The sequence below is a fragment of the Oryctolagus cuniculus genome, chromosome 4 (assembly GCF_964237555.1).
Source record: "Oryctolagus cuniculus chromosome 4, mOryCun1.1, whole genome shotgun sequence".
NCBI lineage: Eukaryota > Metazoa > Chordata > Mammalia > Lagomorpha > Leporidae > Oryctolagus > Oryctolagus cuniculus.
Window position 1 is genome coordinate 42438656 of NC_091435.1, and position 144179 is coordinate 42582834.

General features: G+C 37.2%; 1 long non-coding RNA gene across 5 annotated transcripts; it reads left to right on the forward strand.

Moving 5' to 3' along the window:
- Positions 1–49312: 49312 nt before the first annotated feature.
- Positions 49313–114023, forward strand: LOC103350580 (uncharacterized). 5 transcript variants are annotated; one of them, XR_007908955.2, is made up of 5 exons: positions 56072–56158; positions 56522–56721; positions 67661–67828; positions 86109–86180; positions 113686–114023. It is a non-coding gene; the product is annotated as an uncharacterized lncRNA (long non-coding RNA). The 5 variants fall into 5 exon arrangements; XR_007908954.2 differs by lacking the exon at positions 113686–114023 and adding an exon at positions 100045–101213; XR_011387799.1 differs by lacking the exons at positions 56072–56158; positions 67661–67828; positions 113686–114023 and adding exons at positions 49313–49360; positions 100045–101213.
- Positions 114024–144179: the final 30156 nt, after the last annotated feature.

A 144179-nucleotide genomic window follows, 5' to 3' on the forward strand; every position in this document is an offset into this window, starting at 1 on the left:
GTGCTGGTTCCAGACCCAACTACTCCACTTCTGATCCAGCTCTCTGCTGTGGTCTGTGTAAGCAGTGGAGGATGGTCCAAGTCCTTGGGCCCCTGCACCTGTGTGGGATACCTGGAAGAAGGTCCTGATTCCTGGCTTCAGATCGGCACAGCTCCGGCTGTTGCGGCCATTTGGGGAGTGAACCAATGGAAAGAAGACCTTTCTCTCTGTCTCTGTCTCTCTCTCTTTCTCTCTCTGTCTCTCCTCTGTATAACTCTGATTTTCAAATAAATAAATAGATCTTAAAGAAATAATAAAGAACTCACTACTTCCATTTTGATATTTGGTTTGTACTTTTTCTGTTGTTGCTTTCTTTCTGCCTTTGCTAACAACCTTCTTTTGTGGCTAACTGATTTTCTCCAGTCACATGTTTTGGTCCTTTGTGTATTCAGTTTAGTATGTTTGTTACAGATTTTTGATTTGCTGTTAATGTGATGCTTACAAAAATAACTTCTAATATAATTAGTTATTTTGAAATGAAAGCAACTTAACATTATGATAAAAGCAGGAAAAACACAAAGAAATAGATTACAAATACTAACAAAAATTCTACTTTTACACTTCATTTTCTCCTTATTTTGACTTTTTTTTTTTAAAGATTTACTCATTTACTTGAAAAGCAGAATTACAGTGAGAGAGGGAGAGACAAAAAGAGAGACAAAGAGAGACATAGACAGAGAGAAAATCTTCCATCTGTTTGTTCACTCCCCTTATGGCCACAAAGGCCAGGGCAGGGCCAGCCAAATGCAGGAGCCAGTAACTTCAGCCTCTGCTCTCCTTGGCACATTAGTAAGGGAACTGGATCAGAAGTGGAGTAGACAGGGCTTGAATTGACACCCGTATGGGATGATGGCCTTGTAGCTATCAGCTTTACTTGCTATGCAACAATGCTAGCCCATATTTTGGGTTGTTTATAAGATTTATTTATTTATTTATTTATTTAAAGTCAGAGTTAGAGGTGGGCAGAAAGACAGAGAGACAGACAAAAAGAGACCTCTCATCTATAGTTTCACTCCCCAAATGGCTGCGATGGCTGGGACTGGGACAGAACGAAGCCAGGGGCCTAGAGCTTCACTGGGGTCTCCCGCAGGAGTGCAGGGGCCCAAATACTGGGCTATCTTTTGTTACTTTTCTCAGGCCCTTAGCAGAGGGTTGGATCAGAAATGGAGCAGGTGGGTCAAGAACTAGTGCCTATAGAGAATGCTGTTGTCACTGGTCGTGACTTCACTGCCTACACCACAATGTAGGCCGCTCACATTTTGAGTTTTTGATGTCTTATTTTTAAAAGTTTTTTTTTTTTTTCCCATTTAAGCTTAAGGGCAGAAAGAGACAGAGAGACAGCCAGTCAGAAAGTTCTGTTGGTTCACTACAAATGACCACAACAGACAGGCCTGAGTCAGGTTGAAACCAGGACCCCAAAACTGCATCTTGGTATCTCATGTGAGTAGCAAGAACCCCAGTACATGAAGCATTATTACTGCCTTCCAGGTAATGCATTAGCTGGAAGCTGGAACAGAAGCAGAATAGTGGGGATTCTAATCGGGCGCTCTGGTATGAGCTGCTTCTGTCTCACCAGTTGCCTGTCCCTGGCTATATTGCTCATCTCTTAATACAGTAACAGTTTTTATTTTAACTTTTTAAAATTCTTCATACTAAAATATTTTTGGTTTTACAATGTGTTTACAATTTGAGAACATTTTAAACATGCCTGTATAGCTCTTATTACTAATGAATTTTCTACCTTTCAGATATTTTCTTCTTAGTGTATTTCTCAGTCTTAAGAATTTCCTTCTCAGATTTTATGAAGTAGCTCTGCTGGAGATAAATTCTTTAAGATATTGTTCGTCTGGGATCATCTTTATCTCTCCTTCAACTCTAAAGGATAATTTTGCTGATAGAGTATCCTTTGTTAGTCTTGTTTTTACAGTATTGTGAAAATCTATCCCACTTTCTTTCAGTCTGTAAGATTTCTGTTGAGAAGTTGGAAGTCAAGCAAATTGTGTCACCCTGATGAGCAGGTTTTTTTTTTTTTTTTTTTTTTTTTTTTTGCAGCTTTCAGAATCCTCTATCTTTATCCCTTTAGAGGGAGAGCTTGATTGTAAAATTTCTTATGGTTGATTTCACTGAGTTGAATTTTACCACTGACCTTGTACATTCCTGTCCCTTGATAATTGTACATTTTTCTAGGTTTAGGGTGTTTTCAATTATTGTTTCTTTGAATAAACTTTCTACATCCAAAGATAGGAACCAGAAGCTTCCTCTGGTCCCCCACTTTAAGGCAGGGGCTCAAGGACTTGACCATCTTCTGCTGCTTTCCCAGGTATGTTATTAATGAGCTGGAGTGAAGTGGAGCAGCTGTGACTAGAACTGCTATCTACATGGGATGTCTGCACCAGAAGCTGAGGTTTTACCTGCTACTCCACAGCACCTGTCCCGTCTTGATTTTTTTTTTTTAAGTACTTCAAACTTTCTTTTAAATTTCTTTTATCTTATCAAATTGCTTTTCTGTATTTTCTTGAAGGTCACTGGATTTCTTTAAAAAAACTTTTTTAAATCTCTATCCAAAAGTTTCTAGATACAAGTTGCTATAAAATTGTTTGATGGTGTCTTATATTATTTGCTAAGTGTTGCCATGATTCTCTGAACATTCTTGATGCTTGTTGGCATACGATTCTATCTTCTTCATAATGGATTATACGAATTTATTCCAGGCTTCATTATCTAGGTTTGTTTGTGCCTGCCCTTTCAGGAATTCTAAGGACTCTGTTTATTTTCTCTGATCCTGTTTAAATGTCTACAATTTTAGCAATAGATGGCTCCCTAAGTCTAGGCTTGCAGTGAAACTTCTGTTAGTGTGTTGGTACTATGTTGGCACTATAATGTATCATAACCCAGCTTTATCTAAAATCCACAGATGATGTGTATATATATATATGTAAGTGTGCATATATACATATTTTACAGACAGAGTTACAGAGAGACAGACAGACCGACAGAGGCAGGGATGCAGGTCTTCCATCCACTGGTTCCTACCCAAATGACCACAACTGCCAGAGCTGGGCTGAAACCACAAGCCAGGAACTTCTTCCAGGTCTCTCATATGGGAGCAAGGATCAAGGACTTGGAACCTTCCATTGCTTTCCCAGGTGCATGATAGGCAGCTGGATCCAAAGTGAATTGGCTGGAATATGGACTGTCCCCCATATAGGATGCTGAGGCTTTCCCTGCTACACCACAGCACTGGCCCCTGGTGGTATATTTTTCAAAATGAACTCAGTGAATGTCTACAAAGACATTCTGTCCTCACAAGACCCCACCATAGATTGCAGATCTTGTCACCTCTGGCACTGTCAATGGCCTAGGTCATGCACAAGTTTCCTGACTGACTCTGCTTCACAGTGGAGCCCTGCTTCAAGTGGACATCTACCTATCTTTTCTTCTCTCAAGGAATTATACTCTGAGTTTTGTGCTGCCTAGGAGGAATGTCCCAGGCAATTCCATGGCCACCAGTGCCGCACTAGTGGATTGTACTCAGAATCTATAGTCCATCATGACAAATGCAGTACAAGGTAGGGGGAACGGTCATGTTGGTTTAGGCTTTCTACTATTGAGGTGCACTTATGCCCTCAGACTGTTGCATGGCAATCAGCAATATTACATGGTGGCTGGGAAACAACTTTAGTTGTCTGAGGCTGTGGGTGTCCACCTGTCACTGAGGTTATTGTAGAGGGCAGACCTGGGGACACTGCAAGCAATTATTTAGGGTAAGGGTCCCTTAAGGCTTATCTATTGGCTGGCACCATGACTCACTAGGCTAATCTTTCTCCTGTGGAGCTGGCACCCTGGGTTCTAGCCCCAGTCGGGGCACCAGATTCTGTCCCGGTTTCTCCTCTTCCAGTCCAGCTCTCTGCTGTGGCCCGGGAGTGCAGTGGAGGATGGCCCAGGTCCCTGGGCCCTGTACCCACATGGGAGAACAGGAGGAAGCACGTGGCTCCTGGCCTTGGAACGGCGCAGCACATCGGTCATAATGCACCAGCTGTAGCAGCCACTTTGGGGGTGAACCAAAGGAAAAAGGAAGACCTTTCTCTCTGTCTCTTTCTCTCTCACTGTCTAACTCTGCCTGTCAAAAAATTAAAAAATAAATTAAAACAAACAAACAAATAAATAAAAAGACTTATCTATTGTTGGGTTTATCAGCTTGGTACTGAGTTCAAAGGTACAAGGCTGTGCTATTTTCCTCCTGGGGTGAAGAGCTGCTTAATCTTTTGAGTTTGAGGGGTGGTCACGTCAGTCTCTTCTCATCCTGGATTGGAGGATACACAGGTTCAGTATGGGAGTACTCTTTTTTTTTTTTTTTTTTTTTTTGACAGGCAGAGTGGATAGTGAGAGAGAGAGACAGAGAGAAAGGTCTTCCTTTGCCATTGCTTCACCCTCCAATGGCCGCTGCAGCCGGCGCACTGCGGCCGGCGCAACACGCTGATCCGATGGCAGGAGCCAGGTACTTATCCTGGTCTCCCATGGGGTGCAGGGCCCAAGGACTTGGGCCATCCTCCACTGTACTCCCTGGCCACAGCAGAGAGCTGGCCTGGAAGAGGGGCAACCGGGACAGAATCCGGCGCCCTGACAGGGACTAGAACCTGGTGTGCGGGCGCCGCAAGGCGGAGGATTAGCCTAGTGAGCCACGGCGGAGTACTCTTCTGGAAGCAAAGGTTATGATTACCTTGGTACTGAGTTTCAAGTGTGAGACCTGTACTTAATTCCTTCTCATTCTACCAAGTAGTAGGTCTCTCTCTCTCCATGTTGTGCTGCTTGAGGAAGTGGTGATTTGGGCTACTCTTTTTTTTTTTTTTTGCATTCATCAATGCATCTTTTCTCATTCTTTTACTAAAATCTGACACTGTGGTTTCTCATCTGGCCTTCTTAGCTCTTGTGAAGGTTGACCAGTCTATAAGCAGCTGTCCAAAATTTTATTTATGTGAGGAGACAATTGCTCAGTAGCCATCTTGCTCCAACTCCCTCATGTCTCCTTGTATTATATCGTAATCTAAAGCACACCTCTATATACAACTGTTATAGGAACTATGAAATAATTTTTATATTAAAATGACAATATTTTCCAAACCCATTTCTTCCTAAGGGAGCCAATGAGCATTTATCACTAATTTCAGATCACTTTTTCTAATCTTTGTCTCTGAAATGCATTCATTTTATCCTATAAAACCAAAAATCATACCAAGTGTGTGTGTGTTATTTCCTTGAGTTTGGGTTATAAGCAGTAAATTGATCTCAATTGAATGAATCATCATGTGATCTTTTGCTGAGGAAATATAGTCCTGTTTTACTATTTTCCTAGACCCTCTAAAGAAACTAAGGGTTTTTATCTCTTTTACCTTCTGTAGACTTCATGTTTCTCATATTTTATAGAAAGAAATAAATGTTAACAAGAAATTATAAATCATCCAAAGCCGCATTAAATTGTATTATTTATCTTTTTTCCCACTTGTATTTCCCATTTTTTGTTCTTTTCTATGTTTTGGTTCTTCATATTCCTCCCATATAGTACATTTAATGTTTCTGTCATCTAACATCTAAGAGATAATTTTTATAGTTAATACATAGAAGAAAAATGCACATGTTTGATACAATTTTCTCCAACTATGACCCTCTTGCAGTTTTTTCTCAGTTTTTTTTTTTTATTGTAACATATTCTACTTGACTCATGGTCACTTTGTATTCTCATACCTCTATGTCACTTCCACCTGTTCTTCCTAATAACACTTACATAGACAGTCATCATAAAAACTTTTCAATCATGCAAATTTTGGTTTCAATAAACATGAAAGGCAGTGCACCAGTTTTTCTCAGGAATATTTCAAAGAGAGAACTCTGGCAGGGTTGATGAGACTTAGTAAAGTGGGGAAGATGGCTTATTTACTTTTGGAACAGAATCAATGTAACAGTATTTTTAAATCTACTTGTCTATGGAATTATCCTAGAAAAAATGGTCTTACTAGACTGTAATTAAAATAATGTTATATACTATAATACCTGTCATTACTCATTTATTTTATATGCTTTCTGAAGCATGGTCGTTATTTTAAAATTTGTATTTGTCTTCCAATTTCCTTTCTTTCCTGCCATTCCATTGTTCTTCTACCCCTATGAGAGGGAAAAGTAGCACCCTTTGACGAATGTTGAAATAAAAACAAAGTTATGCTGAGGTAAGAAGAAAATTTATATCTAAAACATAACTCTAATATAAAATAAACACTCTTTAAATATATTGCTACTAACATGCCTAAATGCTTCAGAAAAAATGCTTTAGGTGTTTTTCTCATTGAAACAAATATGCTTTTATTACAATAAGTGATGCAAATCAACATCAAACTAAATGATGAATTATGTATACATATACATATATAACAGAAAGAATTATAGATTTGTACTATTTTTATTATGATATTCATGATTGGTATGTAATTAATTTATCATAATGCTTAATCTTATCATAAATTCTTAGTCCTTTAAATGCAGACGTAGGTGGTGTATTTTTAGGAAAAGCTATAAAGACTTTTCTCACTGGTTAGTTGTTATTTTATATCAAGTCATATAAGTTGTGAAAGGAGAGGAAATCTCTGTTGTTATAGCTTTCAAATGGAATTACAAAGGAGTCTCCTTTTAGAGGAATAGATACCATTTATCTGAAAAATACGGCTCACAAAGTTAAAGTACAGGAACTAATGGTGGAGAATTAGATTAGAGATGAACACAGAAGTTCCCATGCTCCCCTGATGTTCCTGGAAGTAGCTCGGTAAGTACACAAGGTATTTGCTTGAGATATACAATACTCCTGGGCATGAAATATCATTCCTTTAATGTGCCAAACATATAAAACAACAACAATCTTTCAGATTAAAACCAAAAGAAACTGTCTGAAAGCATTAAAGGGTTGAGATTCTTTATTAGAGAGTTCTGTGACTTTGCTCTAAGACAGATCTGTAAATTAAATAAACAACTTGTACACTACAAAACAAAGGCTAATGTGCTGAGTACAAATAAGAAAAGATAATTTATTTAGATGCTAATTTGTGTTTGATATTTTAGAGTCTCTCTTTGATAAGTTAGATACAGCTTCATGTTGATTTGTCTGGAGGAGTTTGATTTCCTGATATTAGAAGTTGGCTCAAGTCACTATTAGAAGTTAGTTCTTTGCTTGATATGTAAGTAAACTGAACAAATTGAATATTCTAGGACAAAGAATAAATTCAAAACAGGAAGTACATTTCAATAGAGCAAGAATGGACAAACAAAATTATACTAAACTTGGAAGTGACCTCTGAAGAATGGAAAGTTGCTAATTATTCAATTGTTGGCTTTTAGGGAGATGGAAATTCCTCAGACCAGCTGTTGGAGTTGAATGTTAGTAAACATTTAAAATGTCTGACCCTGCCAATTTTCCTTGGCTCCAAAGCCAGTAGGAGAATGAGGAAATCCACCAGATGTTGAGCCTAAAAATTAGGGCATTTTTGGGTTAATCAAGACAGTGTGTGATAATTTGGGACATTAAAATTATACCAGTGGTAGAAAGCCATATAGTGCTAATACTAGTCCTACAAAATGGGTAGGGATCAAATCCAAGTAGTATTCATTATAAAATGTGACAAAAATAGTAATTATTCAAAGCATGATGTTGTTACCTTATGGGAATAATGAATGCAGATAGAGAACCTCAAACACATGTGCAACCTAGGGATGCATTTTAACTTTTTTAAAACTGTAGAGAAGGACTCTTATGACCTGCCCTACACTATGAAGTACTGCAAGTTGTTCATACTAGTCCATTGTAAGCAAGTCAAAGTGGAAGTTCTCTCCTCCCTTCAGACAAAGGTACCTCCTTCTTTGATGGCCCAATCTTTCTATTGGGATCTCACTCGCAGAGACGTTTCATTTAGATTTAGGTGTTTTTTTTGTTTTGTTTTGTTTTGTTTTGTTTGTTTGTTTGTTTGTTTTTTGCCAGAGTATCTTGGCTTTCCATGCCTAAAATACTCTCATGGGCTCTTCAGCCAGATCCGAGTGCCTTAAGGGCTGATTCTGAGGCCAGAGTGCTGTTTAGGACATCTTCCATTCTATGAGTCTGCTGTGTATCCCACTTCCCATGTTGGATCCTTCTCTCCCTTTTTGATTCTATCAGTTAGTGTTAGCAGACACTAGTCTTGTTTGTGTGATCCCTTTGACTCTTAGACCTATCAGTGTGATCAATTGTGAATTGAAATTGATCACTTGGACTAGTGAGATGGCATTGGTACATGCAATCTTGATGGGATTTTATTGGAATCCCCTGGCACATTTCTAACTCCACCAATTTGGGCAAGTCCGATTGAGCATGTCCCAAATTGTACATCTCTTCCCACTCTTATATTTAACAGGGATCACTTTTCAGTTAAAATTTCAACAGCTAAGAATAAATGTGTGTTGATTACAGAGTTCAACCAATAGTATTAACTAGAACAAAAAAATACTAAAAGGGATAAAATATTAAATTGTACATCAACAGTCAGGACAAGAGCTGATCAAATCACTGTTTCTCATAGTGTCCCTTTCACTTCAACAGGTTTCTTTTTTTGTGGTTGGTTAGTTGTCACCAATCAGGGAGAACATATGATATTTGTCCCTTTGGGACTGGCTTATTTCACTCAGCATGATGTTTTCCAGATTCCTCCATTTTGTTGCAAATGACCGGGTTTCATTGTTTTTGACTATTGTATAGTATTCTATAGAGTACATGTCCCATAATTTCTTTATCCAGTCTACTGTTGATGGGCATTTGGGTTGATTCCAGGTCTTAGCTACTGTGAATTGAGCTGCAATAAACATTAATGTGCAGACAGCTTTTTTGTTTGCCAATTTAATATCCTTCGGGTAAATTCCAAGGAGTGGGATGGCTGTTTTTTATGGTAGGGTTATATTCAGGTTAGTAATTTCTAAATGAACTCTATAGTAGCATCTTGAAAGATACACCTTATTTTTTATTCTGAATAAAAATCATGATAAACTACTTTCCCAAATGAGAAATTTTGAAAATTATAAATTACATTTTAAAAGGTAAGCAATTTGTATCAGTATGTGCATATGTGAAGCATAAGAATAATTCAAAAAATCATGAAAATGGAATTAAAAGATAAATTTATTTTGGTGCCAAAAAGCTTTGAATTCATGTGTAGCTTCTTTATTATATGCATTTTCATGAACTTTGGGTCCTATTTCATGTGCTTCTATATCTATTTCTAGCTATATATGTTATCAATATGATCTATGTGTATCTCATACATGTAGCAACTTGTATCTTTCTCTGTGTGTTATATAGATATGTGTGTACATATTTGCATATACATATAAATGTATATGCTGTGAATACATGTTTCCATATATTATATACCTATATACATACATACATATGGAGAAAGAACAGAGACTAAGAAAGGAATATTTGCAAAATTTAATCATTTCTTTTAGTACAACTCATTGTATGTTTTACAAAAATAAATAAAAGTCAACCCTTTCCTTTAAAAAAAGAACCTGCTATTAGAAGAGATTATAAACAAAATGTTATTAAAATAGTAGAAACATACGGTCATGTTATCATCAGCTTATTTATTAATTTTTGTCTTCCAGGAGTTATTGTTCCTTACAGAAAATATCCATGCTGGAACATTTCTCCAAAGGAAATAAAGGACAGCTCTATTAAGCTTGGACAACAGTAACTCAGATGAAAATCTTTAGTTAGACGTCTTAGACTAGAACCTAAAGAAATGCAACTTTTTGAAACTTTAAGACACTGTGGACATTCTATTACATATTGACTAACATCATAGGGGAAAATATAAAAAAAGATGCTTGATGCATAAATTTTTGTCTTTATATCTGTGGAAGTGAGAATATAATCATAGTTTATAGGACAAACACTGTAAATTATCAAACATTTACAATCTATGTGTATGTTCTTTTTTTTTTTTTTTTTTTTTTTTTTTTACAGGCAGAGTGGACAGTGAGAGAGAGAGAGAGAAAGGTCTTCCTTTTGCCATTGGTTCACCCTCCAATGGCCACCATGGCTGGCGTGCTGTTTCCGGTGCACCGGGCTGATCCGATGGCAGGAGCCAGATACTTATCCTGGTCTCCCATGGGGTGCAGGGCCCAAGCACTTGGGCCATCCTCCACTGCACTCCCTGGCCACAGCAGAGAGCTGGCATGGAAGAGGGGCAACTGGGACAGAATCCGGCGTCCTGACCGTGACTAGAACCCGGTGTGCCAGCGCCGCAAGGTGGAGGATTATCCTAGTGAGCCGCGGCACGGCCGTGTATGTTCATTTGTATAGTGTTTATGCTATGCTCTTGTGTGTGCATATATATTTAAGTTCTTTTTTTAAAGATTTATTTTAGTTATTTGAAAGAGAGTTACAGAGAGAGGTAGAGACAGAGAGAGAGGTCTTCCATCCAATGGTTCACTCCCGAGATGGTCGCTAAGGCCGGAGCTGCACCAATCCGAAGCCAGGAGCCAGGAACTTCTTCTTGGTATACCCTGTAGATGCAGGGGCCCAAGGACTTGGGCCATCTTCTGCTGCTTTCCCAGGCCATAGCAGAGAGTTGGATTGGAAGAGGAGCCACCAGGACTAGAACCGGTGCCCTATGGGATGCCGGCACTTCAGGCCAGGGCTTTAGCCTGCTTTGCCATAGCACCGGCCCCATATTTAAGTTCTTATTCTCTGTTTTACTGATATTATTCGTAGTGCCCAACTGGGACGAGTTAGTAAATTTTTTAAAAGACCTGTTCATTTATTTATTTGACAGAATTACAGAGAGAAAGGGAGAGACAGAGAGAGGCTGAACCATCTTATGGTTCAATCCTCAAATGGTCATAATGGGCAGAGCTGCACCTAGCTGAAGCCGGGAGCCAGAAGCTTCTTCCAGGTCTCCCACGTGGGAAAAAGTGTCCAAGCACATGGACCATTTTCTGCTGCTTTCCTGGGTGCATTAGTAAGGAGCTGCATTGGAAGTGGAGAAGCAGACTAGAATTGCACACATATGGGAAGCTTGAGCTTCAGATGGAGGCTTAAAATCTATAGCACAGCACCGGCCCCGAAGTTAGTAAATTAATATTTTATTTACAGAAATGTCAATGGTATGGCTCTCTAGTTTTCTTACTCTTGAGATGATACAATTATAACCAAATGTTACCCTAAATACACACATAGATACACACACACACACACACACACACACGCATATGCATATGGAGTTTATAGATAAAAATGCCAAGAAATGGTATGTCTAAACCTTAAAGTTTCTATAAGTGGTGTTGCCCTCACTTGTTGAATACAGGAAAGAAAATCTTTGGATAGGATCCTCAGTCCTCGCATTCTTGCTCTAACCCTTTCAAATAAAAAAAAAAAAATCTTTCCAGCAGAAAAATAAATCCAGTATCTTTGTTTTACAATCCAGGAAGCACATCTCCAAAATCACATTCCTGTGTTCCCATTGGTGTAAACACACAGCTGTAGACTTCAGTGAATCTCAGGAATTTTCTCATCAGCTACATGTAGACTGATAAATTCATATCTGAATCTTGCTCTTTGATCCCAGGTACTACAATATAGTAATATTTGGCTCAGAAAGCTCCGGCTAAGCAGGAATGTCAAGGCATTTCTCTAGAGCTCTGTAGTTTCTGCTCATCTGGCCTCTCATGCACAGTTTCAACTCCACAGAAGAACAATTTGTTTTCACCCTATAGTATGCCTCTAAATTTTTAACAAACAATATAAATTTAAGGTCTACTTCCTACTATACCGTGTTAAAATGCAAGTAAGTAAAGGAAAAAAAATAGCTTAATCTTACAAGAACAAAGAGAATGAAAAAGAAACATAGTTGAAAAAAATCAATACATTTTTGAAAGCTAATGCTAGAATTGTAAAATTACTAGAAAACCTACACATTGAAGAAAATGATTCCTATGTAGGCAGCAATAAAACCATGGAGTACCAAATATAGAAGGTGGTAGCACTGGGCATTAAAAAGTCAGAGTGTACTTGTTTTGTTGTTGTTTATTTATTTATTTGAGAGGCAGAGTTCCAGACAGAGAGGGAGAGACAGAGGCAGAAGGAGAGAGAGAGGTCTGCTATCCGTTGGTTCCCTCCCCAGATGGCTGAAATGGCCAGAGCTGGGCTGATCTGAAGCCAGGAGTCAGGAGCTTCTTTTGGGTCTCCCACATGGGTGTAGGTTCCACTGCCTTCCTAGGACATTAGCAGAGAGCTGGATAGGAAGACGAGCAGCCAGAACTGAATGGGAGTCCATAAAGGGATGCCAGTGCTGCAGGTGGAGGCTTAACCAACCTACTATGCCACAGTGCCAGCCACAAGAGTGTTCTTCTACAACCTCTGTAGAACCAAATACAATATCTAGACCTGAGTTCCGTCCAGAGGAGGTAGGCAATGAACCCTCTCTCTCTCAAGAAAGTTAGAGAAATTTTTTTGCAAATATATTGAGGGGGGGAGTCATTCTACTTTGGAAGGAAGAGTAGAAGGCAGAAAATAAGAAAATTAAAAAAAATGAGAATATAAACTAAACGTATAAATCAGTAGTCCAAATATATATGTATATTTGGAACTGCCAAAAATGTTCATTTAAAATTATTGTTGACTTGTTCATTATTCAGCAAACTCATACATTGTTTACTCTGTGGCAGGCACTACTTTACAAGTTTTAAAAATATTAATGCAGTTGGGCTGGTGTGTGGTGTAATGGGTAAAGCTTCCGCCTGTAAGGCCGGATTCCAAATGTGTATTGGTTCAAGTCCTCGCTGCTTCACTTCTGTCTACTACACATAAACAACAACAACAACAAAAAATAGAAATTATCAGAAACTACAATTTCCCCAGAAAAGGGAAAAAATTCAGTTGTTTTCCTCTTTTATTCACTTTATTCTTTTGTAAATAAATTGAATATCCATATAACATAACTACAGAAAAATGTGTTAACTCTCTACATGAGGACCATAACTGGTTACTTTACAATGATTTTATAGAGAGGAAAGGAAAAGCAGTAAATATTTTCTTTGTAAAATGTTCTGGAATATATTTAAACCTAGAAATGGAAGTTATTCAGGCTTTGGAACTGAGAGAGAAAAAAAAATTTCCCTGCAATATTTTCTAAATGGAATTTCATCAAGATAATATGGTTCTAGACACAGGCCTGCAGGGACATTAGTCACTGGCTAGTAATTTGGAAATCTGAGCTCTAAGACAGTGAAAGGCCAAAGGACAATCAAAGTGGTAAATCAACAGCAGGCCATGAGGCACAGTGAATGAAAAATCTGCCAACTAATCCTAGAATTGTTCACATTTTCAAGAGATGACTTAGTAAAGAGGACTTTGAGTGAAGAACATACTTTTCTACATGATCAGGTCAGGGCCCATTGTCATTGCCATTTAAATATTTCAAAACAGATGAATTGGGCTTCCATCTCTAAAGACAAACTTGGGAGGTCTCAAAAATTAAAAACTTAGTAGTCTATGTCCTAGGATTTCCAATCTAAATGTTTTTATTTTAGGAAATCCACAGATACATATTCAAGAATGTTCATTACAGCATTGTAATCATAGGTAAATATGTAAAATAATCTAATATATATATACTATAGAAGACATAAGCATATTTGTGCTAAGTATAATTTTTTTAGGTATATAAAACCACACAGTAATGGAATTCATGATAAGCCATCCAATATTTAAAATGTAAAGGATACATAAATATACGTATATGAATAAATTGTCAAATATATTGAATAGAACATATATAAATTATATATACAGTTTTATCCATTTGAATAAAATGTTTCAAAAGATTCCAAATAGTACTGAACATTATTTTTGGATCTGTAGCTGTCTGTTTGTCAATGAATACAAAGCATAAAAATTTGTATGGAATTTACAAATTCAATATTGAAAATTCTGGCTGAATATGTATAAAAGAGAAAAAATTGGTTTTTAATACTATTAATCATATTTGGTAATATATCACATATTTGATATGTGGAAATTAATACTTAATTTAAAATAAGTATAGGACTTAAATGAATGTTTTGTCATATGTTTGTGATTTTTAATCTTTGTTTATACTCCTGTGTAACTGTTGTCTTCCTACTTTATACTGTTGAATACTGTGGGTAGCAGTGAATTTTAAAAAAAGAAATATAAAGTACATTTAAATGGTCTAAAACCTGAAGTGTCCACTTCAAAATGTTTTTAGAAACAGAAAAAAACTTAAATCACAATCCGGATCTGGAGAAACAAGATTAATAGTTTTGTCCCCTCTTCTTAGATATTTCAATGGCAAAAAGCAAATATAGAAGATATCTTCTAGGCTAATCCTCTGCCTTGCAGCACCGGCACACCGGGTTCTAGTCTCGGTCGGGGCACCATATTCTGTCCCGGTTGCCCCTCTTCCAGGCCAGTTCTCTGCTGTGGCCCGGGAGTGCAGTGGAGGATGGCCCAAGTCCTTGGGCCCTGCACCCCATGGGAGACCAGGAGAAGCACCTGGCTCCTGCCATCGGATCAGCGCGGTGCGCTGGCCGCGGCGGCCATTGGAGGATGAACCAACGGCAAAGGAAGACCTTTCTCTCTGTCTCTCTCACTGTCCACTCTGCCTGTCAAAAAAAAAAAAAAAAAAAAAGAAGATATCTTGAAGCTTACTATATATGGGTGAGTTGACATCTTTTCATTTGATTGTTTTCTATGGTCCCTTGTCTATGCTACTGCTGAACTAGCATTTTGATTTTTGTTTGCAGAATTCTTTAATTAGCGGAGAATTAGCCCTTGGTTATAATGTAAATCAAAATTTTCTGAATAATTAAGCAATTTTTTTATTTGACAGATAGTTATAGACAGTGTGAGAGAGAGACAGAGAGAAAGATCTTCCCTCCATTGGTTCACTCCCCAACTGGCCACCATGGCCAGTGCTGCGCCAATCTGAAGCCAGGAGCCAGGTGCCTCTTCCTGGTCTCCCATGCTGGTGGAGGGGCCCAAGAACTTGGGCCATCCTTCACTGCCCTCCTGGGCCACAGAGGACAGCTGGACTGGAGGAACAGCAACTGGTACTAGAACCCGGTGCCCATATGGGATTTTGGCACCGCAGGCAGAGAATTAATCAAGTAAGCCACAACACCAGCCCCAGAAATATTTTTTAAAAGATGATGGGAGGCCGGCGCCGCGGCTCACTAGGCTAATCCTCCGCCTTGCGGCGCCGGCACACTGGGTTCTAGTCCGGGTCGGGACGCCGGATTCTGTCTCGGTTGCCCCTCTTCCAGGCCAGCTCTCTGCTGTGGCCAGGGAGTGCAGTGGAGGATGGCCCAGGTGCTTGGGCCCTGCACCCCATGGGAGAAGAGGAAAAGCACCTGGCTCCTGGCTCCTGCCATCGGATCAGCGCGGTGCGCCGGCCGCAGCGCGCCGGCTGCAGCGGCCATTGGAGGGTGAACCAACAGCAAAGGAAGACCTTTCTCTCTGTCTCTCTCACTGTCCACTCTGCCAGTCAAAAAAAAAAAAAAAAAAAAAAAAGATGATGGGAGTATGTATTCAAAATTCTCTCTTAAAAGACAGGTTTCCTTCATTTGTTGTTATACTTCCTTAAGTGGGAATAAGGCAATATATTTTTTCAATTTTATTTAATAAATATAAATTTCCTAAGTTCAGCTTTTGGATTATAGTGGATTTCCCCCCAATAACCTCCCTCCTACCTGCAACCATTGCATCTCCCACTCCCTATCCCACCCCATTCACATCAAGATTCATTTTCAATTATCTTTATATACAGAAGATCAATTTAGTATATACTAAGTAAACATTTCAACAGAATGCACTCAGACACAAAAAGTATACACTACTGTTTGAGTAGTAGTTTTACTGTTAATTCACATAGTATAACACATTAAGGACAGAGATCATAGATGGGAATTAGGTGCCCAGTGACTCCTCCTGTTGATTTAACAATTGACATTCTTATTTATGACGTCAGTAATCACCCTAGGCTCTTGTCATGAGCTACCAAGGCTATGGAAGCATCTTGAGTTACAAACTCTGACCTTATTTAGACAAGGTCATAGTCAAAGTGGAAATCTCTCCTCCCTTCAGAGAAAGGTACCTCCTTGTTTGATGGCCTGTTCTTTCCTCTGGGATCTCACTCACTTTCCTGGTTCATTTAGCTCATTTTTTTTTTTTTTTTTTGCTACAGTGTCTTGGCTTTCCATGCCTGCGAAACTCTCATAAGCTTTTTAGCTGGATCTGAATGCCTTGAGGGCTGATTCTGAGGCCAGAGTGCTATTTAGGGCTATTGCCATTCTATGAGTCTGCTGTGTATCCTGCTTCCCATGAGGGATCATTCTCTCCTTTTTAATTCTATCAATTATTATTTACATACCCTGGTCTTATTAATGTAATCCCTTTGACACTTAATCCAAATAAAAGAGCTGTCTACACCTCAAAGGTTATTGCAGCTCAATTCACAATAGCTAAGACCTGGAATCAACCAATTTGCTCATCAACAGTAGAGTGGATGAAGAAATTATGGAATATATACTCTACAGAATATTATACAGCAGAAAAAAGAAAATGAAATCCAGTCATTTGAAACAAAATGGAGGAATCTGGAAAACAACATGCTGAGTGAAATAAACCAGTCCCAAAGGGAAAATTATCATATGTTCTCCCTGATCAGTGACAACTAACTGAGCACCTAAAAGGAAACCTGTTGAAGTGAAATGGACACTATGAGAAACAATGACTTGATCAGTCCTTGTCCTGACTGTTGAGGGACCTCTTACTATTTTATTCCTTTTAGTATTTTTTTTTGTTCTACTTAATACCATTGGTTGAACTCTTTAATTAACACACAATTATTCTTAGGCATTTAAAATTAACTGAAAGGTGATCCCTGTTAAATATAAGAGTGGGAATAAGAGAGGGAGGATATTTACAGTTCTGCACATCCTCAGTCTGAGTTGCCCCAAATGGTAGAGTTAGAAATGTGCTAGGGGATTCCAATTCAGTCCCAACAAGGTGGCATGTACCAATGCAATCTCACTAGTAAAAGTGACCAGTTTCAGTTCACAATTGATCAATAAGGCAATATATTCTTTATCGTGTCCTGCTTCTTTCCCTAACATTCATTCATGTTTTTTTTAGGATTTATTTATTTTTTTAAAGATTTATTTCAATTATTTGAAAGAGAGTTATGGAGAGAGGTAGAGACAGAGAGAGAGGTCTTCCATCTGCTCTTTCACTCCCCGGGTGGCCTCAACAACCAGAGCTGCACCAATCTGAAGCCAGGAGCCAGGAGCTTCTTCAGGGTCTCCCACGCAGGTGCAGGGTACCAAAGACTTGGGCCATCTTCTACTGCTATCCCAGGCCATAACAGAGAGCTGGATCAGAAGAGGAGCAGTCGAGACTAGAATTGGCACTTATATGGGATGCTGGTGCTTCAGGCTAGGGCTTTAACCCACTGTGCCACAATGCTGGCCCCAAGATTTATTTATTTAGTTGAAAGTCAGAGTTACACAGAGAGAAGGAGTGGTACAGAGAGAAAAAGTCTTCTATTCACTGCTTCACTCCCCAGTTGGCTGCAACGGCCAGAGCTGTGCCTATCCAAACCCAGGAACCTGGAGCTTCTGTGTATACCACAAGGATACAGGGGCCCAAGGACTTGGGCCATCTTCTACTGCTTTCGCAGGCCATAGCAGAGACCTGGAAGGGAAGTGGAGCAGTTGAGACTTGAACCGGCGTCCATATGATGTGCCACAATGCAGGCAGTGGTTTTACCAGCTATGCAGCAGCACTGGCCCCTCATTCATGCTTAAAGTGCCATGTGTGGTATGTCTGGTTTTAATATTTTGTTAATTGTTATTGCTTTAAAAGATTTCAATATGCTGTGAATTAATGCTTGCTAATTATAATATACCGTGAATTAATGTTTTAGCCCCTCAATCATTAAATTGTCAGTGGAAATTTAGGTTGACTCCAGTCTTTGTCTATATATTTGGTTAATAGGAATTGTGTACTTTTTTGATGATATATACTAATCTTTCTTTTGGCCTATCTATGGCCATGAATTTTCTCATCAAGGGGTATGTTCAGACTTGTACATACAACAAATGTGCTTTTATCCACAGAAGACCATGGAAATTCCAGCTACCAAAATTTGTTGCTGATACTTGGTATTACAAAGAGCAGAGAGCTGGATGGAAAGAGGAGCAGCCAGTTCTACAACTGGCACCCATATAGGAGGTGGAGGATTAACTGACTTTACCACAGCATCCGCCCAAAATGACCTTCACATTTTCAATCCTTCTGTAGTCTTCTTTCCTGGTTCCTTCAAAACTAAAAGTAGCAAAAGTTCCCTGATGCTCTTACCTTCAAAACACTGAATCCTCCTTATTCCTGACCTCTTCAAAAAATGTATCATGAGAAGAGAGAGGGTACGGTGGATAATCTGTTCCCTTTACATAAATAAATTTAAACATTTTAAAGAATTTTTAAAAAGTGAGAGAATTTTAGAAACCACATCTATTAAAATTTTCCACCATCACTTGGTTGGAGTGTTACATTTTTTTTTTCCTTCAGGGATTCTCATTGTTGCTTAAGCATGTATTCTGTGCTGTAAAGGAGCAAAAGAAAATTTTTGTGACTGATATTACCCATTATTATTATTGTTAGATTTTTCTGATTAAAATAAGTTGGAATAATTTTAGAGCTTGCTCTTTCTTTTGAAAGAGAAAGAATTTAGTTTTTCTCAGCTCACTTCATAGACTGGGAAATTTATAATGGACAGAAACTTTTTGGCTCAGACTTCTGGAGGTGGGATATTCAAGATCAAGCACCTAGCGAGGGCCTCCTTGTATGGTACCTCATGATGGAGAACAAAGGCCAGAGAGAGAGCACAGGAGGCCAAACTGCTCTTTCTGTAAAGATTCAGTCACTGTGATAACGAACCCACTCCCTCAGCAACGGCATCGTTTCGTTCATGAGAGCAGAGCCCTTATTGCCTACTCACCTCATACAGGTCTCAACTATTAAGACTCTGATATTGAAGATTTAGCTTCCAACAGATGCTTATTGGGAGACACATTGAACCATCACAATAGCCTAATGAGAGATTTGTCCCCATGCTTTTTGGGAACAGGTTCCCATACTATTAATGTTTTGTGAAATTTCCTTTGGGTGTAATATGTGCTGCCTTCACAGTTTAGTTGAAAAATTTTAGAGTAATTCAAGGGATAACTGTAGGGTTCAGTTATTATAAAGGAAAGTGAATGTGATGAAAAAGAAAGGGTGATAAGAGAATAGCACACGAGTCAAGATCATGCTTTTGGATATAGTATCATTAAAAATTCAAACTAAAGCATTTTACTAATTTTATTTAACCTTTTAGCCATTCAATTTTGTGTGTAGCCAAGGAGCTTTCTGATGGCAGAAAAGAGAAGAACTAGTTCATGGCTAATTTTACAAATTGCTTTTAAAAGGTCATCTATGTCTTCATACTTTTTAAAATCTATATTCAGAAAAAAAGAAAATAATTGTCAGTCAATTTTGTAGTTTCAATTGTAGCACATAGATTTGAACTCCAAGTACATAATTTGTGTTTTAATATTTCTTTCTGTTTCTTTCTGGTATTATTTTTGTATCCAGAATTCTCTATAAAAACTCTGATATTTTGCCAGTGACTCTCTTATTGATAAATTTTGGCTATAGATCCTTTCTAGTTCCTACAACTGTAGAAAATTTCTGTGCTTTAGGGTACCATTACCAATGTCTCAAAAGACATTCAGAGTGACTTTCTATAGCTATAAAAAATAAATATATAAAAGTGTTTTTGATCCTTGCATATATGCCAGGAAAAGAGGTATTGGATAGAGTTTCTCTTACAGAATGATAAAATTAATCTTCATATGAGAGGGAAGAGTGAATCAGCACACATAAATATACTTAATCCATAACCAACCTGAACTTAACATTATACGGTATAAAAGGAATGGAGGGGATGTAGAACTCAACCCTGAATATCAAGACATTTAATTATTAGTGGGAGGGGGGATTCATGTTAATATCATAAACATACTACCTGTAGAACCATTGGTAATTCTGGATAACCACGATAGGTGCTTTGACAGGGAAGTCAGTATATTCCATCTAATTTTACTTTATAATTATTCTGCTTAGAGGATTTCATAACACTATTGGCCAGAATATTCCTCTGCTCAGGGTCTTAAATGTCATGCTTTGTGATGTACTGCATTACAGAATGGGTCATCAAAGAAGGAGGTACCTTTCTCTGAAGGGAGGAGAGAACTTCCACTTTGACCATGGCCTTGTCTAAAAATGATCAGAGTCAGTGAACTCAGGGGGCTTCCATAGCCTTGGCAGCTCATGACAAGAGCCTAGGGTGATTACTGAGGCCATAAACAAGAGTGTCAATTTGTTAAGTCAACAACAGGAGTCACTGTGCACTTACTCCTTATGTAGGATCTTTGTCCTTAGTGTGCTGTACATTGAGATTTAATGCTATAACTAGTACTCAAACAGTATTTTTCTTTTTCTGTTTCTGTGTGGGAGCAAACTGTTGAAATATTTACTTAATGTATGCTAAACTGATCTTATGTATATAAAGAGAATCGAAAATGAATCTTGATATGAATGGAAGGGGAGAGGGAGTGGATAAGGGGAGGGTTGCGGTTGAAAGGACGTTATGGGGGGGAAGTCATTGTAATCAATATTCTGTAATTTGGAAATTTATATTCATTAAATAAAAGTTCAAAAAAAAAGAAAAAAAAGAAAATTGAGAACAAGTACTAAAAGTTATCTTATTTTCAAGTAAAGCAAGACACATCTATTGTGCATTGTGAGTTGTTTAAGAACATGTACTATGAAACCATATTGCCTAACTAAATCTCAGGCATTGTCTATTACCTGTGTGGTCTAAGGCAAGTTGTATTATGTATTTGTGTCTCAAGCAATTCTCAAAATATTCCCAATAAAGGTAACTAAAGTTTAAGATTGTTAACATTTGAAAATCATTTAGAATATTGCTGAGTTTAAAATAGTATAGATTGAGTTCAGTATAAATATATGTTAAACTATTTTTTGTTTTTTCATCAAACTATAGTATACGTCATTTCTAATAGGAGTTTAGAATAGCAATTGATACTTTCCATATGGTGAAAACAAGATGTGGTTGGCCGGTGCTGCAGCTCACTAGACTAATCCTCCGCCTTTGGCGCCAGCACCCAGAGTTCTAGCCCCAGTTGGGGTGCCAGATTCCATCCTGGTTGCTCCTCTTCTAGTCCAGCTCTCTGCTGTGGCGCTGGGATGGCAGTGGAGAATGGCCCAGGTCCTTGGGCCCTGCACCTGCATGGGAGACCAGAAGGAAGCACCTGGCTCCTGGCTTCAGATTAGCACAGCATGCCGGCCATAGCGGCCATTAGGGGGGTGAACCAATGGAAGGGAGACCTTTTTCTCTGTCTCTCTCTCTCTCGCTGTTTAACTCTGCCTGTCAAAACAAACAAACAAACAAAAACAAGATGTGGCTCCTTTTTTTTTTTTTTTGAATGATGTTGTTATCTTTTTAGAAATAGTGTTCATGATTAAATACCAAACTAGTATCAAACTCTTGTTGATTTGCAGAGAAGAATGATTTTTCCACTCTGAATTTACAATGTATTAATTTGATCCTAAAAGTTAGACCTCACATTTTCTCAACATATTTCATATTATTTAGCTCAAATATCTTAAATAAGCAAACAGATGTGTATACATGGTTAATTAATTATGTGGGTTAAACATTCATTTTGTTTACCAAATTTTAATGGTTCACTGTCTTCCTGAATATTGCACTTTGTGTGATAAAGTGGAACGAGAAGATCATACCTTGTGTAAGCTCTATACCATGCTCTATCTGGCTAAGTTGAGTGAAGACATGTGGAGAATGATCCAAGTTATTTACAATGAGAATGAAGCATGAGTGTGAAATAGATTTTTGTAGAATTGAGACAGTAGACACTGTGACAGAGCTCAGATTTCACTCCACATTTTTAAAAAATTTATTTTAAGTTATACAAATTTTCTGTATTTAATATATACATATTCAGGAAAATAATACTTCCCACCCTACCCTCTCATCCATTCATGCTTCAAACCTTCTTCCTCTTCCCTCTCCCATTTCCACTTTTAATATTTACAAAGATCTATTTTTAGTTTTCTTGATGATTGCTGAGTTACACTAAGTAAAAGAATTCAACAAAAATTATGAAGAAAAAAAATTCTATTCCTCAACAAAGAAACAAACACTCATCAAATCTCAAAATGTCCATTTCACTTCAATACACTAAATTTTAGGTACTCTCTTAGTTACCATTGTTCAGGGGGAATATATGGTGTCTGTCTTTTTGGGACTGGCTTATTCACTGAGTATAATGGTCCCCAATTGCATCCATTTTGTTGCAAATGACAGGATTTCATTTCTTTTTTTTTTTTTACAGGTAAGTAGTACTCAATAGTGTACATATACACCATAATTTCTTTATCCAGTCTTCAGTTGATGGGCATATGCATTGATTCCATATCTTAGTTATTGAGAATTTTGCTTCAGTGAACATGCAGGTACAGATAACTCTTTCATATGCTGATTTATTTTCCTTTGTGTAAATTCCCAGGAGTGAGATCTATATTCAGATTTCTAAGATATCTCTGTCCTGATTTCCACAGTGGTTGCAACAGTTTACATTCCCACCAATGGTGGATTAGGGTATGTTTTTCCCCATATCCTCGCCAGCACTTGTTATTTGTTGATTTCTATATGAACGCCATTCTAACTGGGGTGAGGTGAAACCTCATTGTGGTTTTGATTCACATTTCTCTGATGGTTAGTGATTCCAAGCATTTTGTAAGGTGTCTGTTGGCTATTTGAATTTCCTTTTTTGAAAATTGGCTTTTCAAGACCCTTTCCCTTAATTGGACTATTTTGTTGTTGTTCAGTTTATTTATCTGTTTATAGATTCTGGATGCTAATCCTTTATCACTTGCATAGTTTGCAAAAATTTTCTCCCATTCTGTAGGTTAACTCTGCACTTTTCTGAGTGTTTCTTTTGCAATGCAGAAGCTTCTATATATAGGGGACCCAAAAGAATCCACTCATGAAAGAGTTTGGTAAGGTGGCAGGGTATAAAATCAACACACAAAAATCAATAGCCATATATATATATATATATATATATATATATATACAATACCATGGCTGAGAAAGAATTAGCAAGGCAAGTCCCATTGACAATAGCTGCAAATATTTTAATACTTTGGAATAAATTTATCAAGCAGGTGAAACATCTCTGCAATGAAAATTACAAAACATTATAAAAAATGGAAAAATCTTCCATGTTCATGGATTGGTAGAATAAATATCATCAAAATGTCTATATTACTGAAAGCACTTTACTGAGTCAATGCAATACCAATCAAAATACCAATGAGATCCTTCACAGATCTAGAAAAAGTGATGCTAAACCCATATGGAAACACAAGAGATTCCAAATAGCTAAAGCAGTTTTATGCAACAACAACAACAAAAAAAGCCAGAGATATCACAACACAATGTTTCAAGACATACTATAGGGCAGTTATAATCAAAATATCCTGGTACTTGCACAAAAACAGATGTGTAAACCAATGGAACAGAATAGAAATTCCATAAATAAATCCATGCATCTACAACCAACTTATCTTCGATAAAGGAGCTAAGATCAATGCCTGAAACAAGGTCAGTCTCTTCAACAAATGGTACTGGAAAAACTTAATTTTGGCATGCAGAAGTATGAAACAAGACCCTTACCTTACAACTTACGCAAAAATATACTAAAAATGGATCAAAGGCCAAAATCTATGACCCAATATCATTAAACTACTAGAGAATATTGGAGAAACTCTGCAAGACATTGGCATAGGCAAAGAGTTCTTAGAAAATCCCAGCAGCACAGGCAAGCAAAGCCAAAATTGATAAAATTAGTGACATCACACTTCTTTTAAGATCACAAGTTAACCTGTTACAATTTTGTACTTGAATAATGCAGGAGGAATCATGAATCTGCTATCAGAAAAATAGATAAGTTACTATTACCACCAAGTTTTATAATCAAAGCAATTTCCCATAGTTCCCACACAACAGTGGAATGAGGACCAGCTGTTTACCTGTCCATGCAAGTAGCTGAACTACAGGAGAGGAAACTCAAAATGAGGAGATGACATCAGTGTGAGATGGATGCACATCTGAAGAAAAGGATTTTGTGTATTAAGCAATTTTGTCCTAGGGGAGATTGGAAAACTCTCCTGAAGTGTAAGCAAATGTGTTAGAGAAGCATAAAAGAAAAACTTGAACTCTGCCATTTCTCTGGAAGGTTACACTATTTCTGGATTCCAAGGTTTGTCTGCGCTTCAAGTATGCCTTTCCCAGAAAGCCTGCTGTTGTATTCCTGAAAAAAAAAAATATCCCAGGACCATTATTTGCCAATGATATTGAGATTTGGAGGTTCTTACATTTGTCTAATTTCATTTTTACTTATTTGCTATGGAAATGTGCACTAATTCTAAAAGAATTTTTTATAAAAGGAAAACTCGAGGCCGGCTCCGTGGTGCAGTAGGTTAATCCTCCACCTACAGTGCCGGCATCACATACGGGCACCCAGTTGGAGTCCTGTCTGCTCCACTTCCAATCCATCTCTCTGCTATGATTTGAGAAAGCTGTAGAAGATGGCCCAAGTACTTGGACCCCTGAACGCACATGGAAGACAAGGAAGAAGCACCTGGCTCCTGGCTTTGATCGGCACAGCTCTGGCCGTGGTGGCCATCTGGGGAGTGAACCAACGGAAGGAAGACCTTTCTCTTTGTCTCTCCTTCTCACTGTCTGTAACCCTACCTCTCAAATAAATAAATAAAATCTTTAAAAAAAGGAAACCCATATCAAACTACCTGAAGAGCTTATTTTCTTTGTTTCTTTTTTGCTTTCCCCAGTGCTGGGCCAGGCCAAAGCCTGGAGCCAGGAACTTCTGGGTCTCCCAAGTGGGTATAGCGGCCCTAGTGCTTGGGCCATCTTTTGCTGCATTCTCAGACATGCTAGAAGGAAGATGGATTGGTAGTGGAGCAGCTGGGACTCGAATGGGTACCCATATGGGATGCCCCTGCTGCAGGTGGTGGTTTAACACAATACACCACACACTGGTCCCAAGCATTTCTTTCAATAATCTTAATAATCTAAAGCAAGTTAAACAACATCTATACGTAAAAACTCAGATAAGCAAAGAAGATAACATGGAGGTAAATAGTAATAAGTCAGTTTCTATACACAGACATTTAAAAATGTGAGTTAACCTCAGACTACCAGAGGTGTTTGAAGAGATTCTAAATTTTGCCTTCATCTTTGTGCTGGCAATGGATGAATTCGGTAAAAATCTACTTGCCATGGTGAAAGGAAAATGAAAGTTCTAAAAAAAAAAGTACAGCAGTAAAATGGTGCTGCCTTTTTTTTTTTTTTTTTCCCTTAACTATTTGGATAAGCTGCAGTAGGAAATGGGTTATTTCTGAGAACTCTGAAACAGGGAAATATTCTTGGACAAATATAGACATAAGGTTCTCTGAATTTGGTTGAACACAAGAATAATTTTTAACACAGGAATAATTTTAAAGCATATCTCAAAATCTTGTGGCAGTACTGTTACAGGTGAAACAAATAACAAAACAGTAGAACGTGTAAGTGGATAGAATAATCACTGAAATATAATCATATATGAATTAGATATTCAGAGAGAAGTAAAATATTCCTGGGTGAAAATACCTTCAGGATTCAAGAGGAGCCATGCACAGAGAGATGAAATTTGGGGTTGGCGTTATGCGCTAGTGGGTAAAGACACCTCCAATATTGGCATCCCATATGGGCACTGGCTTAAGTCCTGGCTGCTCTTCTTTCAATCCAGCTCCCTGATAATGGACTGGGAAAGCAGAAAAATATTTCCCAAGTATTTGGGTTCCTGCCACCCACATGGAGGAACTGGATGACTCTCCTGGCTTCTGGCATCGCCCTGGCATTCTGCTGGCTGTTTGAGGCCATTTGAGTTGTAAACCAGTGAGTGGATGACTCTCTCTCTCTCTTTCTCTCTGTCTCTCTCTCTCTTTCCCCCTCTCTGTAATTCTGTTTTTCAAAGAGATAAATAAATCTATAAAAAATACAAAGCTCTAAAACATTTCCGTAAACAATGAAAAACATAAATGTAGCATACTAACACCTCTGAGGTGCAATAACAGTAATATTAACAGAAGTTTCTAGCAACCAATGATTACAAAAAATGAAGAAATATCTCAAGTAACCCATAGTAGCAGCTCAAGGAACCAGAAATAAACAAGAACAAACCCAATGCAAAGCTAGTAGAAGGAAATAAATAATTATGTTTTGAACAGAAACAAATGACATAGAAAACTAAAAGCAAAAAAAAAAAATTAAAAACGCACCACTTTTATTCAACATAGTACTGGCAGTCTCAAGTAGAGCAATTATTCAAGAAAAATAAATACAGGGCATTCAAATTTGAAAGCTTGACATTAAAGTTCCATTGTTGGCCAAAAAATATAGAGAAACCTGATGCTTCAGTCAAAAAATTATTGAACTAAAATTTTCTAAAAAAAGCAATAAAAATTGTTAGAACTCATAAATAATTCAGTGAAGTAGTGGGATACAAAAATCGATATATAAAAATTAAAGTCATTGTATGTACCAGTAATAAAATGTGTGAAAGAGATTTCAAGATGAAAATACTATTTCCAGTGGCTATGAAAGGATCCTTAGGAATAAATTTAATCAAAGAGATGATTTAACAATATTTTGGCTAAATATTGATGAAAGAATTGGGCACCAAAATATGGAAACACATGCTATCTTAAAGGACTGGAATTAATCAGTATTGTTATAGTGGCCATACTAGCCAAAGGGATCTACAGATTAAAGACAATTCTTATTGAAGCAATAATTATGTTCTTCACAATCTCAAGTTTGAAATATAAAAAATTTCATATTGCCAAAGCTATCTTGAGCAAAAACAACATAGCAGGAGACACTAACACCTCATTTCAAAATATATCGAATGCTATAGTAATTAAAATGTCATAGAATGGATATAAAAACAAAGTGACTCATGCAATAGAACAGCGAGCCTAGAAATTGGCCTATCCTTCTACAATCAACTGGTCTTCAGCAAAGGTGCTAAGATCACCCATAGGAGAAAGGAGAGTCTTTTCAATAAATGCTGTTGAGATGATCATGTATCTAAATTCAAAAGAATGAAGCTTGCTCTTTTCCCTCATTATATACATAAATCAGTTCAAACTGGATTAAAAACCTAAAGGTAAGACATGAAACTGTGAAACTGCTATAAGAAAACATAAGGGAAATGCTCCAGGCATTGGAATGAACAAGGATTTTCTCGGATAAGATCCAAAACTTTCAAAAAACAAAAACCAATATAGTCACATGGGATTTTGTCAAGTAAAAAAAAGCTTCAGGGCCGGCACCGTGGCTCACTTAGCTAATCCTCTGCCTGCGGTGCCGGCACCCCTGGTTCTAGTCCCGGTCAGAGCGCCGGACTCTGTCCCAGTTGCTCCTCTTCTAGTCCAGCTCTCTGCTGTGGCCCGGGAGTGCAGTGGAGGATGGCCCAAGTGCTTGGGCCCTGCACCCGCATGGGAGACCAGGAGGAAGCGCCTGGCTCCTGGCTTCAGATCAGTGCAGTGCGCTGGCCGCAGCGGTCATTGGGGGGTGAACCAAGAGAAAAGGAAGACCTTTCTCTCTGTCTCTCTCTCTCACTGTCCACTCTGCCTGTCAAAAAAAAAAAAAAAAAAAAAAAAAAAAAAAAAAAAAAAGGCTTCAGTACTGGAAAGGGAACAATCTTTGAGAGACAATGCTTCCAAACTATACATAGTATAAAAAGTGAATCATCAGAAAACATGAACCATAGATCTAAATAGACATAATGCAGATACACAAATGATCAAGAGGCACATGAAAAATACTTAGCATCACTAATTATCAGAGAAATGAAAAACAAATCCACAATGAGATACTGTATCGCTCCAGTTACAATTGATATTATCAGAAAGAAAAAAAGCTAGCAAGTGCCAGCATGGATTTTGAGAGAAGGGAACTTTTCATGCTGTTGCTAGGAATGTAAATTATTAAAGCCATTATAGAAAACAGTATGGAGATTCCTCAAAAAGCTAGAAATAGAATGGCCATATGGTCCAGCATTCCTACCACTAGGTGTATTACCAAAGGAAATGAAGTCAATTGGTTGGAGAAACATCTGTACTCTCATATTTATTCTAGCACTATTCACAATAGGCAAGAAACGGAAACAAGCTAAGTGTCCATCAACTAATGAACGAATAAAGAAAATGTGCTAAATAAACTCAGTGAATACTGTTTAGTCTTTAAAAAAGTATGAAAACCTGCCTGTCATTTTCAAAAACACAAATGGAACCAGATGTCATTATGCTAGTGAAATAAGGCAGGCACAGAAAGTTAAATGCCACATGATCTCACTTATATGTAGAATCTTAAGAAAAGGAAAAGAAAAAGAAAAGAAATAAAAAGAAAAGAAAGGAAAAGGAAAAGGAAAAAACACCTGCAGTGCTGGAATCCCATATGGGTGACAGTTCGAGTCCTGCCTACTCCACTCCCAGTCCAGATCTCTGCTATGACCTGGGAAAGCAATGGAAGATGGCCCAAATCCTTGGGCCCCTGTACCTGTGTGGGAGACCTGGAAGAAATTCCTGGCTCCTGGCTTTGGAGCAGCGCAGCCCCAGCCATTGCGACCAGTTGGAGAGCAAACCAGCAGACGGAAGAACTCTCTCTCTCTCTGTGTAATTCTGACTTGAAATAAATAAATAAGTCTTAAAAAAAAGAAAAAGAATAAAATTATGTAGAAGTTGAGAATAGAAAGGTGGTTTCCAGAGCATGGGGAGAGTGGGAGGGAGGAGGAAATTAGTGGATAATAAGTTGTAGTCAGAGAGAGAAAATAAATCCATCAGGTTGACTATAGAAAATGGTTATATATGGGCCAGCACCATGGAAATTGGGTAAAGCCACCACCTGCAGTGTCAGCATCCCATGTGGGTTAGAGTCCTGGTGCCTCCATTTCTGATCCAGCTCTCTGCTGTGGTCAGGGAAAGCAGTGAAAGATTTCTCAAGTTCTTGGGCTCCTGTACCCCTGTGGGAAAGCTGGAAGAAGCTTCTGGCTCCTGGCTTAGGATCAAGCCCAGCTCCAGCCAGTGTGACCGTTTGAGGGGTAAACCAGCAGATGAAAGACTTTCTCTCTCTCTCTCTCTCTCTCTGTCTCTCTGTAACTATGCCTTTCAAATAAATAAATCTTTTTTACAAAACAGAACAGTCAAATATCATATATATATATATATATTTACAATATTTTTAAAGCTAGAAGATTTTGAATGTTTGTACCATGTGGAGATGACAAATGCTTAAGAAGTAGATATGTTTACTGTCATTTGAACATTGCACAATATGTACAGGTATCAACACATCATAAGTACCCTGCCTTTTAAGGATCAGCTAAATAGTAAAAATAAAGCATCCATAGACAAACATAAACAGGTGAGGATGACTATGTCCCAATAAAACATTATTTATGAAGCTTTTCTTGCATAATCTAATCATGCATTTTGGTCATGTTTTTGTCTGTTTGCATCTTTTCCTCTTCTTATCTCACTTTATCTCTAAACTGTGTGTTGAATTAAAAGTGTCATGATTTCAACTTTGAGGATCTATGGTGAAGTCCCATTCTCCATACACAACCAGTACATGTTTTACATACTTTCTTGGAGTATCTGTAGTTGATTCTCACTCCACTTTCAGCCTCATCTCGTTCTAAAATGTCTCCCTACATTTCCCATAATACATTGCATTGAACACTTACCAATTAGATACATCCATGTAGGATTTGCTACTTTTCTAATGTGTGGAACACTAGGAGAAAATATAGGTAAACTGCCTTTCAATTCCTCATCCTTCCTCAAGAAATGAAGGAATGAACACTGAAATGTGCATAATGGCCACTTCTGTCATCATAGCATCTACAATGTATAAGCTGGGCAATGAAAGAATGTTGCAGAAAATCACTTATACACTAAACCAAAGCAATGAGGAGATTGTCTTCAATGGATACTAAATGATAACTTAGACTAAACCTCTACCTTACAATAACTATATCATTCTCCTTTCTTTTGCACTTTATGTAACTTGCACTTTACATAACTTGATTATCACAACAAATTGTAAAACATTTCTGACAATATAGGATGCTTTAGAATTGGAGATTATCATGGGATTTATCCTGCTCTGGGCAGTGCTGCCAATATCACTAAGCATGTAGCCTGAACTAGTAGATATGAATTCAAAGAAAATCAGGACATCTTTTGAGACTTGGGTAGATATTGAGTGGTCAAAAAGCAACTGAAAATTTTCAAGCAATTGAATTCTTCAATTTTCCCAAATATAAGAATGGTATTTACCAAAATACTGCAAGAGAATGGCAGGTCAAAGTTTACAAAAAGCGATAAATATATAACCTACTCAGACTTCATGTGGAATGAATGACAGACAGACATAACTTTGAGGTACTGGGAGTATTTTAACATATATCATATTGCATAGGTATAAATCTCTGATGAAAATGGGCATATATAGAATCTTCAAGCTACTCATAAAGTTGTCTTTGATTGGCTAATGCATTGCCAGTGCTAACTCTGAAGACTCATGTTCTAACTAAGGATTTTATCAATAGAGCGCTCAAACTGAATTTTCTGTTTGTAATGATAATAAAACATAATAACATCATGTTAGCTTAGCTTCAAGAAGAGTTCTTCAGAGACTGTTTCCTATAGAAAAAAAGGGAAAAAAAATATTCATTGGTTTAGTTCTTTCAAATAAGATAAATTTCATGCTCTCAGTGGACTCAACATAAGAACTGGCAACACTACTTTAAATCTTCTAGCCTCTTTCTGCATCTTTATCTAACAGCTCATAATGTGTACTAAAAATGGCAGCCCGAGAGAATAAGACTCATTTCTCCGTTTCCAAGAATCACGCCCCAACTTTACATTCTATTACTCAGACATACAAAAGAATTCATAATTTTGAGAGAACTATAACAAGAAAGGTGAGGATATTCTCTTTACCATATATTGTATTGATCAATAATCAGTATTATAAAATATAAAGTGAAGAGTTTAAAACATTTTTATTTGCAATAGCTTTCTTTGGATAAAATATGGTGCTGATTTTGGCCATGGCTTACAGGGTATAATTTGATGCATTTTTCTGTTAAGAAACTGACTGGTATTCTTTGTAAATACACTTCTGTGTCACTGGATAGTCAAAGGAAAAATTAAACTTCCTCAGAGACCTTTACTTTTCAGGTTAACTGAAGAATTTATTTTGTCATAGTGGTGCTGCTTATTTATTTCTTATTGTTTTGTTTCTCCACAGCCTACTACAAAGTTTAGTAGTTTCTCTAAAAGATAAAATTAAATCTGTCACTCTACAGGCACTTGTACTTTGGAAGAATAAAAAAAAAAGACTTTTATTAAATTGTGTCCCAAGTACTACATTAGGAATCAAGTAGATGATGTTATTTATTTTCATGAAGTTTTATTTTCTCACAAATCTATGAGGCAGAATGGATTTAATCAATCCAATGTCTAATTCAGAAAAATATTCTTCCAGTTTCCTTAGCACCTTGTATATATAGATATCCTTACACTGGCCCTATTGAATCACTATAACATGATAACATGATAAGGTGTTGTCATTTCCATTCCCAAACTTAGATTGTTAGCTTTTAGAGGACAAAATTTGCATCCATCTTAGATTCTGAATGCCTGTGCTATACATGTAACAATCCTCTCTAAACTATGAAGGCATGGACATAGTTGTTTTTTCTTCCTCTTGTTTCATGTATTTGTTAAGTGTCTACAACTTACATATAAATTTGATGAAAATTGAACTGTCTCCTAATATTAATGTGTCTTACCATTTTTCCATTTCTTAGAGCATTTTATTTCCATTCTTACTTTCATCTGATTTTATCTATGTCATTTGTGATTGGTCATTCATATGTACATATATATATATATATATATATATACATGATTTATGTATGTATCTAATCCTAAACACTATATATAATATATGTGTATAACTTTTATATATATATATATATATATACAAATTTCAGTTTGCTAGCTGAAGAGTCTCATTAATCTGGAGCACTTACAGCAATTTTTATTGAACTCAGTGGTATTCCTGCTAGCTGTGAAAATTTCCTGCTAAAAAGATATCTTGGGACTTCTATTGTGCCACAATAGGTTAAGCTGCTGCCTGTGACTCTACCTTCCCATATGAATGGTGCTTCAAGTTATAAATGCTCCACTTCTGATCCAGCTCTTCCCTTAACACACCTGGGAAAGCAGCAGATACTTGGGCACTTGGGTCCCTGTCATCCACGTGGGAGACAGATGGCTTTCCTGGCTCCTGGCTTCTGTTTGGCCCAACCCCAGCTGTTATGGCAATTTGGAGAATAAACCAGCAGATGAAAGATCTATCGCCCTCTCTCTTCCACTTCCCTCTCTGTCTCTCTTTCTCTGTAACTCTTTCAAATAGAGTAGTATGAATCATAAATTCTATATATGCCAATAAAATCTTGTCTAAATTGGGTGAAAGAAAATTATTAAAGAAATGAAAATCTTAACACAAAAGTTTAGTTACAAAATGAAAGTTTGAATTATATCAGCACCTTTATGCTGATCAATTGTTAAAGTTTTAAAATGATACTGTCTTCACTTTAAACAACTTTACCAAAAGCAATTTTACTTACTGATTTTATTTTCTCTATGAATCAAGTAGCATTTACATTACCCATGAAATATTGCAAAATCAAATCAAAGATTCTTCTTTTGTTGGCTCTGTCACTTTTATAAAAACAAGAGTATGGGGCTGGCAAGGTGGCATAGCAGATAGAGCTGCCACATGCAATGTCAGCATCCCATATGGACATGAATTCAAGTGCCGGCTGCTCCACTTCTGATCCAGCACTCTGCTAATGTAACTGGGAAAGCAATGGAAAATGATCCAAATGCTTGAGTTCCTGCACCCACATGGGAGACTCAAAGAATCTCTTTGCTCCTGATTTTGAAATGGCCCAGCTCCAGCCATTGCAGCCATCTGGGGAGTGAACCAGTAGATGGAAGATATCTCTCTCTCTCCCTCCGTCTCCTCTCTGCTGTCTCCCTCCCTCTCTCTCTCTCTCTCTCTGCCTTTCAAATAAAAAAATAAATCTTAAAAAAGAAAAAGAAAAACTAGCTTGGAAAACACAAGAGCATGATATTTATTTCCTGTAAGTTTTAGTGCTCAGAGATGTACTCTGTGTTGTAGGAAACAGGAAATTGCTTTAGGATCCTTGTGAGGAACAGGAACCAAGACTGTTCTAGCAATCTTTGTCTCCAGGGGTGTCTTGAAATACCTCTGCTTATTTTCTTCCTGATTCCTCATCCTCTTTGGGTTGCAATAACACAATTTTATTTTCTGAAATTATCTCCTTTGCCTCTGTTGTTCCTTTGTCAAATTGGAAGTACCAATGAGCTACCATATATACAGTGCCCTCTAGTGGTCACACTAGAACTTTCTCCTGGAGGCGAAGTAAACGCAGAGATAGGGAAAGTAGGAGCAAGGCAGATAGCTTCCCTCTTTGTAAACTGACTTAAAGTGCTTAGCTTTCCTCATCTGATTTGTAACTGTTAGAGTTAGTATGCACATAAAACTTGGACTTCAATTTTTTGTAAGTAATAAAAATTGTATTTTAGAATAATACAGACATTTGCAAAGAGGTGTTTGGGGATTGAGTCCAGTGGAGATTTGCAAGCAAAGTGAGTTTCAAAGTGAATTTACAAAAGAGAATCAGATAAAACTAAAAGATTAGATTAATCTGAGTCTAATGCAACAATATGCCTACCGTTTCACAATTTATTTAGCTGCCTGATCAATTGATGGTGGCACCCTAGACTTTCACAGCTGGCTAACTCCATGGAAAGTAGCACACCTGAGTCCCATATGGTTGCAGGAAGGTGACACCAAAAGCCTCAAAGCATTTAATTGCTCTAATTCGATCTCCATGGATGTGCAATCTAACGGACTACAAATCAGCAAGACCAATGGGTATGCACAAGTTGAAAGTTACCTACTTTAATTTTCATATATTACATATTATTTTACTGAACTAAAGGAAAGGCCAGTATCAGTAGAGTCTGATTGCAGCCAACCTTAGATGCATTGGTTGAATTCAGTACCCAAAGGAATCAATGTGATGAGGCTGTGGAGTAGCTGACATCATTATTTTTTATCTATTTCTCTTTGATGACTTACATTGTAAGCTCAGTGCCCTTACTTTTACAACACTGGAGAGAATGAAGGAATATGTATTCATTGATGAAAATGTTCAAAAACAGACCTAAATCTGGCTTACAAGCAAACAGAAAACACATGTCTGCTTTAAACTTGATGGCAAGCTTTTCGACAATGCCTAGGAAGGTGAAAAGCTAACAGAACAAGGCTGTCCTTGTTCCTTTGAATTCCTGCCTTCTCTCACCTCTGGCCTACCTCACACGGACCTTCTTTAATCTCTCAGAAAATGCTGGCCTCTTTCCTCATATACTCCAAACCAACTCTTTCCATTTAACAGTGGATTGTAAAAGAAAAGTTGATAGACAATCATTAAGACACAGATTTTTTTAAAGTTAATAATAAGATTCTGTCATATAAGATTTTTATATAAACTAGGATAAAAGATAATAGGCTATAATGGACAGCAAGTTAAAAATAAGTAGGTTGATTATTGGAATGATATTTTCCTCTTGCTATATGAAAGATTTCTTGTTTCAGCTATGGTTGTAGCCATTGTTTGATTCTGGTATTCTTATAAAGAAGGGCATCCTTTCTTCCTCACCAATACATGGTCTGACACGCGATTGACTGTTCAGAAGATTCCTGTTACGTTCTCTCTTGACAATCTACAGCTGTTCACATTGTTCTCACACACATACATGCACACCCACACAACAAAGAGTTGGCTTCTGAAAGAATCACTTTACAAATCAAGATAAATCACTTCACAAAGGAAGATGCAGTATTATATGGAATTAGCATAAAGAATACATGGCACATTACTTTTCATGTAGCAGCCCAGCTCAGTGGAGTCATTTAAGGCCAGATATTTCAGTCTTGACTATGTACTTATATCTAAATGTAGATTTGGTAAAGCAGAGGGAGATTTAGTTCCACCATCCTCATTAATGTCACTGGAAGTTTCGTGCCTAAATTTTCAAGTATAATATTTCAAAAGGAACCTGCTGTTGTTTACTTTCCAACCTTTCTCTCTGGCACATTTATTCCTTATGTACAGAATTGTATTTAAAAAAAAAAGGCTGAATGGAATCTCCCTTGAAAATACAGCAGGTGGTATGTTTAATATAGAACCATGTGATAACCATGGTGTTTCCATATTTAGAAAAGAAATTCTATCCTCTGAATTCAGAAAAGGAATATTTGGGTTTTTTCTAGTATTAAGTAGAAATTTATTTTTAAAATTGTTCTTTAAAATATTGATGCATTACTTACAGACAACCTAAGACATAACTTGTATTTGAAGTTGTGTATCTTAAATCCTTGAAACCTTATTGTGAACATTGAATTGGTACGTTAGGCTCTGTTGGGATAAAGGATGAAAAGAAATAAAATTAAGACATCTCAAAAACAGCAAAGGAAATATATGAGCAATATCTAAAATTATTTTCAGAATCAATTCTGGAAAGAATAGCAAAAGACTACAGTTTCCCCCTGAAGTATTGGTTAGAGATACTGAGGGTAATGTTCCAATAAACCTCTAGTAAGTTGGCGTGTATGTAGTGAACACCAAGAAAGTGTGCTGCTTATTGGGGGGTCAGAGAGACACACCAAGAAAGAGAAGGAGAGAGAGGCAGAGAAAGACAAATAAGATCCCATCGTCTGTCTCACTCTCCAAATGGCCACACTGGAAGGGAGACCGAATTAGAGCCCAGAACGAGGCCCTGAATGTAGGTTTTCCACACGAATACTAGCGCTCCAACTACTTGAGTTCATCACTACCTCCCCAAGTCTGCAATAGTGAAGACCTGGGATCTGGGGCCAGAGCTAGGCTTTTACCCTCAGCACTTTGATATGGGGCAAGGGTGTCCTTACTGGCAATTTAGCTACTAGCCCAAATGTCTGCCCCGAGTGTGCAATGTTGAAGAGCTCCTAGGAAATTAGGAAAAATAATCCAAACCAGAGAAACATTTAAATGGCCACAAGAAAGTTTTAAAAATGTCAAAAAGATTATGACTTAACATGAAGAAGCACATGGTACAAAGGAACAGAGAAACAGCACTCATATTAGAGTCCCTGGGTTTGAGTACTGACTCCCTTCTGATCCAACTTCTTATTGGTGCATATTCCGGAGAGCAGCAAGTGATGATTCAAGTAATTGAACTCCTGGCACTCAAATAGTTGAACTGAAATTGAGTTGTAGGCCCCTTGCTTTTGTAGGGACCAAACTTTATTTTTTTGGAGAGTGAATCAGTAGATGGAAGATCTCTCTCTTTCTGTCTGCCTTTGTTCATCTCCCAATCTCTCTGCCTTTCAAATAAATAAAATAAAGCAATAATTAAATTAAATTGAATACCTAAATTGAAAAAGGAAGAAAATGCTAATTCTGCTGGCAATTCAATATTTGCTTTCAGGAGAGAGAGAGAAGAGTAAGGTATTGAAATTTGAGGTTCTAGTCCTTGCAGTGCCACAGAATCAAATTAACAACCATTCATGGAGAAAAATACCTTTTTGAAAGCTCAAATTCTGGAACTCATAGCAATTTGCTGAGTGAGAGTCCTTTAGGCAGTCATAGGAAAGAAAATTAGGCTGAAAAATATTAGCCATTGAAATGGAAGAAATTTTTACCAAATTGCACGTGAATAGAAGGAAACAAAATAAAGTTCAATGGAGCTGGAGCTGTCTGAGCTGTGCGATCTCTTGAATCTTCTGCAAATGTATCAACACTAACTTGACTCATACCACATTGTAAAAATCTAAGAGAACCAATTCCACATTCTAATGATGAGTAGAAAATATAGGCTTTACATCCTCTTCAAAGTTGCTGGAAGTCAATGAGATAAAGGCATATGAGAGCAGAGCATCACTGCAAACAATGTAAACACTCCAGAAATAGAGATCCACAAAACAAACAGACACCATAATGTGCTATTTCAAAATCGCCAGAGAAAGTAAGCAAGAAAAAAAAAAACAGATTTAAAAAAGAACATAACTCAAAGTTAGAAAATCTCAGAAGATGGAGAAGTAATAAAGGAATTAAGCTTTATTTTTTGAAACAGTGGAAATGAAAACTAAAATTTTCCCTTTTCCTTTCTTCTTCTAATTCTGAATGATATTGTACATTGAATTTTAATTAGAATTATTGATATAAGCTCATCTTTTTATATGTGTAGGGATAAATATAGAAAAATACAAATATAATATTGTAACAAATATGGAACTAAATTGTACCTGTCCACAATGAAGAACTATGAATAATAATATTTTAAGGAAATAACCTATCTAGTACCAGGTCCTTTAAAAAAATTATCTATTATTTGAAAGGCAGAGTTACAGAGATGCAGAAGCAGAGAGTGAGAGACAGAGACAGAGAGAGGCAGAGAGAGAGAGAGACATCTTCCACTCACTGGTTGACTCCCTAAATGGCTACAATGACAAGGGCTGGGCAAGGCTGAAGCCAGGAGTCAGGAACTCCATCAGGGTCTCCCACATGGGTGCAGGGGCCTAAGGACTTCTTGGGTCATCTTCTACTGTTTCCACAGGCCATAGCAGAGAGCTGGATCAGAAGTGGAGCACCAGAACCTGAACTGGCACCCATATGGGATGCCAGCATTGCAGACAACATCTTTAACCCATTACATCACAGTGCCAGCCCCCCCCCCCCACCCAGGTCTTGTTTTTTAAAAAAGCACTCTACAATATAAGAAGCTAAGACTATAAAAATATGAAAGTAACAATGGCCGGTGCTGCAGCTCACTTGGCTAATCCTCCGCCTGTGGGGCCGGCAACCCGGGTTCCAGTCCCGGTTGGGGCACCAGATCCTGTCCTGGTGACTCCTCTTCCAGTCCAGCTCTCTGCTGTGGCCCGGGAGTGCAGTGAAGGATGGCCCAAGTTCTTGGGCCCTGCACCCGCATGGGAGACCAGGAGAAGCACCTGGCTCCTGGCTTCGGATTGGCATAGTGAGCTGGCCATAGTGGCCATTTTGGGGGGTGAAGCAACAGAAGGAAGGCCTTTCTCTCTGTCTCTCTCTCTCTCTGTCTAACTCTGCCTGTCGAAAAAAAATGAAAATAACAGATTACCTTGATGTGCCTCCCAGTGGGCAAATTTGTGAAAATTTGAGAATTAAAAATTGAGAATGTTTGAAATGGATTATCATGCATTAAATGAAATAGAAAGCATGAATCCATACTCATATATAAAATAATTCAATACATTATCAATAACAGCACATTTTAAACTAAAATACTTTAAATGGAAAAATGCATTGAATTAGGAAATCACCATTTGTAAACTATCAAAGTAACAATGAATTCAGGCAAGAAGCTTCAATAGATAATAAGTGGTAAATATTTGATGAGGGAAGGGATATTTAAAATGTATCACCCCCTTGCACATTTTATAAGTTGAATGAAAAATAACAGTAAATTTAATGGAGGAATTTGGTAGATATAATTTTAATAAAATGAGAAAAGGTGGCTTTATTGATGATGGGAAAAAGCAATGGGAATCATGAAAAATGCAAGGTTACTTCTATGATACCTTTGCAGAAAATCTGTAAGATGAACTTATTCATGAAAAAAGTATGTGAAGCCACCCAAAATGAGGGACATTCTATTGAATAACAGACCTGTAAACTTTAAATAATAAAGAAAAGACCCTTGACTATTGAAGAATACCAGAGACATGAAAATCAAAAGGCATTTTTGGATGTTGGTAGACAATTTTCTAAATCTTTTTAATATTTTTTGCACACCCTGCTCACACCGATCATGACAGAATTTGCTGTGTAGCCTCTTTTCACTGGTAGTTCAACAGCAAAGAGCCTTGGGAGGGATGATATTTGTTTTTGAAGCCGACACCAACTCTGTTTGCTAACTGGATAACTAATAAAAAGACGATGTCGACTTCCAGGACAAAGGTTAGGTAGAATATCTTTCAGCCCACATCAAAAATACTGAAGTGTACTGGGCTTGTAGGTTTTCATCTGTGGTACCATCCCACGGCTCATGAAGCTTCCACCTAAACCATACCATGTGATGTCTGTAAGAATTGGGGAGCAAAAAAAGTTCACACAAACCTGTTGCTTACATTGTATTCTGTTAGTAAAAATTCCTTCATCTCTGACCCATAAGAGTCATACATAGAGTTAGCAGCAGACATTTGTAATGGATCAACTTGTTAGCTTACAAAACAGGTAAAATCTGAAAAAGACATTAACAGGAATGATTGATAAAACTAGAAACTGCACAAGGATTACATGGAAATAAGGAATCTATGCTAATTTCTTGATTTTGATAGTTATTGTAATTGTGTTGTATAAAGTCCTTTTGCATAGAAAATACAAGTAAATTATATAGTGATGATAAGTACCATAATTAACAATATCTCATGAGTTTCAGGAAAAGTAATGTTACTTGTATTATATTTTTACACTTTCCATAATTTTAAGTTATTTCAAGATTAAAAAGATATATTATAAATGAAAATAATCTAGAGATAGTAATCCAAAAGAAACATTTAAAAAGAAAATTAAGATACTATATAGATATATATTTCATTCAATCAAGAAAAAGCAAAAATTTTTCATTTGATTACTGTCTATAGGCCTTGCTTGTTTTTCTGCTGAACTATAGTCTTTTTTTCATTTGTTGAACTCTATTTAGTGGGACATTAAGTTTTTGACTATAGCATAAATTAAAAATATGTTATTTTGAAAATGTAATAAAAATATTAAGTGAAAAAAAGATAAAATAAATGCAAAGCAAAAAGACAGAACCAGTACAAAAACTAAACATAAATTTCATGAAAGAAGAAAATTATATAAATAGAAAGCTTACAGTATAGTGACTAAATGTATAATACACCTGATAATATGGAAAGAGAACTGCAGGCAGCCAGTGTTGTGGTGCATAGGGTCAATTATAGCTCGTGACACTGGCATCCTGTAACAGACTGCTGGTTTGGGTCCTGCTTACTCTGCTTCTGATCGGGCTTCCTGCTGTTGTGCCCAGGAAGGCAGCAGAAAATAGCCCAGTGGTTGGGTCACTGCCATCCATGTCGGGGACCAGGATGGAGTTCCTGGCTGATGGCTTTGGCTTGGCCTCGCTAGCCCCAGATGTTGTGGTCATTTCAGGAGTGAAACCGTGGATTTCAGATTTCTTTTCCTTCCATCTCTGTTTGATACACTGCCCTTTTCTAATAAATCCATCTTAAGAAATGAAGAAGAAAGAGATTTGCCAACACCAAGAAACATTCTAGTAAATATATTGAATTGTTTCAAAAGAGAAAGAAAATAATTTAGGTGATTGGAAAAATAGATTAACAAATTTATATGAAGACTAAATGTAGATTATCATCAGAGTGGATTCTGACTTTTATAAAAATCATTTTCTTGCATTTCTTTATACTTTAAAAACCAAGTTTGTGATGCCAGAAAAGAATGGATAAAAATATTTGATATATTCATGGAAAGAAAATGTGAGGCAAGACATACACCCACATGCATACACACAAATACACTCTGATTTTTAAGTACAAAGTCAGCGACAGACAGTTATCAACATTAACTTGAAAGAACTCAAGAAATATTTTTCCTAAAGGATCTTCCTGAAGAATATACTTAAAAACAAGCTTCGCAAAAATCAAAAGGTCAAAGAAAATTTTTTTTTGACAGACAGAGTTAGACAGAGAGACAGAGAGAAAGGCCTTCCTTCTGTTGGTTCACCCCCCCCACCCCCCCCCACCCCCGCCAAATGGCCACTATGGCTGGCTGGCTCACTGCATCTATCTGAAGGCAGGAGTCAGGAACTTCCTCCTGGTCTCCTGTATGGGTGCAGGGCCCAAGCACTTGGGCCATCCTCCACTGCCCTCCCAGGCCACAGCAGAGAGCTGGACTGGAAGAGGAGCAACCGGGACAGAATCCGGTGCCCCAACTGGGACTAGAACCTGGGGTGCCAGCGCCTCAGGTAGAGGATTAACCAAGTAAGCTGCAGCGCTGGCCTAGGTCAGAGAAATTTTGATTTAAAAAGGAAGTGATGGCCATTAAATACTTACTAGTAAATTTAGACCAAGGGAGTACTATATAACAAGTACATGCTCTGATAATGAAGTAAGGTAAAACTTTTCTGAAAGTGTGGGGAGCAGTGAAAAGAGAGCACACCAAAAATTTGGAATTTTTAATTCTTTTTTTTTTAATTTATTTAATGAATATAAATTTCCAAAGTACAGAATATTGATTACAATGGCTTCCCCCCCATAATGTCCCTCCAATCCGCAACCCTCCCCTTATCCACTCCCTCTCCCCTTCCATTCATATCAAGATTCATTTTCGATTCTCTTTATATACAGAAGATCAGTTGAGCATACCTTAAGTAAAGATTTCAACAGTTTGCTCCCACACAGAAACATAAAGTGAAAAATACTGTTTGAGTACTAGTTATAGCATTAAATCTCAAGGTACAGCACACTAAGGACAAAGATCCTACATGAGGAGTAAGTGCACAGTGACTCCTGTTGTTGTCTTAACAAATTGACACTCTTGTTTATGGCATCAGTAATCACCCTAGGCTCTTGTCATGAGCTGCCAAGGCTATGGAAGCCCCCTGAGTTCACTGACTCTGATCATTTTTAGACAAGGCCATGGTCAAAGTGGAAGTTCTCTCCTCCCTTCAGAGAAAGGTGCCTCCTTCTTTGATGACCCGTTCTTTCCACTGGGATCTCATTCACGGAGATCTTTCATTTAGGTTTTTTGTTTTTTTTTTTTTCCCCCAGAGTGTCTTGGCTTTCCATGCCTGAAATACTCTCATGGGCATTTCAGCCGGATCTGCATGCCTTAAGGTCTGATTCTGAGGCCAGAGTGCTGTTTAGGACATCTGCCATTCTATGGGTCTGCTGTGTACCTCACTTCCCATGTTGGATCATTCACTCCCTTTTTGATTCTATCAGCTAGTATTTGCAGACACTATTCTTGTTTATGTGATCCCTTTGGTTCTTAGTCCTATCATTACGATCAATTGTGAACAGAAATTCATCACTGGGACTAGTGAGATGGCATTGGTACATGCCACCTTGATGGGATTGAATTGGAATCCCCTGGTATGTTTCTAACTCTACTGTTTGAGCTAAGTCAGCTTGAGCATGTCCCGAATTGCACATCTCTTCCCTCTCTTATTCCCACTCTTATATTTAACAGCAATCACTTTTCAGTTAAGTTTCAGCACTTAAGAAGAATTGTGTATTGATTACAGTATTCAACCAAAAGTATTAAGTAGAACAAACAAACAAAAAAATACTAAGAGGGATAACATATTAAGCTGCTCATCAACAGTCAGGGTGAGGACTGATCAAGTCACCGTTTCTCATAGTGTTTATTTCACTTTAACAGGTTTCCTTTTTGGTGCTCAGTTAGTTGTCACCTATCAAGGAGAACAAGTGGTATTTGTCCCTTTGGGATTGGCTTATTTCACTCAACATAATGTTTTCCAAATTCCTAACAGGGATCACTTTTCAGTTAAAATTTAAACGCCTAAGAATAATTGTGTGTTCTTATCACAGCATTGGTATTATTTAATTAGACGGCTGTGTATCGAAACAAGGAGGTCAGACCTATAAACAAATGTAGGCAGCCTTTGGACAAATCAAGGCCAGTCTTGGCTTGTGGAGCTCCTGGGATAAGAAAGTCACATACTCCCATCCTGAAGGAGGATGATAATCAAGAACGCTCTGTTAAAATTATCTGTGCCACTGGAGGCCCCAATAAGTTGCTTATGTATGTTGTTATTTTTTGTGCTTCTTTGTGCTGGTTATGTATAAATACCACCGAGACATTGGAATAAATGAGCCTTGATCAGGCTTGTTGTCTTGGCTCCATTCTCTGTGATCACTTGTCTCTCTTTTAGGTCCCTCTCCTCCCTTAGGTTCCATTTGCTGCGGCTCCCCCCCCCCCCACATGACTTTCTAACTATGCGCTCAATAAGTATTCACAACCAATGATCAGCCCAGTAGCAATGAGCATTTACACTCTCCACCGTTCATGAGCAGACATGAAGATCTGGGGCAGCAAAGTTGCATTTCTGAATAGGTGGCATATTCCAATGGTGTTTGTATTACAAGAGTGCTTCATGCTATGCATATGTTGTTTGTGGGTTTCAGTTAGTTTATAGTTTAGCACCGAAAAAAAGATAAAAATAAATATACACGAATTTTGAGAAAATTAGGTCACAGGAAGAAATAAAAAATAAAAATAAATTGTTTTATTAATCAAATATTTAAATGAGGAGCTACAAATAATAAGTTATTAATTTTTTATATTTAAGCAAAACAACATACTCTCGCTTAATAGAGTTAAGGTACATGAATATAAACAACAACTTAAATTAGTATAAGTATCCTAAGTTCAAAGCAGTAATAGAAAATTATTAGCTTGAGGGGCAGAACAGAAGATTAAGCTGCTACTAGGGAAACCCTCAACTCCCATCAGAGAGCCTGAGTGGAGTCCTGGCTTCTTTCCAGCTTCCTACTAGTAGGGCTTGGAGGCAGCAGGTGACGTCTCACGTATTTCAGACCCTGCCACTCACATGACAGACCAAGACAGAATTCCAGGCTTCTGACCTTAGCCTGACCTATCCCGGGCTACTGCACTGTTGCACTAATTTAGAGAGTGAACCAGCAACTGGAAGACCTCTCTCTCTCTCTCTCTCATTGTTGATGTATCCCTTTGTCTCTGTCAGTCTGCCTTTCAAATAAATAAATAAATAAAACAAATAAAGTGATTAGGTTGGAAATAAGCAAGTAATGTGATGACACAAAAGTTCACTTAGAAAAATCTAAAGAAATAATATATAGGGCTGGCAGCATGGTGCTGTGGATTATGTTGCTACCTACAACAACGCTAGCAAAGGATAAGCACTCTCCTTGGAATCCTGTTACTCCAGTTTGATCCAGCTCCCTGCTAAATACTAGTGGAAAACAGTGCAAGTACTTGGACCCCTGCCACTCATTTAGAAGACCTGGTTGGAGTTCCTGGCTCCTGGATTAGGCCTGACCCAGAATTGGCTATTTTAGCCATTTGGGGAAAGAACCATTAGATGGAAGGTCGATCTCTCTCTCTCTCTCTCTCTTTCTCTCTTTCATCTTATCCCTGTAACTACCTAGCAAATAAATAAATCTTTTAAAATGTATAGATAAATCAGTTTATGATTAAGGAAAAAAATATTTCCAATTAAATGTGTTAAAATTAGGAATGCTAGCTATCATCAAGTATCAAAAAATCACAATATTATCTGGTAAAACATGAGTAAGGAAAAAAGAAAAAATAGAACACAATTAAGCAAGCAGAGCATTAAATTGCTATGGTTTCAGAAAAATAAAGCCTGAAATAGTTAAAAATAGTTAATGGTAGTCAATTAGGTGAAAATTGATTAAAATGCAAATTGGCAGTGTAGGTAAAACCATTGGCATAGTGATAAATATATCAGACACTTTAAAAACTCATAGAAAATACATATCATTAGAGAACTATGCAGTGATTTCAAATATTTTTTCATCAGAATTAAAGCATCTTTAATTCTATTTTCCATGAACTGTTTAGAATACCCTGATACAGAATTTTCAGTTTTTCTTAAGCACCACTACCCTAAGCTTTGTAGTCTGCAACAGAGGCAATTAAACAAAGATATTTCCCATTGACTTCCTAGAATACTTGTTAATGGTGATTATGTTGTTTTAGTCAGATTTAGGAAAATGAAAAGAAGAGGAAAATATTCCCTGACTGTTGTTTTCAAAAGTATATTTTAGGTTTTAAAGAAAGGCTCTTTCTGTACTCATTGCTTTAATTAAACATCCATGAATTAAATAGTCTTTATAATATGTACCGTTACATATCTAATTATTCATATTTATTTAAACGTATAAACAGTCTTTACAATAAGTACCTTTATATATAATTATTCATATTTATTTAAACATAAACATAGGACTGTAAAAAATGAAAACATCAAGAAGATTTACTAAGAGAAAGTCACTAGCAGAAAAGAAGTAAAACAGCAAAGAAACCCATCGCAAATGTACTATAAATACATAAAAGATCCTAAGAGTATCATCCACATATAAATGTAAATAATACACTAAAAGCAATAGGCTTAAGAAAGGTACACTTCATCGGATTTCTGTTGGTAAGTGAAGACACCAGCATGTTAACAAGGAGTCCTCAAGAACGATAAATAGCAGAAATACAAAAATGACATGAATATACACTAGGAAGGACACTTCAATCACAATGACATTTTATCTTTAAATAAAATAAAGGGGAAAAAACAATGCAAGGAATTTAGTGTAGAATATGCCCCTTCAATATGGTAATTGCATGCTAATTAAATGAAAATCAGTGTAACAATCTATATGGAATTTCTGATCTATCTTTGTTCACGAGACTTTGACATTTTCACTTAGTGCTTTTACTTTTTAAAAGATAATTATAATGCCTTATCTCATTGAAGTCAAGAGGAAAAAGGTGCTACAGAGTGTTTCTTTAAAATATATCATAAAACAATACATGCTATTTGAATCCTTATTGAAAATCATCTTCATCGAAACTAAAGCCTCCCTCCTTAATATTAAAATCCTTCATTTTTTCTAATCTAATTTTGGACCTATAATGCATTAAATTATACTTAAATGTACTTAAATATCACATACTGAATATTCATCAATTGCTCTTAGGAGAAATAGCATTAATTTAAAAGTTTGCACTATATTTTATTTTAATACTATTACATTGGTAAGATATTTTATATTGCTTTATTAGTTACAATTTTCCTTATTCAATTATTTTAATCTCCTTAAAAATAATAACATTTCTTTATTTCTTTACATATAAGGTTACTGAATCTTACAGAAGTGAAATGATTTGCCATATTGTCATGAATCCATTTTCTTCATATTTCTGTTTCTAATTTTTTAAAGGTATTTTTTGTTAAAGGTTTATTTGAAAGAATTACAGAGAGAAAGAGAGAGAGAGAGACATCCACTGGTTCATACCCAATGCCAAAGCTGGCCTGATCCAAGACCAGGAGCCAGGAGCTTCTCCCAGGTCTCTGTTGTGGGTGCAGGGCCCCAAGGACTTGGGCCATCTTCCCATGCTTTCCCAGATGCATTAGCAGGGAGCTGGATTGGAAGTAGATTCACTTGGACTGGAAATGGCACCCATATGGGATGCTGGTGTTGTAGGCAGTTATTTTAACCACTATGCTACAGTGCTGGCCTAATTTTTTTCTAAATTTACTTGAGAATAGTTTCTACAAAGTACACCTAATAATATGTTTATGAGACGTTAAATTTACTGTATATTTTTTACACATTTTTAAAAATTTACAAATAATTATAAATTTCTATTTTAATTTTTCATCCAGTAAAAAGGAACTTTGAAGTCCAAAAACATGAACTGGAGCTTCTTGATCTTGAACCTTAATGTAAGAATTCTGTGACTGAAGAGAATTTTGTCATGATGAATTAAAAGAGTGGCTACAAGAGTGAGAATTTAGCCCACATCATAGACTGGCTGCATCTGATGCCTGGTTCTAGGTCTTAACTCTAGCTTCCTTCCACTGAAGACCCTGGAAGGCAGTGTGAATGGCTCCTGTAATTGGGCCTCTCTCATTCATATGGGTGACCTGGATAGCATTTCTGGATCTCAGCTTTTGCTCCAGCCTCATTCCTGTAGTTGAGGACATTTAGGGAATGAACCTGTAGAAGGGAGCTCTCTCTCTCTCTCTCTCTTCCTCTCTCTGCCTATGTCTGTATGTCTGTCTCTCTGCCTCTCTAGTAACTAAAGATAAAAGCTAACAAGTCATATAAAAAAAAAAAAAAGAGTGGTTGCTGATGGTTTTTTCACCCTTCCAGTACATCTGTATGTTGTCCTTGATTTATATTTTATTCCTGAGATATTCATAATTTGGTAAGAATGAAGTAGACTATAATTTCAAGCTCACTATTATGTTTTCTCCTAGTTCCCTGGAATTTAAGTGCCTGCATTACTTTTCAGAAAGGACAGAATCCAAGGAGATCATGTTTAAAGCAAGTCGTTGAGGAAACACAAAGTCATAAATTTAAAATCTTGTGGATTTATTGTTTCTTCATATTTCATCACAAGTTGAAATTTGTCAGAATATATTTTGGGATAAAGTTTGGCATAATTATAAAACCAGGAAAATAATAAAAATCTTGAGTTAGGAATAAAAGAATTTGGAATAATAACAATCATTAAATAGTGAAATCTGTGAATGTCTTCAAATATTTAAAGGTATTTCTGGAAACTAGAATTGACTATGTTGGTTATAGGTCAGAGTTAAAGCTAGAAAATTAAGAGGTTGCATTTTATTGACATTACCCTACTACATTTACAGGAGCTGTTTGACTAGAATGATGTCATAGGGTGAGTATATCAGGAGAGGACTAACTGCTTTGCATATGCTCACCGCACTGTCTTTTGGGATTGTCTCTCTCTTTATCTGTGATGAATATTCTTAAAGACAAAATGAATTCAAAACAAACTTACCACCTTACTGAATGCCCAAAACGCTTTACTCATACCTCTCTATGAAAACATATCATATTTTGTGACTTATTATCTCTGCTTATGCACTCACTTATTTCCTTTCAAGAAAATAATCACTGTTTATAAAGTTGTGATGTGTGTAGGTGGATATCTTCTACGCTGAAATCATTTGAGGTGTTAAAATGCAAATTCCTGGAACTGATCCTAGAACAATGGGGTGAGAGGATTTACAATCAACTTCTATATAATATTTTGAACTTTATTTTTATAAGATCTTAGTGTTATATAGCCCTTAATATAAATGCTTCTATTTAATCTTTTTTTTACTAACTCATCTCAACCCTTGCCTTAGTATCACCTTGCCTAGTTTTTTTTTTATCTAATCTGAATAAGTTTTCAACATATCAAAATCTATTTTCCCTGAGTTGGGGCTTATTGGTGTTAGCCCCTTTTTCCACAGGGGCTTTTTTTCTGAGTGCTTTGCACCTTTTTTATTATTTCAAAATCGAATTGGAAATTTTTTACTTGTTTGTTTAAGGCTATGATTCTAAAGTTAGCAACAGTATCCTATTGTATGCTATATCCATCAAGGAGAACCCGCTGGGACTTGGTGATATGTGAATCAAGCCGACATTTGTTAACTTTCTTTGATTATTCTAATTGAGCCTGCTTTTCACTAGTTCTACACCTGTGATCTATCCTGACTGTCTCACTCCTAGTGAAAGCTTTGGGATTTTGACTCCTTTGACTCTGAACAGAAAGCCCGGTTATCATGGAGGGTAGGAAAAGGAAGTTTTTTCTTCACTGAAAAAGGGCATTTAAGGCAACATTACCAAGCCTCAAAACAGTTTGTTCTCTTTTCTTTTCACCTCCCTCCCCCATATGCCTACACAGGGTGAAACAGATGCTCATTAATTCTTAAAATTTCTTTAAAATATATAATACTCTCAGATTAGTGAGATTAAGGCACATGGCAGTTATATAATGTGCAATGTGCCCAGAATCAATCAATAGATCAACAGTGCTGTTTGCAAGGTAGGCAGTCAAGCCTGAAGATTTCTCCCAACGACTGAAAAGGAAACACTGCTTCTCACGTTGCCATTGGTTGTCATGATCTGAGCAAACAAATGGTATTGTTGCACAATGTAAATAGCCCACATTCTATTCCTTGTTTTGCTTTTAACAGACTGTGAAAAGACCAACAGCTGTTACTAAGCTAAGAAGAACTAAAGGATTTACAGTAGGTGGTACCACCTGTGCTTTTCTTGTTCCACCCTTTAAAATCTGCCACTTTATTTTGGAGCTGGGTGGAGAACATGGCAGTGATTCAGCGTCAGGGGGAGGGAGCAATCAACCGTGCCTCACTTCTGGTGGAGGGGAATCATCAACTTTACAAGTCACAGAACTGTGTGTTGATGAAGCTCTTCTATTGCATTTGATTTATCCATTGGAAATATGTTGGAAAAGTTCATGAATAAAAAGCAAAGCCACATTAAGCTAACTTAACTGTAAAAATGAAAGAAAAGATTTACAACCAAGATTTAACACTAGATTCTTTATAGAAGCAACTAAGGATATTTTGTATATTGTGCTTCATTTCAGCTTATTTACTTAAGGACTAGAAGAATACATTTGCCAAGTAACTAGTTACTTGATCCTAGTAGTTGTGGAATTTAAAATTTAAACATCCACTTGATGAAACATGCCTTCTGTTTCCACGTGAAGTATTTAAGGGATTATGGAAAACAGAGAATTAAGTCATTTTGGGAAAAAAATAGTTTTGAAACGTGATAACTTGAGTAATCTAGCACTTATATAGGAAGTTTCTCCTAAATGCTAAATTTAAAATTGCATATACAGAATTATTGAAAGTTAAATTATTTAAACCAATAAATTTTGGGCAAAAGCAAATACATCGAGTCCCTCAGTTGAAACAAACGTTCCATACTTGACCACCAGGAGATATTTCTGCACCTTGTCATTCAAAATTAATGTTGCAGAAACCCAGCTGGCATTTCTCTGTCTATCAGAGAAAATTACCAGATGATAATTGTCTCTCATTGTTTTTATTGCTTTTCATACTCCACATAGTTAATACAGAAATTTGCCCAACACCAGAAATGATGAGGCCTGAGTTACAAGCACCCCATTATTCTTCACTGATTTCTATTTATTAATGAAGATGGTTAGCTTTCAGTAGTTCTCAATGACATGACAGCCACGGAACTTCAACACAAAGAAAACGCACCATTGTGGTATGGATTTTTGCATCCATATGTAGTTTTAGTCATTTCTTTTCATTATAGTCATACCTTGTTATAATTTTGTTTATTTTAAAAAGAAAATTTTCCTGAAAAAAATCCTGTCAGTGTGGCATGTCACAATCCTCTCTATTTTTAACAACCTTTCTTGCCTTCTGAAGCAAGAAAGAAAAAAGAAATACTCTAGAACAAAAACATGCAGCATAAATCTCTAGTATAGCTTGAGAGTCATTTCCTTCCGGTAAATTAGTCTAAAAATTCACCAAGGAGTAATGCTGGTTTTTCTTTGCAGTTTTGGAATGAAACATTTGTATCTACCTGAACACATTTTGTTTATAGCATTAAAAATAGATTTCACTTATAATCATGAAACATCAAGGATCAATTCAGAGAACTACCCACATTTACTCATCTCGAATTCTTACTGCATTTATTATTCATCCTCAACTTCATTATTAATCATTTCTTGGCACTAATGCCTACATAGTAATATTAATAATATTAGCTAGAATAGTTGTTAATTACTCTGGGCACGTTCTTTATTGACAGGACATTTACTCAAAATGTTGTGTTTTTTCTTTCCAATCCAATGAGACACATTTTTCTCCATATGTTAGTAACAGTACTATCCCACACACTGAAATCTTACAAAATGATTAGATGTTGGAAGTGCTGCACGGAGTGTGTCCAGATAGCTCTAAAATCTCTTTCTATTATCAGTGTTTGTCATGTCCAGGGCACAGTCACTGATGCTGGTGGCACAGCACTTAGATTCAGAGTGTGAAGTTTCAGAGTTTTGTGACAAGTGACTGACTGTCACACTGACAGCTGAGACCCATCACTTGGAATAGGGAACATCTCCCCGAAGGCTGCATAGTCAGGGTCATTCACTGCAAGCCAACACTTATCAAGAACTGCCCAGTGTGAAGAATAGATTTCTCCTGTGATTTTCTTTTCGACAAAGGATGTCACGTGTTCTTTTGCTCCTCCACAGTTACTTCCGCTGATTTGTAGAACATACAACAGACAGACTGATATACTGAGCAGTTGCCATCTGATAGCTAATCTCTGTAAAATGAGAAGAGAGTTGATACCAAGATGCAGAGTCATGAATGATACTCTGGTGAAAATCAATGTGTAATCCCCATCTCCCCAAAAAAGGGATAAAAACGTCTCTCAAGAAGGACTTAATGGAAAGTGTTTACCAAATAGGATAAGTCAAAAAGGAAAAATTGGGTCATAAAATTAATGTTATAAAATTAGTGTTACCAGAGGGATGAAAGGATACAGAGGGCAAAGACCTTAGACAGGGTCTTTATTTTACAGTGGAAGAGGGCACAAGTGAAAAATACCCTGCCCAAGGACCAAAAAAATTTAGGTGAATATCTGGAATTATGTCTCAGTTCTCTTAGGCTATAGCCCAAATATCTTTTTTTCAGTAGGCTGCATCAAGTTTTGATAATAAATTACTGATAAATTTATTTGATAATAAATTTCAGACAATGAAATTACATCAAAGAACTTAGTATCTCTAGAATGAGAAAGAATAAGGAAATTAACTCTCACATGAAATCACTTAACATTCAAAGAATTTTATTTACAGTGTTGAATATACACTGGACAAGATGTATGCCTACGACTAGAAAGATCACACAGTCTCATTGAAGAAAATGGATAAATGTGCTAGTATACTGACTACCACAACATTTATTTAATTACTTTGTCTTCATTTGCTTCTTAGCAATTTATTGATTTTGATGTATTTGTACTGGATACAAATTGTACTGAAGCTACATTGGAACATTTTAAAAAGTTTGCATATATGGCCACAGTTGATATTGCCTCCTCTTCCCAATAAGATATCAAGTATATTTGCCCTCCTTTTGAATCTGGTCTGGCATCATAACTTGTTACAGTAGATGAAGAAATGCTTTGCCCAAATTCCTGTTCAAAGGAGGACTTGTCATTCAAGTTAACTATTTAAAAGTCTGCCCCAGTGGTAGAGAACAACATCACCCAGCTAAGGCCATAACTGTCCCTGATTAGGCTGACTTCAGTGCATGGGTAAGAAAGAAGAATAAAGGCCAAATTATTCCTGTCCAGTGGAAGACACTCTGATAGGCTTACTCCAGAACTTTTTACTAGATTGCCTAAGACTTTTGAACTTGCATTACAGAGTTAATATTTTCTGTGCCCCACCTTGTTTCCTCTCTTTATATTTTATAGGTGTTAATCCCTAATAAATACAATATTGTGAATATCTGTTTCTGGAGAACACAGTCTAAGATATTGTTTTGTTCTTAAAATGTGTCATAATGTGTATTCTACCAACTCTAAGATATCTTTCACATTCCTCCTTCCCCCAACCCCAACTCTGAGATTCCTACCAAGACACTATGTGAACCATGTCAGGATAACTTGCTGTAAAATGAGATAGGAAGTGGAACAGAAATGAATCATCCCAACAGAGACCATCCAAAACAACTAGCAGCCAATTGACCAAACAATTGGTTGTAGGCACAGAACATACCGTCAAGGTAAGCTGTACCCAAATTGCCAAATAGCAGAATCAGGAACTAAGCAAACAGTGGTTCTTGATAAACAGTGGTTCTTCTTTTTATCAACTTGAGATTATTTAGTTATTTCTTTAGTTAGTTAATTATTTATTTGAAAGGTAGGGCAATAGAGACAAACTTAGAGACACAGACAGACAGAAACAGAAACAGAGACAGATGTTCCGTAACCTGGTTTACATCGAAATGGCCTCAACAGCTGAGGCTGGACCAGGCCTAAGCCAGGAGCCCAGAACACTTTCCAGATCTCTAAATGGCACAGGACAAAGCACTTGGGTCATCATCCATTGTCTTCCCAGGTGCATTAAAGGGAGTTGGATAAGAAGCAGAGCATCTGGGACTTCAACTGGCATAGGGATATGGGATGCCAATATTGCAAGCAGTGGCTTAACTTATTGTGCACAATACTAGCTCTTGCAGTAATTCAAGACTTTTTACTTTTGGTATGATTTTTCACATAGAAAAAGCTGTTATTCTACATGCATAATATTTCTGAAAATAATCATAAATTTGAATTTGTAGTATTTTATCCTAATGATTTTTTTATATAATAGCTCATTCCATTTAAGATAGTTATTTTTAGCTTCAATTGTATTCAGACAGCTTTGTGTTATTCTTCAGGAGTCTCTAGAAATTTGGCACTGACTCAGCCAAGATAAGGATATTGTGCTAGTAATGATTTACTGGGTGCTATTTCAAATTTGAAACTTTTGCTGTGCCCAGGGCCAGTTGGTTTCATTGATGGCTTCTGTGAATAACTTGTAAGGATCCTGATATAGGTAATCAGCGGGTCATGAGGATTCCCCAGGAAGTTTTCAGGTAGCGCTCATGGAAATATTTCTCATTTTTCAAATTTGCAATTCAGTCTAGAGATGAATCACATCCTTGTGCTACTGGAAGTCTTTTGGGCCTCTAATTTTTTATTTTATTTTATTTATTATTTTTTGAAGCAGCATTCCAGTATGGGATGCCACCTTCACAAGAGGCAGCATAACCCTCTGTACCATAACACTGGCCCTGGGCCTCTATTTTTTTAAGATTCATTTTGTCCTTCTGTATGGTAGAGTTAGAGAGAGAGAGAGGGAAGAGACAGAGAGAGAGGTCCTCCATCCTCTTGTCCACTCCCCAGATGTGCCAGGCTAATGCCAGGAACCAGGGACTTCCCTTGGGCCACCTATGTGGGCACAGGCACCCAAACATCTGGGTGACCAAACATCATATGCTGACCTCCCAGGCACACCAGCAGGGAGCTGGATTAGAAGTGGAGCGGCAGAGACATGAACTGGTATCCATATGGAATGCTGGAACACACAACACCAACCCCTGGAACTCTAATTTTTTCATAAACTCTTTTTCTCCTCATCTTTCTTCTACTTTTAAAGTATCTTATTCCTTTTTTATTTTTGTTTTTTTTTTCAAAATGATGTGTATTTGTGCTTTGTGATGTCTTGGTGAGTCCTTTCAAATATACTCTGCATTGTGTTCTCTACAGAAGTGTGTATCCATGTGTACGTATGTGTGTGCCTTATCCAGGCACTCTTCAAAGATTCAGAAGAACAAGGTTCACAAAATTTCTTAGAAGTCACGGATCTTGTCTATGTGCTCCCTTTGACTCCCAGTCCCTTCACCATGACCAACTGTGAACTGAAACTGATCACCTGGAACAGTGAGATGGCATTGGTACATGCCACCTCGATGGGATTGAATTGGAATCCCCTGGTATGCTTCCAACTCCACCACTTGGGGCAAGTCAGCCTGAGCATGTCCCAAATTATACATCTCTTCCCTCTCCCGTTCCCACCACCATGTTCAACAGGGATCACATTTCAGTTAATTTTCAACACTTAAGAATAACTGTGCATCAATTACAGATCTAAACCAGTCATATTAAGTAGAACAGATAAAAAAACTACTAAGAGGTATAATGTATTTAGTTGTTCATTAACAGTCAGGGCTATGCTGATCAAGCCACCATTTCCCATAGTGTCCACCTCACTCCAACAGGTTTCCCTCTTGGTGTTCAGTCAGTCGTCACCGATCAGGGAGAACATATGGTATTTGTCCCTTTGGGACTGGCTTATTTCACTCAGCATGATGTGTTCCAGATTCCTCCATTTTGTTGCAAATGACTGGATTTCGTTACCTGCTAACGCTAACTGATGGAGTAAATAAAGGGGAGAGTGATCCAACATGGGAAGTGAGATACTCAGCAGACTCATAGAATGGCAGATGTCCTAAACAGCACTCTGGCCTCAGAATCAGCCCTAAAGGCATTCGGAGCTGGCTGAAAAGCTCATGAGAGTATTTCAGGCATGGAAAGCCAAGACACTCTGGCAAAAGATCTCTGCGAGTGAGATCCCAGTGGAAAGAACAGGCCATCAAAGAAGGAGGTACCTTTCTCTGAAGGGAGGAGAGAACCTCCACTTTGACTATGACCTTGTCTAAACAAGATAAGAGTCGGAGAACTCAGAGGGCTTCCATAGCCTTGGAAACTCATGACTGGATCATAGGGGGATTGCTGATGCCATAGACAGGAGTGTCAATTGGTAAAGTCAACAACAGGAGTCACTGTGCACTTACTCCTCATGTAGGATCTCTATCCTTAATGTGCTGTGCATTGGGATTTAATGCTATAACGAGTACTCAAACAATATATTTCACTTTGTGTTTCTATGGGGGTGCAAACTGTTGAAATCCTTACTTAATGCATACTAAACTGATCCTCTGTAAAAAAAAAAAAAAAAGAAAGAAATTATCAACTCCCAACTTGACTCTCACTGGGATTAAACATGACAATAGGTCTAATCTGATTTCATCATCATTTTAAAAAATCATCTATTATTTTTCACTTTATGTTTCTGTGTGGGAGCAAACTGTTGAAATCCATACTTAATGTATACTAAGCTGATCTTCTGTATATTAAGATAATCGAAAATGAATCTTGATGTGAATGGAAGGGGAGAGGGAGTGGGAAAGGGGAGGGTTGTGGGTGGGAGGGACGGTATGGGGGGAAAGCCATTGTAATCCATAAGTCGTACTTTGGAAATTTATATGCATTAAATAAAAGTTAAAAAAAAATTATAAAAAAAAAAAAAAAAAAAAAAAAAAAAAAAAAAAAGAAGTCACGGATCTAAGAAAGCTATATTTTCACAAGATCAAGATCAAAGTTGAATGTGTTTTTGCCTTTGGATATGGTCTTTCTAAGTATGTACATATGTTTACATGGTCACATTTTGTTTGAAATTGTGGTCTAGGGCAGTGGTAAAAAGTTCAAGTACATGAAGGAAAGAATAAAAGAAGAAACTCAGATTTTAAATATTAAAACTGCATATATATTGTATATAAATATAATGAAAGAATAAAAAAGATTTTGTATCACCATGAAAAATGCCAAAAGAAAAATAAAACATTTTAATTGAGAGTCAATATCATAAAAAGGGACCACATAATATGACTAAATGGCATTAAGATTTTTAAATAGAATGTATGACCAAAGTAATATCCTTTAAAAGCTGGATATATTACTTAAATTTCCTATGATAAAAATTTCTTGATTTTTCTCCCCAGATGAGGAAATTCATAATACATCTAATCATAGAAGGAAAGAATTGTTGGGAGTTAGAAAGGATATTCCAGAATAAGGGACATGACAGGATAAAAACACATAGTGTGTGTGGCACAGTGAAGAATCTGCAGAAACCATGAGTAATGTGAGGAGAGAAACAAAAAGGAGAATGGAATCTCAACAAAAGCAAGTGATATTTAAGGTATGTCATGATTTGTTCAGAAACATACAGTTCTGTGTTTTCACACATTCATGGGGCAATGTTACAACCTGAACAACTGAACTGAGTTCAGTGAAATAGTCAGTGGTTTATTGTATTCAAGCAACCGCCAAAGTGAAAATTATTGCTAGAGATTAGCTTAATTTCACTAATTGTGTTACTCTAAGATGTTGGGTTAATAGATGAACAAAACACATTCTCACTCATGAGTTTGGGTTTAGGTTTAATTTTCTAACTCTGTTCTGCTGGTTAACTAATATGTTATTCACTGCATGTTGTTGAAGAACAATAATAGTAAAAATAGCCACTGTTAGTAGATTTCATTTGGACTAGGAAAAGTAAAATACTTGATAAAAGATCATAGCTTTAGGCTTTCCTGCGATGATGACTCTAGGATGTTTCTGGTGAGGACTCTGTAAGATACATACATGGGACTGTGACAAGAGGCACTGGTCCTATTTGGGGTATAAGACTTTTACCTCATGTCTGTTCTACACCCACTTTTTTGTTCCATATCGATTTTCACTAGAATATCTTTCATGAGTCTGCATCTTGGTATCAGCTCCCTTCTCATTTTGCAGAGACGAGCTATCAGATGGCAACTGCTCAATATCTCAGTCTATTTGCTGTGAGTTCTTTAAGTCAGCAAGATGCCTGACATTCTTTGTCGAAAAGAAAAAATCACTGGAGAAATCTATTCTTTACATTGAGTAATTCTTGATAAGAAGTGGCTTACAGAGAATGACCCTGACTATGCTGTCTTCGGGGAGATGGTACTTATCCCAAATGATGGGTCTGTAACTCTACTCAGAATTGTAAGGATTAATATGACTGGGAAATATTTTGAATTTAAAAAATATTTATTTTTATTTTATTTTAAAGACACACACACACACACACACATACAATTTTCCATCTGCTGGTTCACTCCCCCAAATATCTGCAAAAAGTCAAGGCTTGGCCAGGCTGAAGCCAGGAGTCTGTAACTCCATCCAGATGTATTATGTGAGTGACAGAGACCCAAGTTCATAAACCATCATCTGTTCCTCCTAGGGTACAAATTATCAGGAAGCTGGATGAAAAGCAGTGTAACCAGTAATTTAACCAGACACTGAGGTGGGATCCCCAAATGGTAACTTCTTCACCATACCAAACATCCACCTCAACTGTATTGTTCTAAACCTTTAAGACTGTGAATACTTTTCAATTTGACAACATTCTTTAAACAAGGATATTGGAGATCACATGATTATGACTATGAGACTTGGGAGAGGTAGGATAGTTTCCAAGATCAGTTGGAAGTGATTGGCTATGTTAAAAAAAAAAAAAAAAAAAAAAAAAAGGCCAGATTTACCTGTCCCATGAGGTACTGTATTTTTACCATTTATTAGCTATTTTAAAATAGAAAAGTCATCAAGTCAGTCTTCTCATTTTCTGCATTTGTAAGGCAAAGTTCGAGGAAGGAGGGCGATCCTTTGTAATTTCCTGAGATATAAGTTGGGTATACTATCTGTTACCTAAAATTAGCTTCTTTTGAGAGTAAAGAGGCATTGTTTACAATATTGCCAGAGAAACATTCATGTGATGAGTGTGCATGCTCACTTTCCTCAAGTGACTTTTAAGTGATATTTCTCATTCACTTTTGCTCGTGTATTATATATCTACCACAGCAATTATTTCTGCCTCCTCACTCATCATTAAGAGTAAGATCAGCAAGGCCAAATATATTTCTATTTTTGCTCACCCCTTTATTTCTAGAATGTAGCTCAATTTCTGGGAAATTAGCAAAAAGTAGAGTTTTTTTGATTGTATAAAATAAAATGATTGGATGAGTGAGTGGCTGCTTGAGAATATGAATTAATGTGATGACAGAAGAAAAGAGAGAAAGAAGAGAAAAAAATGTTAGCCGATTATCACAAGAACAAATCCCTAAGTAACACAGATGTCTCTCTAGCAAACTTTAGAATTTGGTATAGTTTGCCCAACAAAGGTTTTTTTTTTTTTTAATTTTTTTTATGTAGGCATCCATGACTATTATTTAGATGTGGGTATATGGAATTCATTAGTTTAGAAATAGTCAATATTGAGTCTGTTGACACTCACCCTATCCAAGAATCTTACCAATAAATGACAGACTCAGAAATATCACAACATAGGGAATATACCGACATTCAACAGGTAATTGATCAGAAACAGTACTAAACAGTACTTTATACTTTGTGTGCCTGTGTGAGTGCAAAATGTTGAAATCTTTGCTTGGTATAGAGTTGGCCTTCTGTATATAATAATAATTAAAAAATGAAACTTAATGAAGAATGGGATAGGAGAGGGAGTAGGAGGTGGGACAGGAGTGGGGTTGGAGGGTGGGTACGAGGGGAATAACTGCTATATTCTTAAAGCTGTGCCTATGAAATTTGTGTTTATTAAATAAAAGTTTTCTAAAAATAATTATTATTACTCCATTGCTAGGAAAATTTCTTGGATACTTAATGATTTGGGAAACAATTATAATTTATTGTTCACTAAAAGAAAAAAGTCTTAAAATTGAGTATATTATATAATCACCCAGATTTGATAAAATATGCCTAAGATTGATGCTGAGAATGAATTCTCACAAAACATTTAATAATGCATTTTGATAAATGGAATCACAGGTAATTTCTTAGATAGATGGACAAATACAGAAATATATATTTTTTTATAATCACTAGGCTATATAAACTAACTATAATGTACACTAGAACCGTTTCTTAGTTAGACATGTAGAATCTGAATTTCTTATGGTAAGAAGAAAATGATGAGGTATGAAATTCTGTATAAATTATTGAACATTTTTTCCCCTTTATACTTAACCATCAAGGTTTGGATAACAATGATTGCAGAAAGTTATGAATAAAATATAGGAAAACTCTGGATTTATGAAATTCCATAGAATATATCTCAAATCACTTCTTTTGAGAAAAAATAAAAGTCAAGAATTTTAAAAATATGAATGAAATATTAACTCAATTATGTCAAACCATAAGATGACCATTGCAGAGGAAATGATTCAATGAATTCCAAATGTATAAAGGGTTAAAATTAAAAATTTTCAAATTATTTCTTGGATTGATCAATAAATAATAAAAGGCACATTTGTCTAATCAGTAATAGGAGCTATTTGGAGAAAAACAGAGAATGATAATTTAAACACGGACTTGAATTGTTGTAAAGCCTGTTCACCAATATGAGTTCTATTATTCAAAGTACCAAAAGCTAGTCTATGATAAATATTTTATGAAATTCTCCTTTAGGCCACCGATCTCTAATGATATCCCACCGCTGTCACCCATATTGACGTTTCCGTGTCTGTAACACTGTTAGAGTGGAGCTAAAAGATTAGTAATGATAGAAAGGAAGAAATTACATTAAAATAAAATGTAAAAAAAAAAGGTATAAAAGATTATTTTGCTTAACTTAGGAATATTTTCCCCAGGTTAAAAATTCTTTTTGATATCTTTAAACCAGAAAATTTTGTCTCATAGTTAATTAGAGGGATTCGGGAATTTTCCTGCCCTTTGTGTGTAAAGTTCCTTTTCATTTATTTTCTTGCTATTTATAGTCCTTGACTTTTACCGAAACACAACAACTAAGACCATGAAATAGAATCTAAATTTCTCTTTATTCCAAGAGGAAGTAACCTCAGGTTATACACTACAACAGATTCCATATATGATCAAAATAAATAATTTAATAACCTTTAAATCATTTGACATATTTGGAAAGATATCACATAAAGTAAAAATATTATTACATTAAAAGACATTAAATCTCAGAATAGCTAATTCTGACTGGTTTCAAGACACTTGCATATCACTCACCATATAGATTTCTTCTTCAGGTGTCAAAAAAGCATACAATTATTAACAGACTGGTGATTAAAATGAAATATCAAAAATGGTCAAAAATTCATGTATTTTATTAAAGCAATTACTGTTTCATTAGAAAATTTTCTGCCTTATAAGTTTTAAAAGGGATTAATTTAATGACATCAAATAACCAATTCACATGCATTTAGGAATTCTGTAACTTTTCCTGGGATTTTCACTGGTTCTTTCTCTCTATGCTCCTATTCAACTCACCTACCCAGAAATTGTGTTCTAACAAAAATCATCTTCTTGAGTATTCCAAATAAAACACTTTTTTAAAAAATAATTCTTATCTATGAGTTCAATGGATAGATAAGAATTATTTTAAAAATATAAAATTTCATACATATTTATTTAAATATTTAGCAATATAGTTCCACTGACATAAATAAGTATATAAAAATTAAATATCAATGTCAAATACCTGAGCTTCAGAACAGGTTTCCCTCAACTGTCACATTGAATTAGACAGGAAATAAGACAGCTTGAATAACCAGGTTGAAACCTTTTAAATAATTTTAACCCCAGCTTGCCAGTGAAGACATTGATTGCTGTACATTAATGAAACCTCTGATTCTTTGACCAAATAACAATACGTTTTTCTTCTTCTTTCTAAACTTAATCTTACGGATTGGCTGCAAAAGCAGATATAAATAGTATGCATCCTGTCAAGAATACCTCTTTGTATGAGGGGAAAGTGCTAGCCAGCCCACCAATTTCAAAATAGCCTCATTCCTTTTCTGCTCAGGTCTATTTAAAACAATGAAGACAAGGGGAAAATGTTGATGAAGCCCATCAAGAGAACATATTTCTCCCAGGAGAACAAAAATAAAAAAAAAAAACTTGAGAAATAATCACTGTTCCTTCTTGTATAGCCTGAAAAAGGAAATACTTGAGGAATAGAATATATAGATTGCTTCCAACAAGGAAATCCTACTGATTTTTTAAAAGTACTGATTCAAAAATTGCTGTGATTCAGTCCAATCTCAATTACAGTGCCATAAATTGAAGCCCAGCATCATTATGCCATTTTCTTTCTTAAGTATACTCATAGAAGCAGCAATACTGGATAGAGGAGTTTTAAAAAATACTATTTGCTACATAGTGTAGAGCAAATAGTCTTGACTGCAGATTTCATTTTATAAGTATAAATAAAATAAAAACTATTATATATCCTGAAATCTTACACAAAATGACATATTTACTATTTTTTATTTATGCAAGCATGTGTTTTATATATATACATACATATCTACATGTGTATAATTAGATGATATATTATATTTGATTGGCACATAGCATCCACTCCTACCACAGTCTATATATTTTCCAAACTACAAGATCTGGGAGGGCAACATATTACAGTCCTGTAGTCATGCAGCTAGAACTTTGGATTCAAGCTATATTTGAGAAGCACTTGTTCTAGTACTGGAATTTGAGACAGAGGTCATCTTCCTGTTGTAGTTATTGTCACCCAAGAAGGTCACAGAAATTGGAATTTGGGGGTCTCCCAAAATGCTTCAATGTCTAAGTTCAGTTTCAAGAGTGAGCACTTGGTGCAACAGTTAAGATGAAAGCTGGGGCACCTGCACCGCATACCAGAGTACTTGAATTCAAGTACTGTCTTTGCTTCTGATCCAGCTTTCTGCTAATGCACACACGGGAAGCAACAGAGGGTGATTCAAGTGCTTGGTCCCAGCCACCTCTGTGAGAGACCTGAAATGAATTCTAGGCTCCTAGCTTTGGCCAAGATCAGCCCCAACTGTTGAGGGCATTTGAGGAGTGAACCAGCACACAGAAGATTCTCTCTCTCTCTCTCTCTCTCTCTCTCTCTCTTTCTCTTTCTCTTTTTTCCAAATAAATCAACACAAATTAAAATGAACTTCAGCGTTAAGGCAACCTAGTAGTAGTTGAGTCATAGAGTGTCTGTATCCCAATCTGCAGCCACCACTTTCTTCCAGACTTTCCCATAAATTTAGTGTCTTTCATTAAATAACATCTTTCTTTTAACAGACTATAGAATATGTTTGGTTTCATGAATCATTATTGTGAATGATAATACAAATAAGGAAAATTACCATTCTCTCATGACAATCCTTGGAGAATTCAATGGGAACTTCCTTTAAATTCACCTCAGTACTATACTTCCCTCCTTAACCTGTATGTGTGAAAAAAAATCTTCCTTTTGTAGAGGTGATAAGAATGAAAGGGATAAATGCAGTGTTCTGAGTATGAACCTTACATACACAGCCATGATAAAAGTTTTGGAACCTTGGTGGAACAGGTAGAATATGCGGAATGAAGTCTTTAAAATTGAGAGCATTTCAATTTTTGCAAAGATAAAGAATTTGATTAATCACAGAGACTCATTGTTTTTTTCTTTTTGGAAAATTGTGAAAATAGATAAATAGCCATGAATACTTTGTTGGAGTCCTTTGGATTTACCTATACTTGGAAAGAATTTGCACATGCAATTTCCAATAACACAGGCATGTAAGATTTTGATTTGGGAGTCCTGATATAAACCCATTATTAGGAAAAAAAAAACTTTGAAGCAACTTTAAATAAATAATATAGAGCATAAAATGGGGTGTTCTGTTTCTAAATGTTCATACCAGTTTCAGCAGGGTTTTGTAGACATTTTTCTAGGAAAAGTTTTTTTGTTTGTTTTTAATTGTAGATTTAATGTTTTTATTCTCATTGGAAAATGTTTATTGGTATTAATATTTTAACTTGGTGCCAGTGTTCCTCATGGGGACAATATGAGCCAAAGAGCCAGGTAAAATGTGGATACCCTGTGCTTAGTCCCGGTAACAAGATGCTAGGCACAAAAAGTGGACCTGCTGCTGGAGTGCTTTTGGAGGCCTCCCTTTGACAGAAGCTGATCTATTAAAAAATGGAAGGTTGGACAGAGAAGAACTCAGTATGAAGTCTTCTAAAGTTATTGAGAGTGGCTTTCAAAAATTTATATCTAACAGAAATTAAAGTAAACTCCATTATCAATTGTTTTTAAGTTATGCAAATGGTTTCTAAAATTCTATAACATGTAGAGCAGTTGTCTCTTTTACATATTAAAATGAGAGAGCTCCAGGACATAAGCATAAATGCAGTGGAATTATAAATATAATGAGAAATACAAAAATTTCCAGTAATCAAGACATTAAGAATGAGCTCACACAGGCTGCGATGTTGCACTAAGGTAAAAAAAGTCAGATTACCACTACAGATAATATTGTCTTGAGATTGCAAAAATGTTTACTCCTTTATCACAGTTTAATTAAAAGTACCTAGTAAAATGAAATTCCTACACTTAAAAAACCTGCCATGGGTGTGGCATATTGTGTAACTTCCTATGATGCCAGGATGCGCTATGGCCACAAGTTTAAGTTCCAGATTCTCCACTCCTGATCCAGTTCCCTTCCTATGGAACCGAAAAAGCAGCAGAAGATGGCCCAAGTTCTTGGGACCTAGCCACCCATATGAGAAACCCTGGAGGCCGGCGGCGTGGCTCAATAGGCTAATCCTCTGCCTGCGGCACCGGCACACCAGGTTCTAGTCCCGGTTGGGGCGCCGGATTCTGTCCAGATTGCTCCTCTCCCAGTCCATCTCTCTGCTGTGGCCCGGGAGTGCAGTGGAGGATGGCTCAAGTTCTTGGGCTCTGTACCCGCATGGGAGACCAGGAGGAAGCACCTGGCTCCTGGCTTTGGATTAGTGTGGTGTGCCGGCTGCAGCCTGCTGGCTGCAGCGGTCATTGGAGGGTGAACCAATGGTAAAGGAAGACCTTTCTCTCTGTCTCTCTCTCTCACTGTCCACTCTGCCTGTCACTAAAATTAAAAAAAAAAGAATAAAAAAAAACCCTGGCTTCTGCATGGCCCAACACTGGCCATTACAGCCATTTTGGGAGTTAAACACCAATGGAAGATTCTTTATTCTCTCTCATTCTCTCTCTCTCCCTCTCCTTCTGTAACTGATTTTCAAATAAGTAAATAAATAATTCTTTAAAAAAAATAAGCCAGGACACTGTGGCAAAAAATGTTCTACATGAAGGATCTCTGTGAGTGAGACCCCAGTGAAAAGAAGTGGCCACTAAAGAAGGATGTACTTTTCTCTGAAGGGAGGAGAGAACTTCCACTTTGTGGACCCATAAGGTTTCCATAGCCTAGGCAGCTCATGTTAAGAGCCTCGGGTTGTCATTGCCATCATACATAAGACTGTTAATTGTTAAATAAACAACAGAAGTCACTGTGCACTAACTTCCCAAGCAGGACATCATTCCTCAAAGAGTTGTATTATGAGACTTAATAGTAAAAAGTTTTGCCCAAGAATTATTTCCTTTTTGAGTATTAAGCGGAGGATATTCTTATGTCTCAGTGGTTAAAATTGTATCTAAGAGCTCATAAAAGATGTATAATTCTTGGCTTCTTCTTTAAAGATAATTAAGTTTCTAAAAGGAAAGAGGGGGAGAGAAGGAATAAAAAAAGAAAAAGAAAAAAAAAAGCAAAATTGGAGTCGGTGCTCTGGCGCAATGAGTTAATCCTCTGCCTGTGGCATCAACATCCCATACTGGCTCCAGTTCATATCCTGGCTGCTCCTCTTCTGATTCAGCTCTCTGCAATGGCCTGGAAAAACAATAGATGATGACACAAGTGCTTGGAACCCTCCTGTCACGTGGGGGACAACAAGAAAGCTACTGGCTCCTGGCTTTAGATTGGCCCAGCTCCAGGATTTGCAGCAATTTGGGGAATGAACCAGCAGATGGAAGACCTTTCTCTCTGCCTCTCTTTCTCACTGTCTGTAACTACACCTATCAAATAAATAAACAAAAATATCTAAAAAAATGCAAAATTACCTTAAAGATGAAATAACTTTGAGTAGCCCTTGACTAGACTGTTGAGGAACAGTTTTTCTCTCCTTTTTTCTTTTCTCTTCTTTTCCTTTTTCTCTCTCACACAAAACAGTAAACTCTTGACCTAGAATAGACATAATTCTCTGTATATAAAGTTAAATGAAAATAGATCTTGGTAAAAAACAAATCAGGGATCTGTCATTTAGGTTTTTTATTTATTTATTTATTTATTTATTTTGCCAGAGTGTCTTGGCTTTCCATGCCTAAAATACTCTCATGGGCTCTTCAGCCAGATTTGAATGCCTTAAGGGCTGATTCTGAGGCCAGAGTGCTATTTAGGACATCTTCCACTCTATGAGTCTGCTGTGTATCCCACTTCCCATGTTGGATCGTTCTCTCACTTTTTGATTCTATCAGTTAGTGTTAGCAGACACTAGTCTTGTTTGTGTGATCCCTTTGACTCTTAGACCTATCAGTGTGATCAATTGTGAACTGAAATTGATCACTTGGACTAGTGAGATGGTATTGGTACATGCCACTTTGATGGGATTGTATTGGAATCCCCTGGCAGGTTTCTAACTCCACCATTTGGTACAAGCCGATTGAGCATGTCCAAATTGTACATCTCTTCCCTCTCTTATTCCCACTCTTATGTTTAACAGAGATCACTTTTCAGTTAAAATTTAAACACCTAAGAATAATTGTGTGTTAATTACAGAGTTCAATCAATCGTACTAGAACAAAAAAAAATACTAAAATGGATAAAGTACTACATTGTATATCAACAGTCAGGACAAGAGCTGATCAAGTCACTGTTTCTCACAGTGTCCATTTCACTTCAACAGGTTTCCCCTTTGGTGCTCAGTTAGTTGTCACCAATCAGGGAGAACATATGATATTTGTCCCTTTGGGACTGGCTTAATTCACTCAGCATAATATTTTTCAGATTCCTCCATCTTGTTGCAAATGACCGGGTTTCGTTGTTTTTGACTGCTGTATAGTATTCTATAGAGTACATGTCCCATAATTTCTTTATCCAGTCTACTGTTGATGGGCATTTGGGTTGGTTCCAGGTCTTAGCTATTGTGAATCGAGCTGCAATAAACATTAATGTGCAGACAGATTTTTTGTTTGCCAATTTAATTTCCTTTGGGTAAATTCCAAGGAGTGGGATGGCTGGGTTGAATGGTAGGGTTATATTCAGGATTCTGAGGAATCTCCAGACTGACTTCCATAGTGGCTTAACCAGTTTGCATTCCCACCAACAGTGGGTTAGTGTCCCTTTTTCCCCACATCCTCTCCAGCATCTATTGTTGGTACATTTCTGAATGTGAGCCATTCTAACCGGTGTGAGGTGAAACCTCATTGTGGTTTTGATTTGCATTTCCCTGATTGCTAGTGATCTTGAACCTTTTTTCATGTGTCTGTTTTCCATTTGGATTTCCTCTTTTGAAAAATGTCTATTGAGGTCCTTCGCCCATCTCTTAAGTGGGTTATTTGTTTTGATGTTGTGGAGTTTCTTGATTTCTTTGTAGAATCTGGTTATCAACCCTTTATCTGTTGCATCATTTGAAAATATTTTTCCCATTTTGTTGGTTGCCTCTTCACTTTCCTATTTCTTTTGCAGTACAGAAACTTCTCAGTTTGATGCAATCCCAATAGTTAATTTTGGCTTTGACTGCCTGTGCTTCTGCGGTCTTTTCCAAGAAGTCTTTGCTGATACCTATATCTTGAAGGGTTTCTCCAATGTTCTCTAATATTTTGATGGTGTCGGGTTGTAGATTTATGTCTTTAATCCATGTTGAGTGAATTTTTGTGTAAGGTGAAAGGTAGGGGTCTTGCTTCATGCTTCTGCACGTGGAAATCCAGTTTTCCCAGCACCATTTATTGAATAGACTGTCCTTACTCCAGGGATTGGTTTTGGATCCTTGATAAAATATAAGCTGGCTGTAGATTTGGGTTGATTTCTGGTGTTTCAATTCTGTTCCATTGGTCTATCCATCTGTTTCTGTACCAGTACCATGCTGTTTTGATAACAACTGCCCTGTAGTATGTCCTGAAATCTGGTATTGTGATGCCTCCAGCTTTGTTTTTGTTGTATAAGATTGCTTTAGCTATTTGAGGTTTCCTGTGTCTCCATATGAATTTCAGCATCATTTTTTTCCAGATGTGAGAAGAATGTCTCCAGTATTTTGATTGGTATTGCATTGAATCTATAAATTGCTTTTGGGAGAATGGATAATTTGATGATATTGATTCTTCCAATCCATGAGCATGGAAGATTTTTCCATTTTTTGGTATCCCAGTGGAAAGAACGGAGCCATCAAAGAAGGAGGTACCTTTCTCTGAAGGGAGGATAGAACTTTAACTTTGACTATGACCCTGTCAGAATAAGATCGAAGTTGGTGAACTCAAAAGGCTTTCATAGCCTTGGCAACTCATGACAAGAGGCTAGGGAGATTACTGACGCCATAAACAGTATTTTACACTTTGTGTTTCAGTGTGGGTGCAAACTGATGAAGTCTTTACTTAATATGTACTAAACTGATCTTCTGTATATATAGATAATTGAAAATGAATCTTGATGTGAATGGAATGGGAGAGGGAGAGGGAGATGGGATGGGTGCAAGTGGGAGGGAAATTATGGGGGGAGCCATTGTAATCCATTAACTGTACTTTGGAAATTTATATTTACTAAAAAAAAATTAAAAAAAAAATCAGGGAACATGAGAGGGAAGGGGAGGTGGGGGAGTGGGTGGAAGGGCAAATACAGTGAGAAAAATTACTAGGTTCCTAATGTTGTATATATGAAATGCATACAAACAAAAATGTGAAAAATTCAAGGCTCAAAAAAAGAAAGAAAATACTTTAATTAAAAACATGTTGATGATTGTGGCTGGTGTTGTGGCATAGAGAGTAAGCCACCACCTACAAGACTTACATATCTTATGGACTATGGTATGAATCCTGTCTGCTCTCCTTCTGAACCAGCTCCCTGCTAATGCGCCTGGGAAAACAGCAGAAGAAGGCCTAAGTGCTTGGGCTCCTGCACCCATTTGGGAGACCTGGAAGAAGCTCTTGGCTCCTGGCTTCCACTTGTCGCAACCCCAGCTGTTGCAGCCATTTGGGGTGTGAATCAGTGCATGGAAGATCTCCCTATTTCTTTTTCTCCTTCTATGACTCTGAATTTCAAATAAATAAAATAAATCTTTAAAAAATATTGAAGAGGCAAAATTCTGTCAAGGATGCAGATAAACTAGATTACTCATAGATTACTGGTGATAATGCAAAATGATAGAGTCATTCTGATACACTATTTCAGAATCTTATGAATTCCAGAAGCAACCAGTAATTGTACTCTTGGGCATTATTTATAGAAAAATTAAATTATATACTTCTCCAAAAACTTGTACACAAAGTTTTATAATATGTTTACTTGCAATAGCTCCAAACTGGAATCAACACAGATGTCCTTCAGTGGAATAATAGGAAAATATGTAATCATCCATGCTAGAGAAGACTACTCAGCAGTAGATAAATAAATAGGAACAAATTATTTTTAGAAAGGATTTTTTAAAATTTATTTGAAAGGCTGAGTTGTGGAAGAACGAGGTGATATCTTCCATCTACTGGTTTACTTCCCGGATGGCTGAAATGGCCAGGGCTGGGACAGGCCAAAGCTAGGAGTTTGGAATTCCATTTGGATTTTATACATGAGTGGCAGGGGCTCAAGTGCTCAGAGCAGCCAGGACTCAGGCTGGCAGTGATATGGGATGCAGATGTCACAGGTGGTGGCTTAACACTGTGCTTCAACAGAGGCCCCAGGAAATTGAATGAGTTCTCAGAGAACTATGCACCATAAAAATACTGATTTTCTAATATATTTATAGTGTGATTCCATTTATATAACATTATTAAAACACATCATTTTTAAAACACAGATTAATGGTTGCCAAGGGTTAGCAAGTAACAATCAAGGGATTAGAGGGAATGTGGAATGTTGTGAAAGGGTGTTAGGTTGCAGGCAATACTCAGTTATCTAGACTGTGATGATTGACATACAAACTATACAGAGTAACAAAATTGTGCAAAATTCAGACAAAAACATATTTACACACAGTGAAAACAAAACTGGAAAATTATGAATAAAATTAGATTGGATCAACTGTGATCCTGTATTATAATTTTTCAAAATGTCATTTGGAAACAGCTATATATGAACCTATAATTATCTCAGTAACAATTTTAATTTTCAAAAAATCTACACCCTTAGAAAAGGTAGACTGGGGGCTCATGTTTATGATATAGGTTGTAAAAAGAACCTGACTTCATGTTAAAGTTGAAGGCAGATAAAGTTTTAAATACTGGAGCCAAATTTGTGAGTCATTTTTAATTCTTCCTGGAATAAAGTAGTTTTTACTTGAAGGAAACTGCTTGTGATTTAAATAAATAACAAGTTTAATTAAAGTATGTATGTTGTAGTTTCTCTGTGAGTTTGATACATATATATGTGTTTATTTTTTCCACTGAGATTCCAAGTTTTTCAACTTGTGTTTTCAGGTAAGTTTTATAAAAGAACCTAGTTCATAACTAATAAATTAGAAGGATATCTTGGTTCTTTACAGTTTTGGAGCAGTAGCAAAAAATCTGAAACATACTAAGAATATGAGGGGAATGTTTGGAAAAAACGGACTGAAAAGCAATTTTATTTCCATGCAAAAAATTGACAACCATGAATAGTCTTTCCATAACACACATTGTCCATGAACCTTTTGCAGACTGCTTAGAGTATTCTTATTTATCTGAAAGATATCATCATTGGATAAAACAGAAACCATATCCTATTGACTCTGTATAACTTACAATTAAATTATTGTAGTAAATTTCAGAGAATGGTCTTTTGAATAGCTTCTCCAAGACCAGTTGATTCTTCAAGTCCTTATCCATAGAATAAGAAAGCCAGAGGAGTGCATTGTGTTGCAGTGGTTAAGCTGCCTCCTAGGATACCCAAATTCCACATTAGAGTGACTGGATTTGAGTCCCACTCCTTCTTACAATCCAGGTTCCTGCTAATGTGCACTCCGGGAGGCAACTCTGATGGCGCAAGCACTTGAATTCCTGCCACTCCTGTGGGAAACCTAGAAGAAATGTGGGTCTCCTGACTTTGACCCAGCCTAGCCCTATCTGTTGTGAGCATTTGGCAAGTGAATCTGCAATGGATGGATCTCTCTCTCTCTCTCTCTCTCTCTCTTTCTCTCTCAGTGTATCTCTTTCTATGTCATTCTGCCTTTCAAATGAAAGTAAATATTTTAACTACACAGAGGTAAAAAAAAAAAAAATGAAATCCAGTAATTTGCAACAGAATGGAGGAATCTGGAAAACGTCATGTTGAATGAAATAAGCCAGTCCCCAAGGGAAAAATATCATAGGTTCTCCCTGATCTGTGACTACTAACTGAGCACCTAAAAGGAAACCTGTAGAAGTGAAGTCAACACTATGAGAAGCAATGACTTGATCAGCCCTTGTACAGACTGTCAAGGAACAGCTTACTATTTTATTCATTTAACTATTTTCTTTTTCTACTTAATATCATTAGTTGAACTCTTTACTTAAAACAGAATTATTCTTAGGTGTTTAACAATTGAAAATTGATCCCTGTTAAAAATAAGAATGGGAATAAGAGAGGGAGGAGATACAGTTCAGCACACATTCCCTTGGACTTACTCTAAGGGTAAAGCTAAAAACTTGCTATGGAAACTGGTTGTTGATATCAGTCTCAAGGTGAAAAATAGCATGTTCTTCCATTCAAAATTCACAGAGGATTCCAGAATCTCTTTCCAATAAGGTAACCAACAGTCATTCTCACAGGGGAATCTCAGGGCAGGAAAAGTAAATGCATAACTCTCTCCCACCCAAGCAGCTGCCAATATTGAACTGTTTTTGAAAAAAGTGACAAATGACCTAACTCCAAGATATAGTCCATTCTGGAAGTGCTTACACTCCGTATCTAACGTATATGGCTCCTTTAGACTTGCCTACATTTCAGATACAGATCCATCACCACAACAAGGTAGTTATACTCCAGAAATCAGACTTAAGTTCTTGAAAGTGCCTGTACTCCTTGTACCAGCTCTGATTCCACAGAGAGCTAGATATTACCTTGACTGAAGAGTCTCCAAAGCTCTATGCTTACCTATTTTCTAATTTTTGTTTCCTGAGTACTTCACAAGCATTGGTGCTATATAAACTGTTACCAATATGGCAGTTGGATTGCCTGTATCCTATTCCCCTCTGACATTTGCCACCCTTTGTCTCACAGCCATAATACCTACATGTATGCATATGCTTTGGATCTCAGTTCTGTGACTGCTCCACAGGTGCCAAACATGAGATATTAGTGTTATCACACCACAAGTGTGTCTAAAAGATGAATACAGTGTCCAGATAGATTTCATGGCCCATGATACACCCAGCATAAGAAAGAAGGATTGAGAGAACCTAAGCAGCAATCATCTGGGAAGACTCAAGCTAACTTCACTGTCACCATGGATATCACGGCATTGGCCTTAGCATTCCTGTGATTGTAACACTGACTTCACACAACAGAATTCAAAGACGTTGTATGGCTTCTCTCGGCAAGTGCCTCAGCCTCTGAAGGCTTCCCTGTGTAGCCCCCATACACACACACACACACACCCCTTAGGAGAAGATCATTTTACCATGAAAGTAGCCTTTAAAAATCTGGAAGAAGTGACTGCTCTACCAAATGAGCACATATCAGCATAAAATAAGAAACGTGGAAAACCAAGGAGAAATATCTCCATTCAAAGCAAACAACAGGTTCTCAGGAGCTAAGCCCCCCAAAATGGAGATATATGAAATGCCTGACAAATAATTCAGAATAATTGCAGAGGATGAGTGAACTTCAGTAAAATACAATGAAACATTCAATGAAAAAAAACATAATGACAAAAATGTGTAATTGAATTATAATGTGTGTATGTGTATGTGTGTGTATGGGCCAAAAAAATTCTTGGAGTTGAAAAATACCATTAATGAAATTAAAAATACAAATGGAGTAAGTTATACACTGGATCAGTAAGAACAAAGATGCTGTGAACTTAAAGAGAGATTATTTGAAAATATACAGCCAGAGGAGAAAAAGGAAAACAATGAGAAAAAAATTAAGAAAACTTACACGATGTATGGTAAAGTGTCAAAAGAGAAACTAGTCGCAGGTGCTGTGGCGTAGCAGGCTAAGTGTCCAACTGCAGTGCCAGCATCCCACATGGGCACCAGTTATTGCCCCTGCTCCTCTTCTGATCCGGCTCTCTGCTATGGCCTGGGAAAGCAGTGGAGGATGACCTAAATGCTTGGGCCCCTGCCCTCATGTGAGAGACTTGGAAGAAATTCCTGTCTCCTACATTCAAATTGGCCCAGGTCTGGCTATTGATGCCACTTGGGGACCGAACAAGTTGATGGAAGACCTTTCTCTCTGGCTCTCCCTCTCTGTAACTCTAACACTCAAATAAATAAATAAAATCATTTTAAAAACATATAAAATATTTGATTTGAGTCAAGAAAAATATAGAGATGACAAGGAGAAAGCCTGATTGAAGAAAAACAAAGGAGAAAAAAATTTCAAAATCCAGGAGAAAGTTAACAATATCTAGGTACAGAAAGACTAATGGTGACCAATTAGATCAATCCAAAAAAGATTTTATATTGACATACATTATAATGACAATATAATGACATGCATTATAAGCAAAATGTCAAAGACAAATTGAGGATCTTAAAACCATCAGGAGAAAAGAAAAATCACATATAAAGGAGTCCTATTAAGGCTAACAGAACATTTCTCAATAGAAACCTAAATAACTATAATCATCATGTTGAAAGAATATTTGCCTACTAGGAACATTTCACCCTACTTCAGAAATCAAGGATAGAAGCTGGAAGTGTGGTGCAGCAGGTTAAATCACTTCCTGTGACACCAGCATCTTGTCAGAATACAATTCAAGTCCAGGCTGCTCTGCTTCTAATTCAGCTCCCTACTACAGCACTTAGGGAAGCAGTGGAGGAAGGCCCAAGTACTTGGGATACTACCACCCACATGAGACTCCCAGTTGGAGTTCAGGGCTCCTGGCTTCTGCTTTTTGGGGAATGGATGGAAAAAATATTTCTCTGTCTCTCCCTTTCTTTCTGTTGCTCTGGCTTCAAATAAATAAAATAATTTTTAAAAAATCTGGGATACATAAGTACTTCCAAAACAATCAAAGCTGTGAGTATTCTTGAACATTCAATCTCTCTTACAAGAAATGCTAAAGCATTTGTTCAAACTAAAAGACGAGAAAACTTAGTAACATGAAAATAAAAAGTGTAAAACTTAAATGATAAAAGTAAGTATACAAATTCAAAACACTTATACCATATTGACAAGGAAGGGATGTTGTCAAATTTATGCTATGAAGATGATATTGCTTTGATTCCAAAATCAGGGAAGAACACAAGAAAAGAAATACACAAATCAATATCTCTTATGAGTCTAGATGAAAATTCAACAGAATGATTACAAACTGATCTCAATATCATATTGAAAATCTAATTTCCCATGTTAAAGTGAGATGTACCCCTGGGATACATGAATTGATCAACATACATAAATTGAAAGCAGATTACAGAGATTGGAGCTGTGCTGCAACAGGTTAAGCCGCTATCTGCAGCACTATCATCCTATATGAGCACCTGTTCGATCCCAGCTGCTGCACTTCTGGTCCAGCTCCCTGTGATGTACCTGATAGAGCAGCAGAGGATGACTCAAGTGCTTGGGCCCCTGCTCCAACATGGGAGACCTGGATGAAACTCCTGGATCCTGCTTTGGCCTGGCTCTGGTCATTGCTGTCATTTGGGTAGTGAATCAGCAGGGGGAAGATCTCTCCTCTTTTTCTCTCTCTCTTTCCTTCTCCCTCTCTCTCCCTCTCTCACTGTAACTGTTACTTTCAGATGCAACAAATAACTCATTAAATAAAGACTATTACAGACTGCCTTATACTTTGTTAATTGAATGAAACACAAAAGAGAAAATATTCATTTCAATAAAGACAGAGAAGACGTTCATCAATATCTGACATCTTTTCAAGGTTTAAAAAAATCTCTCAACAAATTATGTGTGAAAGACATAAACATCTGGCCATTGCCGCAGCTCAATAGGCTAATCCTTCGCCTGAGGCTCCAACACACCGGGTTCTAGTCCTGGTCGGGTAGCCAGATTCTGTCCCGGTTGCTCCTCTTCCTGTCCAGCTCTCTGCTGTGGCCCGGGAGTGCAGTGGAGGATGGCCCAACTCCTTGGGCCCTGCATCCACATAGGAGACAAGGAGAAGCACCTGGCTCCTGGCTTTGGATCCGTGCAGTGCGCCAGCCACAGTGCACTGGCCACAGCGGCCATTGAGGGGTGAACCAACAGAAAGGAAGACCTTTCTCTCTGCCTCTCTCACTGTCCACTCTGCCTGTCAAAAAATAAAAAAAAAGATAGACATATACATCAACACTTCAAATGCAATATACAATAAGTCCATAACTAACATCTTACTCAATTGTGAAAACTTAAAAGCCGTTCTCTCTGTTCAGAAACAGGGCAAGAAAGCCCACTCTCCCCACTACTATAGTAGCAGAAGTCCTAGCTAGAAACTTGAAGCAAAAAAAAAAAAGACCTGAATTTTGCAACCATCTAGAATGAAGCGGTATACAGAACCCTTCCTCTCTCTCTCTCTCTCTCTCTCTGACACTCTGTCAAATAAATGAATAAACAAATCGTTTTTTAAATGACAATATAATCCAAAGTAATGTGCTGATTCAAAGCCAACTTCCATCAAAATTCTCATATCATTTTTAACAGAAAAGACCAATATTAAAAATCATATGAAGCCACAAATAACCTGAATAACAAAATTAATCTTCAATGAAAAGAACAAAGCTGGGATATCACACTTTCTGGCTTCAACATCCACTATGCTATTCATCTAAACTATATCAATAAAATATTGCACTAACATAAAAATAGATACATAGACAAATGTAAAAGAATATAGAACCCAGAAATAAATCTACACTTGTATAGTCAACATACTTTCAACAAATTGCCAAGAATATGCAATTGCAAAAAGTTAGCCTCTTTAATAAACTGTAATGAGAAAACTGAATAGTAACATAAACAAGTATGGTTTTAAACTCCTTTCTCTCACAATATACAAAAAAGCCTCAAAATGGACTAAATATTTGTATCAGAAGTCCTGAAATTATAAAACTACTAAAAGAAAATATAAAGGAAAATCTCTATAACATTGGTTGGGTAAGAGTTTTTTGATATGATCCCCACCACAGCACAGGCAATAAAAGCAAATGTTGACAAAATGAAATTCTATCAAACTAACCAGCTTCTGTATAGCAAAGTACAAACTCAGCAGAAGGAAGAGACAACCTAAAGAAAGGAAGAATACATTTACAAACGATGTGTCTGATGAGGAATTAATAACCTAAATACAAAAGGAACAGCTTAATAGTACAAAAACAAATAACCAAGTAAAATAAAGAACCAGAATAGACCTTTCTTAAAATAAGACACACAAATTACCAACAATTGAATGAAAAAATGATAACCGTTGCCACAAAAATGCAAATAAAAACCCCAATGAGCTATTACCTCATACCAATAAGAATTTTTAGAATAAAAAAAAAATAATAAGTGCTGGTGAGATTGTGGAGAAAAGGGATCTGTTGTATACTGTGGGTGGAAATGTAAACTGGTGTCATTATTTTGGATGACAATTTGGAGATTCCTCAACAAAATCAAAATAGAACTACTACATTCATAGTACTGGATACATATTCAAACTATATAATGAAATCAGTGTGCCAAAGCAATAACCACTCACGTGTTCATTGCAGCATTATTCACAATCGTCAAGACATGGGATCAATCTAAGTATCCATCAATGGATAAAGAAAATATGTTATTTAAACCCAACCACGGAAAGAAGGAAATCCTGTCACCACAGCAACATAAATGACATTATGTTAATGAAATAAGCCTGGCATAGAAAGGCAAATAGGCAAAGCAAAAGGATATTCAGTGTCATTAAACTATACTTATTACATTGTAATGGTGAATATACACCATTATATATTTGTGAAAACCTGTAGACTCTATAGTATACATCAAGAGTGGATCCTAATGTCAGTTATGGACTTTGACCAATAAACATTGTCAACCAAGGCTGGAACTGTTGTGCAGCAGGACAAACTGACGTCCGCAGCACCAGCATCACATATGGGTCCCAGTTTAAGTCCCGGCTGCTCTACTTCCCATCCAGCTCCCTACTATTGTGCCTGGGAAAGCAGTGGAAAATAGTCCAAGTCTGTGGGCCTTTGCACCCACACGGGTTAACTGGATGAAGCTCCTGGCTCCTAGATTCTGTCTGGTCCAGCCCTGGACATTGCAGCCATTTTGGGGCGTGAACCAGCGAATAGAAGATTCTCTCTCTCTCTCTCGCTCTCTCTCTCTCTTTCAAAAAAATAAATGATTTTTTGAAACAACTTGTCAATATGAGTTTACTGATAATAATAAAGGTACAAGTGATGTTGATAAACACATTTAGTGTCTTCCTTTCAGACAGGAAATAAGTCTAATTATATATCTAATTAGTTCTTGGTTTCTTTAACTTTCCAAATTACCCAATGATTTCTAATGATCTCAACAAGAGCTCACTAAATCATTGTTGATTTATATTATACCAAGATCACATCAAAACAATATAAGAAATGAAAATATATGATTTCTTAAATAAAAAATAGATAAATACAGGTGGATCTTCTTCACATTATTTATTTTATTTATTTATTTTTTTTTTTTTTTGGACAGGCAGAGTGGACAGTAAGAGAGAGAGAGACAGAGATAAAGGTCTTTCTTTGCCGTTGGTTCACCCTCCAATGGCCGCCGCGGCTGGCACGCTGTGGCCAGCGCACAGCGCTGATCCGATGGCAGGAGCCAGGTACTTCTCCTGGTCTCCCATGGGGTGCAGGGCCCAAGTACTTGGGCCATCCTCCACTGCACTCCCTGGCCACAGCAGAGAGCTGGCCTGGAAGAGGGGCAACCGGGACAGAATCTGGCGCCCCGATCGGGACTAGAACCCTGTGTGCCGGTGCCGCAAGGCGGAGGATTAGCCTAGCTTCGCATTATTTCAAGCAACACATCAGATTGTTAAATAGAATATAAATAAATCTACATGGGAGCCAAGATGGCGGAATAGCGAGGGCGCGCACTGATAGTCCGGGAAAATTTAGTTTAATAAAAGGGGAGTTACGGTAGCCGCAGAAAAAAGAACCAGGAAAAAATTGCACGGGAAATCGGAGGACCTACTGGGAGAACAAGGTCGCCCACCGCGCGGAAGCCAAGTCGCGGGACGGAGCCGCAGAAGCCCCAGTGCTCCAAGGGGAGTGCATGCCACACAGACAACAGCGGGGAGACTTGGGACACTCCACACATCGGCGCTGGAAGGGGAGGTGAGCTCAATAACCCGAGACATTGGTGGGGAAACGGGGGTCAGAATCTAGAGGGGGGCCAGAAAGTGCAGCAAACTCACTACCGGAAAGAAGGAAAAAAAAAAGCTTCGGGGTTTCTCTTCCCCCTAACCTTGCAAAGGTTACAAGGCTGCAAGGCTAGAATTCCCAAGAGACAAAGAGCAGGCCTGCTCTCTGGATTTACATATCAATGGGGGAGAGCTAAGGAACTGAGTCACTACAATTCAGTAGCCTAGGCAACCCAGTGGGAGTCCAGAGGAGCCAAAGACTGGAAGCTAAATACCATCAATTCTGCACAGCCCTGCCCTGCGGTGTTACTTACCCCCTGAATAAATAAAATAAATAAATAAATAAAAAGAGAGAGATTTACCACGCATAACCTGAGGGTGTCACCTTTGCACACCCTTAACCTGGAAGAACCAGGCAGAGCTCTCAGGCCGCACCCATCTCAAGCCTCCAAGGCTCCTCCAACAGCAGGCAGTCCACTTAACACGGACACAGTATAAATAAAAAAAAAAAAAGAAAAGAAAAAAAAAACGCACAGTGACGCAAGAAGAATTAACTATGCCGAGTAACAAACACAGAAATAGAGGGAGCAAGATCAACGATGACACTATGATGCCTCCAAATAAGCAAAACACCCCAAGCCAAGAGTATGAAGATGATGAGATAGAAGAAATGCAAGATACGGATTTCAAAAAATTTATGATAAGAACATTTAGAAGTTTTCAAAAGCAAATCCTTGAACTACAGAAATCCTTAATGGACAAGATTGAAAATCTCTCTCGTGAAAACGAAATTTTAAGGAAGAGTCAAAATGAAACTCAGAAACTAGTAGAACAGGAAAGTGTTATAGTGAAGAGAAATCAAAATGAAATGAAGAGCTCAATAGATCAAATGACAAACACATTAGAAAGCCTTAAAAACAGAATGGGTGAAGCAGAAGAGAGAATATCGGACTTAGAAGATAGAGCACAGGAAAACATACAGTCAAACCAAAGAAAAGAAGAGGAAATTAGAAACCTAAAAAATATTGTTGGGAATCTACAGGATACTATTAAAAAAACCAACATTCGAGTTCTAGGAGTTCCTGAAGGCATGGAGAGAGAGAAAGGATTGGAAGGCCTTTTTAGTGAGATACTAGCAGAGAACTTTCCAGGTTTGGAGAAGGACAGAGATATCCTAGTACAGGAAGCTCATAGAACCCCCAATAAACATGACCAAAAGAGATCCTCACCACGACACGTGGTAATTAAACTTACCACAGTGAAACATAAAGAAAAGATCCTAAAATGTGCAAGAGAGAAACGTCAGATTACTCTCAGAGGATCTCCAATCAGACTCACAGCTGACTTCTCATCAGAAACCCTACAAGCTAGGAGGGAATGGCGAGACATAGCACAGGTGCTAAGAGAGAAAAATTGCCAGCCCAGAATATTATATCCTGCCAAGCTCTCATTTGTGAATGAAGGTGAAATAAAGACCTTTCATAGCAAACAGAAATTGAAAGACTTTGTGGCCACTCGTCCGGCCCTGCAAAACATACTTAAAGATGTGCTACACTCAGAAACACAGAAACACGGCCATCAATATGAAAGAAGGGAAAGGAAGAACACCTACCAGTAAAAGATCATGGGAAGCTCAAAGCATATACTAGAAAATATTTCCGGGAAAATGGCAGGGCAAAGTCACTACGTATCAATAGTCACATTGAACATTAATGGTCTGAATTCTTCAGTTAAAAGACACCGTTTAGCTGACTGGCTCACAGAACACAACCCAACTATTTGTTGCCTACAAGAAACACATCTCTCTAACAAAGAGGCATGCAGACTGAAAGTGAAAGGTTGGAAAAAGATATTCCATGCCAACAGAAACCAAAAAAAAGCAGAGCTCTCAGGCCGCACCCATCTCAAGCCTCCAAGGCTCCTCCAACAGCAGGCAGTCCACTTAACACGGACACAGTTTAATACACTTTAATACAAAAACTGTTAAGAGAGACAAAGAGGGACACTATATAATGATTAAGGGTTCAATTCAACAGGAAGATGTAACTATTATAAATGTATATGCACCTAATTACAGGGCACCGGTCTATTTAAAAGATATGTTAAGGGACTTAAAGGGAGATTTAGATTCCAATACAATAGTACTGGGGGACTTCAATACTCCACTCTCAGAAATAGACAGATCATCCGGACAGAAGATCAACAAGGAAACAGCAGATTTAAATGACACTATAGCCCAAATGGATCTAACAGATATATACAGAACTTTCAACCCTACATCTACAGACTTCACATTCTTCTCAGCAGCACATGGAACCTTCTCTAGGATTGACCACATACTAGGCCATAAAGCAAGTCTCAGCAAATTTAAAAGAATTAGAATCATACCATGCAGCTTCTCAGACCACAGCGGGATGAAGCTGGAAATTAGCAACTCAGGAAACCCCAGAAAGTATGCAAACACATGGAGACTGAACAACATGCTCCTGAATGAACACTGGGTCATTCAAGAAATCAAAAGAGAAATCAAAAACTTTCTGGAAGTAAATGAAGACAACAACACAACATATCAAAACTTATGGGATACAGCAAAAGCAGTATTGAGAGGCAAATTTATAGCAATAGGTGCCTATACCAAGAAATTGGAAAGGTACCAAATAAATGAGCTTTCAGCACACCACAAGGACCTAGAAAAACTGCAGCAAACCAAACCCAAATCTAGTAGGAGAAGAGAAATAATTAAAACCAGAGAAGAAATTAATAGGATTGAATCCAAAAAAACATTACAAAAAATCAGCCAAGCGAGAAGCTGGTTTTTTGAAAAAATAAACAAAATTGACACCCCATTGGCCCAACTAACTAAAAAAAGAAGAGAAAAGACCCAAATCAATAAAATCAGAGATGAAAAAGGAAACGTAACAACAGACACCACAGAAATAAAAAGAATCATCAGAAATTACTACAAGGACCTGTATGCCAGCAAACAGGAAAACCTATCAGAAATGGATAGATTCCTGGACACATGCAATCTACCAAAATTGAACCATGAAGACATCGAAAACCTAAATAGACCCATAACTGAAACAGAAATTGAAACAGTAATAAAGGCCCTCCCAACAAAGAAAAGCCCAGGACCAGATGGATTCACCGCTGAATTCTACCAGACATTTAAAGAAGAACTAATCCCATTTCTTCTCAAACTATTCAGAACAATCGAAAAAGAGGGAATCCTCCCAAATTCTTTCTATGAAGCCAGCATCACCTTAATCCCTAAGCCAGAGAAAGATGCAGCACTGAAAGAAAATTACAGACCAATATCCCTGATGAACATAGACGCAAAAATCCTCAATAAAATTCTGGCCAATAGAATACAACAACACATCAGGAAAATCATCCACCCAGACCAAGTGGGATTCATCCCTGGTATGCAGGGATGGTTCAACATTCGCAAATCAATCAATGTGATTCACCACATTAACAGACTGCAGAAGAAAAACCATATGATTATCTTAATTGATGCAGAGAAAGCATTTGATAAAATTCAACACCCTTTCATGATGAAAACTCTAAGCAAATTGGGTATAGAAGGAACATTCCTCAATATAATCAAAGCAATTTATAAAAAACCCACAGCCAGCATCCTATTGAATGGGGAAAAGTTGGAAGCATTTCCACTGAAATCTGGCACCAGGCAGGGATGCCCACTCTCACCACTGCTATTTAACATAGTTCTGGAAGTTTTAGCCAGAGCCATCAGACAAGAAAAAGAAATCAAAGGAATACAAATCAAGAAGGAAGAAGTCAAACTATCCCTCTTTGCAGACGATATGATTCTGTACTTAGAGGATCCAAAGAACTCTACTAAGAGACTATTGGAACTCATAGAGGAGTTTGGCAAAGTGGCAGGATATAAAATCAATGCACAAAAATCAACAGCCTTTGTATACACAAGCAATGCCATGACTGAGAAAGAGCTGCTAAGGTCAATCCCATTCACAATAGCTACAAAAACAATCAAATACCTTGGAATAAACTTAACCAAGGACGTTAAAGATCTCTACGATGAAAATTACAAAACTTTAAAGAAAGAAATAGAAGAGGATACCAAAAAATGGAAAAATCTTCCATGCTCATGGATTGGAAGAATCAACATCATCAAAATGTCCATTCTCCCAAAAGCAATTTATAGATTCAATGCAATCCCAATCAAGATACCAAAGACATTCTTCGCAGATCTAGAAAAAATGATGCTGAAATTCATATGGAGGCACAAGAGACCTCGAATAGCTAAAGCAATCTTGTACAACAAAAACAAAGCCGGAGGCATCACAATACCAGACTTCAGGACATACTACAGGGCAGTTGTAATCAAAACAGCATGGTACTGGTACAGAAACAGATGGATAGACCAATGGAACAGAATTGAAACACCAGAAATCAACCCAAACATCTACAGCCAACTTATATTTGATCAAGGATCTAAAACTAATTCCTGGAGCAAGGACAGTCTATTCAATAAATGGTGCTGGGAAAACTGGATTTCCACGTGCAGAATCATGAAGCAAGACCCCTACCTTACACCTTACACAAAAATCCACTCAACGTGGATTAAAGACCTAAATCTTCGTCCTGACACCATTAAGTTATTAGAGAACATTGGAGAAACCCTTCAAGATATTGGCACAGGCAAAGAATTTCTGGAAAAGACCCGGGAGGCACAGGCAGTCAAAGCCAAAATCAACTATTGGGATTGCATCAAATTGAGAAGTTTCTGTACTGCAAAAGAAACAGTCAGGAGAGTGAAGAGACAACCGACAGAATGGGAAAAAATATTTGCAAACTATGCAACAGATAAAGGGTTAATAACCAGAATCTACAAAGAGATCAAGAAACTCCACAAAAACAAAACCAACAACCCACTTAAGAGATGGGCCAAGGACTTCAATAGACATTTTTCAAAAGAGGAAATCCAAATGGCCAACAGGCACATGAAAAAATGTTCAAGGTCACTAGCAATCAGGGAAATGCAAATCAAAACCACAATGAGGTTTCACCTCACCCCGATTAGAATGGCTCACATACAGAAATCTACCAACAACAGATGCTGGCGAGGATGTGGGGAAAAAGGGACACTAACCCACTGTTGGTGGGAATGCAAACTGGTCAAGCCACTATGGAAATCAGTCTGGAGATTCCTCAGAAACCTGAATATAACCCTACCATTCGACCCAGCCATCCCACTCCTTGGAATTTACCCAAAGGAGTTTAAATTGATAAAGAAAAAAGCGGTCTGCACCCTAATGTTTATTGCAGCACAATTCACAATAGCCAAGACCTGGAACCAACCTAAATGCCCATCAACGGTAGACTGGATAAAGAAATTATGGGATATGTATTCTTTAGAGTACTATACCGCAGTAAGAAACAATGAAATCCAGTCATTTGCAACAAAATGGAGGAATCTGGAACACATCATGCTGAGTGAAGTAAGCCAGTCCCAAAGGGACAAATACCATATGTTCTCCCTGATCGGTGACAACTGACTCAACACCAAAAAGGAAACCTCCTGAAGTGAAATGGACACTATGAGAAATGGTGACTTGATCAGCATAGCTCTGACTGCTAATGGACAACTTAATACATTATCCCTCATAGTATTTTTTTTTGTCTGTTCTACTTAATATGACTGGTTTAATTCTGTAATTATCACACAGTTATTCTTAAGTGTTGAAAATTAACTGAAATGTGATCCCTGTTAAACATAAGAGTGGGAATAAGAGAGGGAAGAGATGTATAATTTGGGGCATGCTCGGGCTGACTTGCCCCATTTGGTAGAGTTGGAAACATACCAGGGGATTCCAATTCAATCCCATCAAGGTGGCATGTGCCAATGCCATCTCACTACTCCAAGTGATCAATTTCAGTTCACAATTGATCATAATGAAAGGACTAAGAGTCAAAGGGAGCACATAAACAAGTCTAGTATCTGCTAACACCAACCGATAGAATAAATAAAGGGGAGAGTGATCCAACATGGGAAGTGAGATACTCAGCAGACTCATAGAATGGAAGATGTCCTAAATAGCAGTCTGGCCTCAGAATCAGCCCTAAAGGCACTCGGATCTGGCTGAAAAGCCCATGAGAGTATTTCAGGCATGGAAAGCCAAGACACTCTGGCAAAAAGATCTCTGTGAGTGAGATCCCAGTGGAAAGAACAGGTCTTCAAAGAGGGAGGTGCCTTTCTCTGAAGGGAGGAGAGAACCTCCACTTTGACTATGACCGTGTCTAAACAAGATAAGAGTCGGAGAACTCAAGGGGCTTCCATAGCCTTGGAAACTCATAACTGGTGCATAGGGAGATTACTGATGCCATAAACAGGAGTGTCAATTGGTAAAGTCAACAACAGGAGTCACTGTGCACTTACTCCTCATGTAGGATCTCGGTCCTTAACATGCTGTACACTGAGGCTTAATGCTATAACGAGTACTCAAACAGTATATTTCACTTTGTGTTTCTATGGGGGTGCAAACGACTGAAATCTTTACTTAATGTACACTAAACTGATCTTCTGTAAAAAAAAAAAAAAAAAAAAAAAAAAAAAGAAAGAAATTTTCAATTCCCAACTTGACTCTCACTGGGATTAAACATGACAATAGGTCTGATCTGATTTCATCATCATTCAAAAAAATCATCTATTATTTTTCACTTTATGTTTCTGTGTGGGAGCAAACTGTTGAAATACTTACTTAAGGTATACTAAGCTGATCTTCTGTATATTAAGATAATCGAAAATGAATCTTGATGTGAATGGAAGGGGAGAGGGAGTGGGAAAGGGGAGGGTTGTTGGTGGGAGGGACGGTATGGGAGGGGAAGCCATTGTAACCCATGAGTCGTACTTTGGAAATTTATATTCATTAAATAAAAGATAAAAAAAAAAATAAATCTACTTTAAGGTCACAAATACACTATTTATAAATAAGCTTTATAAATAGTCACTTCAAGTGGACGTTCCACATGTACATTCCTAAAATTTCTTTTTCCAGAATTTCTGGGAGTGGATCACAAACTCCATGTATCACTTGTTATGTGGGCACTCTTCTGTTCTGGGGGTAATACTCAAGAAATATAAGGAAGAGAAAGGGAATTACTACAACTAAGACCGTCGCTAGTTGAATAGAATCAGGAATGAGTTTTTATGGAAACTGGCACTTAAATTGTGACAAATTTTATATGGCAACTTTCCTCTTTCAGTGCCATTGTAATTTTAAGGGACTTCTTGTGTATCATTCTCTAAAAAGAGATAATATTCATAAGATAATGTCTTCAGCAAAAATACTTTCTTTATGAGTTTCAAACAATTGACTTCCATCAGGAATATTGACAGACAGGTCTTTAGTGAGTTTAGTACTGCATAGAATATGATCCTCCCAGATTTTCATAATATAAGAAACAGATCTGGGCAAAACTACAAAATAAAATGTAAAACATAACTGAATATGTAACTAAACATTTTCAAAATGGTAAGAACAGACTAAAAACTATACAACATTTCAGAGTAGAGCAGCAACTACTAAGGATAGCCTTCATTTTTCTTTCCATTTCTTGGAGTACCTCTTTCACAGATAATGCTCGTGATATAGTCACCTCTCCACTGAAGGACTTAATGACAGTAAACTCAAATTGAACATCCAGAGAAGAAGAAGCAACCATTTATTTAAGTTTTTATATGTATATATCAAGTAATAGCTGAGGTTGAAGTCTGAGACAAGATGCTTCATTAAGATGTAAAAATCTGAAGAGCTTGAAAATGAAGAAAAGAAGACATTATTAAAGTATGCATTCTGTTGTAATCTTTAGTGTCCTCTAGAAAGATCTGGATCATTTCTAAATGTTTCCCTAAGGTTTGACTTGATGCAATTCCTTTTACTCTTCAAAGCCTACTGCTAAATGTTCAGGCACAACAATTTCTTCCTTAAGATCTACACTTGACATTCACTTTTAACTAATCATGTGGACTTCTCTCTACAGAACTCCAGGTTCTTGGAGGAGTACATAAGCTATAATATAAAGTGCAATGAATGCCAGATAAGTTCCTCCTGGGTAAGTCACCTATTTCCACATGTTTATTGCCTTGGCAGCTTTATTAGATCAAATCAATGTCTATGAAATGTTTCACGCTGATGTTTCTCAATAAATGTTTAGTCTGATCATCCCTGGCACCAATATTAATCAAAGGGTTTTGTCAGAACTGCTTGCAACATATTTTTTTTTTTTTTTAAGTTATAAACAATACAAGTTTATTTGGCTCATGTTTCTGGGACCTGGGAAGTCAGACATAGAGGGATCACACGTATTGAGGACCCTCTTGCTGCATCATGTCACAGCCAAAGCACCACATGGTGCAAAAGCACATTGAAGAGCAAGCGAGCGCAAAGGGGGAGACATCAAATACCACCCCTTGCCTAACTAACCCACTCCCATAATAACTGATATTCCTGCACTGTTCATGAAGGTGGGGTCCACCTGATGGAATCACCACTCAAAGGGCCCATCTCTCAAGGCTGCTGCATTGGCAGGTACATTTTTTTTTTTATCTTTTATTTAATGAATATAAATTTCCAAAGTACGACTCATGTGTTACAATGGCTTCCCCCCCCATACCGTCCCTCCCACCCACAACCCTCCCCTTTCCCACTCCCTCTCCCCTTCCATTCACATCAAGATTCATTTTCTTTTTTTTTTTTTTCCCCTTTCTTTCTTTTTTTTTTTTATCTTTTATTTAATGAATATAAATTTCCAAAGTACGACTCATGGGTTACAATGGCTTCCCCCCCCATACCGTCCCTCCCACCAACAACCCTCCCCTTTCCCACTCCCTCTCCCCTTCCATTCACATCAAGATTCATTTTCGATTATCTTAATATACAGAAGATCAGCTTAGTATACCTTAAGTAAGTATTTCAACAGTTTGCTCCCACACAGAAACATAAAGTGAAAAATAATAGATGATTTTTTTTAAATGATGATGAAATCAGATCAGACCTATTGTCATGTTTAATCCCAGTGAGAGTCAAGTTGGGAATTGATAATTTCTTTCTTTTTTTTTTTTTTTTTTTTTTACAGAAGATCAGTTTAGTGTACATTAAGTAAAGATTTCAGTCGTTTGCACCCCCATAGAAACACAAAGTGAAATATACTGTTTGAGTACTCGTTATAGCATTAAGCCTCAGTGTACAGCACGTTAAGGACAGAGATCCTACATGAGGAGTAAGTGCACAGTGACTCCTGTTGTTGACTTTACCAATTGACACTCCTGTTTATGGCATCAGTAAACTCCCCATGCACCAGTTATGAGTTTCCAAGGCTATGGAAGCCCCTTGAGTTCTCCGACTCTTATCTTGTTTAGACACGGTCATAGTCAAAGTGGAGGTTCTCTCCTCCCTTCAGAGAAAGGCACCTCCCTCTTTGAAGACTTGTTCTTTCCACTGGGATCTCACTCACAGAGATCTTTTTGCCAGAGTGTCTTGGCTTTCCATGCCTGAAATACTCTCATGGGCTTTTCAGCCAGATCCGAGTGCCTTTAGGGCTGATTCTGAGGCCAGACTGCTATTTAGGACATCCGCCATTCTATGAGTCTGCTGAGTATCTCACTTCCCATGTTGGATCACTCTCCCCTTTATTTATTCTATCGGTTGGTGTTAGCAGATACTAGACTTGTTTATGTGCTCCCTTTGACTCTTAGTCCTTTCATTATGATCAATTGTGAACTGAAATTGATCACTTGGAGTAGTGAGATGGCATTGGCACATGCCACCTTGATGGGATTGAATTGGAATCCCCTGGTATGTTTCCAACTCTACCAAATGGGGCAAGTCAGCCCGAGCATGCCCCAAATTATACATCTCTTCCCTCTCTTATTCCCACTCTTATGTTTAACAGGGATCACATTTCAGTTAATTTTCAACACTTAAGAATAACTGTGTGATAATTACAGAATTAAACCAGTCATATTAAGTAGAACAGACAAAAAAAAAATACTATGAGGGATAATGTATTAAGTTGTCCATTAGCAGTCAGGGCTATGCTGATCAAGTCACCATTTCTCATAGTGTCCATTTCACTTCAGGAGGTTTCCTTTTTGGTGTTGAGTCAGTTGTCACCGATCAGGGAGAACATATGGTATTTGTCCCTTTGGGACTGGCTTACTTCACTCAGCATGATGTGTTCCAGATTCCTCCATTTTGTTGCAAATGACTGGATTTCATTGTTTCTTACTGCGGTATAGTACTCTAAAGAATACATATCCCATAATTTCTTTATCCAGTCTACCGTTGATGGGCATTTAGGTTGGTTCCAGGTCTTGGCTATTGTGAATTGTGCTGCAATAAACATTAGGGTGCAGACCGCTTTTTTCTTTATCAATTTAAACTCCTTTGGGTAAATTCCAAGGAGTGGGATGGCTGGGTCGAATGGTAGGGTTATATTCAGGTTTCTGAGGAATCTCCAGACTGATTTCCATAGTGGCTTGACCAGTTTGCATTCCCACCAACAGTGGGTTAGTGTCCCTTTTTCCCCACATCCTCGCCAGCATCTGTTGTTGGTAGATTTCTGTATGTGAGCCATTCTAATCGGGGTGAGGTGAAACCTCATTGTGGTTTTGATTTGCATTTCCCTGATTGCTAGTGACCTTGAACATTTTTTCATGTGCCTGTTGGCCATTTGGATTTCCTCTTTTGAAAAATGTCTATTGAAGTCCTTGGCCCATCTCTTAAGTGGGTTGTTGGTTTTGTTTTTGTGGAGTTTCTTGATCTCTTTGTAGATTCTGGTTATTAACCCTTTATCTGTTGCATAGTTTGCAAATATTTTTTCCCATTCTGTCGGTTGTCTCTTCACTCTCCTGACTGTTTCTTTTGCAGTACAGAAACTTCTCAATTTGATGCAATCCCAATAGTTGATTTTGGCTTTGACTGCCTGTGCCTCCCAGGTCTTTTCCAGAAATTATTTGCCTGTGCCAATATCTTGAAGGGTTTCTCCAATGTTCTCTAATAACTTAATGGTGTCAGGACGTAGATTTAGGTCTTTAATCCACGTTGAGTGGATTTTTGTGTAAGGTGTAAGGTAGGGGTCTTGCTTCATGCTTCTGCACGTGGAAATCCAGTTTTCCCAGCACCATTTATTGAATAGACTGTCCTTGCTCCAGGAATTAGTTTTAGATCCTTGATCAAATATAAGTTGGCTGTAGATGTTTAGGTTGATTTCTGGTGTTTCAATTCTGTTCCATTGGTCTATCCATCTGTTTCTGTACCAGTACCATGCTGTTTTGATTACAACTGCCCTGTAGTATGTCCTGAAGTCTGGTATTGTGATGCCTCCGGCTTTGTTTTTGTTGTACAAGATTGCTTTAGCTATTCGAGGTCTCTTGTGCCTCCATATGAATTTCAGCATCATTTTTTCTAGATCTGCGAAGAATGTCTTTGGTATCTTGATTGGGATTGCATTGAATCTATAAATTGCTTTTGGGAGAATGGACATTTTGATGATGTTGATTCTTCCAATCCATGAGCATGGAAGATTTTTCCATTTTTTGGTATCCTCTTCTATTTCTTTCTTTAAGGTTTTGTAGTTTTCATCGTAGAGATCTTTAACATCCTTGGTTAAGTTTATTCCAAGGTATTTGATTGTTTTTGTAGCTATTGTGAATGGGATTGACCTTAGCAGCTCTTTCTCAGTCATGGCATTGCTTGTGTATACAAAGGCTGTTGATTTTTGTGCATTGATTTTATATCCTGCCACTTTGCCAAACTCCTCTATGAGTTCCAATAGTCTCTTAGTAGAGTTCTTTGGATCCTCTAAGTACAGAATCATATCGTCTGCAAAGAGGGATAGTTTGACTTCTTCCTTCTTGATTTGTATTCCTTTGATTTCTTTTTCTTGTCTGATGGCTCTGGCTAAAACTTCCAGAACTATGTTAAATAGCAGTGGTGAGAGTGGGCATCCCTGCCTGGTGCCAGATTTCAGTGGAAATGCTTCCAACTTTTCCCCATTCAATAGGATGCTGGCTGTGGGTTTTTTATAAATTGCTTTGATTATATTGAGGAATGTTCCTTCTATACCCAATTTGCTTAGAGTTTTCATCATGAAAGGGTGTTGAATTTTATCAAATGCTTTCTCTGCATCAATTGAGATAATCATATGGTTTTTCTTCTGCAGTCTGTTAATGTGGTGAATCACATTGATTGATTTGCGAATGTTGAACCATCCCTGCATACCAGGGATGAATCCCACTTGGTCTGGGTGGATGATTTTCCTGATGTGTTGTTGTATTCTATTGGCCAGAATTTTATTGAGGATTTTTGCGTCTATGTTCATCAGGGATATTGGTCTGTAATTTTCTTTCAGTGCTGCATCTTTCTCTGGCTTAGGGATTAAGGTGATGCTGGCTTCATAGAAAGAATTTGGGAGGATTCCCTCTTTTTCGATTGTTCTGAATGGTTTGAGAAGAAATGGGATTAGTTCTTCTTTAAATGTCTGGTAGAATTCAGCAGTGAATCCATCTGGTCCTGGGCTTTTCTTTGTTGGGAGGGCCTTTATTACTGTTTCAATTTCTGTTTCAGTTATGGGTCTATTTAGGTTTTCGATGTCTTCATGGTTCAATTTTGGTAGATTGCATGTGTCCAGGAATGTATCCATTTCTGATAGGATTTCCTGTTTGCTGGCATACAGGTCCTTGTAGTAATTTCTGATGATTCTTTTTATTTCTGTGGTGTCTGTTGTTACGTTTCCTTTTTCATCTCTGATTTTATTGATTTGGGTCTTTTCTCTTCTTTTTTTAGTTAGTTGGGCCAATGGGGTGTCAATTTTGTTTATTTTTTCAAAAAACCAGCTTCTCGCTTGGCTGATTTTTTGTAATGTTTTTTTGGATTCAATCCTATTAATTTCTTCTCTGGTTTTAATTATTTCTCTTCTCCTACTAGATTTGGGTTTGGTTTACTGCAGTTTTTCTAGGTCCTTGAGGTGTGCTGAAAGCTCATTTATTTGGTACCTTTCCAATTTCTTGGTATAGGCACCTATTGCTATAAATTTGCCTCTCAATACTGCTTTTGCTGTATCCCATAAGTTTTGATATGTTGTGTTGTTGTCTTCATTTACTTCCAGAAAGTTTTTGATTTCTCTTTTGATTTCTTGAATGACCCAGTGTTCATTCAGGAGCATGTTGTTCAGTCTCCATGTGTTTGCATACTTTCTGGGGTTTCCTGAGTTGCTAATTTCCAACTTCATCCCGCTGTGGTCTGAGAAGCTGCATGGTATGATTCTAATTCTTTTAAATTTGCTGAGACTTGCTTTATGGCCTAGTATGTGGTCAATCCTAGAGAAGGTTCCATGCGCTGCTGAGAAGAATGTGAAGTCTGTAGATGTAGGGTTGAAAGTTCTGTAGATATCTGTTAGATCCATTTGGGCAATAGTGTCAATTAAATCTGCTGTTTCCTTGTTGATCTTCTGTCCGGATGATCTGTCTATTTCTGAGAGTGGAGTATTGAAGTCCCCCAGTACTATTGTATTGGAATCTAAATCTCCCTTTAAGTCCCTTAACATATCTTTTAAATAGACCAGTGCCCTGTAATTAGGTGCATATACATTTATAATAGTTACATCTTCCTGTTGAATTGAACCCTTAATCATTATATAGTGTCCCTCTTTGTCTCTCTTAACAGTTTTTGTATTAAAGTTTATTTTGTCTGATATTAATATGGCTACACCTGCTTTTTTTTGGTTTCTGTTGGCATGGAATATCTTTTTCCAACCTTTCACTTTCAGTCTGCATGCCTCTTTGTTAGAGAGATGTGTTTCTTGTAGGCAACAAATAGTTGGGTTGTGTTCTGTGAGCCAGTCAGCTAAACGGTGTCTTTTAACTGAAGAATTCAGACCATTAATGTTCAATGTGACTATTGATACGTAGTGACTTTGCCCTGCCATTTTCCCGGAAATATTTTCTAGTATATGCTTTGAGCTTCCCATGATCTTTTACTGGTAGGTGTTCTTCCTTTCCCTTCTTTCATATTGATGGCCGTGTTTCTGTGTTTCTGAGTGTAGCACATCTTTAAGTATGTTTTGCAGGGCCGGACGAGTGGCCACAAAGTCTTTCAATTTCTGTTTGCTATGAAAGGTCTTTATTTCACCTTCATTCACAAATGAGAGCTTGGCAGGATATAATATTCTGGGCTGGCAATTTTTCTCTCTTAGCACCTGTGCTATGTCTCGCCATTCCCTCCTAGCTTGTAGGGTTTCTGATGAGAAGTCAGCTGTGAGTCTGATTGGAGATCCTCTGAGAGTAATCTGACGTTTCTCTCTTGCACATTTTAGGATCTTTTCTTTATGTTTCACTGTGGTAAGTTTAATTACCACGTGTCGTGGTGAGGATCTCTTTTGGTCATGTTTATTGGGGGTTCTATGAGCTTCCTGTACTAGGATATCTCTGTCCTTCTCCAAACCTGGAAAGTTCTCTGCTAGTATCTCACTAAAAAGGCCTTCCAATCCTTTCTCTCTCTCCATGCCTTCAGGAACTCCTAGAACTCGAATGTTGGTTTTTTTAATAGTATCCTGTAGATTCCCAACAATATTTTTTAGGTTTCTAATTTCCTCTTCTTTTCTTTGGTTTGACTGTATGTTTTCCTGTGCTCTATCTTCTAAGTCCGATATTCTCTCTTCTGCTTCACCCATTCTGTTTTTAAGGCTTTCTAATGTGTTTGTCATTTGATCTATTGAGCTCTTCATTTCATTTTGATTTCTCTTCACTATAACACTTTCCTGTTCTACTAGTTTCTGAGTTTCATTTTGACTCTTCCTTAAAATTTCGTTTTCACGAGAGAGATTTTCAATCTTGTCCATTAAGGATTTCTGTAGTTCAAGGATTTGCTTTTGAAAACTTCTAAATGTTCTTATCATAAATTTTTTGAAATCCGTATCTTGCATTTCTTCTATCTCATCATCTTCATACTCTTGGCTTGGGGTGTTTTGCTTATTTGGAGGCATCATAGTGTCATCGTTGATCTTGCTCCCTCTATTTCTGTGTTTGTTACTCGGCATAGTTAATTCTTCTTGCGTCACTGTGCGTTTTTTTTTTTTTGTTTTTTGTTTTTTTTTTTTTTTTTTATACTGTGTCCGTGTTAAGTGGACTGCCTGCTGTTGGAGGAGCCTTGGAGGCTTGAGATGGGTGCGGCCTGAGAGCTCTGCCTGGTTCTTCCAGGTTAAGGGTGTGCAAAGGTGACACCCTCAGGTTATGCGTGGTAAATCTCTCTCTTTTTATTTATTTATTTATTTTATTTATTCAGGGGGTAAGTAACACCGCAGGGCAGGGCTGTGCAGAATTGATGGTATTTAGCTTCCAGTCTTTGGCTCCTCTGGACTCCCACTGGGTTGCCTAGGCTACTGAATTGTAGTGACTCAGTTCCTTAGCTCTCCCCCATTGATATGTAAATCCAGAGAGCAGGCCTGCTCTTTGTCTCTTGGGAATTCTTCTAGCCTCACAGCCTTGTAACCTTTGCAAGGTTAGGGGGAAGAGAAACCCCGAAGCTTTTTTTTTCCTTCTTTCCGGTAGTGAGTTTGCTGCACTTTCTGGCCCCCCTCTAGATTCTGACCCCCGTTTCCCCACCAATGTCTCGGGTTATTGAGCTCACCTCCCCTTCCAGCGCCGATGTGTGGACTCGGAGCCCTGAGCGTCCCAAGTCTCCCCGCTGTTGTCTGTGTGGCATCTGCTTGCAACATATTTTGAAAAGCCCAGATGATAGTTCTATAAAAATGCATCATGTTGATTTTTAATATTATTTTTATATTTTTAATATTTTATATTTTATATTTTTATATTTTATATTTTTATTTTATATTTATATTTATATTATTTTTATATTTTTAATATTTTATATTTTATATTTTTATATTTTATATTTTATATTTTATATTTTTAATATTTATTACCTGTTTAAAAATTTATATAGTAGCTATCATTTTAGAACCCAGACACTTTGACAAGGGTACTATTTTAGCATGAAAATAAAATAGATGGGAATCTTTCAAGATGCTACTTATAGAGTTCATTTAGAAATTATTAACCTGAATATAAACCTACCATACAACCCAGCCATCCCACTCCTTGGAGTTTACCCAAAGGAAATGAAATTGGCAAACAAACAAGCTGTCTGCACATTAATGTTTATTGCAGCTCAATTCACAATAGCTAAGACCTGGAACCAACCCAAATGCCCATCAACAGTAGACTGGATAAAGAAATTATGGGACATGTACTCTATAGAATACTATACAGCAGTCAAAAACAACGGAACCCGGTCATTTGCAACAAGATAGAGGAATCTGAAAAATATTATGCTGAGTGAACTAAGCCAGTCCCAAAGGGACAAATATCATATGTTCTCCCTGATTGGTGACAACTAACTGAGCACCAAAGGGGAAACCTGTTGAAGTGAAATGGACACTGTGAGAAACAGTGACTTGATCAGCTCTTGTCCTGACTGTTGATATACAATGTAGTACTTTATCCATTTTAGTATTTTTTTTCTAGTACTATTGGTTGAACTCTGTAATTAACACACAATTATTCTTAGGTGTTTAAATATTAACTGAAAAGTGATCTATTAAATATAACAGTGGGAATAAGAGAGGGAGGAGATGTACAATTTGGGACATGCTCAATCGGACTTGCCCCAAATGGTGGAGTTAGAAACATGCCAGGGTATTCCAATTCAATCCCATCAAGGTGGCATGCACCAGTGCCATCTCACTAGTCCAAGTGATCAACTTCAGTTCACAATTATTCACACTGATAGGACTAAGAGCCAAAGGGATCACACAAACAAGACTAGTGTCTGCTAACACTGATAGAATCTAAAAGGGAGAGAACGATCCAACATGGGAAGTGGGATACACAGCAGACTCATAGAATGACAGATGTCCTAAATAGCACTCTGGCCTCAGAATCAGCCCTTAAGGCACTCGGATCTGGCTGAAGAGCCCATGAGAGTATTTTAGGCATGGAAAGCCAAGACACTCTGGGAAAAAAAAAAAAAGGACCTAAATTAAGGATCTCTACGAGTGAGATCCCAGTGGAGAGAACGGGGCCATCAAGGAAGGAGGTACCTTTCTCTGAAGGGAGGAGAGAACTTCCACTTTGACTAAGACCCTGTCTGAATAAGATCGAAGTCAGCGAACTCAAAAGGCTTCCATAGCCTTGGCAACTCATGAGTAGAGCCTAGGTAGATTACCAACGCCATAAACCAGAGTTTCAAATTGTTAAGTCAACAACAGGAGTCACTGTGCACTTACTCTTCATGTGGGATCTGTCCTTAATGTGTTGTTCAATGTGAAGTAATGCTATAACTAGTACTGAAACAGTATTTTACACTTTGTGTTTCTGTGTGGGTGCAAACTGATGAAACCTTTACTTAATATATACTGAATCGATCTTCTGTATATAAAGATAATTGAAAATGAATCTTGATGTGAATGGAATGGGAGAGGGAGCGTGAGATGGGAGGGGTGCGAGTGGGAGGGAAGTTATGGGGGGGGGGAGCCATTGTAATCCATAAACTGTACTTTGGAAATTTATATTTACTAAATGAAAGTTAAAAAAAAAAAGAAAGTTTACCCTATTCGCTACTATTGCTGGAATAGCCCATGGCTATGGGCAAGAAATCCAATGTAAATAAGCACACGTGACTTCAAAGATGCTTTAGAATTTATTTTTTTCATAGTAATTCCCATGCCTCTTATCCTCCTGGATTTTTAAAATATTTTTTCCATTGTATGTCCCTATTTTTTTTTTTTTTTTTTTTTGCATTTAGGCTCCATGGCATCCACTTACTTGATGCTAACTCATGCAATATTGCTGTCCCCTTTTCCTTCATCCATCACTCTGGTACTCATATTTTTTTTTAAGATTTATTTATTTATTTGAAAGTCAGAGTTACACAGAGAGGGGAGGCAGAGAGAGAGGTCTTCCATCTGATGGTTCACTCCCAAGATGGCCGCAATGGCCGGAGCTGCGCCAGTCTGAAGCCAGGAGCCAGGAGCTTCCCCCAGGTGTCCTACGCAGGTGCAAGGGCCAAAGGACTTGGGCCATCTTCTACTGCTTTCACAGGCCATAGCAGAGAGCTGGATTGGAAGAGGAGCAGCCGGGACTAGAACTGGCGCCCATATGGGATGCCAGCGCTTCTGGCCAGGCTGTTAACCCGTTGCACCACAGCGTCGGACCCTGGCACTCATATTCTAAGTCATCTCTAGACTTTGTCTTTTACTTCTGATACATGTGCATATGAATATATGTATATATGATATATATGATATCCCTTTATTTTTCTTTTGTATATCTTCTCTTGTCAGTTTTCATATAAATTCCTAAGTGGATGACTTACTTCACTTAGAAAACAGCATGATTTGAGAAATGAGGATTGTTCAATTTGATAGCTGTGTACTTGGGGTAAAATTAGTGTAAAAAACCCAGGTTTTGTAGATTTTTAAAAAATTATTCTTTTCTACTCTAAGAAGAGATAAATACTATCTTACATCTTTGGGGACATTACTCAGAGAAGACAAAAGGAAGCATAACATAATAAAATTCTATTTTATGTTAATAACCTCAGCATAAATAATGAGCTCCATGAACTTTGTCTTTTTTCCCACATGCATTTATTAACTTTCAAAACATTTTTATGGTATTTTTTCCGTGAAATCAGCACAACAATCACAGGGACTTCCAAGAAAAGTAAATTGTATTCCCAAAGCACCTTTAATGCCATGACCAAATCCCCAAGGGGCTTTAATGCTTTCTCAGAAATATTTGAGATAAATTGTATATCCTAAAATATTTAGGCAGCATATGGAAAACAAGAAATTAAATTAACTCCATTTACTCTGTTTTCTAATGGACATAGATTATCAACATTATTAACCAATAAGCATGGACAACACTTTGTGTGTTTGTGTGTGTCTCAGAGATATCTAAATCAATGTGATATGGACAACCATATTCTATAGATTATCATATAATGTAAAACCATGCTGATGAGTTAACCTATGTGGATGGAAGAACTTTTATTTGCTTTATTGAAGATGCACCTGATCAAATATAAGATGAAACAGTAAATGACAGGAAAAATGATTCAGGGTGTTTATTTAAAATGTGTTGCAGGTGGAAGCCTAACCTACTACACCACAATGTAGACCCCCATTATTTTTCTATTCTTGTATATGTATTTTGCATTGCCAAAATTCCTTAAGTGTTAAAAAATAAAATATTACTATATAATCAAAGTAGCATTCTGCTTGCCTCTCTTCTCATAATTAGAGGGAAGAAAAATATATCTGGTGCTACATATTAGCTAGTGATTAAAGATCTAAGCAAAGATTTCAAATGATAATGCAAAAATTCTCTGAAGAGTTGAATTTAGGGCGGATATTTGTGGCACATTTGGTAAAGCTGTGACTTGCAATGCTGGCAACCAACAAGAATGCTGGTTTGTGTCCCGGCTGCTACACTTCCCATCCAGCTCTGTGCTAATGGCCTGGGAAAAGCAGCAAAAGATGGCTCAGGTACTTGGGCTACTGTCACCCAAGTGGGAGACCTGGGTGAAGCTCCTGGATCCTGGCTTTGGCCTGGCCCACCTCTGGCTGTTGTGGCCATCTGGGGAGTGAATCAGTGGATGGATGATCTCTCCATCTCTCCCCTCTCCCCCAATTCATACTTTCAAGTAAATACACAAATCATTTTTTAAAAAAGTGGGATTTGTGGAGCTGGAGTTTTGACATAGAAGGTAAAACCCCCACCTGCTATGCTAACATTTATATTGATACCAGTTTGAGTCCCAGATGCTCTGCTTCCTATCCAGCTCTCTGCCAATGATTAGGAAAAGCAGCCGAGGACGGCCCAATTGTTTTGGAGCCTGCCACCCATATGAGAGACCTGGATGAAGCTCCTGGCACCTGAAAATGGTCTTGGCATAGCCCTGGCCATTGTGGCGATCTGAGGAGTGAAGCAGTGGATGAAAGATCTCTCTCTCTCAAACACACATACACACTCTCTCTAACTCTTTCAAAATGAATAAATCTTTTAAAAAGGGTTGAATTTGTTTCCTATTTCATGTTCCATTGAAGACTATGATTTGACATTAATAAGACGTAAATGTGTAATTTATTTTAAAGACAAATCTAAACCATTTCCCCAGCAAAATTAGTAACAGATAATGCAGTCTCTCTGAAGCAAATTCATTTAAGAAATATTAGCCTAGTATTTTATACTAATTTTGTCCATGGTTTTTATAACTATTATTTCTCTTAACTTTGATTATTAATGATTAGCAGAGGCATGCATTTTGCTGTGGTAAGCATGCTGCTTGTGATGGTTGCATCCCATATTTGAGTGCCTGGGTTCAATCCTGGCCCTGCTTCCAATTCCAGCTTCCTGATAATGCACACTCTGGAAAGCAGCAGGTGATGGTTCAAGTTTTTGGACCCTTACCCATGTTGACTTCCAGGCTCCTGATTACAACATGACCCAGCCCTAGCTGTTGCAAGCATTTGGAGGGTCAATCAGTAGATGAGAAATCTATTGTCTCTGTCTTTCTGTCTCTTTGTCTTTCAGATAAAGTTAAAATAAATAAATAAAAATTAAAAAATAAATACTAGGAGTACTGCACAAACCTATATAAATCTACATTAGAGAATAAGTTTCCAGTAATTATGTTTCTTCTAGAAATGTTTAATTATAAACACCTTAAATTATAGCTGCAAATACAGTGATTTTAATGACTTGTTTTTAACTTTAGCAAGGCAGAAAATAGATTTCTGTTTTGCTAATAAGGTGGATGAAAAGGGCGTATGAAGAAATGTGAGCAGTCTCAGACTAACCGTACTTAAAAGATAGGATTTAGTAACAATTGATGATAAAATGATTTTTATACTTTAAATAAACTTTTTAAAAGATAGTAATATTTTAACAGTAGAAATTAAATTCATTTTTATTACCACTTTAGGAAAAGTGACGAAACATACTTCATACCTTGAATTTTTCATTGTTAGACACTATATTTTTATCATCATAAGATAGCTGTTACACAAAATTAAGCAACCAATTCATATGATGGCATGAATAAATAACATCTCTCATGTAGTAGATGATAAAAATCATTGAAGAATGAAGTCATTTCTTTTTTCATTTTGAAACTATTACTTATTCATTTAAGAGTTGGAGGGAGAGAGAGAGTGAGAGATAGAGGCAGATCAAGAGCTCCCACCCACTTTTTATTCCCCAAATGCCCACACCGACCAAGGCTGGGTCAGTTGTGAAAGCTCAGGAGCCAGGAACCCAGTCCATATCCCTCACATGAAGGCAGAAATTCAATTACTTGAGCTATCAATTCTATCTCACAGGGTCCTCTTGAGCAGGAATATGGAGTCAGGCTATGAGCCAAGTATCAATCCTAGGTACTTCACTGTGGGACGCTGGCATCTTAACTGCTAGGCCAACAACCCACCCCATGTCTTGTAGGTCTCTCAAATTGCATAAACTAGGGTTATATTTTTATCTGCAAAGATAGCACTGAAATTGGACATACATACAGCAAACGTGTAAGTCAAGTACTATTATACTGTATGTATGTGGATGTGATTCTGTACATTCAATAAGCAACTAGGAGAGCGGTCATCTCTGCACTCCCTAAGTTCTGCATTCCAACCCATTTGCAACTACACATTTCAAAATTTTAATTTTGTCCTTTTGTCACTGTTTGGCACCCTGTCCAGTAACAATCTGTCTGAACCTGAACAGCTAAAACAGTCAAAACATATATAACTTTTGAGGAATTCTAATTGAAAAATGATAACACCCTGAGCCTTCTACCACATTATCAAGAATTTATCAGCTGTGCTGTCAATAACCGCATTGTGTTCTCTTTACCAGTTTCTCCTCTTTAGAATGAAAGACACTTCTTTGTGCTCACGTGAGTTGCGGATTAGATTCTGTAAAAACCACTATGGTGATGGATGCCTAAGTGATCGCTTGCTGCAGGCCTTGGACCGTGAAGCAGCTGAGAATATTAACAGCAACAAACCAGCAACAGTTTTTGCTAGTTTAAGATCATGCCAGCCTCTATTGATGTAAACAGAGATTTGATGGATGCAATGATCTGTCTGCTCTCCAAAAGCAGCACATAAAACTTATTTTAAATTGTTTATCCTCTTAGATTTCATTTGAAATGCAGGATGGACTGTGACCGAACTGATGATAATATTAGAATATGACTTTGAGGCACACAATTAAAGTAGCACACAGCTTCTTTTTTTCTCACTGTGTCTTTGCTGCTTTCTGTCATTTCCTATCCCCACAGAATTTATTGGGAGCAAAATGAAACTTTAAAAGAGAAAAATGAAAACAAAGAAAAAAAAAGAACGATGCTAAGGGAAGACCTACTGCTTCAAATCAGGGACAAAGGCAGAATATAGCACTTGTGGCTGTGGAAGCCGCATTTAGGGCTCTTACATAACTGCTGATTTTCACCCCAGACCGTATCAGTATGTACGTGTCTGGGATACGCAGCGCCTGGCAGCTAGTAGCTCTCCTATGGAGAAAAACTGTTTAAGATTCTCTCCTCTACCACACTTCCGCTCCTGAATTCACAAAACACACTTTCATTTTCCAGACTCAGCATTTACTTCTCTTATGCTTTGCTACTGAATAATAGTTATGTATGTTTTGGCCTAGAAATGGCACCCCTGGAGTGAGTCATTGTAACAGTAACTAATGTGAAAAGTTGATTTGCAGATTTTCCTGTGTCAAATGTTCATTTCATGGCATTATCACAAAGCATTTCTTCCAGCATCAGAATAGAACATTGACATTTCTAGAGACCGAAGTACCAAAATTGTTGAAAGGAAATGTAGGGACTAGCTAATAAAAAAAAAACTAAGGTGCTCTTGCCAATGCCTTCATATCTGTTTGATTAGCCCAACTTGGCCTCAGCTGAATGGCATCATGCCTGCTTGGAAAATATCAAATATCAAGGACAAAGTTTATCAGAACTAAAGCATGGAGTAGAACAACTATAAATCAGATTTTTCTGGGTGATAACCAAAACACCACAGCTATTTCTCTTATGCCCATTTGCATTTGCAGTCCTGAAGGGTTTTTCCCCCAATTCAACCTGTTTCACTCATTCGATATTTGGTTTTTTCTTTGATCCATCACCAACTTATAATATTCATTTATCTCCGCTCCTCTTAAATCTGTGGTGTTTCAAGGCCTTGTGTTCTCTCTCTTCTCTTCTCAGGTTGTGTTCTGAATCTTGATTTTCAACCAATCCAGTAGAAAAACCTCATTGCCAGCAATTTTCAAATGGAATTCTCTAATGACCCACTTAAACTAAGTTTTTAATCACAAGTAAGAGTTTTTTAAGGTTTATTTTATGTATTTGAAACAGAGTTACAGAGAGAGGGAGAGACATCTTCCATCCACTGTCTCACTTTGCAAATGGCTGCAGGGGCTGGGTCTGGCCCAGGCTGAAGATGGGAGGCAGGAACTTCATCCAGGTGCCTCATGTGGGTGCAGGGACCCAGGCATTTGGGCTATGTGTCGCTGCTTTCTCAGGTGCATTAACAGGGTGCTGGAACTGAAATGGAGCAGCTGGGACTCACCCATGTGAGATGTCAGCATTGCAAGAGGTGGCTTAACCTGCTGGACCACAGCACCAACACCCACAGATAAGTCTGAAAGTGTTGTTCCTGCTAGAATAAAAATCTTATTTCAAATTAATATAAATAAGAAAGAAAGGAGATACTATTTTGTGAGGCAATTCTTTTATGTCCCTGTATTGTCACCACTAAAAGGACGTTGTTTCATTTGAAACAACCCTCTCAAGATAACTATTTAAAAAAGTCTGTGGAATTGATAATTTCTTTTTTTTTTTATAGATCAGTTTAGTGTACATTAAGTAAAGATTTCAATCGTTTGCACCCCCATAGAAACACAAAGTGAAATATACTGTTTGAGTACTCGTTATAGCATTAAGCCTCAGTGTACAGCACATTAAGGACAGAGATCCTACATGAGGAGTAAGTGCACAGTGACTCCTGTTGTTGACTTTACAAATTGACACTCCTGTTTATGGCATCAGTAATCTCCCTATGCACCAGTCATGAGTTTCCAAGGCTATGGAAGCCCCTTGAGTTCTCCGACTCTTATCTTGTTTAGACACGGTCATAGTCAAAGTGGAGGTTCTCTCCTCCCTTCAGAGAAAGGCAACTCCCTCTTTGAAGACCTGTTCTTTCCACTGGGATCTCACTCACAGAGATCTTTTTGCCAGAGTGTCTTGGCTTTCCATGCCTGAAATACTCTCATGGGCTTTTCAGCCAGATCCGAGTGCCTTTAGGGCTGATTCTGAGGCCAGAGTGCTATTTAGGACATCCGCTATTCTATGAGTCTGCTGAGTATCTCACTTCCCATGTTGGATCACTCTCCCCTTTATTTATTCTATCGGTTAGTGTTAGCAGATACTAGACTTGTTTATGTTAAAAAAAAAAAAAAAGAAATTATCAATTCCCAACTTGACTCTCACTGGGATTAAACATGACAATAGGTCTGATCTGATTTCATCATCATTTAAAAAAAATCATCTATTAATTTTCACTTTATGTTTCTGTGTGGGAGCAAACTGTTGAAATCCTTACTTAAGGTATACTAAGCTGATCTTCTGTATATTAAGATAATCGAAAATGAATCTTGATGTGAATGGAAGGGGAGAGGGAGTGGGAAAGGGGAGGGTTGTGGGTGGGAGGGACGGTATGGGGGGGGAAGCCATTGTAACCCATGAGTCGTACTTTGGAAATTTATATTCATTAAATAAAAGATAAAAAAAAAAAAAGTCTGTGGAGACAACATCCATTCCATGGGCTGAGTGTAAGTCCCCTGGGGGCTTATGTTGTATCTCTTAGGGACTGAACAGGGATTTCATCTTTTCTTCTGGAAGAATGCAGTACATTGTATCAGAATGGCCGACACCTACATAAGTTGTATTATCTCTCTAGTATAAAGCCAAATGTCCCCTCTGGGGTTTTTTCTAGCAATTGCTATTTTCAGGTGGTAGTGGTAAGCAATGCCATTGATTTGGATCACAGACTTTTGAATGGACTTTATAAATTGCAGGTTATCTCTGAATTAACCCTCAGCCACTAGTCTAATATTGGATCATGGCAGAGAGTAAATGCCTGTGACTTTTCTGTATCGCCTGTCTATGCACCACACAGGAGAGAGTTCTTAAATAATTATCACTGATGTAAAGGTTCATCAATGCAAAAATGAGTTTAATGCTTTTCGAGTATACGTTCTCCCCTAACCTAGCTACTGCTGAAATGATACCAATGAAAGGACATTTCAAAAAGTATGTGAGAAGTGGAATTAAAAGATATGTTTAATTTTTGTAAAAAAGAAAATTTGAAATACTTGCACTGTTTTTTCCATAATTTGCATTTCCATGAACCTTTTGAAGACTCCTGGTATGCATTAATTTCAAAATGCTTTCATCAAGATAAACTTATCTTTCAATCTCACTTTTAATGATTTGTTTGAAGTACACTCCTATAGTTATAACCATAAGCATTTTAACTTTCATTGCAGAGTGCAGTTCTCACAGAGTTTACCCACTTATTATCTTATTTGATTCTCCCAATTTCTTGGCATTTACACATTTAAAAAATTGAGAACATTAAAGTGATTGGGTTAAATGATGATGATGTATTCTTAGCCTGACATATATCTTTGGATTATATTTTAACACATTTTTGCATTTCCTAAATCTCAGTATATGAAGAGAGAGAAATACATACATTTACTACTTAATAACGAAAGAATCCTAGATCTACAATCCAGATTTTCTAATTCCTTACTCAAGTGCTCATTAGGTTGCTTGATGCACTCCATGCCAAGATACTCCAACCCTTAATTAAAATGAACAATCCCCAGCTTCAGTTCAGTATCCAAAGCTGCCAATATTGCCACACTTTGAAATCCATGCCAAAAGGTATCAATGACTGTGGATTTGGACATATGGCCTCTTGAATTGTTATAAACTATTCATGAAGCTCCCATAGCGTTCAATGGCACTGTGTTAGCTCCTACTGAGGAGAGCGCACTTTTCTCTGCTAGGATGATTTCACATAAATCAGTGACCATCAGATAATGATTATTTTCAGTCTTAATTTACATTGGATCTAATGGGAATAGGAGATTGTTAAGGAAAAAAATAGCAGCAGATAATGAAGAATTTATTTATTTTAGCACATATATATCTTAAACAGTTATATTATGTCTTGATCTCTTATTTATAAGAGGCACTCTATTCTATTTTTCTTTTAATCTGATGTTTCTAAAACTAGTCTGATGAGGAATTAAACATGTCTTTCTGAATACAGTAGCAAATAATGTATTTTATTTTACAGCTTTTCACAACATCCAAAATTAATTACTTGTATTTATATATTTCATGTTTAATATGGACATTGATGTAGGATTTGAGGTGTTCTTGTAACAATTTTATGGCTGAAGACACAGAGAATTATAATTTGGCCATCTCCCAACAGCTACATAATGCCAGAGGAAGTCCTGAAAAAGCCAGTTTTAAAGATTTGGGTTTTCAAAAGGACTTTGACGATACACAGGTTTTAGTATATATAGTGCTGATTTGAAACAAATAGAAAAGTGTTTCAGTTCAGGAACAGATAACCAGCAAGATATATATATATATATATAATATATTATCTATATATAAAATGAATAAAATATAGATAGCAATCATGTCTGATAACCAATTTTTAAAAATTGTAGACATTGGAAGGGGAGAGGGAGTGGGAAAGGGGAGGGTTGTGGGTGGGAGGGACGGTATGGGGGGGAAGCCATAGTAATCCATTATTCGTACTTTGGAAACGTATATTCATTAAATAAAAGTTAAAAAAAAATTGTAGATATTGCTTATTGCTATTTTCTGTCACACTCCCAAAGAAACATGCACTGGTTGATAATTATGCTTTGGAGGATATCTGCCAAAAAGTAAACTTGGCAACGTATTTCATGATGGGCTCTGTAAAGAAACAAAAACACTGACAGAGACAACTTCAGCTGGAGTAAACTGATTTCCCTGGATATTAAAAGTTCTTCTTATTTGGCCATTGGTCTCTACCCCATTAAAGATCTCAAATCAGTTGTAAGTCATGTTTTATTTTCTATCATGTGTTAAGTGCAAGTGCTATCACGTGTTTTTAAACAAAAGTTAAACAAAAATAACCCTCTTCCCATTTCCTGCCCACTAGAGAACAATCATATGATCTATGCTCTGTTGACCATTTAGACTTTCCCATGGCCCCAGTAGCAAGTGGGCTCCATGATACGAATTTGGAATGACTGAATACAGTGACATGGAAACAAATATCAAGTATCTGGTGGCAGTATTTCCAGTAGCAGCATTATTAGGAGCCATTTTTTGGTGGACTTTTTTTTTTTTATCTTTGCTCCCTTGCATCAAATAAAGTTAGTTACTCCAAAAAATTATTTATTTTGACAAATTATTCCTTATCTGATGAAGATAATCTCAGTAGTTTAGTTGTAGTTTTCAATTCAGATTTCTGACAAATTCAGGTCCAGATGATAAAGAAATATGTGTGAATGTGTGTGTTGTGGTCTATGCTGTTACATAATAGTATTATGAGAAATTCACACACAGTAGATTGGGAGAAATTGGCTTAGATTCATTCATTCCTCTACTGTAAAATTGTCTTATAAATGGCTTTTGGATTGAAAATACTAGAAAACAATTCAATTAGCTGATTTTGAAAAGATCCACAAAACAAAGGAATTACCTTTAGGCAAAAGAAAGAACAGAAGTGGATATCAGTTATATTTGAAAGAAAGAAACAGATCACCAAGGGTCTTGATGCTGCTATAGCCCTTTATCTCACAGGGAATTCTTGATTGATATAACTGCATTCAAGCTCTGGGCCTCTGCTTCTGTGCTTTGAATGTTAGAGATATAAAATGTGAAAAATGTCAAAAGATCCCACCTTTACAGGAATAATAGGAAGTGTGACCTTGCTATTGTAGGTGGTAACATGACAAGCTTGATAATCTCTCTATTTCTCCTGAGTCATCAATCTCTCTCTCCCCATCCCCCAATTCTTCTCATCAGAGCAGAAGTATTCTATGCTATACACATTTCATATCCTATAGCCTCTTTAACCCACATACCCCTTGAGCCACTATATGTATTTTTTCTGTTTCTTTTTAAACAAAATTGTTCAAATATTTGTATTTTCTTGCTGTCTGAACTTTCTCAGTTCCTATTCTCTCTAGTCAGAATTTCTTTCATAGACTTCCCCTGAATTAACTATCAAATTACAAATGATTGTCATGCTTTCTAATACCCTGGCCATTCCTAAGTCTTCATCTCTGTCAACCCTTCAGCAATTTGACACTGTGATGCCTCTTATATTTATGAATCATTGTCTTGACTTTGCCTTCATAAAGTCACAAGCATTTGGCTGGTTCTCAGACTCACTGACATTCCTACTCATGTCCCTTTCTGAATCCTACTAATATACCTAAAATCTGAATATTGAATTATCTTGATACTTTGGCCTAAGACATTTTTCCTAACTATAATAGTTCCCCAATAATATTTAGTCCCGTGATCTTAGACTAACTCTCTAAAATGTCTGTAAAAATAACCCATGTTCTTACTTAAAGGCTTAAATTTTCAACTCCCTACTCAAGAATTCCTTTATGAAACTAATTAGTAAATCAAACTTAGCCAAACTTGAACCACCGTCACAGTTCTTCTAAAATATCATCCACATCAATGTACCTAACTCATCCAATTACTCAAACCACTCTTTGAGTTGCCCATGACTCCTCACAATTATTCACACTCAAAATTTAATCTATTTGCAAAATCTTGTTACTGAAACTCAGAACATATCCAAGACCTAACCATTTCTAGTCATCTATAGCCTCATATAAGGAATAGCTTTCGTCTTTCCTGGGATACTGAAATCACATTTTAACTGATATATCTGATCCAATGGTACCTCTTAATAGGCTATTTTCCACACAGCTTAAGTCATAATCCATCTGTTAAAAAATACTCTGATGACTTCCCACACAATTAAAAATGGAGAGCTTCTAGCATGGTTTACAAAGTCCTATAGCTCTAATCATATTCTTCCTCCCATACACTTACATCCATCAGTCCTACTCTCTGACCACTATTCCATGTCTCACACCACTCCCATCTCACTGGCTACCATTGCCATTCCTCATTCTGTCTTAAAACTTACAGTTGTTTCTGTTAGAGTGTTCATCACCAAGAGACCACAGGACTTGAGTTTTTACTAGTTCTGGGTCTGTGCTCAAATATCACTTAATCAGAGACTCTCTGAGAACTCTAATTATGACAGCACACCCCCACCCCCAATATCTGATTATATCCTTTCTCATGATCTGTTTTCTAGAACCTGCTACAACTAGAAATAATTTTCTTAGGGTACATCTCACCCTCTAGTAGCCAAGCTGTTCAAAGGCAGTAATAATTTTCTTTTTTTAATTGCAGTATCTTCTGTGCCTAAATGATTGCCTCTGTGCTTTGGAATATAGCATCAACACAGTGGCATAAGAAGCTAGCCATAAATCATTGTTCTTAAATACACAAAGGAAAGAAAGAGTCTGTTTATTTTGGACTAAAACTACAGGTGATTTCAATGAAATCTGAGCAAGGAGTGAGAGTGAGAAAGTCATAAAAAAAGAAATTATCATTTCACGAGCTAAGCAAAGACTTGGCCACCAAGCCTAGGCCTAGGCTTTCAACCAGGAAAATAGAGTAACAGATAAGAAATAATCATCTTTAGGAAGATTTAGGTACCTGGAAAAGAAAACTTTCTCCAAGACAAAGATATTATAACCTTTGTCATCTACTAGTCAACAATTCTAATTCAGAAGCATGGGAACAAAGTGCAGATGATATATTTTCTTAGAAAAATAGCAGAAAATCAATACTTTTAAAAAAAAAAAGATTTATGTATTTATTTGAAAGTCAGAGTTAAACAGAGAAAAAAGAAAAGGCAGAGAGAGAGAGAGGTCTTCCATCTGCTGGTTCACTCCCCAGTTAGCCACAATGGCTGGAGCTGCGCCAATCCAACGCCAGGAATCAGGAGTTTCTTCTGGGTCTCCCACATGGGTGCAGGGACCCAAGGTCTTGGGTCACCTTCCATTGCTTTCTCAGGCCATCACAGACAGCTGGATCAGAAGTGGAGCAGACAGGACCCGAACTGGTGCCTGTATGGGATGCCAAGACTGCCGGCAGTGGCTTCATCCGGCCCCAATGCTGTTTTCTAATACACTGGAGTCTGCTTTTGCTTTAGAGGAGAAGGAATATGCTGGATGGCTCCTCAGTACATTGTTTGCGGATTGTATTGGGTCTCATAGTCATACCAATACTATGGAGAACAAACTTCAGATCTGGAAGAGGTGCTAAATGTCACTGAGTCCAGTCCATAGCCCCAAATTAAATCTCCCAGTGCTAATAAAAGCTTACTTTCTTCTTATTTTGTCTCTCACCACAAAAGACCACCCAAATACACCTTTCCAAATTAGACTTTGTTTTTCTCTCTTCGACCCTCCTCACTCTCCTCTATCATATGGCTTATCCGAGTATACAGTGATGTGTCTGTTTTTAGTTTCCTCAAGTTTAACTCTTAAAGATTAGGGATTGAGTCTGTCATACAAAGGGTATTTCACTAAAAGTTTATTGAACTGAATTACTCCTTTCACCTAACTAGTGGGGCAGTAAAATAAATCTTACTAAAATGGGCAATGCAGTAGTTATATCTGAATCAATGAATCAGACTGTCGTATCTAAAGGAGTCCCAAAACTTATCATGATTATAAAGAAAATTAAAAGTATATCTTTTCAAAAACTAAAAGAAAAATAAAAAAAGATGAAGGACAGAGGATGAGAGTGAGTGAGTATGGTTGGAAGTATTATTATGCTCTTTTAACTGTAAATATGAAATACAGGAATGTTGTTCCCTTTACATAAATTTTAAAAAGTAAAAAAAAAAAAGTTCATTAGTAAGCAAATAGATAAATTTAAAAAATATAAGATGAAGCAAATAAGAAGTCTGCTTTAAGCAAGTCTTTAAACTACAAGAAAATTAAAAGTTTGAGATTATATCACAAAAATAAAAGGAAACTTACTGTGTCCCATGCCCCTGTGGATGCTTGATTTCTCATTCTAATATCCTATGCCTAATAGATACCACATTCTGCTTGAATATTTAATTATCAGAAGACTATGACATCTAGAACTAGAAAATTCTTCACATTAGATCAGAGTTTAAAAGCACTACCTTCAGGTTAGCCAAAAATTTTTCCTCCTTTAGCCTCTGCAGAACAAGCCTATTACTCTTTGTATAATAATTATTCAAATATATTAAGGCACTTCACATTTTCTGTATCTTTCTTTCTTCAGGAAAACATTTCCAATCTCTCAATGGCTCATTTGCATTGTTTAAACTTCTTTCTCCACACTTTGGAAGAAGCTTAAGCACTGCAGAATCAGGTAGAACTATCACCACTACTCTCATCTTCTCCACATTTCATTCTGTATTTACATCAGTTCATAAAGCTCATGGCACCACCACAATGAGACCACTTCTACACATTGACTAACCTCCTCTTAAATGTTTTTTAGACAGTCTTTCAAGGCAAACTCAGTCATCTCCCTGGGTAAAGGCTCTGTACTTGGACATTCTTAGATGAAGAACTGGCCCATTTGTTAAATTTCATCTTGTTTGATCTCTCCATTGGTTCAGCCATGCTAAGAGCTCTAGGAATCCTGCTCTGTTTTCTGTGCAATCACTACCCTTCCTTGATTTAGTTATCTACAAACTGGCAGGCATTACATTCATCAGGCTCATCCCAGAATCAACATCAGTTGGGCTAAGCAGGGAAGTTGTTCCTGAAGGCTTTTTCTTCAATCCTCATAAAATGATACTGATTTAAAGTAATATGCTTTGAAATACTGTGACCTCACACTCTCATTCAGTGACAAACTGCACAGTCATAGTAGAGCAAAGAAGTACTAGGACCAAAGGCCCAGCCCTTTTCTGTTCCCAACTCCTGGTTGCACGGCTAACCTCGGGGACAAACATCTTGGGGAGATGGCTGTCAGTTAAGGTGACTCCATCAGTAATGAGAGTCAGAATAGAAAGCACAAACCAACACTTTACCTAGATTTCTTGGATACAACTATTTAAGTAACTTCCTACCCAAGCCATTTTTTTCTTAGTGGCTAACACAGTATTTCTGAGCAAAGCAACCCCAGGTGTGAACACGCATCCATCTCATGACATGTTTTAAAAATATATATATTTTTCATTTGGGCAAGCAAAATGACTACATTTTTTAGTCCTCTTATATCTAGGTGAAAGCTTGTATCTGTTTTTCAGCTATTAGACAATTATTTATGCACATTCATGCCATAATGTATAATCTTTTCAAATTGGAAGAATAACTTAGTGAAGTTTTCCTCTCTTCTTTATCATTTAAGACCAATAATCAGAAAGTCTCCAAATTTTTTCACAGAACTTTGCAAAACTTAATATATATGTGATATACATATACATATAACTGAAACAGGACGATGATGGGATGTGTTATTTCTGATGTTTACTTATTTTATGATTTATTCTTTCATAAGCCTACTTAAGTCTTAATTTAAGGATTCTTTTTAGAAATATTCTTTCTGCTACAATCTATGAAGAATTTGAAGTATACTTTCTCAATCTGACTTACTTAAATAGCTCTATTATTCTAAGTATAGAAAAAATTAGAATAGAAAGCTGACAAAAATTAATACTGGTCAAGTTGATATCTCTTAGCAACAACCTTAAAAGACAAACATATGTATTTATATTTTAGAGCAAATTGACTTAATATGCAGGTGAAATCTCACAGAAGAACATTATAATGTAGGTTTTGTTAAATCTTCTTTGTGGTAGTATCTTTTCCAAACTGGTTGTGTCATGCAGGAGGTAGTAAACAAACATGGGATTGGTAGCATCAATATTATTGTTTTTCAAGACTCAAATTACAGAATGCAATATGGAGCGCTCTACATTTGTGGTAATTCACTAAGTTCATGGAACACAGGTTATGCTGTACAGGGAAGCCATTTGACTGTCAATTACATACTGGAAATGCTGTTTACCTAAATTTAAGCATAAAAGGTTAGTTTGATGGTTTGAATATTTGGAGATGGTAAAATTGACAAAAATGTAAAGTTGCTTTTACTATAACAAGCACAAGTTCACAAGCATTCCTTTTTTTCTTCAGAATTTACTACCATTTTATACATTTGACCTCCATAAACACAAAGCAGTTTGCAATGTCAAATTCTTTTGTTGGGGAAAATAAGTGATGGGTTACAAGCATCTATCTTCTTTTTTAAATCCCAATGAGACTCTAATTTTGTCCTTCTGTACCTCTGGTTCACATAATTTAGTCTCTGGTGTCTACATCATTTCATTTCTCTAAAACTAATGTTCTACATCCAAGTAGAAACTAAGGGTCTTATTCAAATGTGATATATTTTAAAGGTATGTAATATGTAGCTAGCTTCTCTCTAATATTTCATAATTTTTATTTTTGTGCAATAATTTCCATCCCTATCTAATCTGTTTTCTTTTTTTTTTTTTTTAATTTACCCATTTGAGAAGGAAATAGTGAGAGGGAGGGGGACAGAGAGACAGAGACAGAGATTTTCAGACAAAAAAAGAAATCTTGTATCGATTTGTTGACTCCCCAAATGTCCACAATAGCTGAGTCTGGGCCAGGCCAAAGCAAGAAGCTGAGCATGCTATTAACTCTTCCATGTAGATGGCAGGAACCCAACTGAGTCATCACCACTGCTGCCCAGTGTCTGCAGCAGCAGGAAGCTGGAGTCTGGAGCCAGAATCAGGAATCAAACCCAAGTACTCCAATATTAGATATAGGTGGTTTAACCACTAGCCTCACTTTCTGTCTTTTTTCTTGTTAATTACTTTATATGATGTTGCTATATGACAAATATTGAAAAATGATGAACGTTGGAGATTTTCTTAGAGTAAAATTTTTCTTATTTATAATTATTTAGTTATTGTTATTCAAATTAAGTAGGAAATATATTTCTGTTTATAACATGACTACCGTGAAGATTAAATTTATTTTTTCCTAATTTCCAAATAAGGTTTTCAAATTGGTGTGTCTTCACTACAGGAATTCATTTTAATATGCCTTCTCCAAGCTGTTACCACACTTTATCTCTTTCCACACTTACTTAATATTTTTTTTTTATTTTCTGGAAGCATGGATAATGATGTTTGTTCATGGCTTTGCCAGTTTTTAATTCATTAACTCTACTATCTCTGAGGGTATTACTTCTGAAATCTTTGTCTTATTACAGACTTGCATAGTAAACCAGTAGCTTTGAAAGGGCTTAAGAACTGTTTTTGTAATTTCCTGGCACTTATAAATACCACAATTCTCATGCATAGAAGATAACACTAAAAATGAAAACATAATAAAAAGTTGACTGCTGAAGAATGAATTGGTGGAGTGGGTATATGGCCAGCAGCTAAGATGTAGATTAAAAATGATTTTCCCTACCAGAGTGCCTGGATTTAAAACCCAGCACCATTTCCGGATCCTAATTCATGACAATGCAAACCTTGGGAAGAAGTGGTCATGGCTCAAGTGATCAGGAGTGGAGTGTCTGATTCCTGGCCTCAGCTTAGCTCAGCCCATGCTGTTGTGGTATTCTGACAGGTAAACTTGTGGCTGGAAGATTCTTTCTCTCTCTGTGTGTGTGTGTGTGTGTGTGTGTGTTTCTCTTTTTCATATAATGACTATCTTTCTGTGTTTTCACACCATAAGCATCTTTTGTAAGGCTGGATGAGTTTTTGAGAAATTCCTTCAATTTCTGTTTGTTATTTCTTCAATTTCTGTATGTTATGTTTATTTCACCTTCACACATTGATAAATGAGTGCTTTGTAGTGTACACTATTCTGGGTTGACTTTTTTTTTTCTTTTAAGACTTGGACTGTATCTCTTCATTCTTTTTTATCCTTCGTGGTTTCTGATGAGAAATCATTGTGAATCTAAATGAAGATTCTCTGAAAGCAACCTGGCATTTTTCCCATGCACATTTTAGAATCTTTGTTTTATATTTTAGTTATAAGTTTCTCTATAATGTTTTGTGTTGAAGATCTTGTCTGCCATGTCTACTAGGAGTTCTACATGCTTTTTGTACTTGAACATTCCTTTCCATTTCCAAATTAGGAAAGCTTCTTTAATTATTTCACTGAATAAGCCTTCTAATCCATTCTTGCTTTCCTCACCTTCAGGAACTCCAAGACCTGTATCTTGGGTCATTGATAGAATCCAATAAGTATCGAACATTGTTTTTAATTTTTTCTAATTTGTTCTTCATTTCTTTGTCTAAGATATTTCCAAATACTGTCTTCTAGCTCTGATATTCTGTCTTCTGCCTTCAACATTATGCTGAGTGAAATGGACTTCAATGCTTCTAGTGGATTCCTCAGCAGAAACCCCACATGCAGAGGAAGAGTGGGCCAGTATACACGAAGTGCTGAAGGAAAAAATAAAATATTTGCCAAACAGAAATACTTTACACAATGAAGTTGTTCAGAAATTAAGGAGAGATGCTTTTCCAGATAAACAAATGCTGATTGAATTCATCACTATCAGCCTCATCTTACAATGCTACGGGATTTGTTCAAACAGAAAGAAAAGAATGCTAATTAGTAAAATAAAATCATATGAAAGTATCAAACCCATTTATAAAATCAAGCACACAGAAAAATTCATGATAATCTCTATGGTGATGTGTAAGTCACTTCCGTCTTTAATATAAATATTTAAAGAAAAAGCTATTCAAATAACAAAATTAAAATAATTTCTTAAAGGGTACACCATATAAAATGTAAATTATGGAAAAAGAAGCATAAAATGGAGGGAGTAAAATGATTTTATTTTTAATATGACAAAATTAAATTGTTATCAGCTTAAGATAGCCTGTTATAATGGTAAAAGATCTTATGTAAATCTCATGGTAATCACACAGAGAAAACCTATAGTAGACACACAAAAGGAAAAAACATAAGAAATCAAAGTGTATCACTGTAGTAAACTACCTAATGACAAAGAAAGGCATCAAGAAAGGAAGATAGAATCTACATAGCAACCAGAAGACAATTAGCGAAATGGCAACACTACCTCTTCAACCATCAATAATCACATTAAACGTAAATTAATTAAATTGTCCAATTAAAGGAAATACAGAGCCTAAAAAGAAAACAAGCACAGGACTCAATTAAGTGTTCCATTTATGAAACTGGACTTAACTTTCTGGATGCACATAGGTTGAAAAGAAAGGATGGACATGAATATTTCATTCAAATGACTTTAAGTGTAAATATTCACAGTAGACAAAGAATGCCATAATTTAATGATAAAGGGATCAATTAATCAAGAACATAACAATTACAAAGGAACATCTACATGTATAAAGCAAATATTAAAGGACACCAAGGGAAAAACAGCAGTATAATAATGTTAGAAAAACCTCATTATCTCTTTTTTATCAATGGTAGATCAAATAGGCAGAAAAATACAAGGAAATACTAGATTTCAATTGAAATTTTGACCAAATCATCCTAACAGATGTCTTTGGAACATTCTATCCACCATTGATAGAATGCACATTTTTTTTCTTCTCCATTATAGACCACAAAACAAGTTTTAGAAAGTTTAAGTATCAAAATTCATCTAGTTGAATTTTGGATCACAACGATCTGAAAATACAAATCAATAAGTGGAGAAAAATTGGTAGATTTTCAATTTTGTTGAAATTATAAAGGCACATATTAGTAAATGTGTCCAAAAATTTAAAAGTAAATAAAATATATACTGAAACAAATGAAAACAGTAATGTAACATATCAAAACCTACAACATGATGTGAGAGCAGTGCTAAGAGAGAAGTTTATGGCAACAAACACCTCATTTAGAAAAAAAGTACATCTCACATAAAGAACCTCAAAATGTTCCTCATGTCCCAGCTACTCTGTTCAAATCCAGACCCTGCTTATTTCTCTTCTAGAAGAGTTGCAAGTTTCCTCAAAAAATTAAAAAACAACTACCATATAGCAATCCCATTTTTAAGTATACATACAAAGGAAGTAAAATCAGTATTTTGAAGAGACATTTTCAATCTTGAAAAATAATAAGGTCCTATTTGAAAGAGAGAGAGACGTACAAAGATAGGGAGGGAGGAAGGGAAGGAGGGTGAGAGGGAGGAAGAAAGAGAGAAAAGAGACAGGCTGCACTCCTATCCACTGGTTCACTCCCAAGTACCCAAAACACCCAGGACTTAATCCAAGTCTCCGATGTGGGTAGCAAAGAACCAACTACTTAAGCCATCACTCCTGCCTCCGAAATACTGCAACAGTAGACATCTGATGGATAAAGAAATTATGGGATATGTACTCTTTAGAATACTATATCGCAGTAAGAAACAACGAAATCCAGTCATTTGCAACAAAATGGAGGAATCTGGAACACATCATGCTGAGTGAAATAAGCCAGTCCCAAAGGGACAAATACCATATGTTCTCCCTGATCGGTGCCAACTGACTGAACACCAAAAAGGAAACCAGTTGAAAGTGAAATGGACACTATGAGAAACGGTGACTTGATCAGCATAGCCCTGACTGTTAATGAACAACTTAATACATTATCCCTCTTAGTAGTTTTGTTGTCTGTTCTACTTAATATGACTGGTTTAATTCTGTAATTAATACACAGTTATTCTTAAGTGTTGAAATTTAACTGAAATGTGATCCCTGTTAAACATAAGAGTGGGAATAAGAGAGGGAAGAGATGTGCAATTTGGGACATGCTCAAGCTGTCTTGCCCCAAATGGTAGAGTTAGAAAAATACCAGGGGATTCCAATTCAATCCCATCAAGGTGGCATGTACCAATGCCATCTCACTATTCCAAGTGATCAATTTCAGTTCACAATTGATCATAATGAAAGGACTAAGAGTCAAAGGGAAGCACATAAACAAGTCTAGTACCTGCTAAAACTAACCAATAGAATAAATAAAGGGGAGAGTGATCCAACATGGGAAGTGAGATACTCAGCAGACTCATAGAATGGCAGATGTCCTAAATAGCACTCTGGCCTCAGAATCAGCCCTAAAGGCATTCGGATCTGGCTGAAAAGCCCATGAGAGTATTTCAGGCATGGAAAGCCAAGACACTCTGGCAAAAGATCTCTGTGAGTGAGATCCCAGTGGAAAGAACAAGTCTTCAAAGAAGGAGGTACCTTTCTCTGAAGGGAGGAGAGAACCTCCACTTTGACTATGACCTTGTCTAAACAAGATAAGAATCGGAGAACTCAGAGGGCTTCCATAGCCTTGGAAACTCATGACTGGAGCATAGGGAGATTACTGATGGCATAGACAGGAGTGTCAATTGGTAAAGTCAACAACAGGAGTCACTGTGCACTTACTCCTCATGTAGGATCTCTGTCCTTAATGTGCTGTGCATTGAGATTTAATGCTATAACGAGTACTCAAACAATATATTTCACTTTGTGTTTCTATGTGGGTGCAAACTGTTGAAATCCTTACTTAATGCATACTAAACTGATCCTCTGTAAAAAAAAAAAAAAAAAAAAAAAAAAGAAAGAAATTATCAACTCCCAACTTGACTCTCACTGGGATTAAACATGACAATAGGCCTGATCTGATTTCATCATCATTTAAAAAAAATCATCTATTATTTTTCACTTTATGTTTCTGTGTGGGAGCAAACTGCTGAAATCCTTACTTAATGTACACTAAGCTGATCTTCTGTATATTAAGATAATCGAAAATGAATCTTGATGTGAATGGAAGGGGAGAGGGAGTGGGAAAGGGGAGGGTTGTGGGTGGGAGGGATGGTATGGGGGGGAAGCCATTGTAATCCATAAATCGTACTTTGGAAATTTATATTCATTAAATAAAAGTTAAAAAAAAAAAGAAGCCAGAGGTAGGCATCAAACTCAGATGCCCTGACATGGTATACAAGCAACTTAACTAGTGTCCTAGCTACTAACCAAAAGCCTGCCCTTGAATTCTGATTTGTATGGCAATATTAGATGTGGAATCAACAGCAGTGTTCATTAATACATAAGTGTATTTTGAAAAGTGAAATAAATATACATATAGACACAATAGAATATTATCCAGCTTCAGAAAACATGAACATTCTGTCATTTATGACAAGGATCAACTTGTATAACACTATGCCAAACGAAATAAGCCAACTACAAAAGGACCAACACTTTATGATGTCACTTTTATGAAGAATTTATGAAAATTGGACTTATAAGATAGTAGAATTATTGTTGCAAGGGTATAAAAAAATGAGAGGGGAAATGTGGATCAAAAGCCATAAAGTTTCAATTATTCAGGCTGTATAAGTTCCAGAGATAAAACATATAGCAACATTACTGTAGCTGATAGTAACATTTTGCATGCAAAAAATTTGTCAGTAGATCCTACATTTTTTTCACTATGAAAATATAACTATGTGAGGTGATGGATATATGTCATTCAGCTTAATTTGGGTAACTATTTAATAATGCATGCATATATAAAATATCCCATCCTACACTATAAATGCATAAAAATTTTATCAATTAGACTTCAATAAAACTGAGAAGATAAAAAAGAAAGTACAGGAGCCAACATTGTGGCTTAGCAGGTTAAGTTGTCTCCTGAAACACTAGCATATCCTATGAGTGCGAGTCCATGTCCTGGATGTTCCACTGCTGATCCACCTCCCTGTTAATGCTGAAAAGAAGCAGCAGAAAATGGCCCATGTTGAGGCTCTTGCCATCCACATGGGAGACCAGATGAAGCTACTGGCTCCTGGCTTCCATCTAGCCCAGCTCTGACCATTGTAGCTCTCTGGATGATGAAACAGCATATAGAAGATCTTTCTTTCTCTCTCTCTCTCCCCCAACTCTGACCTTCAAATAAATAAATAAATAAATAAGTAAATAGTATATGTTACAAGACTTGAATCTAAGTGGCCGCTAATTTAATTTGGGCAAGGCTGAATATATGATCTATACTGCATTATGTTTTCTGAAAAGCACTCGTTTTCAGATAGTGTTGCTATTTCTCAGTAAAATTGAGAAATAATATTTTCCCAGAGATCAGAGTTTAAAAGGAAATATCCAGATTTTGCTGACATAGAGCATTGAAATGTGGAAAGATGATAATTATGTTTTGCTTCCCTACTGAAAATTTGAGTCTTATGATTTTCTTCAAAATATGAGTTTTCAATGAACATCAGAAATCAGCAAATGAAACCAAAACATGAGTATAATTATGATCTTTCATTTTTAATTTGAAATATTTACTATCAAAAACTTTCACTTGTCATCATTAACTGTGTTTAAAACCATTGTTGGAGGCTTTATTCTTGAATAAATTTATATATAACATAAATAACAGTAGTATTAGTTTCTCTAATTTAGTTTTTTTAATTTTTCCCAATAATGTAATTCAGAAAATTGTGACTTCATGATCAATGTGTGCCTACTTACACAAAATATACACATTGTAAAACCCTAGGTTATTTTTATTTTTGTTTATCCATTCTCAAATTCTATTTTCTTTTTCAACATATTCTCATTCATCTACCTTATATCATGGTCCTATTAATTACACTTATCATTACTGCAACTCCCCTAATTCCACAAAGTAAACACTCTCAAATGCCCTCATAGGTTTTGAAAGTCACTGCATTCTTTCAAATATGAGTTATCAATTTGTTTCAATATTTAAAATGCTTCACCTGTAACTCAATTTCTATTTCTTTCTTTTATTTTTTAACTTTTATTTAATGAATATAAATTTCCAAAGTACAGAATATTGATTACAATGACTTCCCCCCCATAACGTCCCTCCAACCTGCAACCCTCCCCTTATCCACTCCCTCTCCCCTTCCATTCATGTCAAGATTCATTTTCGATTCTCTTTATATACAGAAGATCAATTTAGCATACATTAAGTAAAGATTTCAACAGTTTGCTCCCACACAGAAACATAAAGTGAAAAATACTGTTTGAGTACTAGTTATAGCATTAGATCTCAATGTACAGCACACTAAGGACAAAGATCCTACATGAGGAGTAAATGCACTGTGACTCCTGTTGTTGACTTAACAAATTGACACTCTTGTGTATGGCCTCAGTAATCACCCTAGGCTCTTGTCATGAGCTGCCAAGGCTATGGAAACCCTCTGAGTTCTCCGATTCTGATCATTTTTAGACAAGGCCATGGTCAAAGTGGAAGTTCTCTCCTCCCTTCAGAGAAAGGTACCTCCTTCTTTGATGACCCGTTCTTTCCACTGGGATCTCACTCGTGGAGATCTTTCATTTAGGTTTTTTTTTTTTTTTTTTTTTTTTTTTTTCCCCCAGAGTGTCTTGGCTTTCCATGCCTGAAATACTCTCATGGGCATTTCAGCCGGATCCGCATGCCTTAAGGTCTGATTCTGAGGCCAGAGTGCTGTTTAGGACATCTGCCATTCTATGGGTCTGCTGTGTATCTCACTTCCCATGTTGGACCATTGTCTCCCTTTTTTATTCTATCAGCTAGTATTTGCAGACACTATTCTTGTTTATGTGATCCCTTTGGTTCTTAGTCCTATCATTACGATCAGTTGTGAACAGAAATTGATCACTGGGACTAGTGAGATGGCATTGGTACATGCCACCTCGATGGGATTGAATTTGAATCCCCTGGTATGTTTCTAACTCTACCATTTGAGGTAAGTCAGCTTGAGCATGTCCCGAATTGCACATCTCTTCCCTCTCTTATTCCCACTCTTATATTTAACAGCAATCACTTTTCAGTTAAGTTTCAGCACTTAAGAAGAATTGTGTATTGATTACAGTATTCAACCAAAAGAGTTAAGTAGAACAAAAAAAAAAATACTAAGAGGGATAACATATTAAGCTGCTCATCAACAGTCAGGGTGAGGGCTGATCAAGTCACCATTTCTCATAGTGTTCATTTCACTTTAGCAGGTTTCCTTTTTGGTGCTCAGTTAGTTGTCACCTATCAAGGAGAACAAGTGGTATTTGTCCCTTTGGGATTGGCTTATTTCACTCAACATAATGTTTTCCAAGTTCCAAATTGCATCAAATTGAGAAGTTTCTGTACTGCAAAAGAAACAGTCAGGAGAGTGAAGAGACAACCGACAGAATGGGAAAATATATTTGTAAACTATGCAACTGATAAATGGTTGATAACCAAAATCTACAAAGAAATCAAGAAACTGCACAAGATCAAAACAAACAACCCCCTTAAGAGATGGGCCAAGGACCTCAATAGACATTTTTCAAAAGAGGAAATCCAAATGGCCAACAGACACATGAAAAAATGTTCCAGATCACTAGCAATCAGGGAAATGCAAATCAAAACCACAATGAGGTTTCACCTCACCCCAGTTAGAATGGCTCACATTCAGAAATCTACCAACAACAGATGCTGGCGAGGATGTGGGGAAAAAGGGACACTAACCCACTGTTGGTGGGAATGCAGTCAGGAGTCAGTCAGGAGATTTCTCAGAAACCTGAAGATAACCCTACCATTCAACCCAGCCATCGCACTCCTTGGAATTTACCCAAAGGAAATTAAATTGGCAAACAAAAAAGCAGTCTGCACATTAATGTTTATTGCAGCTCAATTCACAATAGCTAAGACCTGGAACCAACCCAAATGCCCATCAACAGTAGACTGGATAAAGAAATTATGGGACATGTACTCTATCGAATACTATACAGCAGTCAAAAACAACGAAACCCAGTCATTTGCAACAAGATGGAGGAATTTGGAAAACATCATGCTGAGTGAATTGAGCCAGTCCCAAAGGGACAAATATCATATGTTCTCCCTGATTGGCGACAACTAACTGAGCACCAAAGGGGAAACTTGTTGAAGTGAAATGGACACTGTGAGAAACAGTGACTTGATCAGCTCTTGTCCTGACGGTTGATGTACAATGCAATACTTTATCCATTTTAGTATTTTTTTTTGTTCTAGTACCATTGGTTGGACTCTGTAATTAACACACAATTATTCTTAGGTGTTTAAATTTTAACTGAAAAGTGATCCCTGTTAGGAATTTGGAAAACATTATGTTGAGTGAAATAAGTCAATTTCTATCTCTTAATTTGCTTCATCTGCATTTAGTAATATTCAGTGTCATCCATAAGTAAATATAATCTCTTTTCAGGTCAACAGCACCTTCCAAAATCAAATATCTACATTTTCAGTAGGAATTAAAATAATGCACTATTGCATAGAGGTTGTTTCCCATGTTAAGTTAGCAGGATGCCACCAGAAGACCTGCAGAGTGGCATTCATTACTTTAGCAAATTTGCTGTGGTCAAATGTCTGCCCTTCAGTACTGCGGATACATAAACCTGATTTTGTCAGCACATACACAGAGTATCCATCTCTCAGGACAAGATATTGACTAAGCTCACGTGACTGATGTATAAAAGCAGAAAGTCAATTGTTCTGTGGATAGAGTGCAATGGGTTCTTAACCCTCCTTTTGGCTATTACTCTTTGTTGTTTGTTTTCCACCTTTAATCAAATGGCCCTGTCTTACTACAACTGCAGTTTCTTTCATACCAGTGTACTTGCTGTTACGAAATAGCAAATGGAATCAGATAACCCCCAACTTTATTACCCATGTCTAGTTTGAATGCTTTCAGTTTGTTAGCAGATTTTCTCTATAGATTCTTTTCCATATGACCAATTTCTTAGAAAGGAAACTAACCTTCTAAATTAAAATACATATACAAAAGTAACACAAATAGAAATTTGAAAGGCAGAGAAATAAAGCAAACAGCTCCCTTAAAATTGTACCACTTCTGAAAGTTTAATGATGTCTAAATCTTCACTGAATCTATCCTCTCCAAAGAACATATGACCTCTGCTTTCTTGTGTCATTGAGCAAAATATTTTCCAAATAACTGTCTTGCCACATTCCTGAACTTGACCCCAAATGGACTTTTTAGAGGGCTCACTAACCATCAATTACTCTGATAAGAGTCAGGAGATCAGAGGCTTAATAATAGATATTTCCACTATGAGCCCTGATATCCAAACTCCATTTCCCATGATATCTGAAAAAACAAAGGGATTGACTGAAAAATTTTCATCTATGACTATAGTAATTCACACCAGCTTTTCTATGGGCAAATGTGTGGCATAGCTTTAGACAATGGGAAAAGAGAAACAGTTAATTCAGATACTAAAAGTCACAAATCAATACAAGGATAACTCCATTACCAGCAAAGATTTCAAAAAAAAGTCACACAAAAAATTTTTAAAGAAAAATTTACTATTTCTCCTAATTTAGATACCATCATTTGAATATCTTACAGATGATGAAACTATGAATCCCAGGCTCTCAGCTATGGAGAGCAATCTTCTTAACTATCCAACCTGCCTCTTCCCTTCAATGTATTTCCATTTAGTTAGGACAATGAATAAGGCTCTTAATAGGATTAAACATGCTTTGAAAAGTCAATTCCAAGTTTGCTTCTTTAGATATCATACATCTTTCACTTTTGCACATTTGCCTCCAGTGATATGGGCTTTATGATGATTACTTTTAAACCATTTCACACTCTACATGATCACTTGCTTACATAATGTCTGCTCCCTTCCTTTATGACTAGTCCTGCTAATGCATTCTTCAGATCTCTACTCAATGATCATTTAAGAAATCTTCCTCAATTTCAATAAGTTAGTACATTAGTCCTCACATCTATTCACTTCTATTGTGCAATACACCTAGTCATATCTATTAATATATATTACATATAGCTACGACCCCTGTATATGCATTTGTACCTCACTAAACTATAAACTCCATGAAAGCAAAAATTGGCAAATTTAACTGTAAGTCACTGGTAACTATCACTGTACCACACATGCACACTTTAGTATTAGTTGAGTATATAAAAACTTTATAATACATGCAATAAACATAGGAGTTTTGTGTAATTAATTATAATTACTTTTGATTGTTTTTTAATTTTAATTCTACACCTAAAAAACACATTCAGTTCTAAGTAAATGAGAGGAAAAAACAACGTGCCAAAGAATAGGCCCAATACTGGGCTCCTCCCACTCTGACTTTGTACAAAAAACATTGTTCTGATCTTCTATGCATTTGTTGCTCCATCTCTGATCAGGGAAAGATAAAACAAATAACAAATTAAAAGTGTGTGTTGAAGCAAAAAATCTTTACGTCTGGCCCATCTGTCCCATTTATTCTAAGACTTGAAATCGAGAATCAGAAAAGAGAAAATCATGCTGATCCTTGAGAACTGAAAGTTTAAAAATTATATCTGTAAACTTGTCTTACTTCTTCGTCAATTGCCATTTCTGTGTTTAAACTAACCCAACAATGGCAATTTGCACTTGATCAAGAGCTATCTAATGTTTTCCATTAATTTTATAAAATATTGAAACGTTTAAAAAGGAGGAAACATAATAACATTTTATGAAAAAGAATGGTTTCCTTTTAATATTTTACTTATTTGTTTAAAAGGTAGAGTTTCTGAGAGAGGGAAGGAGAAAGAGAGAGAGATCTTCCATCCTCTTGTTCACTCCCCAAATGGCTGCAATGGTCGGGGCTAGGCCAGGTTGAAGGCAAGAGCCAACAATATCTTCTAGGTCTCCCACATGGGTGCAGGCACTGAAAGACTTGGTCCAACCCCCACTGCCTTCCCAGGCACATTAGCAGGGAGCTGGATCAGAAGTGCATCAGCCAGGACTCAAACGAGCACCCATATGGGATGCTGGCATTGTAGCCAGCAGCTTAACCTACTGTGTCACAGCACTGGCTTCCAAGAGTAGCTTTAATTACATTACTCATACATTGCCCAATTCAAAGAAGGAAATCACTTCATTTGCTCAGTCTTACCCATGTAGTGAAAGTCTAGTGCCTAATCCTAGCTTTCCATACATTACATTGTAATGGCGATTTGTTACTTCATAATAAAAATTAATCACAAGTCCTGAATTAGCCCGAAATTCCCATGGGAATTTCTGTTTTAATGAGGCCTACATGGTAAAGCGGGATAAAATTTTACTTGTTTTTCAAGGATTCAGAACAAGAAATAACAAAATATTGGGGGTATCAAATGTTTAGTATACATCAAGCTAAGAGAGCCTGTCATCATCCAACTCATTTTGAATAGTGCCTTACAGACCAAAAGATAAAGAGTGTAAGGGCATCAGGATTAGCACTGGGAGAAAGAATTTATGTGTGCAGGCTGTTCATATTATTTGTTAATTCTACCCAACAAATGTGCCAGGATTGATGCTGTCAATGTGTACCCCAGTTACTCTTCTTCAAGATTTTTACATCTGACCAATTTCCCTCATGAGCCTTCCTTCCTTTCTCCAGTATGTTGATCCACTTACCCTAGTAACAATGAAATCACACGTGTCTCAGCTATATTTCTGCTCTTTCTAATGGCCTGAATAATTCTTCACTTCTATGCTGTGATAATTTTAGCCTCTTTCTCAAAATTATGCTATAATTCACTTGTGTCCAAGTTCTTTTTTGGGGAGAGGATCTTTTACTAGTCCCCAGGTAACCATAATTATATTTCATATACAAAATATCTCTCACCCCCAAAACTTCCTTTTATTAGTCCTTATTTAGTAGTTATTTGCTAGTTATTAGCAGTTATATTTATTATCCTTATTTGAATTCTGTCATATTGGAATAAAATCAATCACTTTAACTGTCAAATTGAGCAAATTGGTTCTGCACTCTGTAATTCATAGTGCAGGTTCATGAATTACTACAAACAGCTCACATGTGCTTTGATTAGTTGGACTACACAACAAATGAAAGCCTATCACAATAGCTAAATGAAATCTCCTGAACACATTTTCTTTTTGTTTGATTTCATAGAGGGAAATTGTCACTATTCTTACCAAGAAATCTGTTTTTTGAAGATTTCTGTGTGTTTTATCTCTTTAGGAAATCACATGACCAGGGAAGGGATGCAAAACACCTACATGGTAATTATAAATTCATACTGAGCATACTTATTAAAATGACTTTCTTTGTGTGGTGTAAAAATAATTATGAATCTGATAAACCACAAACATAAAGTTCCAAAGCTTGTTTTGTCAAAGCACATTCCCCAGAATCCCTGTCAAGTTTAGTCCTGTTCAGATAGTAACTGTTAAACTCTATTTCTAATTTGGCTGGGACCACTATCGTGACTCCCAATGTTTACACTTGCTTAGTATAGTTAGTTGAAGTTGAAGTTTGTGTTCATAGTGAAGAGTAACTCAGTTGTATTAGTTAACTGCCTCTGAAGTTCAAAACCCAACATAAGATTGACCGTATATTTTTCAATACACAAAACAAGGTCAGTAACTAAAGGCAGAGACTCATTAGGTATTTCCAGGTGTGAATGTTGATCTAATCCCTCAGGGAGCCACCTCTAAAGATGTCTGAGTGGGAGCGTGAAGGGGATATTTTAAATGTGTGATCTGTATATTAAATTCTTCAAAAGAAGAATATTTGCGGACTTTCCAAGCCTGCGAATCAAATATACCTTTCCCACATGGTCTGTGAACTAGATTCTTTTTTAGTTAAAGCACAGTTCACGGAGCATCAGGGACAATATCACCTGGAAGCTTTTAGAAATTCAGAGTGGGGCTGGTGTTACGGCCCAGCAGGTTAACACACTGGTCTGAAGCACCGGCATCTCATCTGGGCACCGGTTCGAGTCCCAGCTGCTCCACTTCTGATCCAGCTCTCTGCTATGGCCTGGGGAAGCAGTAGAAGATGGCCCAAGTCCTTGGGCCCCTGCACCCGTGTGGCAGACCTGGAAGAAGCTCCGGACTCCGGGCTCAGCATCAGCACAGCTCTGGCCATTGTGGCCATCTGAGGAATAAACCAGCAGATGAAAACTTCTCTCTCTCTCTCTCTTTTTCTCTCTCTCTCTTTCTCTTTCTGGCTCTCCTTCTCTCTATGTAACTCTGACTTTCAAATAAATAAATAAATCTTAAAAAAAAAAAAAAGTGCAGAGTCAGTTCCTATCACGCACACACTTTATTTAGATTGAACTTTCATAAAGATACCCAAACAATTCATAGGCTTTCAACAAACTTTGAGAAACCTTATTCTAGACTGCCTTCATCATCTATATAAATTGTACTGTATTTTGGTGAGTGTGTTGTCTAGTAGTTACCCTGCCACCTGGAATAACTGCATCCAATTCACATTGCCAAATTCAAGGTCCAATTCTGCTTTCAATCTAGCTTTTTGCTAATGTGCACCCTGTGTGGTAACAGATGATGGCTCAAGGACTTGAGTCTTTCCCCAGCCACTGACAGATTTGAACTAAGTTCCTAAGCTCCTGGTTTTGGCCTGGCCCAGCTACAAATACCTTTCTAAAATTTCAGAATACAAATCAATGATATTGCATTTGAGTTTCTTAGAAATATGTGTTAACTGTGCAATTTATTTCAATGGGTTTAGGATACTTGCTCCCAGTTAAGAACATTGAGTTCAGTCCAATAAGATAATGCAAATATTTGTACTGAGAAAAACCCAAGGCACACTCAAACTAAGCATTATTCACATTAAATTTTAAACACAAATATATTTCAAAGGAATTTAGTCCATATATTTTGAACTAAAATACACTTAAATTTTTTAAAGAACATTTTGATGTCTGTTCCATTTCAAGAGCACTGTATGTGTTGCCTTCATTGATAGCAGAAATTTCGGGTTGTTACCCATGGATCTTAAAATTTAAAACTAAAGTTTTAAAAAGTATTTAACTTATAAAACTATGATCTAAAATTCCAGTCAAAATTCACATTACCTAATTTCTTGCGCCAAAGCTCCAAGATAAAGGAAAATCCATTTAAAGCAATTGATTTGCTATTTTTAAGACTGCAGCAAAATATAGTGATAGACTTCGATTATGCAATTTTAAGTAAAATGTTAAAGCTGCAGTGACATATGTGGGTGAATGCTTAATTTTTGCCCTCATATTACCTCTCGAGTAATTTGCAAATATTAACGCTATAAATGGAATCTCCTTCATACGTTTACTTTTCAGATTTAGGTGAAAGATTGATAGTAACAGCCTTAAAACCTTCCAAAGAGCACAAGAACTGCCAAATACCAGAGCAAAATGTAGAAAAGAGAAAGGACAAAACAATTAGCAGGTGCAGGAAGTCTATAAGGACACATAAATTATATAACCAGATCTATCATATTTCCCATAAAATGAGTAAGAGAGTTGCATTAACTTCCTCTGTAAATGAGTCAGGAATTGGCCAGGCACACTACCCATTTGTCTCTCTTTCACTAACATATTTGTCTTCTTTCTCCCTAAATCAAATGAATGATCAATACGATGCAGCTATGGGGATATTGACTTGCTTTTCCTATGGTCTCAGAGAATTAGTTTCACTGGTATTTCGGTTGTATATAATTCTTACTTAAGATAATACTAGTGGAGATGGTGATCTATCATATTTCAAGCATAATAATTCTATTAAAGCAGATTTTAATGTCAGTTGCTACTTCTCTAAATTACTAATTACTCTCCTATATTATTAAAATGTATTTTGCCAAAACAGTTACTATCTGAACAGGACTAAACTTGACAGGGATTCTGGGGAATGTGCTTTGACAAAATAAGCTTTGGGATATGTACTCTATAGAATACTATACAGCAGACATATATGTTGTATAGTATAGAATACTATACAACAATGAAATCTGGTAATTTGCAACAAGATGGAGGAATCTGGAAAACATTATGCTGAGTGAATTAAGCCAGTCCCAAAGGGACAAATATCGTATGTTCTCCCTGATTGGTGACAAGTAACAGAGCACCAAAGGGGAAACCTGTTGAAGTGAAAGGGACACTATGAGAAACAGTGACTTGATCAGCTCTTGTCGTGACTGTTGATGTACATTGTAATACTTTATCCATTTTAGTATTTTTTCTTTGTTTTGTTCTAGTACTATTGGTTGAACTCTGTAATTAATACACAATTATTCTTAGGTGTTTAAATTTTAACTGAAAAGTGATCCCTGTTAAAAAATAACAGTGGGAATAAGAGAGGGAGGAGATGTACAATTTGGGACATGCTCAATCGGACTTGCCCCAAATGGTGGAGTTGGAAACGTGCCAGGGGATTCCAATACAATCCCATCAAGGTGGCATGTACCAGTGCCATCTCACTAGTCCAAGTGATCTATTTCAGTTCACAATTGATCACACTGATAGGTCTAAGAGTCAAAGGGATCACACAAACAAGACTAGTGTCTGCTAACACTAACTGATAGAATCTAAAAGGGAGAGAACGATCCAACATGGGAAGTGGGACACAGAGCAGACTCATAGAATGGCAGATGTCCTAAATAGCACTCTGGCCTCAGAATCGGCCCTTAAGGCATTCGGATATTGCTGAAAAGCCCAAGAGAGTATTTTAGGCATGGAAAATTTAATTAGAGTATTTTAGGCATGGAAAAAAAAAACCTAAATGAAAGATCTCTGCGAGTGAGATCCCAGTGTAAAGAACGGGTCATCAAAGAAGGAGGTACCTTTCTCTGAAGGGAGGAGAGAACTTCCACTTTGACTATGACCCTGTTGGAATAAGTTTGAAGTCAGCGAACTCAAAAGGCTTCCATAGCCTTGGCAACTCATGACAAGAGCCTAGGGAGATTACTGATGCCATAAACAAGAGTGTCAAATTGTTAAGTCAACAACAGGAGTCGCTGTGTACTTACTTCTCATGTGGGATCTGTCCTTAATGTGTTATCCGATGTGAAGTAATGCTATAACTAGTACTGAAACAGTATTTTACACTTTGTGTTTCTGTGTGGGTGCAAACTGATGAAATCTTACTTAATATACACTAAATCAATCTTCTGTATATAAAGATAATTGAAAATGAATCTTGATGTGAAGGGAATGGGAGAGAGCGCAGGAGATGAGAGGGCTGTGAGTGGGAGGGAAATTATCGGGGGGGGGGGAGCCATTGTAATCCATAAACTGTACTTTGGAAATTTATATTTACTAAATAAAAAAATTAAAAAATAAAGAAATAAAATAAACAAATAAAAAAGTAATAAAGCAACAATGTTACACAATTAAAAATGAAAGAATGAGTTTCACAGAGAGAGGAGAGGCAAAGAGAGAGAGAGGTCTCCCATGCAGTGGTTCACTCCCCTATGGCCGTAACAGCTGGAGCTGTGCTGATCCAAAGCCAGGAGCCAGAAGCTTCTTCCAGGTCCCCAAGCAGGTACAAGGGCTCAGGGACTTGGGTCATCTTCTACTGCTTTCCTAGGCCATAGCAGAGAGTTGGATCGGAAGTGGAGCGGCTGGGTTTCAAACCTGTGGCCATATGGGATGGTGGCGCTTCAGGCCAGGGCTTTAACCCACTGCACCACAGCGCTGGCCCCATGTTCTTTTTATTATATACTAAAAATTAAACTGATGTGACTGGGGTAGAACATATCAACTGTTTTTTTCTACAGCCATAGACAACTTTCAATCTGCAGAAGACATGTTTATTTAATCTTTCATTTCTTTCTTCGTTTCTCCTTCTTTCCTTCCCTTTCTTCCTTTTTTGTACTTTCTTGAACAGAATAATAAATTTACCATTAAAATACAATTAATAAATTATCCAGAACAAGAAAAGCTCCACTTCTTGAAAACCTGGGTACAAAAAAACCTGCCATTTTTTTAAAGACTAATTGATTGAATGATTGATTTGAAATTGAGAGATACAGAGATCTTACATCTGGTGGATCATTCCCCAAGTGGCTACAAGGGCCAGGGCTTGGCCAGGCTAAAGTCAGGTGTCAGGAATTCCATCCTGGTCTCCCATGCAGATAGCAGGGTCCAAGCAGTTGGGCAATTTTCTGTTACTATCCCAGGAGAAATAACAGGGAATTGGACTGGAAGTTGAGCTGGTGGTACTGGAAACAGTGCTCCAATCTGAGATAACCAACATTCTAAGTGGAGACTTAAGCCACCACACCACAACACTGGCAACTGACTTCTTTCTTATGTCTTCGATATCTAGCTGTATGCTTTGTGAATGCAAGGACATTAATAAATGCTGACTTGAGCTTATTTTCAGAACAGCTATGCATAGAAATATTGACAAAAAAATGTTTGCACAAGCTTGCATCTCATTTTCCTTAAGGCTCTTTTATTGTTGTTCAGTTTTCACAGTGTCTGTGAACTTCTGCCTGAATTTCTAATTTCAGGCATTCTGAACAGTGCCCGATCATCACATGTGAAGTCACAACTTTCTCAAGGAGTCATTTTAAAAGCCTACAGAAACAAAAACCAGAATTGGTTTATGAAACTGGGGCAGTTCCGTAAGGTCCCTCCTCATCTTGCACTAAGATAAAAAATCTGCTGTGATGAGAATATATTAGGCTTAGGGAACAACACAGATAGAATGAATATTGAGCATAACAAATTTTACCCTTTAGAGGGAAGGTAATTCTTGAATTATGCTCTCTCTGCATATTGTAAATTTTTTAGGAGGTTCTCCAATTGATATTACACAAGTGTAATGTAGTAAGAGACTTTATGCCCTACTTGTAATGTGATATCATTTTTTGACCAAATCATTCCTCTTTTTTTTAAAAAAAGATTGATTTATTTATTTGAAAGACAGGGTTACAGAGGGGGAAGAGACAGAAAGGTCTTCCATCCGCTGGTTCACTCCTCAAATGGCTGCAAATGACAGAGCTGAGCTGATCTAAAGCCAGGAGCCAGGATCTCTGGGTCTCCTACTGCTTTCCTCAGGCCACAGCAGGGAGCTAGATAGGAAGAGGAGCAGCCAGGACTCGAACTGTTGCCCATATGGGATGCCAGCCCTGTGGGCGGAGGATTAACCTACTGTGTCAGCCCCACTACCTCATTCCTCTTAAATCTATTAAATTCCTAGGAGTACATGAGATTAGAAGGAAAGGTTTCTAAAACCTTGTCCTTTCTAATACTCAGCTGTTTCACATTGTGGCCCCACAGAGTCCCTCATGGTGCCAGAACCTGACTAACAGACTTGAATATTAGCAACCTGGCTGATAAAAATCTGTGGACAAATTAACACCTTGTCTGATCCTGACCTCCTAACATCCATCAGTCCTTTATACTAATTTAGTTATTTCCTGCTGAGAACAATTCTGAAATTAGAAATAAGCCCTAACATCTCAGTACAGATTACCTCAAAGAAAGTGAAACATTGGTTCAAATGATTAAACTTAACCATTACTGTTTGACAATTTCAGTGTATTTGAATTTAAAGAAAAGTGATCTTCCAAAGGAGTTTGCCTGAGATCTGATGGAATTTTTTTCTGATAAAACTATAATCTATTTGGAGGCACGTTTGTCACAAAAGCAGTATCTATTCCTGTTTGTGGAAAGAAGAAACATTTTTAAGGGTGATTATTATGAAAACATGGTTCACTGTGAGACAGGTATTGGAAGGTCACTTAGTTTTCACTATATATCCTATTATAACTTTGATAGTTGTACCTTAGGAATGCACACCATAATTTAAAAACACCAAATAAAACATTAAAGTATTTAAGTGTTCAGAGATTAATTTAGAATTAGCAATAACATCAGCTTAAGTATAGAGAAATAATAGAACGGTGCTACTAAAGATTTTTCTTGGCTAAATTAAGATATTATGCTTAAACCATTTTAAATAGCAACAGAGGTTAAAGAGTTGACTGACAATTGTATGTCGTTGGACTGAGCAATTCTTCCTAAGAAAGGTAATAGGATGGAGTAAGGGAGAAATGAAGAAAGACAACATCATTTTATCACAAGAAAAATCAGTGTCTCTATTCACTTATCCCAAAAGTATGTAGAAGCAGCCTCTGCAGTAACAGGTATGGAAGAGGCACACTGGTTCTTTGTTGTGAGTAGTCTGATTGCACAGCCTGAGGGATTTCATTACCAATGACAGAAACAGAAGAAGGCATACAGGGGCCGGCACAGTGGCACAGTAGGTTAATCCTCTGCCTGTGGCGCCTGCATCCCATATGGGCCCCGGTTCTAGTCCCGGCTGCTCCTCTTCCAGTGCAGCTCTCTGCTGTGGCCTGGGAAAGCACTAGAAGATGGCCCAAGTCCTTGGGCCCCTGCATCCACATGGGAGACCCAGAAGAATATCTTGGCTCCTGGTTTTGGATTGCACAGCTCTGACCGTTGCGGCCATCTGGGGAGTGAAACAATGGAAGGAAAATCTCTCTGTCTCTCCCTCTCACTGTCTGTAACTCTACCTCTCAAATAAAATAAATAAATCTTTTTTTAAAAAAGGTATATAAAACAAAACCAAACCCAATATATATTATGCAAAGAATGACATGCAGCTACTAAGAACTGCAATGTAGAAAAGCCTCAGTGTTGAAAACCAAATGAGAATATTTGTTAGGAAATAGAAGTATACATTTCTTTCTACAGCAATGACCTGTGTTTATGTCAAAGAGAAGACTCAGTTTTAACAGCACTAATACTTTGTTATCAGGCTCTTTGTTATGCAGGTTCTTCTTCCTATTAGCTAAGTAAATGCCTCTCCATATCCCATGGGACTCTTTATTAAGTGTTGAATTTCCAAGATTATATACATAATTTTGTATATGTATAATTATATATGTGCACCTTACATACATATTTATTGTGCATATTATATATTTTATGTATATTCCTATAAATATATACATATATATGTGTAATTACATACATATACAAGAAAATGTATATATTACATTTGATGATTTATGTGTATAGATGACAGCAAATATCAGGACAATAAAATTAAATCACAAGGTCATGGTCACATTCATCTTAGCAACCTTGGGGAAACACTTCATCAAACCACCAATTTTTCCTCTTCAAGAATTAATATGCAAAAAGTAAAGCTCAATATGTTGGGGAATTCCTTGGTTTTAAGATTCACTGCCTCAATTTAGCATTTCAAAGTGAGGTCTATTTAACAAACCTCCAGCTACCTAAACACAATTAAAACTCATAATCACTGATCAAAAATTAGCATAGTTTGTGTGAGAACTTCACACAACACACCAGACCTCTCCAGGAGCATCGCCTGCAGAGCTGTTAATGAACAGGCGTGGAGAACATGCCTTGACCTTGTTTCTCAGTGTAGAGGGGAAAAGAGTACAACACAAAAAGGACAGAAGGAAAATTAACCAAGCCAAGCTAAATTTAGAAGGCAACTTTTCAAGAAAGAATGGATGATACAATGACCATACCATAGGCATTCCCAGAGTCAAGCCAAAAAAAACCCCAGGTAAGGTCCATCTTACTGTACAAATACAGAGGTAATTGAGAACTGACAACTTAAGATACTTTGACCCTAATACCTTCCAGGAAAACAGATTTCAGGGATGTTACTAATTGAACAATAACAAATTCTGAATATTTGTTTTATTTTCAAATTTTTTTCACCAAAGAAGGCTATGATACCATTACTCTAATATTTAAATCAAAAGACTCTATACTGTGGGAATTGTAAGTGGAAATATAAGCAAACACTAATAAAAAGGTGAAAGAAATTCAAATGATGTGTTATATGTCCATGAATACACATAGGAAAAATAAAGCAATTTTTACATCATTATGTGTCAGTTCAAGGAGTCAGATCACAGTACAATATTCTCTTTCTCTTGACTTGTTCTTGGAATACAGAGTTAAAATATATTTTCCTAACTATTCCTCACCTGATGTAAATTATCACCATCTTAGTTCAGAGAATTGTGCTTTTGAACAAACTATAGATTTTCTTCCTTATGTTCACTGAATACCAATGATAGTAGGCAAGAAAATTTATGCCATGTGTTTCTGTTAATTAAGCTTCCATGCTTGCAAGCCATTTCAAGAATCGAAGCAAAATTTCAATTCAGAAGTCTCCAGATATTATTAACTCATAGTTAAATCATTTATATTACTCTCATAAATATGATTTTAAATTTGCAAGAGCACTTTTATTTAAGTAATGGTTTACATATACAAGAGATTTTCCCCTTGATACTGATATCCGTACTAGGGCATAGAGAATTTGACCAAAACTACATGTTTTTTTTTTTTTTTTTGCAAGCTTTCACCTACATACGATTACCCTAATGCATAAATATGTATAAAATTAACTGGCATCATTATTAAGCTTTTGGGCATGCTGGAAAGAGATCAAGGTTATGAGAATTCCGAGTTCTATCGATTCTTAAGCTTCTTTTCCTTACTGGTTTAAAATTGAGCAGTCACAGATATTTGTATTAACTGAAATCTGCCTCACTCTTGTGTCTCTTTTTTCACTAGGCAATGTACTGGAGTAACTGGGAACACTTACTTGCCATCTTTATTATGGGGCTTGCTAGTCTGAAATGATGCAGGGACGCTGCTTCTGAAAGACTATAACAAAGCTGAACTACAGATTAATCTGAAATGTGGTCAGTGAGACATTTATCCCAAGAGATTAATGGAATGCCTTCTGTGGCCCTTGTCTCAATATTCTTTTCATAATGTCTCCATAGCAGAAATGAATGCCAGTTTGTGGCTTGTAGAGTGGTCATTTATATCAACAAACGTCTGCAAAACTAAGAATAACACTGTTTCAGTTGAATTTTTAAAAAGAATTGGAGCAGAGGTTAATGGAGTGGCATTTCTTTTAAAAGAGTCGGTATTGCCTAGTGGTTAAACATTCTTTTTGATAAAATACCCTGGATTCATAACCTGGTTTAGCCACCTACAATCCTGGATAATTTATTGGATTTCTCTATTTATTACTTTCTTGTGAAAATGAACAATAAAGCTACTAAGTATAATTGAGGTGAAAAATAAGTTAGATGCTGTATTTAAGCATTTCATACAAAGGTTGGTGAATGATAAGCACTAAATGCATTAGCCACTATGATTAGTTTCCATGCGTTGGAACTTGGAAGATGGGAAGAATTAGTTCAGAGGGAGGAGCAGAGAGAGCATTCCAGGCAGCAGACAGAGTATGATCAAGACTTAGAATGAAAGTAGTCTTTATATCTCCTTGATCACTCTGTGTGGTCTAGTAGCTGCTTACCTCCCCCCAAGTCCTTTTAAGCCACTTCAGCTCATTCACTGTAACTTAACTGCTTTGGCACTCGTTCCATTAAACAGGCTCAAATTCATCCCACCTCAAGACTGTCATGCACATGCTCCTCATCGCTCACCTGTTTAAATTCTACTCATTCTTCAGAATTTAACTTCATGTCTCTTCTTCAGAAAAGCCTTTCCTGAAACAGACAGCAATCCCAAAGATAGTAACTTCCACACATTTAAAATCCCACCACATTCTGAAAAACAAACTCATAATGACTTACACGTCTGTATAATCATTTTAAATATTTCAGTTCTCCTACTGAACTGTGCAAACCCCAAGGGATTAGGAACTGCATGTCTTTTACACCAACATTGTCCAGGTCCTTAAATAATATCTACCAATATAAATAGTCAATGTATATGGCTCACATGTGAATGAGTGAATAAACATGCAATAGCTTTAATATTTTCAAAAGTAGTTTGAAGACTTAGATTTTCCCAAAATGTGTTTAAGTTAAAAATAATATTTGATTGTATCAATTACATTGGATGGAATTGGTTGTTGAAGACCCCCCCCTTTTTTTTTCAGGCAGAGTGGACAGTGAGAGAGAGAGAGAGAGAAAGGTCTTCCTTTCGTTGGTTCACCCTCCAATGGCCGCTGCAGCCGGCGCACTGCAGCCGGCACACCATGCCTATCTGAAGGTAGGAGCCAGGAGCCAGGTGATTCTCCTGGTCTCCCATGGGGTGCAGGGCCCAAGCACTTGGGCCATCCTTCACTGCACTCCCTGGCCACAGCAGAGAGCTGGCCTGGAAGAGGGGCAACCGGGACAGAATCTGGTGCCCCGACCGGGACTAGAACCCGGTGTGCCGGCGCCGCTAGGTGGAGGATTAGCCTATTGAGCCGCAGCGCCAACCCTGAAGACCCTTAATTATCAGTCTAATAAATTATTTGGCAGAAAAAGGTTTTTGGGATTTTTTGTGTGTTTATTTCAGCTCTTGATTCATGTGCATTTGAATGATACAGATCATATTGCTTTTAGAAGTTTTGTGAGAAGGGGTAAATCCTGAACATAAAATAGAGTTCTCTTACAAATAGACAAACATGGAGTAATTAATGAGTTGAATTACTCAATAAGCAAATAATAAGCATGTGGTAGACGGGATTAGATGCATTTGGGGTAGTATGGCTGTAGACATTCATGTATTAGCATTTGGATTCTGCAGCTTCTAAGAAAATTCATGCTAATAACTAGGAGAAAAATTAGAACGGTATCCTGTATTCTCACACTTCCATCATGATTTGATTTTTGCATTTTTTATATATTTGTAAAGCTTTTGTTTACTTATTTATTTATTTCAAAGGTAGAGAAACACAGAGAAAGAGAGAGTTCTGCCATCTGCCAGTTCACTCTCCAAATATCTTTAACAGCTGGGGCTGGGCATAGCCAAAGTTAGGAGCCCAGATTCAATCTGGATGTTTATATAGGTAGTAGGGATCCAGTTACTCAAGTAATTGTACACACTAGCAGGAAACTGGAATTGGTAACAGATTGTGAATCAAACCCAGGCACTTCAATACAGTATTAGCCATCCCAATGGTGGTGTTAACTGTTTAGTCAAAAATCTAATCCTCCATGCTTTTAAAAATTCATAATCACATGTTGATGGCAGTGGTAGATATTAAGACCCCTAACATTTATTTTTAACAGGTATCCCAGGTTTAGCAGCACCAGCAAGAATTTCAGAATCCACTCAAGAACTACCTACCACGAATTGCAGAACATATAGCAGTGCAGTAAAGTAGGAAAGGCAATACTCCAATTGTCTTAGTGTGGCCATATTTGTTGCAATCCTTAAATAATGTATAAACTGTTGAGACAGTAAGTGAGCACCAGATACAAAATAAAAAAATTGATAGGGCTGGCGCCGCAGCTCACTAGGCTAATCCTCCGCCTGCGGCGCCGGCACACTGGATTCTAGTCCCGGTCGGGGCGCCAGATTCTGTCCCAGTTGCCCCTCTTCCAAGCCAGCTCTCTGCTGTGGCCTGGGAGTGTAGTGGAGGATGGCCCAGGTGCTTGGGCCCTGCACCCCATGGGAGACCAGGAGAAGCACCTGGCTCCTGCCATTGGATCAGCGCGGTGCGCCGGCCGCAGGGCGCAGGCCTCTGCGGCCATTGGAGGGTGAACCAACGGCAAAGGAAGACCTTTCTCTCTGTCTCTCTCTCTCACTGTCCACTCTGCCTGTCAAAAATTAAAAAAAAAAAAAGAAAAATTGATAGGTTTGGGAAACTCTGATAGGTTACTAGTTTCTGTTTCTATAACACAATACCCCAAACAATATATTTACAAAGAAAAGAGATTTATTTTGGCTCACGATTCTGAAGTTTGGAAGTCCAAGAGCATGGTGCCAACATCTGCTCAGCTTCTGGGGGAGAACTGTATTACTTCCACTCAGGATACAAAGCAGAAAGACAAGTATGTACTTGGAAAAGAATCAAAGGACAGGGGCTGCTGTTGTGATATAGCAGATTACACTGCAATTTGTTGAGTCCCAGCTCTTCAACTTCATATTGATGCAACTGGGAAGGTAGAGGATGATGATGGAAGAATGCCACTGTTGTGGGAGTCCAGGATGGGATGGAGTCCCTGGTTCCTGGTTCCTGGCTCCAGACTGGTTCATCATCCCTGGCTGTAGACCTCTCTCATACTTTCCGTATCTCTCTGATACTGGCTTTAAAATAAATAAATCTTGTTTTAAAAGAGAAAATTAAAAAAAAAAAACCTCTTCAATCTGTTTCCCATTTCTTAACTGGATTTTTGTTGTTGTTGAGTTTATTCAGCTCTTTATTGATTGTAGATATTAATCCTTTATCAGTTGCATAGTTTGCAAAACTTTTCTCTCATTCTGTCAGTTGCCTCTTCACTTTGCTGAGTGTTTCCTTTGCAGTGCAGAAACTTCTCAGCTTGATCCAACCCCATTTGTCTATCTTAGCTTTGATTGCCTGTGCTTCTAGAGTCTTTTCCAAGAGGCCTTTGCCTACGCCAATGTCTTGCAAAATGTTCCCAAAGTTCTCCTCTAGTAATTTGATGATATCAGGTCACAGATTTAGATGCTCCATCTATTTTGAGTTGATCTTTCTATAAGGTATAAGGTAGCAGTTTCAATTTACCCAGTTAGAATGGCTCTCATATAGAAATCAACAAACAACAAATGCTGGTAAGGATGTGGAGAAAAAGGTACTATAATCCACTGTTGGTGGGAACATAACATAGTAAAATCATTGTGGAAGAGAGTAAGGAAACACCTCAGAAAGCTGAAAATAGATATACCATATGATCCATCAATACCCAAACAAAATGAAATAAGCATATAAAAGAGTTATTTGTACCCCAAATTCATTGCAGCTCAATTCACAATGACTGCTATGGAAGCAATCCAGATGTTTATTGACTGATAACTAAATAAAGAAATTATGGTATATATACACTATGGAATATTATTGGTTTTTCTCTCTACATCTCTTATGCTAATCCTGTGTTTTCTAAATGATGGAGTTAGTAAATATTTGATAAATAAATATCAGGTTAATATCAGGAAACAAGAATGAAATTCTGTCTTTTGAAACAAAATGGATGCAACTATAAACCATTATATTTAGCAAAATAAGTCATTCCCAAAAATACAGATACCATGTTACCTATGGTAACTAATAGAGTACCAAAAATGTAATGTATAAAAGTGAAATTCACATTTTGAGATTCGATGATTGTTTACAACCCTTGTCTCTACTGTTGAGGAACAGTGATTTTTTTTTTCTTCTTAATATTTGCTGAACTCTTTACTTAGTGTAGGGTTAATATTATGAGTATAAATTAAACTGAAAGTAGATCATTGTAAAAGTTAAGAGAGGGAGTAAGAGAGGAAGGAGGAGGAAGCGTGGGATCATGGGCAGGAGGGAGGTTAAGGTATCTACCTGAATCTTTATGTGTGAAATACAAAAATTTTTTTTACTTTTAAGTTTTTTAAAATAAATTTTAAAAATGTAAGCCAAAAACATTAAAAAATCAAATTAGAGAGAGTGAGAATCAAAAAACAAGGAGCAGCCTATATTTATAACATTCTGATATTATAGTAACCTATCTACTCTCAAAAGTCACTCCACTGAGACCACTACATCTCAGTATCATTGCATTGAGGAATTAATATTCCAATTCATGAAGTTTCTGGGGACACATTCAAATCATAGCAGAAACTAATTATATTAAGAAATAAAAAAATGGGAACTGTCCTTGATTTTAACACTTCAGTGTGAACAATTGATATAATTACAGAATATTTTTGAAAAAAAAAAAAAAAGGAACACAAGGTGAACTTTTGATTGAAAACACTCATGCCAAGATATGCTAGAGAAGTTTTATAACTGCTTCTGTAATAATATCTGAATTAAAATGTAGATGTCAATGTAAAATTGAAATTTGGGTTTCTTCCAATTGCAGATGAAGTAGGAATTTTCAGTCTTAGATCTCTCTTTAAGTATCTACCAAATCCATCCAGGAATGAAAATATCCTGTTATTTTTTGGAAGGTGGGGTCACATCTTCAAATAAAATATTTATCTAACTACATGACACTATGCATGGAAATTATGCATGTTGATGTAATTTCCTTCTTTCTCAAATGTGAGCACCCTCAAGGGTCATTTGAAAGCTGATGTAACACCTGTGAGTCATCCGGGGCTTCTCCAACTCAAGAAAACCTGGATTTCAACCTGTGTACCTTATCAAAGGAAAGGACTTTAATGCTTTTAAAGCAAATAACTATTTAAAATATTCTTATTTCCTCTTCCTTACCCACTTCTCCATGTTTTTACCTTATAAGCTCTGGTTTCCTTATTGCCTCATATTAACTAAACACTTATTTACCAAATCTTTACTTACCCCATCATTTAGCAAACACAGGTTTAGCATAAGAGATACAGAGAGAATAATATAATATCTGACCTTTAATTCATTTACAGGCTTATGAAAAAAAACAAATTATAAATCATCAGTGCTATTAAATTATGATGACTATAACAAAGGAAAACATATCACCACTGTATTTGTAGATATACTGCACATATGGGGAAACAGAGGGTTTAAAATTAATCTAAGCTTATACATCATAAATCATGTTTGTATTTCCTGCTTTCACAAATGTCTCCTTCCCTCTATACTCAGATACTCCCCTTTTTCTATTAAGAAAACAAAAAACACAGTAAGATTCTCTACTGAAGAAATATTTGTCAAATTCGAAGCAAAGGGGCCAGTGCTGTGGAGGCACAGCCTGCAGCACCAAAATCCCATATGGATGCTCATTTGAGTCTTGGCTGTTTGTTATACCTCCTAGACAACTCCCTGCTAATGTAACTGGAAAATCAGCAGAGGATGGCCCAAGTCCTTGGGGTCCTGCACCCACATGGGAGACCCAGAACAAGCTCCCGGCTCCTGGCTTCAGTTGGGTTCAGCTCCGGCTTTTGTGGCCTTTTGAGGAGTGAACCAGTGGATGAAAGACCTCTCTCTCTGTCTCTGCCTCTACTTCTCTGTGTAATTCTGATTTTAAAATAAACAAAAATAAATCTTTAAAAAATTTTGAATCATAGTTTTTTTTTTTAAAATGACATTTAATTTCTCTACTACCTACTGAATCAAGAAGGATTGTTATATATATTTATTTTTAACACTTTGAAGTGCATGATAAACACAAATATTTGCAAAAATGCATAAAAGTAGACCATTTTTTAAAGCCAAAAACACACTTTAATCTTGCTTTCTAATAGCCATTCCTTTGGTACCTATCTGTTGGTACTATATTTTTAATTAAATATTTTTTACCTTAAATTAAACAAACTAGGGCTGTTGCTGCAGACATTACAAGTTAAATTGCCACCCATGATGCCATGATCGAGCTGCTCCACTTTCAATCCAGCTCCCTGATAATGCACCTGGGAAGGCAGCAGATTATGACTCAAGCGCCTGGGCCCCTGTACACACATGGGATACCTGAAAGAAGCCTTCAGCCTTCTCTGCCTTGGCCATCGCAACCATTTGAGAAATGAACCTGGGGATGTCCTTCTCTCTCTTTATAATACTGCCTTTCAAATAAATAGATAAATCTTTTTTATAAAATCCAACAAACAGTCTCAAATGATTTAGAATAAACAGTGATTGAGCACAGACAGGACAACCAAGCAAAACCATATGCTATAATCTCCCTCTGGCAAAGTGGAGAAAATTATATTAACCTAAGACCATTCACTCAGAAATGATCCTTTATAGAGTTAAATTCAAATAGGGGTTATTCGCTTCCCTAATATGCCTGGAAATCCTCAGCCCTTTTCCTTCTTACAGTCTACAACGAATCCTACTTATTACCAAAACTGTTCTCCTGAATCCATTGATTGATTGAAATATAGACTTCATGTCACCATCACTAACGGTGCAAACATAATTTTCTCCATAATGGAATGATGATGCTGAAAGATGAAACAAGACATGGGAGAGGGGCTGATGCTGTGGCATAGCTGATAAAGCTGCTGCCTGCAGTGCCAGCATCCCATATGGGTGCCAGTTCAAGTCCTGGCTGCTCCACTTCTGATCCAGCTCTCTGCTGTGGCCTGAGAAAATCAGTAGAGGATGGCTCAAGTCCTTGAGCCCCTGTACCCACTTGGGAGACCCGGAGGAAGTTTCTGGCTACTAGCTTCAGATCAGCTCAGCTCTAGCCATGGCACCCAATTGGGGAGTGAACCAGTGGATGGAGGACCTCTCTCTCTCTCTCTCTCTCTCTCTCTCTCTCTGCCTCTCCTTCTCTCTCTGTAGCTCTGACCTTCAACTAAATAAATAAATCTTAAAAAAAAAAGACATGGGTGACAAGATTCCTTTTTATCTTATTGTCTGTACTTTTCCATTCATAGGCTATTTGTGTGCTCCCTTTTTGACATTCTGAACTTGATTGTGAAGTCAAGTACAACAGATACAAACAAAAGAAAAAATACTATTCAAGCCATCATTACTCAGTTAAGTGTTGCTCACATATAAAGCCTAGGAAACTGAAGAGCAAGGTTGTGAAGGGCCTATTTTATAAATCTTGTTAGAAGTATCAAAGACTCTTTAACTATAATTTGTTACAGGTTGATTCAGAGTGTTGTGCCTACCCTGGGATACTTTAAGGTAATGGTTACTATGACAGTTGGGGATTTAGAAGAGTAATAGTTCTTTATTTTTTAAATATTTATTTTATTATTTATTTGAAAGTCAGAGTTACACAGAAAGAGAAGGAGAGGCAGAGATAGAGAGAGAGAGGGAAAGAGAGAGAGAGAGGTCTTCCATCCGCTCATTCACTCCACAAATGGCCACAATGGCTGGAGCTGTGCCAATCTGAAGCCAGGAGCCAGGAGCTTCTTCCAGGTCATCCACATGGGTACAGAGACCCAAGGACTTGGGCCATCTTTAACTATTTTGCAGGCCATAGCAGAAAGCTGGATCAGAAGTGGCACTGCCTGGACTCGAACCAGTGTCCACATGGGATGCTGGCACTGCAGGCGGCAGCTTTATCTGCTATGCCACAGAGCCAGCCCCAAGAGTGATAGTTCTTATGGAAAAAGTGAAGCCTGGATTTCAAAGATGGAAGAATAGCAACAGGATGGTCCAAATTACACAGGGGCAAAATTAATGTTTAAAAAGTGTTGAAGCTACATGGCTGAGATAAAGCTGGGAACTTGCAGTGGAAAGCTCAATGAGAGTGCAGAGATGGTCCAGATCCACACCCAAAGAACACATAAAAAAAAGAAAAGAAAAAGGCAGAGGTGCCAGCTCCAGTGAACCAAGAGAGAGGGGGAGGGACATTCACAGATTCGCAGAGCTGTGGATAGCAGCAAGAGGGAGTGCTTGACAAACCACTTTGGGAAGTTACATGCAGGGAAAGAATAAATGAACAAATAGGGACTTGGTGCACCTTCCCCACTCTCCCCCACCCAGGGACCAGCAGCTGCCAGAAGAAGCATTCTGCTCCTCTGTTTTTTTCCTTCTAATTTTGGACTAAGCAGGTGGTGGCTGCCCCAGCCTCCCTTATGTGCACCCAGCAATTAAAGGGGCTGCTTCACCCTCCATCCAAACAGCGAAGACAGTAATTCAGAAGAATACCTTCTCCCACCGTACAAGCCATATGGTAAGAAGAAGCCATGCCTATCAAAAGGTTGTGCCTGCCTACCATCATTGAGAAGTGAGGCCAGTAGGGAGGCTCTGCATACATGCCAATGACCCATAGACCTATATCAGCTCACAACCATGTTCACAGGAAAATCGCCACAGAGCAAAAGTGCAGTTCATTAAGTAGTTCTTTATTTATTTATTTATTTATTTTTTTGACAGGCAGAGTGGACAGTGAGAGAGAGAGACAGAGAGAAAGGTCTTCCTTTGCCATTGGTTCACCCTCCAATGGCCCCTGCAGCCCGTGCACTGCGGCTGGCGCACCGCGCTGATCCGATGGCAGGAGCCAGGTACTTATCCTGGTCTCCCATGGGGTGCAGGGCCCAAGTACTTGGGCCATCCTGCACTGCACTCCCAGGCCACAGCAGAGAGCTGGCCTGGAAGAGGGGCAACCGGGACAGAATCCAGCGCCCTGACCTGGACTGGAACCTGGTGTGCCGGCGTTGCAAGGCGGAGGATTAGCCTAGTGAGCTGCGGCGCCGGCAGTTCATTAAGTTGTTC